A 144,179-nucleotide genomic window follows, 5' to 3' on the forward strand; every position below is an offset into this window, starting at 1 on the left:
ATAATTTGACATCACCTACAAGACAGAAGTTATGTCTTGTCTGATATGGGTTGTGAACTGAGAAGTAATTTATCAGAAAGCTGAGCTCTTTTAGTAGGGCCTCCAACAGCACATGGATGGGAAACTGTATTTTCACTGGTGGCTTAGTCATTTCTGAAAAACAACAAGAAACAATATTTTCCAGTAATTTTTAACATCCTCAAGCAATCACTAAGTGGATGTGATCAGAAACATAGTGGAATAGTGGAAAATGCAAGACACATCTTTATGTTGCTGTCTTTAGCATGTACTTCTAAAGCTACAAAAATTGCAACTAAAACAACTGAATCTCACTTGTGAGAGCACACTTGTCCCTTGGGAGGAAAGACAAGAAACAACAGATGACCATGTGAACTGTTGCACAACTAAGAGGTACTCTGATATACTGGAAGGACGAGTGAGATTTGAAAAGTTCATCTTCCTACTGGTTTAATTCTTCTTTCAGAACCGTTAATTATATTATTGGATAAATCATGAGTCTTCTACAGCACAAGTATAAAAACATGAAATAGGCTTCTAGAGCTTCCCACAGTTATGCTGCATTCTACACATTTTAATACTTTAATACAGAAAATTAATAGTTTCTTAATTTTACTAAAGGAATAAAACATGTAATCTGCTGAACCTCAAGAAGTCAATCAAGCTGACCCTTTCTTAGATGCACTGATCTCAACAAAACTTATAACAAGAAAAAATGCCCTGCCATCAGGAGTCAAGATAAATTCCTGATCAAAGGCAACAGGAAAGTGACAGATTATGCAGGCTTCTCCTTCCTGAATGGAGAGACTGACAGATACAGATGCTCTAAGGCTGATAGAAAGTTAACTGTCAAATTTTCCACTCTGTGTATCAGCCTTTGCAGTAAGCTTACAACCAGGCAATATGTTTTCACCTATAATAGCTAGTCATACCATAGTATGATAGCACTCGTATCTCAATTAACAGTAATTAAAACAAACAAACAAATTAAAGAAAACATAGGTATTGCAATTAAATAATTAGTATGACAATGAAAAAAAGGATAGCCCAGGCTTCTACAAACTGCAGAATTGAACAGTTTTCCCACTAACAATACCAATTCTCCCAAGAGGACATAAAAAACAAAATCATCAATTGTCAAAGCCACAGCTATATGAAATCCACACAAATGCTGGGGTTTTGTTTGTTTATTTTGTTTTTTCCAAGTAAAATAATTAGAACAAACACTCTGACCTTCATTGCTCAGGGGGATTACACAGGGCTGGCAAAATCATGGTACTTAACGGTCTTGATTTAGTAAAACAATAGTAGAATCCACTTGAGTAGCATGAAATTCAAAAGCCTTTAGTCAGACTGGAACATTGTGCACTGGCTGGCAGATGTTTGGAAAGATACTAAAATGTAACTCTGTGTTAAACACTGTCAAGATATAATGTGACAGCCAGCTGGATGAGTAGGAGAATGTAAACACTCAGAAGTAACCAGGAGAGCACAGCTGGGTTTGGGTTAGGCACTGAGAGAAAGTTCAGACAATATTTATACCTACTTTTAATACTCAAATTAATTTCCATGGGAACATCACTTAATTAAGGTGAGCTGTACAGAAGTCATCTCATGTTCCATCCCATATTTAATATACATTCCCAAGAGATACTGCACTATGCTGCATTGCTTTAATCACTGTCCTTTCCTATTGTATTCAGGACTGTTCAAGTCTATAACTGTCATGTAGATCAGCTTCACTTCAGCCCACATAACTTTTAGAATACCTTAACCTGTAACCTGGTTCTTAAAGGTTTGTTTGGATGCATTCTAGTACTATTCGTTGCCTGCTTACCACAGAGAGACTCTTTGTGAAGGGCATGCCCCCAGACTCATTTCCACTAAAAACAAAAAGAACAGAGAAACTGACCTCAGAGCTGTGGTATCAATAGTTGATTCAAATGACCCTTACCTGAGCTCAGGTAAAAGAAATTTATGGAAAAAAGAAAAACCACAGGAAAAGACTACTAACCCTTTTTCACCTACAGTTTGATACTGAAGAACAGCAATGATTTATCCTTCTAGTGTCACCCTATCATTCTTCCTATTTGTTTCTTGCTCTTCTCTAGATATCTAAACTCTGGAAACGTAGATAAATAGAACCAACAGAACATGGCTGTACTCTGGAGGATGATTTTCTATGCTAATTACACCATAAGAATATTATTGGGAAGATAAATTCATACACTGACAGGGTTATAGAATCATTTGAGTTAAAAGGGACCTTTAAACATTGTCTAGTTGAGATCCCCTGCAATGAACAGGTATGCCTACAGCTAGATTAGGTCACTCAGTCCAGCCTGAACTTAAAAGGTCTCCAGGAACAGGGCACAACCACCACCTCTCTGGACAACCTGTTCCAGTGCCTCACTACCCCTACTTTAAAAACACCTTTTTCTCATAACTAATCTTTATCTCCTTTCTGTTAGTTTGAAACTATTTCCCCTTCTCCTACCACAACAGACCCTGCTAAAGAGTCTATCTCCTTATTTCTCAGCACCCCACATTAGCAGCCTTTCATTACCTATCAAATCACCTCGGAGCTTTCTCTTCTCCAGGCTTAACAGCCCCAGCTCCCTTTGCCTGTCCTTGTTGTAGAGGTCTTCTATCCCTCAAACTGTTTCTGTGGCCCTTCTCTGGATGTGCTTCAACAGTTTCTTGGCTTTCCTGTACTGAGGATTCCACATCTGGATGCAGAACTCCAAGTGACATCTCACCAGTGCAGAGCAGAGGGGCAGGACCACCTCCCTTGCCCTACTGGTCATGCTTCTTTTGATGCAGCCCAGGACACAGTTAACTTTCTGGGCTGTAAGGGCACATTGGTGGCTCACATCCAGCTTGCTGTGCAGCAGTGCCCCCCAAATTGTTTTCCACAGGGCTGTGCACAATACTTTTGTCTCCTGGCATGTATTGAAAGCAAGAGCTGGCATGACCACGGTTAAAACCTCGCACTTGACTTGGTTGAACCTCAAGAGGTTCATCCTGTCCAGTTGCCCAAAAGCACAGCAGGACATTGAGCTACATTTCAAAAAGTAACACTTCCCAAAAATTATTTGGCAGGCCACTACATTGTAAGCCTGTATAAAACCAATGTACTCTCAACATCGCTGCTTTAAGGGCACTCCTCTCTGAGAAGATCTGAATGATTCTTAGGATGAAAGGTGCTGTAAGGATATATTCAGCACACTGCATGTACTCAAAATACAGATCTGTGTCTTTAATGTTACTTGTGCACTGACCTGAGAGCATATTGAGATAAACTGCTTCTATTTCAAGGCTAATTTGCAAAGGCAAAAAAAAAAAAAAAAAAAAAAGCTGCACAATACGTGGAATGAGCAAATTATCTATAGTGAAAAATGAAAAAATTCAGTCCAAGTTTCCAAATAAAAATCCCACTCCTTTGACAATCGTGTAGGTTCACAAATACCACTGCATGTGTAAAGGAAATATAGAAGGAACACCAAAAATTCCAGCAAGTACTAACCAGCATAAAATCCTGACAAAACACAGAAAGAGAACACCATCACTGCATAGAGGTTGCTTGTATTACTACGTGTTCCTCTGCTTAACATTCATAATCACATTTGTCAAGATGAATGCTACATGACCCAACACATCTCAGTCTCACACATGAGTAGTGTCAATCTCAGCATGACTTCAGCAAGCCGTGGTGTGCATCACTGATGGGTGTCCACAACATACCAGTTCTCAGCCCATTTACTAATTTGTAATGACACGAACTGGTTGTTAAGGACTGCAGTGCAGAGAAATCTTCTAAACTTCAGCACTAGCACTTCAACAGCAGAAAGCACATATTGTGAAGCAGCCCTGTGTCAGAATCAGTATGGACAGATTTTCTTCAAGCTGATAATGACTGATTACAAGTACAGGAGTCTGCTGAAGATTATTCAAACTTATGAAGACTTTATTAACAGAGGCATACAGAAACATGATGCAAAATACTGGATACAATACTGAATACTGGATGAAAAAACCAAAATGATCTCAATTTGGTTTCAGAAACTTTAGACATACCATGGAAGGAAGCTTTACGCTTTATACCATTCATACACGTCACTATCTCACCTGATGCCTACAATCACAGAACTGCAGGGGTCAGAAGGGACTTATAGAGATCAAAGAATCCAACCCCCCTGCCAAAGCAGGGCACAGTAGAGGGGGAGGATCAACTCTCAACTGGCTGGCCATGCTCCTCTTAGCGCACCCCAGGATCCCATTGGCATTGTTGGCTACAAGGGCACACAGCTGGCTCATGGCCAACCTTTCATGCACCAGGACCCCCAGGTCCTTCTATGCAGAGCTCCTCTCCTGCAGGTCACGAACCAACCTGCACTGACACTTGTGATTATTTCTTCCCAGGTTCAAGACTCTACACTTGCTTCTGTTAAAATTCATATGGTTTCTCACCACCCAGATCTCCAACCTGTCCAGGTCTTACCAAACAGTATCACAGCCGTCAGGTGTGTCAGCCATTCCTCCCAGCTTTGTATCATTGACATACTTGTGAGAGTGGACACTAACTCCTCATCAGGGTCATCAATGAAGATATTGAACAAGACCAGATCCGTCACAGACCCCTGGGTGAGCACTGCTAGTCACAGGTCTCCAACTGGACTCTGCACCATTGATCACCACCCTCTGAGCTCAGCCAGTCAGCCAGTTCTCAGGCCACCTCACTGTCCACTCATCTGTCCCACACTTTCTCAGCTTTGTTATCAGAACAACATAAGAGACAATATCAAAAGCTTTGCTGAAGTCAACATAGACAATACCCACTGCTCTCTTCTCATCTACCCAGCCAGAGATGCCATCATAGAAGGCTATGAGGTTGGTTGAGCCTGATTTCCCCTTGATGAATCCACGTTGACTATTCCTGATAACCTTTTCTTCCAATTGCTTGGAGATAGCATTCAGAACAAGCTGTTCTGTCACTTTCCCAGGAACAGAGGTGAGACTGACTGTCCTGTAGTTTCCCAGATCCTCCTTCTTGCCCTTTCTGTAGTGACACTGGCTATCCTCCAGTCTTCAGGCACCTCTTCTGTTCTCCAAGACCTGTCAAAAAATGACAGAGAGCAATTCAGAAAACACCCATCAGCTCCCTCAGCACACATGGACATACCTACACCCGTGACAGCCCCCTCCTCCCTCAGCACTTGAGCGTAAGTCAAGATACCAGAGCTCCCCCACAGTCAACAGTGCTGTTGTTTTAGTGTTCATCATTTTAGAGGATTACAGAGTGAAACTCAATCACTGTTTTTGTTTGTTTTCTCCCCATTATTATCAGACCAACTCTGCTTTCCTCAAGCTCCAGACAGGAAAACAAAATAGACCTTTGCCTTAGTTCTCCCAGAAATATATATACATGGCAGCATTTAGAACTATCACTTAATGGAGCCACTATCATCTACTTTTATTGCCTATCATTTGAGCATAAAATAATTCATCTATAAGCTGAATATTAGCACACAAACATTTTGGCTATAACTACACTGGGCACTCATTTCTTAAAACAGGAGTTAAGCCTTTTGCAAGATAAAAATCTAAAAGCAATAGTGTGGAGTCATATATGCCTTTAATTTTACAAGACAATATAGTATAAATTGTTTGAAAAGAAATATAAAATCACATCTTCCTTTCACTATCACAGCAAGAAATACCAAAGAGCGATCTTAGGTCCCTCACTATCTGAAACCAACACTACAACAGCTGGTCATGTACAAAGCAGAAAATCCCTTTTATTCCAAATGCACTTACTACAGATTCCTACCCAAAAGAGCTAAATAATAATAATAATGTAAAATATCAGAAATAAGTGACTGAAAATGAAGTTCAATTGCTAGAAATCTTAGCAGTACTGAAGCTAGACCTAACACTACTGAAAGCTAAAAGTCACAGAATCAAATTTATCTCAATGCTACACATTATAATTCCATTCAGAGATCTATTGTTTAGAGCTCAGCAAGCAAAGCAGCACATGACCAGATGTCAGCAGACAAAGTGTGCGACACGAGAGCATCATACCTATGGGTAAGTACAAGGACCACAGATGAGAGCAGTTAAGACATTCACTTAATGCACATTACTTCTGACTAACTGCAGTGTCTGTGACTGTCTATCGCTTGAAGTCCTGCACAGAAGTTCCCAAACACAGTAGAGAGGAACACAGCTTATTAGAGCTCTGCTTTCAAGTTAGGACCAAGGCAGAGTGCACAGCCTGAGCCTTGCTTTGCCAGCTGGCAGAATTTTGCCCACACACATTAGATCTGAGGTATAAATTTGAAAACTTGCAAATAACTGTTTCTGTACAGCAAAAACATTACTTTTATGGGACTATATTACCTGATCCGGCACTGCTTCAAGAAGGGCCAAAGCATCTCTATTGGAATTTGTACTCTTGATAGCAAAAGAAACTACTTAACAAAATTCCTGTGAACTGAAGAGAAAGCAAAACAGGTTGCATTAGTCTCCAAGGGCTCTTTACTAAAGAACAGCAACATTTTCCAAACATAAAAGTGGAAACAGAAGCTGCTTAATGTGAAATCACCCTCTTTGTGGAACAGACTTTTTTTTTTTTCTTTTTCCTAGAGAAAAAGGAAGCAGATTTGCAAAACCACAGTGTACCTAAGATGTATCTGTATATTTTGTTTGATGTATTGTATTTAGGAAAAAAGACAGTTCAATTTAATAGGAAATGTTAAACTCGCTGTACAGACAACTCCAAATTTAAGCTTGAAATCTGTCCAGCACAACAACACCACCTCAGAAAATTCTACGCTTTCTGTCACTATATTTATTGATCTTATTTAAGGGCTGACTACCACTAAAGCAGAATCTCTTTTTCTGGAAACTGTTCCTTTGTGGAATTCACTGTAAACCATCAACATCAGTGAGCATTTTCCATTTGTCGTAGATTATCTTTCTATCATAGTAATCCTTCATAAAAAACATCTGTTTAACCTCTGTTTGCCTATCAACTGTATAATTGTAAAACCGCACAATGCTAGAGTAACTCCTAAAACAAACAAACAAAACCAACAGCTCCATAGCAAAGACGCCTCCAAAAACCCACGTCTATTGTTAAAGAGACTTGGACTCTGAGCATTTTGTGCTTTTATCTTTTCTGGTAAGACTATGGCCTTTGAGAATACATTGTCTATCTCTACACCTTTCCTTAACAATTCTCAGACCTGTTGGCTACCTCCTGCTGAACAGGGAAAGTGAAAAAGGTCACAAGAGCCAGAAGTTCCTACAAACCCAACAAACAAAAAAAAGTGGTTGCACTACATACAGAAGCCCAAAAAAGCATCTCAAAGAGGAAAGGGAGCATGCTATGAGGTCAGTAATTATTATTAGATAAAGCAGACTCAACCACATTACCAATAACATCGGTACTTGGAAACAGTGAAACTGCTTCTGAGAAGTTCCTTACAGTACCAGGCAAAGCACCATCAGGAATACACACACACAAAGAAAAATCTCATACAGAAAAATGCTGACTCACCAGACTGATGATAGGACCTCTGGCTGTAGAACCTTCCTCACCAGGAAACAACCTCCTCCTTGCAGAGACTAGCCCTCAAATGAGCCCAGCACACATTGATGGCAGTTGTTTTTAGCCATCTACTTATTTTTACACAAATTCATTGCTGAGCTCCCTACTTCAAAATACACCACTATGATTTCAGTTTAGTTACACTCAAGGTCATTCCTCATCCCTGTTCCCATCTTCTAGCACTGGATATGCAGGCTACTGTTGTTCTAGCTATTGCTGATGTGGGAAAGAGAAGAAGGCATGTGAAAAAGCAGATTCCTTTTTAATATTTAATATTTAGAATATTTAATATTTAGAAAAAAATACAGAGCAAAATGAAAGTCCTTCAAACAATATAGATTGTTTTTAAAATTGGGAACATCCATACCTTTTATTGCTTAAAAAAATCCCCCAGACAAAAATCTAATGTGAAGTAGAGAGAAATAAAGGTTTTAAAGGATTAAGTAAGAAAACAGGCCATTTTGCAAAGCAATAGAAAAAATTCACAGCCTGCATTATTATTTTTCCAATTCAGATGAGCAGACATGCTAAACGAAGGCCTTGTTTCTAAGAGAAAAGCTGTCATGGCTTATATGCAGCAACTACAAAACCATACACTTAAATTGGTGCAAGAACCTTCTCACATCTTTACTGGTTTAACTGTTTCTTACTGCATAGGTTGCCAATGCAAACACAGTCTAGGCAAGTGAGTACTGGGTGCACCCACAAAGTGATCTTAACTAGACTGATGTTTTAATATAGAACAACTTCCCTGCTAGAGACATGGCCTTGGTAACAAAGTAGTGTGCAAACCAGTGTTTTGATCTACTTCCAGAATCTGACATGCCTGGTTTTTAAAATACAGAGAAATGGGGAAAAAAATGCATGTTCCAAAACATAAAGACGAACCCTTCAGCCAACAGGCCTTTCAGGGATTGCAAGTTACCTCTTATTTCCCCAAGAACACAATAAAAAAGGCTAAAATTGTCACCTTACTGTCCATTCTAGTTCATTTTCAGTGTGTACATGCTAAGCCCACATCTCCCTCCCTTCCTACCTCCCCTCCCAATCCCCAGCTTGCAGCTTATCCATTCACAGTACACAGCAGCATGTATTTCCCCCAATTATTGAAAACTTTCCTACAAAAGCTGAAATGATTCCTAAAATGCATTGGCAACAGTAAGTGCCCTCCCTAAATCAAAGCAATAGGCACGGTTGGCTACTACACACTGTAAGTCAGTAGCTCTGTTTTCTCTTCTGTGTAGGTATATACAGTAGATTGTTGTACTGCCACACTCACACACAGGGTGTATAACCTGTTTTCTGGCAGTATATAGAAGTCAGGACCAAAGCACTTAAAAAAAAAAAAAAATAAATCAAAGCTTTCATTTGGAAAATTGTGAAGCGTTTCCACTCGAATTATCACACCAAAAATACCATTAATAAGCATTAAGGACAACTATAAAACCCTGTTTGAAAATGACACCTGCATCTTAAAGTTTTCTGGTAGGAAGACTTATTTTTGAGGTGATAAAGGCAGCCTAACCCACTATCTCCACATTTATATACATATAACTTACATATACAACTACATCATCATATATATAACTTACATAGTACAAGTATGTCTTGGTCCTCTTCCTCTAAGGGAGAAGGGAAGTCTCAGCTTTATGAGACAGACCTTTGTACCCAGTAGGCCAGACCCTTCAGTTCATGTGATTCTAAATCTCGCTGTTGAAGCCAGTGTAGACCAGTGGAGGAGGAAGACTGCAGTAATAATCTCTAAACTATCAATAAAAACAGGTGCAAATGTGACACGAGGAAGAAAAGTATCCAGGCTTGATCTGGAAAAAATCATTCAATAAACTGTAAACTTTATGCGCATGAAAGACAGGCAAGATTTGTCTACGAGCATCTGTAAAATTTTGAGAGGAAAGGATTTTTATTTTTCAAGCCAAATCTACAGATTTAATCAGGCACTGTTTTTGTTCTTGATATATGATGACTTTTGCAAGAGCAACTCTATCTGAAATCAGCAAAAAGAACTTCAAAAGAGTGTTGGGTTAATGGTGTCACCTAAAAATACGAAAGCTAAAAAACAGTCATGCTGGATGGAATGTCTAGATGTGCTAAATCCTGAATAAAAATCAAGAAAAAAAGCCCTTGATGAACTGGATGCTAGCCAGGTAACATTAAATTAAGTAACAATGATCCTCTTTTTTTTTTTTTTTAAATCAAAGATTTTGACATCTGGAGGGAAACAGACACAAAGGAAACCCTTCAGATAGTTGGACTTAAATCAGTTTTGCCAAAAGCACCAGTTATGGCCTCTTCTGTACACAGACAAATGAAGCATGTTAAACAGGAGGAATTACCTTTGTGTTAGAGATGGCTACAAAAGCCCAAATTGGCTACAGCCAGATAAAATGAAGACAAAACCCTAATTTTGTAAATATGAAAAAAATCACAGATAAAATACACTTTAAATATATAAAATGGATATAGTGGATAAAATACCACTGCTATTATTCCACTCCATTTTAGCCACAATCTTTGTGATTATCCTTTTCAGACCTGAAGGTAAAACAGTTCCAAAAATCAAGGGACTGGAAGCATTTAGGTTCTTCTGTTGGATCTATGTTTGGTCAGTGTTTTCAGGGTATTAAATGTGCTATTTTAATAATACAGCAAAACCAAATTCAAAATATCTGAGGCAAATAAGAATGGAAAAGGAAGAAAAGGTTTTATGATTCACTTCCACAGAAACATAAGCCAGTGTAGATTTCAGGTACTGGGAATCATTTTGGAGATATAAAATGGGTCTTCCAGGCTAGCAAATCTGCTTTCACAACCTTTGGTTGGTCCCTGCAGCTGTGACACATCTCACGGTAAGATATTCCCTCAAACTGCTTTGCAAAGGTGTTTTTATTTTTGCTGCTGCTTCAATACTTTCTCCATCTTCCCTGTCAAGAATCATAAAAGTAATAGGGATGAAACTATCACTTTGAGAAAAATTCTACAGTCCCATTCTACATTCTGCTCTGCCAGAGCAAGACTGGGAAGAACTAGAATCAGTACACATTTAATCAGAGAGAACTCTGATATGAATCACAGAAACACAGAAATACTGATGTTGGAAGGTACCCCTGGAGTTTACTTAATCCTACCTTCAACTTAAAAAAACAATTCAGTTCAATTAAATCAGACAGCTTGGGGCCTTGTCCAAGACACTGAGTAAATGAGGGATTTCAGTCCTGGAAATAAGATTTCGTTTGTTCCTTTGCCTAGTCTATCCAGGTGAAATAATTTTCTGGTCTGAGTACTGGCTCTTGAAAGAGAAACTCAGAGACAACTAAAAATAATTGATTCTGGAAACCTGTTAAGCTACTCGTTATAAAATACCCATGATGGTTTTGGTTGCTTTTCTCCTAAGGAGGAAAAAACAGCAGAGCAAGGATGCATTGTTGTTTCGTTCTAAAGTATAACTAAAATACGTGTGTGATATGAGCAATAACATTTTCCCAGTTCAAGGTAAAAACAATGATGATTGTGTTAGAAAAGACAGATTTTTGTTTGCCAGGCCTCAACCCAGCAGCATAAAAAAAGGTATTTCCATAAACATAATTAATAAATTCAGTAAATCTGATTAGAAAAAAACTTGACACTTGTATTTTCTAAGTGATATTTCAACATTGTTCAATATAAAGTACACCTTCATCCAGAATATTCTGTCCAGTTTTGGTCTCTGTACAGTGACAATAATATAAATATGGTAGTAAATAACCAAAAGATTATTTACAGGAAAAACTCACCCACATGGAAGCCTTTGGTCTGCTGGGAAACACTGAGGCAATCTTCACCAAGAAGCAAGCTCTAAGAAAAGCTGCCTTAGTGGTGGTCAGCCCTTAAATGAGGTCTAGAGGAGACCTAAATTACTCTCACCTGTGCTCCCACAGCTGACCTGACACTTGCCTCAGCTGATTAATCAGAGGTTCAGGCTGTGATTACCAATTTCCCATACAGTCTCCGTTCACAAGAAAATTATTGACATACTGAAGCAAGTCTAGCAGAGCTCCACCGAGGAGATCAGGAGGCAGAACACATAACAGCTGAACAGAGGCTGTGGAACAGAGTTTAATCTTAGAAAAGGGTAGATCTTATAGAGATCGTGGAGAAAATGAAGCCAGACTGTTTGTATTGGTGCACAGTGGAAGAGGCAGCAAACATGGGAACATGGGAAATTCTTACTTGACATACAGATTTATCTTTTGTGTGTGTGGCTTTTTTAAACCATTTAAGTGGTCAAATACCAGGCCAGCTTATACAGAGTAGCTGCAGAATTTCCATCCTTGGTAGCGTTCAAAAATTGATTGAACACAGCCCTGAGCACCCAGCTCTAGTTAAATGTTGGCAGAGATGGCCTCTGGAGTCCTGCTTCCACCTGCATTCTCCTGTGATTGATTCTATGCTCTGCTCCAAAATACTATTTACTACTCACAAAAAGTGACATTTCCTCCATGCATACTATTTTCTGTGATATTTGTCTCAATTTATTCTCCTTCTACAGCTGCATGGACTTGGAAACCACATTTGAACTTCTTCAGAAAAGGCAGAAATACCTGGCTGCTGTTCTGCAAACAGGTATAAATCTAAAATGAAGGAAACAATCATAAGCTTCTCTTTAGAGCTTGATAAGTTTGTTCTCAGCTGTTACCAAATAATCTCTTTATGGTTTTGCTTCCAAAGACTTATAGAATAGATTTGCCTTTCCTTATTAGCCTATTTCCTTATTAGCCTATTTCTACTCATACTCATAATTTATAAAGAGAGGATACCTATACAACTTTAGCAAGGAGAAACAGGCCCAGAAAGGATCTAGCTACCACACATTACTCAGGTCCAAAGTGCACATCTTAAAATATCTGCAAGGAAAGAAAAGCTGTCACTGTGAAAAATGACTCTTGGAATGCACCTTTCCAAAATGGAGACTCCTACAAAATACAAGCTAAGCTTTGAAATTTTAGTAATGATTAAGACACTTGCAAATGAGAACCCAAAAACTGAAGTGCAGAGACTGACAGAGTACACAACACATACAGGTGAAAAACACCTCCCTTAAGAAAAAGAAAAGATGGTCCCAAAGCCACAAATTTGGCTTCAGGGTTCAAGACCTGCAATAGAAAGAGCCTGTTAAGTCTAAAATCTGGTTAAGTCTCTTATCCTCTTTTCTTCTGTTTTTGTAGCTATATAGATCCAGGATTTAATGTAAGCCTTTCTCCAGAACTAAATAATCAGACATTTCAGCTTTTTTTTTTTTTTCTTTTTTTTTTTCTTTCTTTCTTTTTTTTTTCCCCATGGGACCATACTTAAATGAGGTATCAACAAGACCACGAATGAAAACTGGAATAACTGGTACTTAAACCGACACTTAGTAACTATGATTTGTAGACTACTGTTAGCATGTCTAAAGACAGGTGTGTTTAGAGGTCAAGCAACGATATTTACACAGGTTCCCAGCCAAAGAATAACACAGCAGTGAGTTTGAGAGCACATATTTTAGGATGCTACAGTAATGAAGGCATTAGCTGAGAGCTGGAAGGCTCTGTTGAAGACAGATGATGTACAATTAGAGTAGCACACACTTGCAGTGTGCAGACATTGTGCTTTGTGTTATTTTTGCCTCTATTGATGAACAGTAGTTGTCTTAACCTTCTGAGAGCTAACAGTAACTCTTCTTGTGCCACCATCTTGAACACAAGCAAATTTGGTACCCAAAGTCCTAGAACTTTTGACCCCGTTCTATGCTGCTATAAGTCCTGCCAAATGTTTTACAGCTTGAAAGACAGAAACCAGTAGGGATGTACTGAAAATAAAACACCAGACATTTTGCATCTTCAGAATACTGTCTATAGAGATATGGGGGGGAAGAGATAGCAGATCTAAGTAAAAAGTTTACTTACTTAAGGTAGCAAGCTCCAACACCAATGAAGCCTGATTTCTACTTCAGCATGGGATTCTAAGGATTTCTGTTTCTTGATTCACTGTGAGACGTGACTGAGGCTTTTGTTCTATGGCATTTATCAGTTCACTTTCTCTGTTTGTTTCTTTGTTTTCTAGCAGCTTCTATGCTGACAATACTCTTCCTTCTTTGAGTTGTTTTTAAGACCTTTTTTTTTTCACTCTGATGATGTCTGTCTGTCTTTGAGATCTTCATTTTTGCAGCTCCACTTGGCTCCAGGAGACAGGCAGATTCATGGCATGAACAGACTATCTTGTTTCCTGTGAAAAAGGTAAACTGTACCATTTTGATGCCACTGCAGGGTTTTCTTTCTGTCCCTCCTAGTAATGGGCAAACTCCTAGTTACAGGAGTTAGAAGATCCAGTGAAAACAGTATCCCTGCAGATTTTGGCATTGCCACTGGAGGGCAGTGTAAGACTAAGAATGTAACATGACTTCAGAGGCAGTAATAATCCTGCAGCCTGCAACAGGGAGTTTGTATTTTATCAGGTGAAGAGCTTTACTTCTGAAAATAGCAGATGCTGATATTTCCCCACTGGACTTGTACGCTTTTAGTAGGCATTAAAATAAATTCTTCTGGTAGGAATTGATACATATGCACAACACAGTTTTCTTTACAGCACTTAGTAATACAGCAGTTCCTTTGGTTTTGCTGTGCTACCTATAAGTAGTTTCCCAAGAGCAGGCACCGTCAGAGAATTCTTACTTACAAGTGCTTTGCAGTTCCAGGTCAAACTGTACGTGTCAAACCTCCTTTCTGCACTCTGTCACCTCAGAACTTTGCAGTTCAGTTCACACCTGTGTTGAACTGGATGACCAAATCAAATCTGGAACAGCTAAAACCTTTTCTATCAGAGAAATCCACAAGTATCTCTTAGAGGGAGAGGAAGGCAAGAAGCATTACTTCTGCAAAGCTTCAAAGAGAATATTAGTGGCAGTGAGCAGTGATTTTGGCCCTTCCCACAGCCCCCTTGAAAGCAAACAGAGACTTTCCCTTCCTGACCCACAGAGTATTTAACATCTTAAGCAAGAACTGTGGCATCTGCAAGATACAATCTCAGACGTATTTGGAAAACCCAGGAGAGTAACTGAAGAAACACCTCAGAAAAATTTATTAGCCCCTTAAGGGGCTGCAGAGAAGGTCCCAATATCCCAAATGAGACATAAAAGGTTACTGACTGCACAAAAAACATTGGTACTAGAAGAGGATGAGCTGTCCTCCAAGAATTTTTCTGTTCTCCAGGAAGTTTTAGAGTTCAGCAAAAAGGAGCAGCAGCAAAAAACTCCAGCAGCATTTGTCTGGGTGGCAGATCAGCTGAAACACAGGCATGTCTTCAAACCTGAGACCCGTATTCCTCCTATACTTTCTGTCTAGTTTTCCATTTCAGTTGACGGTAAAGAGCTTCTATTAGGTTTGTTTCTTATTTTATTAATCTTAAAACTATTGTTGCCTTCCTACGTCACAGAATCAGTCATACAATCATAGAATGGCTTGGGTCAGAACGGACTTCGAGGATCACCAAGTTCAAACCCCTCTGCCACAGGCAGGCTAAGGGAAGGAAGGGCAGATAGTGGCAGGCTGAAATATCCAAAGGACAGATTAGAGCTATAATTTATCCACGGCAAGATCATTGCCTTGCTCTCTAGAGGTTGTGGTTTTCAGTCCCTGCCTCAGATGCAGGTTCCTCTTGAGGCGATCTGAAGCTCAAGCGAATCCTTCCTAGGCAGCAGCAGTCTTAGAGCCTGGCAAAGGAGACCACTACAGTGTGCTGGAGCAAACCTGAGCGGGTGACTGTAGCTCAGAGAAGGTGCAATTGCCACATGAATAAGGAGCACTGCAGCTGGGGACCTCTGAGCACAGCTCTGAAACACTGAGCTACTCTAATTTGCTGAGGTTGCCCACAAACATTCCCCGAGTCTTCATTTACAATAGGTTACATGCTTCACTGGAAGTAAGGTGAAGTATGCACCATGCCTGGAAGTACATGGTTTTTATTTCCAGGTGGTGTCATCTCCAAGGTAATTTAAATCTTGGACAGTTTCTTCCCAATTAACTGGGGCTGCCCTGGAAACTCAGTGCTGTTTATATGAATCTAGCATTAATAGAAGGAGAAATTGTCAGAAGATTTTCTTTTAAAGTGAACACTTCTTTCGCAAACTACTGCTGGACAATTATTTCAAGAGCTCCAAGGCCAGAAAGGCAAATGCTTGTTAGCAGCGTGTAAAAAAACACTGCTGCTATGTGAGGTGAGGTGGATGAGATTCAGAAGCAGAGAAAAAAGCCCCATGCAAAACAAGAACAACCCCCCACAAAGGAACACAAGGAAAAGATTACTGATCTAATTGCTACCTTGTTTCATGATGTAATTTAATATTAGGATATCATACTTTCATGCTATGGGAGAGGAAGGGCAAGATAGAATTTTCCATGTGTTTACTGTTAACTGTACTTTGCTAAACCAAACTTCACCGAACTAAGCACATGGAACTCTGCACATAAACCCCAATCAAAGGACTTCAGCAAAGGCAAAGCCCTGAGTAAATAATCATGTAGTTACGGTGCTTGTTATACACTGTTTGCGCTTGTTTAGCAAAGCAAACTCAGATACTGTGAAAAGAGAAGGCAGAGGTAGATTGGCAATCTCTAAAGTCATAGGAAAGAAAACTAGTGAACTTTAGGTCCTGCAAAAAGCTGAAATGTTGAACAGTTTCTTATATTTCGTCTTCTGGCATAAGTTTTGCAGAGTGGGAGGTATTTTAATGGAAGACAAGTTCAAATTAAGAAGCCTCCTTCCTAAGCCAGATTTCCTAAATTAACTCAGTCTTTTCAGGCTACCGTAAACCTGTCTGCTCCTAAGTGGCAACCTCACAGATTACCTTCCAACTAGGCTACATAAGCCATATTCATAATTGCATTCCTTTCACAAACTTGTCTCTAAAACAGTAAAAAAACCAAAACACTTGCTTTTTTTTTTTTTTTTTTTTTTCTTATTCCAGGACTTAAACTTTGAGAAAGCTCAAGAAATAGTAGAACTCAATGTATTTTTGATATTTCTCCAGTTCAACAATTTCCATATTGAAACATGTTTTTGTTGCAGGTTGATAAAAAGTCAGAAAGCATTGTATGTCACATTTTGCTATGCTTCTGGCTAGCCCCAATCGCCACATTTGATAAAGAAATATGTTCTCCCAACTGCTGCCAATCTTCCTTAGTTCCATGAGATCATAGATCTTCCAGTGAGAAGAAATTCCACTTCAACACAAATGATTTCTTGGAAGATTCTGGTTTCATTTATGTAGGAGACAAAGAGTACATTCTAAGAATCATCCTGGAAATTTATGCCTGGACATGCTGTAGAATCATCATAGAATCATTAAGGTTGGAAAAGAATTCTGAGACCATCTAGTTCAACTGTCCACCTGCTACTAATATTGTCCACTACACCATGTTTCTAAGTACCACATCTATATGTTTCTTGAACTATGTGGTATATTTGGTATATTCTCATTTGATGTATTCTCATTTGCTTTACAGGCTAAAGGGAAGGACTAGTCATGAGTCAGCCACACAGATGCTGGTTTTCACTTGTAGAAGCAGCAGAAAAACAGACCATCTCCAGGCAGCTAATCTCAGTCTGACTCAATGACAAGAGAAGCACCACAGACTTTCACATTCTGGCAAGAATTGCAAGCATGTGGGGAGGGAGGTGGAAAAGAAAGCTCTTTATTCCAACATAAGTGAAGCAATATATATCTAACTACCCTACTTGGCAGAAATCAAGTAGAGCTGGGGTTGATGTTGCTTCACGCATCTCTCTTTTAAGCAGCAACAAAAGCAACAGGAACTCTGACTGAGGTACACAGCTTTGCACAGTGCCTGTGACCTGGCACAGCAGTGACATTTCAATAGCCTGTCTCTTTGGACTAGTGTAGCTGAGGACTCCTTGCTCTTTGTTTGCAGTATCTGTGGAAGCTGTACACTCCTGCTCCCTCTTAATAAGGCAGACAGTCTGAGGGCCTTGAATAGGAATTTAGTAAGTCAAATGCTGTGTTTCTTTGGGCTTCTAGTAACTTTCAGTGTGGGGGCAGTGGCGACTGCATGTGTAGTTTCATGTAATTTGACAGTTATACTGACTTATTATTAAGTATGCAGTGGCCTTTTCTGCACTGTCTTGGCATCCATGAAGGAAGAAATGCTTTTACAAAAGGGAGAGGGTAGTACCTGATCTAGCCTGAAACCCATGAATCTGTAATTCTTAAAGAAGAATTTTCATATCCTCCCCCAAATGGGGTCAGGGTTTCCTTTATTCTGCTGCTCCACATTTTTCACTAGGGAGGTAATTTAAAGAAAAATCTTTTGGGTAGAACAAACCCAAGGACTCCTGATTAGATGGCTTTCTGTGCAGGAAGTCCTTCTTAAGTGAGGAAGTGCCAATAGGTCAATGAGACCTGTGTGCACAAACACCAATTGGCCATGTCGTTGCAATCCGTGGATATGGATTTCGAAAGATCTACATCTTGAAAAAACAGAAAAGGTGCAACTGAATGATTCCTTGCAAATGGGAGTAACTGATGTCCTTGATTAGTTATGGAAAGGTCAAGGAACCTCTGTGATAAGAGGTTACGGAGTTTTTTTGTTTGTTATAAGGCAAAAATGCAAGAAAACACCCACCCATCCCCTACCAAAACTGAGATACCAAAGGCATTCTTCATGTGTTTTGATAGACAACTAACTTTGCCTATTAGAGTTCACCCTATACCTCCAGCCAGTTCAATCTGTGTGGTGGATACAAACTTAATGAACCAAATAAATCTTTGAAGTAAATTCCCTAAATTTTAAGGGATTATACCAAGGATAAGAACATAATCCAAGCCGACTCATTCTGGAAGTTAGGAGTGTTGTAATTATCGCTTATGCAAAATAGTTTGCCAAATTCATTTCAGATCAACACAACAGGGCTTGATACCAATTCCTGATTAGTTGTTTTCCGAGCTAACTTTAGCTTTTTAATGAAGTAAATAGCATTTCTTTAGTTATCATTTAGACCATGCTGGTAAAACACAATTTTACACTGGATATACACTGTAAGAAATAGTACTGTCAGTTTTGCCTGGAGAGGCCTGGAATACTAGAGGATTTCCAAGCTAAACCCTCCAGCAATTGTGTTCACCCAGGACAGAGAATTACAGACATCTTGGTAGCTTTGACAATCACAGTACATATGGGGTCACCCTTTGACAGAGGATGCCATTCAAATGCAACTGCCAGACTTCAGTATAGTTGCTGGGCATGAGCAGTGTTGACCCCTAAGATGCCTCCAGCTTGATTGTCCCTTTACCAAGCTCGTATGGGTTGTGAGTCACTGATGTATTACATTACCTTCATGACGGTTTATCTCCAGTGAGTCAGTGGCGATAAAGAAGCTGAGTTAATGTTTGCCAATTGCATTTACTAAAATCACATACCCCTTAGTGGCAAATGATCCATGAAATGTGCTGTAAAGGGGCCAAAAGGAATTGTTCTTTTTGATAGAACAGCTGCAGCTGAGTGAAGGCCTGGTGAGCTGGAGGACCCAATAAGGAAAAGAGATTTTTTCCCAGTGTTTCAATACAGGGGGATTAGTTATAACCTGCATGCTTGCCATAGCAAAAATTCCATGGTAACAGGCTGACATAATCACAAATTTCCCGTTGGTCTGAATTTCCTTCCAAAAAGCTACCATAAATTCCTTCTGGAACCCTCAGTGTTGCCACGTTTGCCACAAAAATTTCATTTGAAAAATGCATGTATCCTCTTCCTATCAGTAGCTCTGAAATGATTACAGTGGATTGGAGCATCCCATGATTTCCAAGGAGTGTAGCCCATGTTCTCTGCAGAGAACCTGGCAGCAGGAGCCCTGATTAGTCACAGGCAGAATCTGTGTTTGCCAAGAAATGGCAAAGGAATGGCAAATTTCACAGAGCAGACAGAGGTAAGAACTGACACATGGCAAAAGGATTGGGTCTCCAGGCTCTCGCAGGAGAGATCAGCCAGGTGTCTGTTGCTCCTTTCTCTTCTGAATGGAGCAGAAGTGGATGACAGTTCTATTAATTGTTTCTTTTATTCTGTGTGTCCCTTGGTCACCATTTTAGCATGTGCTGCTAATGTTCCTCCCAGGTCCGTATGTGCTAACTGGGTCTTGCAGGGGAAAGTCATGCTTTAGCTCATCCCTCCTGCCCACTCTGTCATGCCCCGAACCACATGTAAGAGACAAAGGGCTGGGAGTTGTGGTGGTCAGTCTCACCGTGTCTTTGTCATGTAAGGGCCACTGTAATCTGAAGGGTATTTTTGTCAATGGTTTTGTATGTGGCACCTGCTGCTTTTGTGCTGCCCTTCAGGGATAATGACATTTTGTTCTGAAGTCAGGAATCAGATCTCTGGGTTCTTGTCTTTTTCTTCTGTCATTTCAAAGTGAATGAAATAGATGTATTGATTGCCTGTGTGGGAATTGGAAAGGAAGAGGGCCATGATTAAAAATAAATAAATAAATAAATTAAAAAAAAAAAAAAAAGAGCAAAAAAGCTATAGCTATATCTTAACAGAGTTCTTTATTGAAATTTTGAAACTAGCCTTGACGTGGGAAAGTCAAGAAGGAGGCTCCATCAATCAAAACTCAATCTGAAAGTTACGGTAGGATTCTGCTGACTTTGCGTGTTGCACTGTGTGGGATTTCCGATCATCCTCATAACTACAATGTCATATTCTCAAAATTTTTGCTATTTTCTAGGTATCCTGAAGTTCTACATCATAACTGTTAGGGTGGAGAAGAGTGGAAAGGACAATTAAAAGGAAAAAAAGTAGAAATCTATTACTTCCATCTGTGGTGCTGTGAAGTCTGTCAGTTTGTACAGCAGCCAAAATGGCATGGCTTCAAGAACAGACTTTACCTTCCAGTTGTGCCCTGCCTCGAGTGTGACTGACAATGGAATTAATGAGGCACAGACAGTGGGAAAGGGGTAACGTGAACTCATGTTTCATGCACTGCACAATGCTCTCACCTGCTACTGCGGGACTTTCTTAAGAGCAGCAGCAGCCGCAAATCTTTGTCTGGCAGACGTTTGCACCTAATGAAGTGGCTCAGAAGCGCGTGAGGGGAACAACTGCAAGAACTGGGGGGCAGTTTTAGGACGTTTAACTTTGTTCACACCAGAAAGCTTGGTCAAGCAGCGAGATAGGCACAGTAAGGAAGGCTGGCTCACTGCCTGCCAACAAGATAAAAGTCCATGGGCTGCTCTGGTCTGAAGATCTGCAAAAAGGATGATACCTAAATCCACTTCAAGCCATGTTCCTGTTCACTTACTGTTGGGCGTCATTCTGGCATTATTGTTTTCCCAAAGAAGCATGAAGCAGTTGAACATTTGGGAATGTCTTTTTTGCTTGTTTGCAAGAATTTTTTCAGCTGGGTGAGAGGCTTCCTGTCCCTCAGGGGTGGTTCCCCCCACAGCACAAGTAGCATGAAGGTCAGCTTGTGCCAACACAGCAAGTAAATGCCCACTAGAGTCACTAAAGTTCCTGGCATCAATGATCTATGACAGGATACTTAAGAACTACCCTTCAGTAAAACATAGATCAGATCATATAATCATAGAATTGTTTGTACTGAAAGGGATCCTTAAAGGACATTTGGTCTAGCTCCCCTGCAATAAACAGGTATACCTATACTACATCAGGCCCTTAGAGCCCCATCTCGCCTGACCTTGAGTGTCTCCAGGGATGGGGCATCCACCACCTCCCTGGGCAACCTGTGCCAGTGCCTCACCACCCTTATTGTAGAATACTTCTTCCTTATATCCAAGCTAAACCTTCTAGTTTGAAATCATTTCTCCATGTCATGTTCCCTTCTCTGGGGAGATCTGATAGCAGCCATTTAGTACATAAAGGAGGGCTGTAAGAAAGGAGGCAGAATCCTTAGCTGGATCTTTGTGACAGGACAAGTGGAAATAGTTTCAAACTAAAAGAGGAAAGATTTTGATTTAGATATCATGACTGAACCTTCTGGATGTTTTATGGTTATGACTCTTTATGACTGTACATAATTCCTGACCTTACAATATCTTTAGTTGTTACCTTCAGAAATATAGCCATCAAGACAGCAGAAGCGACAACACTTCCTTGAGCTGGAGGACTGCGCTGATGTGCAAACCAGAGAAACACTGTAAAAAATGTCAGTGCTTGCTTGCTACTTGCTAAGCCAGTGCTATGGGGAAAAAAAAAAAAGAAAAAGAAAAAGAAAGCTATTAGTCAAAGAAAAAGCAACACTGTAATGAAAGTGAAAACAAACACTTCGAAGAAAGGAGATGAGAAAGAGACAACTCTCCATGCCCATAGAGAGAAATGGGTACTTGTCTCTTCCAAAAGACAGAAAGTTGTTGGGTGCTGAACACTGACAACTGAAAGAAAAGTGAGTGAAGCTCCACCTTTCAGCTACTCTGCCATCAATGTTTTGTTCTCATGCCAAATTCCTGGACTATAAAAATCTGCCTTTAAGCCAAGAAAAAAACACTTCCCTGAAAGGATTTTCAAGTTACCACTCCATGGCAAGATGGAAATAAAAAAGGGGAGGTCATTTTGGATTTTCTGCCTCTTTTGGACTTTTTGCAAAGGGAAAGAACCAGTTCAGATAGGTAAGAAAAAAATCTAAGATTCTTTCTTCACATATTGATCCCCGTAGATGACAAGTGGAGTTAAATGAAAAGATGTAACATATTCCTTTAAGAGCTGTAGGCATGCCAGATATTGTTATGCATTTTGCCTTCTCATCTTTAAGTCATTTTAATAATTTATTGTTATTTCATTATTTTTCTTCTCCAACACTGTGTGTGGTATATCAATTGCTTTATATCCTAGGTGACTGATCTTAAAAAAGCAGACTCTCTGCATGTAATTTGCATCATAAACAAGTGACGCCCTTTTAAAAACATTTTGCATATGTTTTTTTATATAATGCCTGCTAGGCTTGGTTGGCCAGTGTGAATTACTCCATTGGGAGTAACCACATTGTTGTGCTCTCTTGTACTGTTACCTCCTGGTTTGGCTTTGAATGTCTTATACTTTTCCTAATCACTTGATGCACAGCAATTGATGTGACTGCTTCTGCTGTGTTAGTAATTCTAGCAATTACACTTCCAAGAAGGAGTGAAAATTTCCCATTTCCCTTCATTATTGTGTAAAAAAGTGCTAAATTACACTATCCCACTTCACTGCTGTGAACACCTATAGCAAATTACAGTCTCTTTAACAGGCTGTTCCTGTAAGAGCCTTTTGGCACTTGAGCTTTTGTTGCATGGTTCTGACTTTAAGATGCTGCTTCTTAGATTTGAACATCTCAGAATGCTTTAGAGTTCTCTAAATATACCAGTGGCTGATTTGATCTTGAAGGACATCGCTGGGTTGACATTCCTAAATGTGGTCTGTGAGCAACACTAAGAAATTTGCTCATTTTAATTGCTAGTTAGAGAGGCCCAAAAGAGATGTAGCAAGACTATCTTATTTAATTCTGTGTGTAGCTTTCTTTGATTCCTATTTGCTTTATGCATCAGTGGTATAGAAATTACTTTCTTAAGTGATGTCTTACATGCACTTCAAGTACCCACGTTGCTCGAAAAGCAGTGCTTCCTATTTTTTTACACAGAGAGGGATTCAGTGACACATCTTTGCTTCTTTGCTTCATATGCACTTCCATGTCAGATGCCATTTTGTCAGACTGCCTGTCTGCTGCCATCTGTCACGCAGCAGTAAAATGTAACATGGGGATATTGGTGGAAAAGTTCAGCCTCTACTACTGTACCACCAATATCCACTTCTGACATCGTGGGCAACATAGGAGGCATTACTTTCAGAGCAGCCTTCCTAGCAACACAATTGGCAGAGCTACAGCTCATCTCCAAGACACAAGTTTGTCTGAGATGAAAAATAAGCAGCCGTAGCTGATTTTTGAAGCTGGTGGCAACCTCAGCTGCTTAGACTGAAGGCTGCCATTTTGTTACCAACTCGGGTGACCTGTGGTGCATCCTGGCATCTTCCAGGACTTTACATTTTTTGAACTGAGGAATCTTTCCCTTTACAATTTTAAACAGCAGCAATAGAAAAAAAAAACAAAAACATCTCATGCAAGGTGAATCATTAACCTCGATGCTCTGAATCTTTCTTCAGTCCAGGTCTCCACAGTTGGTAGGAGTGAATGTACCACCTGGGGCAATTTCCACTTTCATACATTTGACCACGTTAAGTTCACTTTTCCTGGAACCTGCACATACGTCTTTGCTTCTCACTGCAATGACAGCTACCAGGACTTCAACATCAAAATCAGACGCAGTGACAAAAACAATCACCTGATCTACTTCACTGTCACTACTGATGGAGTGGTCTTGGAGGTGAAAGAGACAGGCATCACAGTGAATGGGAACCAGTAAGTACAGATGCTACTAGTTACTGCTTTCTAGCACTACGGTTTTATTGCTGTGTATTCGTAAGGGGTGATGTATCTGAAAAGGTATCCCACCTTTATATTTTATATTATTTCTGTGATACTAACCTTAGCATTGTTTGTTGCTACTCAGGAACAGATCATCCTTTTAAAAAAAATTTACCATTTCCAGACTGTGCAGAAATGGCCCTCCATTGCAGATCACAGATTGCCATGGGGTCTTCTACACAAAGGGCTGAATTTCCAGAAATCAAAATTCACATCTTTAATTTCAATCTGAAACAAACCAGAAAGTGATCTGAAAATAAATAAGATAAAATATAGATTAAAAATACTCTTTGAGTACTACTGTGTCCTACTCCCAGCATTTGGGGGTGATGGCCTGAGGCAGATGTTGGCTCTGGGAAGAACCCTCACAGTCTTGTTGGAGAGAAAATCAGAAGCATTATGTACTGTCTTCTGTTGATATCCATCCAGAAACAACACTCAGATGTATCTCCTAAATCAAAGGGCAAAAATCTCACATGTTCTTGCCATTTTCTGATCCATTTATCAGGCTTCAGGAAAAGTGACAAGTAATTGGCTTGGTAAGATCAAGAAGTAACACAGGTCTGAGTCACATCAATGCATCAGTAGCAAAACAGGCAAAAATATCACTGTCATTTACAAGAGATAAGGCAAAAGCCTGGAGAGATTGTGAGAACCTGTGGTATCCTTACACAGAGAGCAGTATACCACTATTGGATCTTGCTCCCTGTAACACTGAATCAGATCCTCAGTTCATATAAAGCAGTTCACAAAAAGCAGAGAAGCTACTTGGATATTGATAGGTATTACATGGCTAATGTAATACTGACGTGCTCATGAGCAAAATTGTGTTGTGGGTCATTAGAATGTCACAGTAGACAAGGTGATAATACTAAAACTTAATGTATTAGCATGGATGCAGGCTGACTTTCATGGCTTATATTCCTCCTTCTGACTCTTATTCTTTTTTCCTGGATCTCCAGGAAGATTTGATTATTACTATTAGTTTTTAAAAATGATTATTTTGTTCTTTTTCCCCAGTGTAACCTGTCTTGTTCCCTTCAATTTCCAGGATCCCTCTGCCCTTCAGCTTGAAAAGCATCCTGATTGAGGACACCTGTGCTTACTTCCAAGTCACCTCCAAGTTGGGTCTGACGCTCAAGTGGAACTGGGCTGACACTCTCTTAGTATGAACAGCCAGTTAGTTGTTTTTCTCTTAGTGAACCTCATAAATGATGAAAAGCAGAGTGGAATGCAGGCAACATGTTAATATAAGAAACAGAGGGGCAGTGGTGGTTGGGAAGTATCATGGTATCCACATGTTGATGGGGCCTACCACCATAGGTAATGGTTTCAGAAGACAGAGGAGTGGGATTGCAATGCCCAGGCCTCCCTAAGCAATTTTACACTACAAAAGATGCCACTGTCAATGCTGCAGACAGCATCTCTATAGTTACCTGCTTCCTACATAGGGTACAGCTGGTGACCCCAGCTCTTTCCCTGTGCACATCTTTTGTGGGAAACTAATCCATGTGGTCATTTGAGAAGACCTTGGCATCTCTCATTCCAAGGCATTGCTATATGGCAATTCTCCTAGATACTTTCACTCCAAAATACCCTTTGCAGTGGAGGTGTATTTACACTTTTGAGTGTGAGCATTTATCCTCACACTGGGGGGGGGAAGGATATATCAGGAAGCAATCAGGTGGTAATTCAGGATCTAATTTAATGAAGGATTTGTCATTTCTTTCCCACTTTGTACTATTTTATACCTAGGATATCATAGGCAACACCCGTGGAGTAGATACAGTTTTAGATTGACACATCTCTAGGAAAAGCACTGCCATTTATAACTAGACCAGAGCAATGCCAGTATTACCCTCTAAGAATGTAAAAGGGATATGTTGCAATAGTTCTATCTAGAAAAGCCATACTGTGTTATTCTGTCTCTGTTGCCTCTGAATGAGCAGAACAAGAGGCAGATCCCTCCGTAGAGAGACTATGAAGTTTTCCATTTAGCCTATGAACTAAAAAAAACTTACATATTGCTAAAAGCTGACCAGAAACTGATTCTTTGTAGCTTTCAGCATCAGGATACACTTATCTATCCAGTATTCTGTACTGGGAGGCATGGGTCCAGGGATCAGTCCAGTATTCAGCATTCTTCAGTTGGCTGTTGGATAGGTAGGACTGCCAATTGCTGAAAGATCATCTTCCTGTTTAAATTCAGCTTGTCTGTCAGTAGGTTTTATGGCAGGACTGTAATGGAAAATGTAACTGCTACAAACAGGTAACGAGAATTTCTGCCACTGTGCTTTTCTGTGGCGAGCCATGTGGTAATATGCTGCTGGTGGGAGAAGAAACCTTTAAACCCTGAGTTTCCTTTTTGCTTTTTTTTCTTAGCTGGACCTGGAAGAAACATATAAAGAGAAAGTATGTGGTCTGTGTGGGAACTATGACGGCAATAAGAAGAATGATTTAATTATGGATGGTAGGCCATGAACACAGCATGCTGAATGTAGGAGTGTGTTATACATCACATGAAACTTGGCGCCTGTTTCCTCTATGTGGGGTTTCAGAATTCTGGACAGACATCTTGAAAAACCCAAACATTTCCAAAGATGGAGCATTTTTAAAGTTTGTGGGATGATTTGAGATTCTCTGCTGCTTGCAAGTGTCTCTCAAACATTACTGACCCAGTTTAATTGCCCACTCATCATGCAGCAGCATTGTAAAGTTTCCCACTGATTGTACCTTTAAGGAATTTGTAACTTTAAGGAATTTGCAATCTCAAATGTGACATGTTTGCACTTCTGCCCTTCTGCTTTCATCACTTTACAGCTGGGTATCAGGTGTGATCAGGTTTGGCTATGTAATGAAAAGAAAGTGCCATGGGTGACCCAGGCAGATTTCACTGAGCATCTTTGCAGAAAGCACGGTGCCAACCACTGACACCTTCAGATGCAGTTCTGAACTGCAAGGAGGGCAGCACAGCAAACAAATGAAGCTGCAGTCTTGCAGCAGAGTATGAGAGGCAAGAAGCTTGCACTCCATTGTATTTGCTGCAGGACTGAAGTCAAAATTTTAACATCATCCTTTTGTGTAATATCTGGGCTTTTAAAGTCACAACAAATAATAATATTGTCACCTACCGTTCAGAAAGAATAATTAAATTTCAGACTGTGTCCGAAAGATTTCTCAGATCTAGGATCAAGTGTCTTGTAGTGCTTTGGGAAAATATGTCCCTATTCTCAGTGTAATACGTAAATTGTGTGCCTGTCTTCCCAGCTTCTTTAGCCTGTACAAAGCAGCAAGTTACTGGATGAATACACACGCATCCAAATTGCACTTTAGGTTGTAATAGTATAACGCAAAATGATCTGTATGAACATTACACATACAAAATTCTGTAAGATCAAATGTGCTCATAAAGAACCAAAGTCTTTGAAAGTGATTAGATGTAATAGGAAGGTCAAGAGTCTCGTGATTATTGTTGCCAAGACTGTCAGCAGTTCTTGATTGAAATATGCCAGATTCCTGATCCTAACCCAAATGGAAGTAACACCAGGAAGTTATATACCGTGTTATGGTATTTTGATAAAGATTTGGTAAGGGTGAGATGCATATTTATAACAAAATAACTGATCTAAATGACTGTAAAGGGTTCAAATGAATCTGGGGGTTTTGCAGGATATAAAATGCACCCAAGGCAATTTGGGAACTTTCACAAAGTTGAGGATCCGTCAGAAAAGTGTCCTGATGTGAGGCCAGATGAACACACTGGAAGACATCATACAGAGCATAATGACAGATGCGATAAATACGTAAGTATGTGTGGCTAAGAAGTATAAACCTTCCTGAAGTATTACAGTCCCGAAGTGACTGTGTTGAAACAAGGGCTATTTAGAGAACAGAATGTTATCTTATACTTGAAGGACTGTCCTACTATAGTGATAAAGAAATAGATAAGTGGGAAAATATGCAATTTTATGACAGCATCGAGGCCGAGAAAAAGAACCTCGTAACAGAAAGTTAGACTGGATGACCTCTGGAGGCCCATGTGATCATGGACTTGTGTCATCAGAGGTTAGGATCCACATCCATCAGCCTGATAGTTGCTTAAATGTCAATTATTTCTTTTCTTTTCCCCTCAGAAAAAAAAGTGCAAGAAACTTCTGTCCCGGTTTGGAAACTGCCCCAAAATGGTTGCTTTTGATGATTATGTAGATACCTGCGCTGAGGATATGTGCAACTGTGTGGCTCATTCTTCTCATTCTGATTTGGTTCCCAGCTGCATATGCAGCACTTTAAACCAATACTCTCGAGATTGTGTCCTTAGTAAGGGAGACCCTGGGGAATGGAGAACCAAAGAGCTTTGCTGTAAGTAGTACTGCTCTGGAGTTTAGGATGTTGGATGTGTATGCATGAGCTCTAATCCCAGCAGAGCAAAGATAGGAGCTCCTTTAATTACACTGACTCAATCTGTAGAAGTACTTTGACAGAAATGTTGTTAATGGAAAAGCCTCAACAAGTTCAACTTGATTTTGCTCCCCAATTAGAACTTGTATCTTAGCATCTTCTCTCTTCTCCTTTTTTCAGTTCTTTTTTGAGTTTTACAATGCTCATTTAATTCGTAACTAACCTTGTGTGAAGTTTTGATGTCTCGTCTAAAGAAGTAACACAGAAGTCTAACATACCTGTTCTTAGCTGCTCATCTGCTTTACTTTACTAGTAGTTGCAGCTACTGAGCAGGAAATCCCTGCCAATCTGGGGTGAAGACTACAGGTAGTTCTTCGAAACAGCTGTTGTGGACTAGGATGGAAGATTAATGCCAGAATGAGAGTCGCCTGAGGCAAAAATAAGTTACTGCAGCTCCTGGTGCTGGTATCATCACTTCAGCCAACCTTGAGTTAGCAAAATGGTGTTAAGTAACTAATATTTCCCAGCATTATTACTATTTTCTCCAAAGATTAAGTAAAAGCAATTGGATGACATTCCTCTAGAGGGTAACAAGACAGGACACATCTGGATAGGAAGTTTTGCAACCAAGATTTGGGGGAAGGGAGGAAGAAGGAGTTGGGTAGTGATGCAATGATTTTTAAGCATTAATAAATTCATCATTAACATAACTCATTTTTCTTTGGTTTTGCAGATCAGGAATGTCCAAACAACATGGAGTACATGGAATGTGGAAACTCCTGTGCTGACACGTGCGCTGACCCAGAAAGGAGCAAGATATGCAAAGCCCCATGTACAGATGGTTGCTTCTGTCCTCCTGGTAAGGCAGTTTGCTTCTTCCAATAGGTCACACAACAAGGGACAAAGAAGGAGAATATTTCCTTTCAGTTAGTGAGTTGTTGGGATTTTTTTCCCCATTATGATTTTACACTAAAATCAGTGAATAAGCTGTTTCTTCTAGTATAATTTAACAAATTCCTTCTTCACAGAAATGCAGAATCACTGAACCATAGGGGTTGGAAGGGACCTCTAGCAATCAATAAATCCAAGCCCCCGCTAAAGCAAGTTCCCTACAGCAGGTGGCACAGGAAACTGTCTTGGAAGAACCAAATCTCTAAAGATTCAGGATCTTGATGCTGGACCAGGGGACAGAAAGGACATTTTTTCAGAAGATGTGGAAAAAGGAGAGGGATCCTCTAGTTAGTAATGGTATAGGTGAGGATGTCTGACGAAATGCCTCACAGTTAGAAGTCTAGGTGTATGTGTAACCTAGTGGAGAATAAGGCTTACTGTAGGTTGTGTCATATGTAAAATAAATCTATTGACAGGTTCATTCATGAGCAATCTTGCACTTGAAGAAGTTGAAGTTTGATCTGTTTCACTGTTAGAAATGGATGGAAACTGGCTGCCTGGCACCTGATAATCCTGCTCATTGTGTAGAACTCCAATAACAGAGAGAGATGCTTTGGGGTATTTTATCTTATGTTGCTTTCATTTGAGCTCCAGTGAGAATTCATTCACATCAGTTAATGCCTGAGAGGGCCTGGTGTGTTGCTTTTGATAAAACATGCCCCACTCATTCATTTGTAGAAATGACACAAGGTTTTTTTCTTTGTTTTGATCTTCCTTCATGTTGCTTCCCAGACTTACTAAGAAATATTAACCGGCCAATGTGTCCGAACAGGAACTATCCTCGATGACCTCGGTGGCAAAAAATGTGTTCCCAGAGACAGCTGTCCCTGTATGTTTCAAGGCAAAGTCTACTCATCTGGAGGGACTTACTCCACTCCTTGCCAAAACTGGTACTGTTGTGAACTTGATTTAACTGACAAGATAGAGGCAGTTATTAGAGAACATTGATTAGCTGCATTCTGTTCTTTAACCCTTTTTGCTGTTCCTAACGTCCTAAGTAATCATGGCACTAATGCAAAAACTGGGGTCTGAATAGCAACAGGCATTTGGAAAAAAATCTGAAGCAACCCTCAACCACACAGTGCTATCACCCTCACTTAGAATTGCCAGCAAGTATTAAGCCTGGGATACCAAACTGCAGAAAAATGAGACTCTTGGCTGATTAGTTTAGAAGCATTGGCCTCTGAAGTGTAGCAGCTCCATTCTAATGAGTAATTTTCCAACCACTGCTAGATCTAAACGGCTGTTCCAAAGCTTGGATCTCAAAAAATTACTCTGTGGTGCATGGATGGGCAGAGCAGATGTTCTGTGAATCCCTTTGGTTTAACTGTTTCCTACTCATTCTCAAAGGCAGGAAATACTCCCCAAAACCTGAGTTTCGAAGGGCTCTAAGTGGTTTCCATATAGGCATGGGCTCAGTCTTCACAAAATCTGAACACGGCCTGGCTGTTCTCCTCTTGCATTAACAGCTCTAATTTTTACAACTGCTCATTAATTCAGCCTCTGAACAGTTGCAACAGCAACTTGCTGAATCATCAATAGCATAAAGTGATGCAAGATCCTGTTTGAAGAGATTATTTCTTTTAAAAGGTTAAGTAAGCAGTTTAGGACCTAGAAAATATTTCTTGTTTGAGCAACTCGGTGTCTCTGAAGGATATAGCATGAAGTGCAGTGATCTCCCACTGACAGACAAGCGGAGCCTTAGTATAAAATCTTTCTCCCTCACAGATTTAATAAGCATCTGAAAAACAAGTAGCTGATGAGACAAAAAAAGAGAAATTGATCAGATACAAGATCTCAACCTTTGCTCTTTTGCAGCTATATTTATTCTAACTCACTACTCATTTTTGTGTTTTGTACAGTACTTGCAAAGGAGGCCACTGGAGCTGTATCTCTCTGCCTTGTTCTGGAAGCTGCAGTATAGATGGCGGATTCCATATAACAACCTTTGATAACAAGAGGTTCAATTTTCATGGTAACTGCCATTATGTCTTAGCTAAGGTATGAACTATCTCCCATTTCACTTCTGAATCTCTAGAGTAACATGAAGCATTAAGCTGTGCTGGAGCTCAGTATGACTTCATTTGATTAAATGGTCTCGATCCATCAATGCACTTCAATACATACTCAGTATTAAACCACATAATTTTTTCTATTTGCAACTGACTTGCAGTTCAACTGTGCTGCTAAGCATCAAGCTTTTGCATTTTTAACACAGTTTTACATCCCCCTTTTGACAAATGTGCTTTCTTACTGGATGCATTAATGTAGATTAAAGCATTTCTCCTGAAACTTTCATGTGTGACTATAGAAATGAAGTGGATGAGCTGACTCCTTCACAAGAAATTGGCTATTCTATGACTCTGTACAAACACTACAGTCTCAGGTTGATGCATGGAAAGAGTAAAGGGGAAAAGCAGTGAACATTATTGGGACTAGAAGTGAAATTCAGCAATTTGCAGTCAGAAATTAAACGCCCCAGATCTTTCATTCTTACATTTTAACCTTTCAGAGAAATATATTGTCTCCTTTTTTAAAAATCATACGCTAATGACTTCTGCACATCCCATTTCTCACCTCTTTTCAGAACACCGATGACACATTTGTGGTGATTGGAGAGATCATCCAGTGTGGGACATCAAAGACAATGACCTGCTTAAAGAATGTCTTAGTCACACTTGGAAGAACAGTAAGTAACTTGCTTTAGCAAGCATAAAGAATGTCACTTTTATTTAAGTTCACAGGGTTCATTTATGTTCTCTCTCTTACTGTAGAATCTTTTTGGTCTGTTGCAGTCCTGGGACTGCAAGCTTAATACCAGCAGATGATGCAGTGCATGTGTTTATTAGTTTTGTTCTACAGGAGTTATTTTCTTCCCAGTTTCTTGGATTCTGGCTTTTCCATTTTCTTCAGAAGTGAATGGCTCAAAATTATCTTCACCATTTTTAGCATCTTTTCCATAACTTCCATTCTGAAGACATTGCTTCTTAATGCTTAAGGAAGCTTGGTTGTTATTGTCTGTCTCATGTGCATTCATTACCACAGGCTTTTTCCGTTTTCTGTACAGACAATAAAGATCTGTTCCTGTGGAAATATCTACATGAACAATTTCATTGTGAAGCTTCCAGTAAGCAAAGGTAAATACCTTTCTCCACAACTCTCTCAGAATAGCCTACATCAATTTACAGTTTGATTCCTGCTCCTGTCTCTGATTATAGGTATCCTGCTCATTATAAGGTCACTGATTTAGGTAGATACACTCTGACTACCTGCAGGATTCCTATGTTATACTGTGCTGGTAAAAGGGAGTTCCTGTTTTCTCAGCCTTATAAAGATTGGTGAAGTACTTTTTCTTTTTTTTTTTTTTTTCCTTTCACTCTTTTCCTCTTTAGATGGCATCACCATCTTCAGACCCTCAACGTTTTTCATCAAAATCTTGAGCTCAACTGGAGTACGGATTCGTGTGCAAATGAAACCTGTAATGCAGCTCTCTATAACAGTTGATCATTCTTACCAGAATCGCACATCTGGTAGGATGTGTTCACTCTTTAACAACTTTTAGCTGCTTATCTATAAGGGATTAAAATATTTGATTTTATATTGCCTTTTTCATGTTAGAACCCGTGATTCAATCTATACTTTTCTGCAACAAAAGATTGGCCAAAACCTTCTATTTGCTGAAGATAAACTCTGTGATGTTTAGTGTGTGCACAGCTTTTGGGTTCTATCTGTAAGAGCATGCTATCATTACAGTCTTGTGAGATGCAGAGTTCTCAGTTTTTCCACCAATCTCTTGTTAACATCATTTAAGCTTTTTGTGTCTCTGCTTCCTATCTGTGTGACTGGATAACATCTGATCCCTCCAACTCATTTTGGTTTGCTTTTGCCATTTTCTTTGACTGTAAATTTTGGGGAAGGGACTTCTCTGCCTGTTGGTGATTACTGAAGCATATTTATGCAGTTTCCAATTTCCATGCCCTCACTAAGTGCTACTGCAATACAGGAAATAACAATTACGAAGTAAAAACATGGTTCTGTCTGATTTGTGGGGAGATCAGGAAAATGAGCTTCTTACAGGCAAGCACCACTATTGAGATAAGGGTATTTATCGTGAAGTCATTGCTTTTCCCACTTGTATTATGATTTTTTCTTCTTTCTTCTCTTCTTCTTCCTCTTTCCTTATCCCTACTGCCACCAACTCAAGGTCTTTGCGGCAATTTCAATAACATCCAGACCGACGACTTCAGAACAGCCACTGGAGCTGTGGAAGATTCAGCTGCTGCTTTTGGTAACTCTTGGAAAACCAGAGCCAGCTGTTTTGATGTCGAGGACAGCTTTGAAGATCCTTGTTCAAACAGCGTGGATAAAGGTAGCAGGCTTTTCATCCCCGAGTTATCAGTGCTAAATAATTTTCATGTGATAAATAACTGAAAAAGCTTTAGAAGTCTCATAAACATCAGGTGTCTCTGCCTTTGAGGCTATTTCTAGAGAGAGATGTTGCTTTCTCTGTGCCTTCTAAGGTGACAGCTTTGCTGGAAAAAGAGCCAGCACCTTCTTTGCTGATGACTTGAAAAGCACACACATCATCAATGAGAGCAATTTAGGCTTAAGGCAGAGCATAATTGGTTGTCATTATTTGGGCCCAACCTAGGTTGCTACAGCTGTGCTGAGCTTAAAAAGTTATCCTCACTACTGAATTCAGCAGGTGCCTGTCCAGCTTCTCATTTTGACTGGATTTGAATATATACAGGATTTACAGTGTAGTCTCCTAGGTATTACCGTATATAGTAAAAGCTCACTTATTATGATTTATTATGCTATGCTTTGTGTAATTCCTTGACTGTATTTCATGAAGAAATAGACAAGTTTAATGGAAAGCAATGAAAATGGGGAGGTTTCTTTTCAGATGCTTTGTAAATCCAGCCATTTTAATAGTGTTGGTATTCAGAAGGATGAAACCTTTCTTTCAGAAAAATGAGTGTTTTGCTTAACATGTTGGTATGTTTACGCCCACTATTTCCTTCCAGCATCATTGAAACACTTCAGAACATTCTAGGACTGTGTGATACCTTGTAAGAAAACAAATTCAAGTAGTAATTTGGTTTAAGTGACTGTGGACAATATTTTTTCCCATTCAGAAAAATTTGCCCAACACTGGTGTGCTCTTCTGTCTAATACAAGCAGTGAGTTTGCTGCCTGCCATTCTGTTGTAGACCCTTCTGTGTACATCAAGGTAAGGCAGCAGCCTAAATTAGTGGTTTGTTCTCATCCAGAAGCTGATCTGCCAGGGAGATGGTCTGGTCTTTGGGAGTTAAATGGGTTATAGTAATGTGAGTTTCCAAAGTTCATTGATGCTGATGAGAAAAATGAGAGTTTGTGCAAGATACAATGGGTCTTATTGCCTGCTGTCCTGAAAATACTGATTAAGTGACCGTCTCCTATGAGCAGCGCTGCCATCACTGACAGTCCTGTTGCATGATCCTGAAGAAAAGTAGGTAAAATGGGGTTTGCTGGTTTTGAAAACTGTTCAGCCTTTGGAAGGATAAATCGGTGTTTCTGTTTGGAATCAAGCAAAGGGGTTTTGATCTCCTGATTTCATTTAAAATTCACATCCTGTGGGAGAGTATACACTACTTTTAGAGTGTTTGTATTCCATTTATTAGTGTGGAAGGATGTTACTCTATCTGTATTTACAATGCAGGAAGCTGCCCATAGCTCATGGTGTACAGCTCTATAACATTACTAAGCTAGCAAGTATATTTATATGCATAGTAAAGCAGTTCCTTCAAAAACTGCAGAAAATTCACATAGGGTTTCTGTGAGGTACAGCTTACTGAGAAAATACCTGAGCCTGAAATTTTGCATAACATTTAATGTGTCTTCAGGCACTTATAACTCAGATAACTGTGGCTTACCCTTTACCCCATTAAATTGCTGAATATTTCCTTGCTCTTTCTGTAAACGAGACGTAATTCCCATGTCATTTTCTGTCCCCTAGAGATGTATGCATGACACCTGTAATGCTGAGAAGAGTGAAGTTGCACTGTGTAGTGTGCTCTCTACTTACTCCAGAGACTGTGCTGCAGCAGGCGTGACCCTTGAGGGCTGGAGGCAGGGGATCTGTGGTATGCATCCTGTAATGTCTTTAGTAGGGATGTGGGGGAACTGCAGCCTGTGGCAGCCTGTAGCTTCCGAGCTCAGTCAAGATCACAGATCTCTGAAAGATAGGGTAGCATATATAAGCTATTTAGAAACCTCTACCTGCCAGTATCACTTCATGACGAGGCTCTTATCACATTAGGTGGGTTCTGTATGGAATCACAAGCTGTCATGATTCAATTAGTTTCAGATCCATGGGCCTCCCATTGCATTGTAATTCTGACAGATTTTTTACAGTTCTCTCCAACCTTTCTGTCTCAGGCACTGGCCATGCACACGGTATCATTCTCATCAATTGCATTTTTTCAAGCTATAGCTTGAACTTGTCTAAGAATAAATAAATGTTTCTTGGAACATAAGAACATAAGTAAGTGCATATTTGAGCATACAAATAGTCAATAAATCCTGGGTTAGGGGTCCACAAATAAAAATTTATTTATATATATGACACTGCCAGAATTTGCTATGGGATGCTATTGGACCCAAAAGTAAAACCCATCAGTTGAAGTTTCTGAATATTAGTACATTTTCTATTTTTCTATTAATTACCAGACAGTTCAAGTGAGATTTGCCTGCTCCAAAATGAAAATAAATGTATGGGTTTCTTAATAACTTACCTGAATAAGAAACATAACAAGAATGATTTTGATGCAGCTATGATATATGTTATTACCTGAGTTAGAGGCTAGGTGGAATGTTTAATAGAGACAATGCAGCTGGTGCTTTGTAGAAGGCATGGAAGACTGGAGTAAGGACAATTCAACAAGCCTGTGCTGAAATAATTTTGAGGGAACACAGTGCAGTCTACAGTATATTATCCTAGGGTCATACAGACTTGAACACTAGCCAATCCCTGTCTATCGAGAGATTTGTTGTCAAGATAGATTTACTGACACACTGCACACCAAAGCAAGATGATTTTGCAGCACGGGTCTGCAACCTGACCTATGACATAATAGGCAATATTAACTCAAACAGTGCAGTAACCTCGAATTAAGTACTAATGGACTAATGATCATGATCATTTTAGCCTTTTTTTTTTTTTTTTTTTTTTTTTTTTTTTAAGAGGGAATAATCTTTTGGGAACATGCCTGTGTTCCCAAAACTGAAAAACTGAAGGTTTTGTTATTCAGGAGTGAAGCAGTAAATGGGACAGAACAGTCACTCTCAGTGCTACTCCCTGGTGGCAGGTGGGAAGGTTCTTTCGGCTCCTGCAGCTGTGGGCAGCTGTGCTGTGCTTCAGGCACCATCTGAGACAGGTTATATTGCACAGAGTGGCTACAGTGCAGTCAGTAGAACGTATGAAAAAGAAAACTCCACTAGCTAATGGAAGGCAGTTCATATATACAACAGTCCTTAATGGAAGCACAAACCATTAGCTGAGCTTCTCATCACTGGGATTAGTAGTCTCTTCTAAATCACAGTGCTTTTATTCTAGTTCTCCTTGTACAAACTGCATTGAAACTATCTTTGGTATGCTCATGTGCTCTGCCTCCAGTTGTGAAACCCACATAATCATCTAAGATTACAAATCTGTGACTGTGGGTAATGTAACCAAATAAGCTTCTTCTTACCAGACCTACCTTTACCAAAGTTGGTCTTTTCCCACAAAATAATTAAAGGGAGAAAGTAGACACATTTGTTAGAAATGATATTATTAATAATTAACAATTGAAACACCCAGTCAGATACATCTTTTGGTATATCAGATGGACTGTGATATAAACTCGAGTTCAAGGAGTTTATTAATAACTTTCTTACTTGACCTATTGTGATTAATATATACCAGCTGCTTCATCCTCATAGCATTCCTATAAAGTGTGAAAATACGACCTGCCTAACTGAAACATGAGATATCACATCTGCCCCAGCTGAGAGCAGGAAACCAACTGGCTTTTGCTGATGGAGGTGGTTTTCCATGTGTACACACACCTAGCACACAAACTAATCTGAGAGAGCATACAACGGTCATTGACTGGAAAACCATTCAGAGCTTTGTTTAAGCATGGAGCCTATGGTGATAATATTGCTGCAAAGATTAGTGCAGTTGCCCATAAGCAACCCTCCTGTGCCTTCTAGTACCTCAGTGCACGTCTGAAAAACACAGCAGTGGGTCTTATCTTTGGGGATTTGAATCAAAAAGAGGTCCAAGAGGACTAGGTCCCCAGTTCTCACTGAATTTCAGAGGAATGTGGATGCCAGCCTTTCTTGAAAGTCCCATTCCTGACACCTCCTTACACAACTTGATCCTACTGATTTCCTTACTGTTCCCTTACACAACTTGATCCCTACTGCAGATTTTATGGCAGAGTTTTGAAAGTAATATTTCTTGTTAGCACACAAAGATTAATCAGCTTTTCACTGTCTTACAGGTTTAGTTGAGATCTATAGATTTGTAGTATTTAACTCTTTGATCCACCCAACACGGTGCTTAAAAATTTGGTTCCTCATTTCTTTAAAGGATAAAAAGAAGAGGTAACATCAAATGATTATCAGAGTTCCTTATCACTGCCCATTTAATGCCCAAAATTGACCCTATAAAATAGCTCAAGTCTTCTTCATTATTTTTTTCCCCCTACCCAAATAAATCATTAGTTGGGGAGAGAAAACTCATTTTTATCAACATGGATGAAGTGAGAATTTATGGGCTTCAGTTCTTGACATAAGATGGAATTGTAAATTTTACAAATACAAAATGACACCCACTCTTATTCAGTCAAGATACACCCTGTTGGGCATTTCAGAATTCAATCTCACCTAGTGTTATGTAGGTTTATGTGAGCAGGCTTCTCCCAGACCACTAAAAGACAAAGTGTTCTGGTTAGGAAAATGCACATTCATGGATCTCAACCTGCAGAAAGCTGCATTAACAGCATGAACGATGATTGCATATCCATTTCATTTCTCTTGCAAAGATCCCTCAGAGGAGTGTCCTGAGACTATGGTTTATAAGTATAGTGTGAAGCACTGCAACCAGTCTTGCCGCTCGCTGGATGAACCTGATCCACTGTGTAAAGTTCAGATTGCTCCTATGGAGGGCTGTGGTTGCCCTGAAGGGACCTACCTCAATGATGAGGAGGAATGTGTGACTCCAGATGACTGTCCCTGCTACTACAAAGGCAAGATCGTTCAGCCTGGCAACTCTTTCCAAGAAGACAAACTGTTGTGGTAAGCTGCACTAATGATGCAAAGGTTGAACACTTGGGCTTGCTGGGGAAGTCCCTGCTCTAATCCTTAAATGCACTCATTTTACTGTAAGGAATCATGATTAATTTCTGCTTGATTTTACCAAAGTAAATGTTCCCTTGGCAGGAAGGGCAGCCACAGTGAAGATTAAGATCCTATATCCCTGCTAGCAAACAAGAACCTTAAAACATGTAATGTTTGTGACCTATCTCTATGCAAAGTTCACTGTTGTGTAAAAAAACACTCGCTTACAGCAGGAGCAAGATATGGGCTTTGAGAGTGGAGTTTCTGGCTCTGTGATGAAAAGGAGTCAAAAACATCCCCGTAGGCACCATCCTGCAGGCTGTTAAAAAAATATATTGCCCAAGGGAAAAAAAAGCAAAATCTCAGTTTTTAAACATAAGGAGAAAACTAGGGGGGCGAATACTATCGGTAAGGTAATTGTCTTGCATCTCCAGTGCAAAACAACTTCCTTTTCCTCATTTCCAACCAGGGTAGCAAATACATTTAAACAAATTTCGGGAGAGTAACGAATTATGCAAACAATGTATTTTTATCTTTAGATGTCTGTTTTTTCTCTCTCTCTTGCAACTCTTAGACTTTTCTGTGAAAATTTTAAACTGCTTTGTAGAAACAAATTTGCTTGGTAATTTAGGAAGCCTCTTACTTAAGAAGGTATTACTCCTGTCTCATGGAGTGGAAAAGAAATGTTGAGGAAAGACTTGACTTAGGGAAGGCACGCACTAAACAAGTGGCAATTCACATCTGTACCAAACATTAATTTTGATGGGAATTTGTTATTTGTGTTAATAGTAAAGCTTTGCAGGGGCTTTCTCTCTAGTGAGACAGACAAGTGTGAAGAGCTGATGTGTTTCATTTTATGGAATCTCTAGCAAATGCATTCAAGGACGATTAGACTGCATTGGAGAAACTGTCCTGGTAAAAGGTGAGATTTTGTTAAATATTAGCATGATGGTGTCAGCTAGTGTTTATAATGTTTCTCTCTACATCTCTTTCTTTCTGTAGCATTTTGGTAGTCTGCACATTTTTTACTTTCTTCCTATAATGTGTGAGTTATTAGTAACAGTTTTCTTTACAAGAATGACCCCAGGGTTGCTGAAATCTTTTAAAGGTATCTCCTAAAGCTCAGAGGCTGTCTGCCTCCTTCTTCATCCTGTTGGTAGACAGAACAGAAATCTAATGGAAACTGTAAATGAGAGACAAATGCTGCCCTCTGAAATGCTCTACTCAGTCACACAGAGGGGCTGATGACATCCTTATCACTTTCACCAAATGGCCTTACTACAATGTTCTTCATCCCATAGATTGCCCAGCTCCTATGTACTACTTCAACTGCAGCTCGGCAGGTCCTGGTGCCATTGGATCAGAGTGTCAGAAGAGCTGTAAGACGCAGGACATGCACTGTGTAAGGGTTTCACCTCCTATCACAAGTGTGAGGCAACATGATTGTGCATGTGTGATTGTCCTGAACAAACGCTGGTGGTAACAGATTACACTGTTCACAAGACCAGTTGCTCCACTGATAATACAGCAGCTGCAGCTACCCACCTAGATGTGAGGCTTGTAGCCTGATTGTTACTAAGTTACTGGCACGTCATTTTGAAAGGCAATCTAAAAAGTCTGGAGTCCAGCACTGACACTTCTGTGGGTTCCCTGTACATTCTTTGCATTAATGTATTGCCTTGTATCATGTTTTTATATATGCAGTATGTCACAGAATGTGTCTCTGGCTGCATGTGTCCCGATGGGTTGGTGCTGGATGGCAATGGGGGATGTATTCCCAAAGACCAATGCCCATGTGTCCACGGAGGGCACTTTTATAAACCTGGTGAAACCATCAGAGTTGACTGCAACACATGGTATGTTATTCCTGGGAGTTTTTTGGAACAAAGGCTGTTAAAAAGAGTGCATAGTATGTCCATGGGGCAGGATGCCTTCGAAGCCTTCCTCTTCACCATCAGGACCATCAAATATCTTGAAGAAGAAAAAAAAAAAAAGAAAAGAAAAAATAAAAAATAAAAAGAAAAAAGGAAGCATTCCCTCTCTGCAGCACAATGCATGAGCTTGTATTTAAGGGAATGGCTACCAAATGTCAAAGAATTTCCATTGTTTTTTTACAAACTGCTTCCACTCCAGCTTTAGAAATCCCAGCCACATCTGAACTGCTTTGTGGCTGCTCATTGTATAACAAAGAATGGAGTCTGTCACTGTGGGGCTCAGCTTACACCCAGAAAAGGGCTGAATGTAGAGTAAGGAGGAACCAGGGTGATCTTCCAGCTACCTGGAGTTCTTCTGGGTGCACAGATCTCCCAGTAAGACAATGAATGGTCCAGTTGTTTCAACTGTGGGTATAACGCTGCTGTAGTTCTCAAAGATATTATTTATCATCGTAGGTAAAATTCTTTGAATCCTTACCCATTATTTAGTGAGAAAATAGGAGAAGATAACAGCTAGAAACACTGGTTTGATTATCACTAGTACAAGCAATACGTTTAACATGTGAGGCCAAACCCTGATAAGGAGTTGTTCTCCCAGAGGCCATTAAGAGGTTTTATTGCAGTGAGGTCTTTGTTTTCTTATGAGAACAGACTGCACACATGGAAAATAACTGCAGAATATATGTGCTAAGGGAACAACTAAAATGGTCTGTCTATGGTGCCCCTCAGCTGGAGGTGAAGTCTGCCAGGGGAGGGTGAGAGTTGGTTTGCACACTGTGATAAGGAACAGAACAGGCCGCAAGGTATGTTAGATATCGTTGAATTATCTAGTTCTTCATCTTAAGCTAAGGACTTAAATCCCCACTGTCTGCTGTCAGGCCTTAGTGATAATTATAATAATTTAAAAAAATAAAAAAAAATCAAAATACACAACATGTCTTGGTAGAAAACATGAATTTTGTAATTAGTAGTGCATTATACGGCAAGGTCTCAGAGCAAATTACTTTGAAGCACTGCAGAGGATTCAACTTTCAGTACAAAGATGGTGACCCTTTGCATTTCACCCCCCAGCACCTGTAACAAAAGGCAGTGGAACTGCACAGACAACCCCTGCAAGGGAACCTGCACTGTGTACGGCAACGGGCACTACATGAGCTTTGATGGGGAGAAGTTTGATTTCCTGGGAGACTGTGACTATATCCTAGCTCAGGTATCTCAGTTTTTGTATTCTTATCCACAGGCTCTTCACAGATTACACTGCAGGGTTCCATTTGAGAAATGATTTGATAAGACAAGGGAAAATGGTTTTAAACCAAATGAGGGGAGATTTAGACTGGATTTAAGGAAGAAGTGTTTTACGATAAGGGCAGTGAGACACTGGAACAGACTGTCCAGAGAAGTGGTGGGTGCCCCATTCCTGGAGGCACCCAAGATCAGGCTGGAGGGGCTCTGAGCACCTGACCTAGTGAAAGTATCCCTGTTCATTGCAGGGGAGTTGGACTATGAGGCCTTTAAGGGTCTCCTGCAGCAAAAACGATTCTGATTCTATAAAGACTGTCTTATGTAAAATAATGAACACTGGTGAGTTGAGCTTAACCCTTCTGCTCTAGTACTCAGAGCAGATACTTATCTTCTGTTCAAAACCAAAGCAATTAACCCTCAGAAATGACACAAGAGGGCACTGTGTGATCATAAATGATTAACTCGGGGGCTGGGCTGCCCTTTCCTGTGTAACCACCATCTGCAAAGGAGGGGATTCATGTAGCATTGAAAATTAATATTTCTCTGGACCATTCAAGAGTGACAGTAGGGACAGCAGGCTGACAGAGCATCCTGATGTACCTGTAGGTGTCCCTGTTCATTGCAGGGAAATTGGACCAGATGGCCTTTAGGGTCCCTTCCAAATCTAATGATTGTGTGACTATTATTATTATTATTATTATTATTCACCAAAAGCATGTAAAGGTTAGCATGTGGATCTCAATTTATGTACAACAATCACATGTAATAAGTTAGTACTGAATGAGACACTTTCTCATCTCCAAATCAGGTTTTTTTGTTTTTTGTTTTTTTTTTGCTAATATTGAGGAAAAAAAAGTAATTAAAACTTACTAGCTGTGCAGGACTGGTGTTATGAGAGGCTCATTTTTTTTTACCTCAGCTTTTTTCTTTGAAATTCTTGGCTGAATAAAGTATGAGCAGTTCAGCTGCTACTTCCTGTAAAATGCCTGCAGTTTTGGTGAACACATGATAAAACAGCAGAAGTCAGGTTGATGTATTTAGAGCTCTTGAAAAAGTTTAAGACTGGAGTAATTGCATGAAAAGATCTAATACAATGTTATCTTATTTTTTTCTAAGGATTTCTGTCCCAATAACATGGATGCTGGCACCTTCCGAATTGTAATTCAGAACAATGCCTGCGGGAAGTCACTCTCCATCTGCTCCCTAAAGATCACGCTGATTTTTGAGGTTTGTCTAGAATCATCCCTAACTGAGGAGCTGTACTCCTGATTTTGCTGCAGTTAAATCTACTTTATATTCCAACTCTGTTGTTGGTATAGAGTAACTATATTAATCAAATAGCTTGAAAGCAAAGGCAGACAAGCTGGGAAGGGTGTAGGTAGTTGGTGTTACCAGGGCTGGATACTTCTGCAGGGAATGGAGCAGGTTCAGGGGTCAATAGCACTCTGCATACATATGTGTGTATGTGTGCATCTGTGATATTAGTGGTGCATGGGTGGAAAAAGAAAATTTAGAGGACCATGTTGTATATTTCTGTGCCATGGTTTGTGCACAGGGCAGATGTCAACCACAGAGGGAAGAGTTTCTTCCTTCCAGCTCAGCTTTAGCATTTCCCCAGAGTGAACACAAAAGAACAAAGAAATTTATCCCAGAGTAGGGGGTGAGGGTAGGGTGAAACAAAGTGGCGTGACAAGGAGTGTTCTGGCATGCCCAATTACCCATGCACTCAGGATCTGTTGTGCCAGCAAAATAGATTTCATCTAGAATGAGGACAATTTATGTGACCATGAAGTAAGACTTGTCATGCATGGGCAGATGTTTCCCATTGAACTCAGTGGGTCTTGTCTTTAGCTCACGTGTCCTGGGACAGGCCAAGATGTACTGCAAGAACTACAGAAAAATGAGATGAAGGACAAAAGACAGAATACCAGAGCTGTTATTCTATTTGGCTTCCTTCCATGCAATATATTTGTTCCTTTTAGAGCAGTGAAATCAGGCTTTTGGAAGGAAGAATTCAGGAGATAGCCACTGATCCAGGAGCTGAGAAGAATTATAAGGTGGATCTCAGAGGAGGTTATATTGTGATCGAAACAACTCAAGGGATGAGCTTCATGTGGGACCAGAAGACGACAGTTGTTGTTCATGTGACACCATCTTTCCAGGTAGGCGCAGTACAGACTGAGTTACAATTTCAAACTCAAAGTCAGACAGACACCCAGAACTGAAACCCCAGTTTGAAGTTCAGGGCTTGGAGAAGTGCTTGGTCTCAAGGGCAAGAAGCAGTGAGCAGGCCATGCTTTGTGTTTTGTTTCAATGTCCAGTTGGTATGGAATGCTCCAAAATATTGGGTGCTAGAAGTAAAGCAAGATATTTTGAGTACTGGTGGGCTAAAAGAGTGATCATGTCACTTCCAGTACAGCTTTTTCTATAACATATTTCAATGGCTGTTTAGAAATTCGCAGCTACTTTTCCTTGGCTTGATCTGTAGTTTATTTCTGTCAAAGAGTGGGCTGTACTTAAAATAAACAAACCACTTACTGCGCCTACACAAATTACTCAGGGAAAAGTCTGTGGCCTTTGTGGGGACTTCGATGGCCGCTCAAGGAATGACTTCACGACCAGAGGGCAATCTGTGGAGATGAGCATCCAGGAGTTTGGAAACAGCTGGAAAATAACAAGCACCTGCTCCAATATTAACATGACGGACCTGTGTGCTGATCAGCCTTTCAAATCTGCCTTGGGACAGAAGCACTGCAGCATCATTAAGAGTAGTGTCTTTGAAGCATGCCACAGTAAGGTAATCCTGTTCTCCCATCATCAGTACTTTCTCACTAGGCATTAGTTGCTATTACGCAGCACATTTGTGCACAAATTGTTACTATTAAAGGCTATTACACAACATCCTTGAGAACAGGGGCTACCTCTCTCAAAACCTTTCCTTACTGTGGTGGCAGTTAAATCCTGCTGTTTGGCACTGGGGAAACAGTGGTGCCTGTTTTGGCAACCGAGGACAAAGGATAACAGCTGGCTACCAGACCTAAAAAGCTGGGTATCAGTTTGTAACATCTAGAGATAACAGCATGGGGCTGTTTTTATGAGTATCCTTTGGGAAAGTTTATTCAAATTACCAAAGCAAAGAAGTTATTTTGTTTATTTTAGATGCATCAAATTAATTTAAACTGATACAGAGTTGCTAATTCTTAATGAGAAATGCCTATGTGAGGCTTCAGTGCAGTTTAATATGTCATTTAAGGAGTGAAGTTGGCCTAATTTCCTTGGTTAGCTCATGCTGACACAGGTTAAAGCACAAGAAATGTGAAATGCAGTGGAAATATAATTTCATTTTATACTCCATCCCTACCTGTCAATTAGAAAGCACAGGCACTACAGAGCTGTGGTAACCCAAAGCCAAGTAGTTTAACTCTGCAGACATTATGCTTGGAAAGACAATGATTGTAAATGCCAGTACACAAATAAGAAAGAGAAGATTTAAAAACCATATCTATCAGACAGGTGAAAATAGAAAAGCACCTCCTGTAAAATACCCTAGCTCTGTTGTGACAAGATCAGACTGTCACAGACGGTTCTGCTGAAGAAACTGCCAGGGATGGCAGAAATTCAGAGCCCTTTCATTAAAAGTTAGAGCAAGAGGTACAGCTGCGATAACAGACCTGTTGGTATTTTGATAGGTGAATCCAATACCATATTATGAATCTTGTGTTTCTGACTTCTGTGGCTGTGACAGTGTGGGAGACTGTGAGTGCTTTTGTACCTCGGTGGCTGCTTATGCAAGAAGCTGTAACACAGCTGGTGTCTGTATCAACTGGAGAACGCCAGCCATCTGCCGTAAGTATGGCACTGGAAATGCACACAGTAAAGAGGTGCTCCATGTGCTTGGGCACATGGGGAAGGAAGAACAGAATTCCAGTATCTCAACACGTGTGTGACTTAATAGGATCTTGTTTGCAAGAATTAGAAAATAAATCCTTCCCAGTGTCTGAGACTTGGAGGTTGTTTTTTGTTTGTTTGTTTGTTTGTTTTCCCTCTGTCCCAGCTGTGTTCTGTGATTACTACAATCCACCTGACAAACATGAGTGGTTCTATAAGCCCTGTGGAGCACCGTGTCTAAAGACCTGCAGGAACCCACAAGGAAAATGTGGAAACATACTGTACAGCTTAGAAGGTAATTCTTCCTTGACATTGATGCAGTCTGTTGTAGATTTGTCTGATTTTAAATGCCTTAAGCAGCAAGATTGCTGCCTTACCTTGGAGGAATATCTCATTTGCCATAGAAACTCACTGACCATGCCTTGTGTGAAGCTAATTCTCTGTGCTATAGTAACATTTGCATCAGAATTTGCATGTTACTTTTAAACTGGGCAGAGATACAAGGATACTGAGTCTAAATTCATAAAGAATAATCATCTGTTGATAGAGTTCATTAACACTTTCAGAAGAGAGGGATAAAGAGGACGTGGAAAAAGGGAAAATGAAGAACATTTATATGGGATCATATTCATACTGGGATAAAATCTGCATCTGATAGAGGTGCTTATGTGATTGCCTTGAATCTACGTAAAGCAGACTAAATATGTTTTGTTTACTTTTAACTTTCCAGGCTGTTACCCAGAGTGTAGCCCTGACAAGCCATATTTTGATGAGGAGAGGAGGGAGTGCGTCTCCCTCCCTGACTGCACTTCATGGTAGGTCAGTTGATGGTAAGGGAGATATAATAGCACTGGAGAGCTATGCACTGTATGGTTTATGTTCACAAGAAATCATGGCAGCAACAATCATTAAAACCTGAAGTATCAGGCTTCTTTGTAGAAACAGATACTGTCTGCAGAGAGATACCATTTCACACACATTTCCACATACTGATTCAAGTCAATAAAACAAGTCTTCTCTCCTCCTCTTTATCTCCAGCAATCCTGAAGAGAAGATGTGTACTGAAGACTCCAAAGGTAATATTTGACCACCTTTCATTGAGTGATAATGGGACTGGAACACCCAACATCACATGGTGATAAATCTTCTAGAGGTGCTGTTTTCTGTCCTCTAACTAAGAAGCCTAGACAGTTAGCTTAAGAGCAGCCTTATGTGCTTCAGGGAAACTCGTGTTTAGGAGTTCATTTCCCACATATAGCAGAAGCTACATCCTCAGAATGCAGGATGACTCAGTCAACAACACTTCTTCAATTTCGCTCATTTTTTTACAGTAATATAGATGAATTTCTCTGTGTTTCCTGAATACACATTCTCAAAACATTGCAGCACTTCTTATATACTTAAAGAAAGTTGTTTATTGCTGCACATTCCTCACTAGTGGTAATGGAAGTGCCAGGGTCACAACAGTCATCAAAGCAGCAGTCCCAGCCATATTCCTTGCCAAGAGGGAATATCTCCGTGCTCTAGACTGGATAAGGTCAGTCCTAGTTCTGATACTTTCAACAGCCAATAAGACGACTCCAAGAAGAACCAGCAACAAAAAAATTCCAACTCATTAAAAAATAAAAAGAGGTAGACTCCTAGTGTGACTTCTCAAGTAGAAACTGATAAATGTTTTTCAGGCAGGTAATTCATTTTTGCTTATATGAATGGTAAATCCAGCATTTGATTTTCTTCTCATTTATATTTATATTATGAGGCAGTGTTCTCTGGCACCATGGTATTTACTCTTTTATTGCCTCAGATTGTCTTTGTTGCTACAATGGGAAGACCTACGCATTAAATGAAACTATTTATAGCCAGACCAAGGGGACTAACTGTGGTAATGCTTTCTGTGGCCCTAACGGAATGATCATTAAGACATTCATCCCATGCAGTACACCACCCGCACCAGCAAAAGGTACTATCAAATCTTTAATGTTGTGTAATTTTTTTAATCCTTATGGTCAGTGTAAAGATGAGAGCATAGAGAGATTTAGCTGTTTTTCAACATGGCTTTTCCAGTATCTTTGGGCCTTTTGCAACTGATGCTCTGCTGTTGTTCTCAAAATTTCATAGTTCTACACCTTGTTTTTCTCTTTCTCATCACCTATTATTTCACACTATTGTTCTTACTGTACTGTTTTCTGCATTGGATTAAGTCAGTCTCAAATGACTCATTGGAACAAGATAAAGCTACCTTGTGGTTTAATCTCTTCATAAAATAGAAGCTGCAGGGCAAAAGGGACAGAATAAACAGAAAAACATCATAAGAAAAAATGAAGCTGTTCCATGATTATAGCAAAAAATAAAAATTAAAAAGAAATAAATCAGCGATTAAAAGAAAATATGCTTTGATAGCAAATTGTACAAAACATGGCAATAAAAACTAACAGATAGCTTCTCTATTCGCGTGAGTGGATGAACTGAAGACTTGGTAAGCTTATTTGTTTCCTGTTTACTACATTCGGTAACACCCGGAATAAAACATATAATGCTGTAATAGCTAGGAAAGGAAAGGCTATTTGAAGCAGAGTATACAGTGGCTTCATTAAATGTCGAAATGACCCATCCATATTTAAATAAACAGATTCTTCACAACTAGCCTTTACAGAACAAAATGGTGTGCCACTGGAAGTCAACTCTCCAAAGTCAGGTGAAGTCCAACGGGATTAGAAAGTTAAGAAGACCTCAGTTGGGAATAAAATAAGAGACAGCAGAAGGGAGGCTTACTCTCTTCTGTATAAAAATACCTGATGCACACACCTGGAGGAGTGTGTGCATTACACTAGTAGCATACAGCGTGTGTGTGTGTGTGGGGGGGGCATTAAAATATAGGGAATGTTTTCAGTGTGAACCTGTACAGGATGTGGTGAAGGTGTAATAATGCCTTTGTTCCTCTTCTTGTAAATGTAGAGACTTTGATAGATGTCATCAATCTTGAATATAGAGTAGCAGAAGCTTTGGATATTAATTGGTTTAATTTCCTGCAGAACAACATATGCAACCTGTAACATCCGCACCACAGTTATCAACAGCAGCCACTCCTTGTTTCTGCACTGACAATGGACAATTGATACAAATGGGTGAGAAACCAAGCAATTTACTTTTTCTGCACCACTGATGTGGGAAGATGTACTGTTAGATAAATGCGCTCCAGCAAGTGATGATTCAGACTGCTGCAATTACACATTACCAGAAGTTGTTACATCTATGAACTGTAACTAACACCTCCAAAACTGCTTTTCACCTGCACCCCGTAACATAGTCCTGGTTTGGATACCCCTAGTATAAGAAAGCTTATAAGGTTATGTTAACTCGAATGTACTCCAGCACAGCCCCTGAATCCCACAACCTGAACACAGGTTTGTAATCCACATTCTTACTCCAAAGTTACTGGAGAGAAGGCTCCTCTTCTTCATCTCTTAGTAGCTCCTGTACATGTATATCACGCTCTTTGTGAAGACCTGATGCACTCAGTGATACACTCAGCATTCTCCCCTTTTGGACCATATTCAATTCCCACCAGTGTACTTACTGATGAGCTGAAGAAATGCAGATTTGTCACCCATGGCTCTCCCTGAGCCTTTTCCATTTTGGATGAATTGAGACCTGATTCAGTCATTAGATCCAAGGATCAGCAGGCAAACACACTGAATGTGGCCATCAGGTGCAGGCAGACCCAGTTACTTCCATGCAGGTCTGAGAATGTGTCTGAACTTGATGCACAGACATCCAGAGTTCACAGCAAACATCTATCAGTTTCAGGGGCAGTTCAGGGCTAACTGTTTGGTTTTGGCCTTACAGGGGAAAACGTTTCTCTGCCAATGAATGTATCAGGTCACTGTGCTTACTCCATTTGCAATGCATCGTGCCAGATTGAATTAATCTGGGCAGAGTGTAAAGTCGTTCAAATGGAGGCCCTTGAGACTTGTGAACCAAATTCTAAAGCCTGTCCAAGAACAGCTGCTCCCAATGCAACAAGCGTCATTCCTGCTACCACGCTGGCTCCTGTGAGCGACTGTCTTGGGCTCATTCCTCCTAGAAAGGTGAGAGAATTGAAAGAAGATATGATTCTTTAGCTAGAGCATTGTAGGTAGGCAGAGTTACCCGAGATGAAGAGCAGTTAGGAAACCACATCAGGCCATGTCACACTTGCAGAAGTAGTCAAGACTTTATTCCTGAGACATTCACAAAATGTTGTAGAACAGAAGATATCAAAGCTGCATTGATTGCTATATACTTCATATTTTCTGGCTTGTGGAGAGTAGATAGTAAGTAATGCCATACCAGATAGGGATCTGAGTGGAGGGTGGTTGGTGTATGCGATTGTTACATTACTTTGCTCTGGTCCTCTCTCTTTCAATCTGTCAATAGTTTAATGAATCGTGGAACTTTGGAAACTGCCAAATTGCCACTTGCCTGGGAGAAGAAAATAATATTAAACTGTCCAGCATCATTTGCCCTCCTCAGCAGCTGAAACTCTGTGTCAATGGTTTCCCATTCATGAAACACCGTGACGAAACTGGTTGCTGTGAAGTCTATGAGTGCCAGTGTAAGTACTGTGGCAAGTGAATTTGTGGAATTTTTGTTGTGAATCTATGTGGCCAACATCTGTATTATGTTTGTATTGATTCAGTAGGGTAGAATGGAGCAGAATTCCCACCTAAAACTAAGAGCAGATAAAAATGTGCTTGCTAAGCTAGCTTTTCTTTACCAAACTAGTCTTTTCAGATCTCACTGAAGAAAGATTAAAAGGATTAAAACCAGCTTGAAGTTGAGAAACTAAACTTGAAGTGTGTCTTCCAGGTATTTGCAGTGGGTGGGGAAATGAACATTATGTGACTTTTGATGGAACGTATTATCACTTCAAAGAAAACTGCACGTATGTCCTCGTGGAGTTAATTCAGCCCAGCTCTCAAAAGTTCTGGATTCACATAGACAACTACTACTGTGGTGCCATCGGTGGAGCAATCTGTTCAATGTCCTTACTCATTTTTCACTCCAATTCTCTTGTTATTCTGACACAAGCGAAGGAACATGGAAAAGAAACAAACTTGGTAAATATTTTGTTAAAATGAGCTCTCATTGCATGACTGTAGCTACATTACTGCCAAATACCTTGTCAGGTCAAAGGATGAGATTTGAGAAAAACAGAACTGTAGGATATGCAGTTACGTTGCTTCCTTGCTCTTTATTTTTCTCCCTGTCAGCAAAACTTTGTATATTCCAAAAGCTTGAAACTGTCACAGAATTTATTATGTTTTTCTTCCTGATGTAAGTATTTAGGTGTAAATTACAGCCTATTAAAAAGGAATAATCAGGAACTGCCTAAATGAGTGCCTTTTCCAGATTTCATTTTGTGCACCTGAGAGCTGAGAAGTAGCAGTTCTGAGTTATATGAATTGTGTATGTAATTGTACATAAGTTTTTATCTAACTCTTCTTTTTAGGTTTTGTTTAATGATAAGAAAGTTGTTCCAGACATTTCCAAGAATGGTATCAGGATAACCAGCTCTGGCCTTTACGTTATAGTTGAAATACCTGAATTGGAAGTTTATGTCTCTTACAGTCGACTTGCATTTTACATAAAGCTCCCTTTCGGAAAGTATTATAACAATACCATGGGACTGTGTGGTGAGTGTGCTCATCAGCTGACAGTAAAGAATGCAGTAAATTTTCCTCCTTCTTTCTCTTGTCCCCTTGTAAACATCTCCAAATTCTTGCAACTCCAATGATTGCTATGTTACACAAATCTTAATGATTTACCTCTTTTTGATGCGAAGACACTATCAGAACAATGTTTTGATTCAATTCCTTCTACTCTGTACATTTGCTGGAGACATGCTCTTTCTTATGCATGTCTTCTTACTTTTGATCATACCTACTCATTATGGAGGGTCTTGAGCTAGGCAGAGCCATCTCAGTTGCTTTAGCCATTCAGAGGAATTCACTAGGCAACACCTTGGTTCTGGTTTTCATGGCAAACTATTTCCTCTAGCTTTCTCCTACAAAGCACTTGTAAGCCCATCTGTGTCATTACTTTCTCATAAGAACTTCCCTCCAGGTATTGCTGTTTTATGTAAAAACAGCTTTATCAGCATCAAACAGCCTTAAACTGTCACTTTGCTTCTATTCTGCAACCAGGTACATGCACCAACCAGAAGTCTGATGATGCTAGGAAGAGGAATGGCGAGGTCATTGAGTCCTTCAAAGAGATGGCATTGGATTGGAAAGTCCCAGTTTCTACCAACAGATACTGTAATCCGCGCATCTCAGAACTAGTTAAGATTGAAAATCATCAACACTGTGAGCCTTCTGTGCTGTGTAAAATAATCTGGTAAGATAAATCCCAAGGAGGCCAAATAATAAGCTCACAAGATAATTTTTTGCTTAAATACATGACTTAGGTGAGTAGCTTATAGGACACAGTGAAAATGCGAGTTCTAGCATACCTTGCAAAACTGAGCAGTGAACCGCTGTGTGAATGTTTCCAAGTTTGGCAGGTGTTTCTCAGCTGCAGCAGTATCAGAACTCCCTTAACTGTACTGCTTGGCACTCCCTCTACCTGTGGTTTCTTGATAAGTTTAGCAGAAACTGGCAATTGCTCAGCATCTATCTGAATACTCTGGATGAAAAGGAATAGTCAGAATACAGCAGGCAAACGTGTATGACTTTTTAAAATAACATTGTCTAAAATAGGATTGCCAACCGTGTTGATGTTACAGTGTCAGTGTATAGAATTACAGTCATGAGCTGCTCAGAAGACTCTTCTTTGCATATGTCATTCCAACGTAAAATTGCTTTGTTTCAAATCATTGTAAGGAATGGGAGGTAATGCTCATTCTTAAGTAAACCATAGAATCATTACGGTTGGAAAAGATCTCTAAGAACATCAGATACAACTGTCCACGTACCACCAATAGTGCTCACTGGGCCATGTCCCTCAGTGCCATGTCTCCACTGTTGCTGAACTCCTCCAGGGATGATGACTCCACCACCACCCCAGGCAGACCATGCCAGCACCCCACCACTCATGTGGGTATATTGCCAATCATAGCAACTTGTCTCTGTATTTTTGCCTTGATGCTTCCTCTGAGTGGGGATCGATTCAGCTGGGAGTAGAAATCTAACCCAAGCAGCTCAAGGAAGTAAAATGCTACATCTGTTTTCCTGTTTCCTTCCTTTGCAAAGGAACCTGACTGAGTGCCACCGCGTGGTCCCTCCGCAGCCCTACTATGAGGCGTGTGTGGCCAGCAGGTGCTCACAGCAGCACCCCAGCACTGAGTGCCAGAGCATACAGACATACGCAGCCTTGTGTGGGCTCCACGGGGTTTGTGTGGACTGGAGGGGGCAGACGAGTGGGCAGTGCGGTAAGTCTAGCAAAGACCTGCTGCAGAAGTGGCTCTGATCAGCTCTTTCCTAACATCATTTTTATTCCTCCGCATCAAAATTTCTTTATCTGCTGAGGACTCAGAAAAACAAACAAACAAACAAAAAAAAAACAGGAACAAATTAAAGAGGGGGGGAAAAAAAATGGTTGCAATCTAGAAATGGTGCAAAACAAGTGAGAAGCAGGTCCATGGGCTCTCCTGAGAAGCCTGTGGAGGGATGGGTTGGGACATCTCTCATTTTTCTCCTCTTTGTGTTAGCTACAACTTCATCACTAGATGGCAATGCACAGCTTCCCTTCTCACTGCCTGCTCAGGGGCTTTTGGTTCTGGGTAAGCAGCACTGGAATTGCTGCAGACACTTGGGGAATGTATGAAGCCCCACTTGCTGAAGACGCAGGGACCCCTTGCTGGGCAGGAGCTTGGGCAATGTTGGCTGCTTGTCTATTGTGCACTGAAGGCTATAAGTGGTCCTGGGCTTTCTAAGCCCTGTGTTGTGATGCTCTACAGAGGCTACCTGTGCTCGGGATCAGGTCTACAAGCCATGTGGGGAAGCAAAAAGAAGCACTTGCTTCAGCAGGTGAGTGATTTCCATAACCTGAGAAGTGCTGAGGAAGGCTCAAAGATAACATTTCTCTGGGTTTTAGTGTCTGCTTGACCCTGTGCATGTTTCTGCCTCTCACTCATTTCTGTTCAAATTCTAATTGTGCAGAGATGTCATTATGGACACCCACCCCTCCCGTAACAACACACCAGTGTTTGTTGAGGGATGTTACTGCCCTGATGGGAATATTCTGCTGAATGAACATGATGGCACCTGTGTTTCTGTCTGTGGTAAGAAATAATATAGAAATTGGGATGAGGCGAGATGATAAGACCCTATGTAGAAGTGCACATAAGGGAAATGTTCTGGGTACAGGGGAAATGAGGGAGGCCTTCATACAGACCCTTTCTGGGTGGGCTGGAAATGCTTCTGATTGATAGTTTCCTCCTACTTTTAGACACAAAGTGAAACGTTTGCAAGATCAAAGATAGGGATATTCAAGATGTTTTGGCTACATAACCTGTGAATTTGCACACTTAATCTTTCTCTTTGTATCCATTTCTCAGATTTCAAGAGCCTCCTATTCCTGTCCTGCTACTTCTGTTGTTTTCCCCAGTCCAGTTATCACTAACGGAATCTGATTTATTTTGTAGGTTGCACTGCGCAAGATGGATCAGTGAAACAGGTAAGGAAAAGGAAAACACTAACTTTATACTAGCTGGGTGCAGTGACCTACTGTAAAATTAACTGCATGAGTTTCTTTTAATTCTAAGCTTAAATACCAGTGAAGTATAATGACAGTGGGGAAGAAAACAGCAGATTTTGTTAACACTAGAACTTGATTAATTACTAAACTCTACTAATTACTAAAATATGGAAACAGAATTAGCAGCTTGTGGGAATCACTTTTCTAGTAGGAGTACCACATTTCCCTTCTGGTAACACATAAACCTACAAAGGAAAGTGGCAGAGAGCATTTTTTCTTCTCTTCCTCTGGAATTTGAACTCCAATTATCCTACATATGGAATAGGGCAGCCCAGACCTGTGCATCACAGCAGGAAGGCATCCATTAATCTAATGCTTCTAGTTTTTCTCTTCTAAGGATTCCCTCTATTGTTTTCACAGCCCAGAGAGGCTTGGGAGCACGACTGTCAGTACTGTACTTGTGATGAAGAGACCTTGAATATCTCCTGCTTCCCCCGCCCTTGTGCTAAATCTCCACCTATCGACTGCAATAAAGAGGGCTTTGTACGCAAAATAAAACCGCGTCTGGATGATCCGTGCTGCACAGAGACAGTCTGTGGTACGTCAGTGATTCATGTGCCCTCATGAATGTCATCAAGTAGCATCATTTGCCTCATGCTGACCCAACAGCTAGCAGATTCAAATAAGCATACTGGACTAGTCATTTATGCTTGCCATCAAAAGAGACCTCCTCTAGGTCCGCTTGTATTCTAAACTAGTGCTATACCTCCTCCTCATAGTCTACTCAGGCCCTGGACATTTATTCCTAACATTCATAGGAGGCTGCAGTACAAGGGATCCTGGCAGACGTGAGATGATTTCCTCTTCCTCATTCCCTCATACTCCCAAAGAAAGATCCACTGAGCTCCTTTTGATGTCCTGTGGGCACTGCTCAGAGCAGGGTGCTCTGCCTTGCATTTCCCTACTTTTACATCTCTGACCCTCAACCACCAACCTCTTCATTTTTTCCACTCATTCGCTTTTAATCCAACACTTTTCTGTCATTTCCCTTTTTCTCTGAGATGAGCATGTATATTTTGTTAGAGATTACATCCAGTGGGGGAACAGGAGAAGCATGAGCTAGAACTATATGCTAATGAAAAAGCTTTACAGCAGGTCAAGCTTCAAGAAACTTGCCCTGAACAAATCCCAACCTTGAAAGATGTTTGTTTTGAGAATCATCTATTTTGTGGATGTTCAAGTTTTAGGCTGCAAGTAAAACTACTGGACAGAATTATCTGGCTTACTTTATCTCCATTTGTCCATTGCAGAATGTGATATAAAAACCTGCATTATCAACAAAACAGCGTGTGACTTAGGTTTCCAGCCAGTGGTAGCTATATCTGAGAATGGTTGTTGTCCTATCTTCTCTTGTAGTAAGTACCACGTTTCACTATGATGCTCTTTTGAAATTTTTCACTGAGAGGGCTTTGAGACCCAGGCCCAGGCTGCCCAGAGAAGCTGTGGATGCCCCATCCCTGAAGGCGCTCACAGCCAGGCTGGATGGGGACTTGGGCAGCCTGACCTGGTAATCAGCAGCCCTGCCCACTGCAGGGGGTTGATATCTTTGAGGTCCCTTCTAACACAGGCCATTCTAGGATTCTATGACTCTATCATTTTTAATTCCTTGAACTATTTCAGTTTTTCTAAATGAGTCACAATCACAAGGACTAGACTCACTCCTTCCCTCCCTGATACTTTTGGTAGAGCAAGAGTAAATGCTTTAAGTTCTCCGTAGATAATACTCAGTGAAATATCAGTATGTGATTTATGAAATACTCAATTTGTATTACAGTCAACCTATCCAGAAGTTCTGCTGCCAAATCTTGTGTCTGGAACTGTATACCTCACCCAGCTCCTCATTTACACAGTAACCAGCAAGGTGGCTAACAATAAAGAAAAGCTCAACTAATTTCAAGTATGGGTAAAACTATGTGAAGTAAAATAGTTTTGCCGTATGGAAAATAGCAGGAAATAGAATTACCACAATCTTTGTGCATAATGTTTGAGCAGATATTACATGTGAGCTTCAGGATGACAGTTAGCAATGTGTACTAGCTATGCTTTCCCTTCCATTGTGCAGGCTATGGAGACTTAGCAAATAAATTCAGTTCTACTCTCTGCCTTCTCTAAAACACCAAGAATTCTGAGCTGAGTACTATAATTGGTTATATCATTCCTAGCACATCCTTTTCATTTTCTTTTCTTACAGTACCAAAAGGGGTATGTGTTTCTGAAGGAGTTGAATTTAAGGTAGGTCTTTTTCCAGACACTTCTTTCCACGGGTTGATGCAGCCTGAATCAGAATTTTATGAACTTGTTATTGTCAACGGCCACATAAGAAACAAGATTAAAGTGGTCCATAACTGTTCCCTGCCAGTAACCTTAAGTGTCACTGGAAATATTAATAAATGGGTGATCCTAGAGACCAGTAGCTAATTTAGTAAATGATGTAATTAAAGATAATTCGATTTTGGAGTGTAAAAGTAAGAATGGTGACGGAACACAAACTTAAAAGCTCTTACGATGCTGTATGAACAATAAGTAGATCAAGTTGAGGAAGAAATGAAGTATGGAGTTTATGAGATAACATAACTCACACAATATGTTCAGTGCACTTGGGTGTGTCGATCTCATGTGAAATTTGTGATATCGACAGCGTTGGTTTCACAATTAAAGATCTGATTCCAGGAAGTTCTGCCAAAAATAAATATTGAATATAATCATTAATTTTCGATAGTCCGGGGGACATATGTTCCTACACACCCACCAATTTCTTTCCAGTACCTGTTTTCTCTCTGATTTCCTTTCTCTTTTCAGCCTGGGGCAGTGGTGCCAAAAAGCTCTTGTGAAGATTGTGTGTGCACAGATGAACAGGATGCTGTGACGCGAACCAACCGCATCCAGTGTGTCCCAGTGAAATGCCAAACCACCTGCCAGCAGGTCAGTGCTGAACACAGCTCCCGCCACCAACAATGGCTGTTGAGAGGGTGTACTGTAAAGCCGGGGCAGTACAAGTGCTGTCTTGCTGAAGGATGGCAGGATATAATCTTCTGTTCAATTTTTGTGAAGTTCCTTTTACAGTGCTGGCCGTTTTTGCAGAAATTACCCTTGCAGGGATACCCTGAATGACTGCAAAGCTACTAAGGAGAAGTCTTACTGCTGAAAGATGATGTTTATGCCATTATGTTGGTGTTGTTTTTAGCTCAAAAATTAAGATCACTGAGAAACCGCGCGGCTGTTTATGTGTTTCCAGACACTACTCAGTACTCATGAGTTGAGAGTCTGAACAAAAACTGCTCAATCTATTTCTGAACATAAGCAAAGAATGGCTCCTCTTTCTCAACCAGATAAGGCTAGACTCTCTACCCATCCTAAACAATAAAAATAAAAATGGATAAAGCCATCATCCTTTATCTTGGAGCAAACCACACCCATGAAAAGACTGATGGATACCTAAAGCACAGGGAAGGAAAAAATTGATGCATGATCTTCATGTGTTTGATAGTGATGACTCTGGTGAATAATCAGATCAAGCACTGTGGTAGACTTTGCAAATAAACTTATAATGAATTAATTTATTTGCTCTAACTTGTGTTAGCAAAAAGAAGAGTAGCTGAAAGCAGGGTCTACATAGTAAGTAAAGTGCCCCAGAGGTCACTATTAAACATGGGAAAGAAAGTGCCAGCTTTAGTTGTCAGGCTTAAAGTGATTCCAACAGTGTTCTAAAGGAAAACAGAGGTGGGCTCATTTTCCCTGCTATCACCAGTGTTGCTTTGATCCAAAGCTGTTTTGTGAACCAGGTAACACGGCAAAATGGTGACCTTATTCCAACAGGGTTTCCGCTACGTGGAAAAGGAGGGTCAGTGCTGCAGCCAGTGTCAGCAAGTGGCTTGTGTGGCAAACTTCCCATTTGGCACTGTGACCATTGAGGTGAGTGCTGCCTTGCTTTGCATGCCAGCTGAATTGACTTCAGTGCTTTTTGAAGTAGTGTCATACATTTTGAGGCTAGGAAGACCTTTAGGAGATTAGAAAATATCTGCATTTCCAAAGTAAATGTCAAAGTTTATATGGCCACTCTCTTTGCTGTGCGCATCTTGCAGACACTGCTATCTTGAAAATAATTTATCTCTGTCAGGAAAGGAAATAATGTCACTCCCTCTTCCTGGCATGCAGCAGAGAGAAGGAATTTGTAGGGGGTGGTGACATTGTGTAATATTGCTTTTGCACAGATAAGTGAGATGGCTTCACATTATATTGCTCCAGTACTGGAAGCAGAGTCATTATCTTGCCCTGAAGATACAGGGCTAAATAGTTTGAGCGAGCCATGTAACTGTACTAATGCTTGTTACAAATTTGCTGGGGCAGAAATTGAAGGTGTCATAGCTGCTGTAGTACATGTAGTGCACCTCACTAATGCACCCAGGTAATACACTAGGTCTTCTCAGCTTAGTGTTCCATAGATGTGAGCTGAGCCTCAGGCTGGCTGTTTGCTTTTATTACCTCTTGATATTGCTGTGAACAGTTAATAATGCTGTCTCACCCAGTGGCTGTCTTATGTGATATTTCTCCTCTGGTAGCTCTCGAGCTCTGCATCTCTTCTGTTTCATCCTTTCTTTCCTTGAAAATTCATGTTGCAATTGGCTTCTCTTGTGCTAATGCACAATTTTTATGCTTCCACTTAAAAGGTGGTTACCATGAGGAGGTTTTCCTTTTATCTATTAACCTCTATTACGAAGATCATTTTCCTCTTTCGAACTATTTGCTTTTCTTCCATCTGTTAACAAAAAAGAAAGCTGAAATACTGTAGAATTATTTTTCTTTTGTTTATATTTTATTCCACCTATATTACCAGATATATATTGTGGTGTCTCTTAGCATTTCTGTTCATACCTCTATGTTTATTCTGCCACCAGCCTGTGCTTCTTTCCATGTAGGTGACCAGAAAAGGGATTTTGTGGAGGCTGGTAGCAAGCGAGCTTGGTAGATGGGAAATCAACACCTCAGCACTATCAGATTAATTTGCACATCCCAGCCCTTCTACCAGGGGCTGCATAACTATTCATTTATTCTGTTTGTGCTGTCATATTATGTTATGATTTAATTATTCTTCCTGTTGTTTTTCAGGTTGGAAAGAGTTATAAGGCACCATATGATAACTGTACTCAGTACACATGCACTGAATCAGGGGGCCAGTTCTCCTTGACTAGTACAGTTAAGGTCTGCCTGCCATTCGAGGAATCAAATTGTGTCCCAGTAAGTATTTCAGAACTAGAAAAAAGGCCTCCTGAAATGAGCTGTGCCATTGCTCTGGAAGATTTCTTTACTCTTTCTACACTTTTTCTTGACCTTTTTGAGTCCATCATCCTATTTGAAGGAAATACGTTTTTCCAACTCTCAATGGACTGTCCCAGGAAGCATAAAAAAAGTATCTGTGAGCAGTGCACACACTTCTTGTGAAGTAAAGCACTAGCCGACAGAACCTAGGTAAGGTCAGGCACATATTGCAGAACATCCCACATGGTTTGTGACTAGATTTAAAAGAAAGTTACTCCCTGATGGATTTTTTTAAAGCTGTTCTGCATAAAAAAGGTACACAGTACATGAATGGGTCCGATGGGGAGTTAGTGTGTTGGTTACAGATGAGGGCATGTTTTTGAACTCCCCTTGTTTCTACCAGCTGCTTAATAATAAGCTAGACTTGAGTATCTGGACTTCTCTGGTTTGCTTTCAAACAGGGGACTGTTGACGTGACTTCAGATGGCTGCTGTAAGACATGTGAGTATGTTAAATCACTGATTCCCTACTCAAATATGGCTGGGTTCTCCACTGCTTGTAGCCTTTCTGCACACAAAGACAGCTTGCACTTTCCATAGAATGGAAGGCTGTTCATTTATCAGCAGAGCTCTTTTGTAACTGATAGCTGAGGCTCAAAGCTTACTTTGTTCTTGCAATGAGGACACCATAGCATCCACCCTAAAACTGGAGGTTGTCATAGAATCATAAATGTTAACAAGCACCACTTACTTACAGCAATTATAATACAAACTAGCTAACAGAACACTTCATATCTCCCTCTCATCTTCATTCAGCAGCACCTTACATGAACTTCATCATAAGTCTTTACTTGAGCCAGTCCCCAGAGAAGTGTCAAGACAAACTGGGAATTGCTTTGCTGAATTGGTGCCTCCTTGTATGCTCTTTGTTTTTTCTTGTGTTGTTTTTTTGGTTTTGTATGTGTACTGCATGTTTTGTTATATATTGCTTTTAAACTACAAGATGTTTTAGTAGAACAATCTGCCCTTGGCTTCTCAGCAGATACCTTTCCAAATTTCATTTACTCCGCCATCTGAAGAAGTCTAACAGCAACGTTCTCCCCCACAGGTATTGACCTGCCACATAAATGCAAACGCAGTGTGAAGGAGCAGCACATTGTTCACAAGCACTGCAAGTCTGCAGCTCCAGTCCCAGTGCCCTTCTGCGAAGGGACGTGTAGTACCTATTCTGTGTAAGTAGGAAACCATTTTCTGTGTCTGGTCTTCCTGGCTTCTTGTTTAAAGAAATTTCTTGGTTGGGAAACTGGGTGTGCAGAGCAGCAGCTGTTAGCAACGTGACAAAACGTCCTTGGTGCAATAGGAGTGCCCTTATCTTAGTCATGAAAATAGGCCCCTCTGAGAAAAGACCATTTAATTTATTAATTTCCTGTTCTTACTCATTTTTTTCACAGCTCTGGGGTTTGATGGAGGTTTTTTCTGTTCTTTGGTCTCCTCTGCATGAATTGTTCATTTCTATGTTGCCACAAAGGGGTTAAATCCCAAATCCCCCAAGTTTTTGGTGCCTTCCTCACTGATTTCAGAGGATCTGACCCTGCATGGCGAGTAGCATCCTGGGGAAATCTTGTTATGAATATTCAGAACAACAGATAGTAAATTTTGTTCCTTTGCTCATTTGAAGTACCTCTGTTCAGAGTGGTAAATACAGATTGGTTTAGGAAGAAAACAACTGGTGTACTGATGTGCAAATATCATTTCTATAGGTATTCCTTTGAGAACAATGAAATGGAACATAAATGCATTTGCTGCCATGAAAAAAAGAGCCACATAGAGAAGGTGGAACTGGTTTGCTCTGAGCATAAGACACTCAAATTCACATATGTGCACGTGGATGAATGCGGATGTGTAGAAACCAAGTGTCCAAGGAGGAGAACATGAGCATAAACTAAAGGAGGAATTTCAGCTCCCATTTCATGCTTCTCTAGCAAGTGGGTAGTTTAGAAAATAGCCGTGATTAACCTTCAAGTGACTGTACTTCTCTCCTGTGCCTTTTCTTTCTGGTATTTTATGCAATTATGGAAATAAGCTAAAGATTTTGCTCTAAATGCTTGTAGAATAAACCGCATTTCAAAGAGAACTTGTTCTCTTGTTTCAGTGATGCTGCTGAAGGACCTAGGGGGATAATGGCTTTAATCCCGCAGTGGTGTATAAACCAAGGTTATCACAAGGCACTCCAGAGAAAGCTCATGCCTTTCAAAAGTCCTGCCTGAAGAAAGTGGACACTGCAAAATCATGATGAGATGCTTCAACTGATTTCCCTTAGAAGGGGAACAGCAATCACTTCTACTGGGGTGGTTCAGTTGGAGATGCAGGTCTCAGCACAGGGGCACATTGGTGATCTGCTCCCCTGTGGTCCTGGGCCTACTTTGGCAACAAAATCAAGGTCGGTGGAGGAAAGCAATGCACCTTTTAACTTCTACACAGCAAGCACTACATCAGGAGTGTAAAAACACACTTTAAGTGCACACTACAGTATTAATATATTCACATCCTCTCACTGTTTTTTTTTTTTGTTTTTCATTATTAGCCAACACTAAACTTCAAGCTGTGTGTCTGGTGTGAGAGGCTGATGTTCTGATCTATTGCTCCTTGCAAGATTATGACTTATGTTAAAAGCAATTTACTCTCAGCACGTTCTATGAGACAGGGTGTAGGTAACAGTACTTTATCTGGACAGGGGTCAAAATAACTCAGCGATATCTTCAGAGCATGCAGGTTAGGCAGACATTTTTGCTGCTTGAGCAATTTGGGCTTTTTGTGACCTGAAAGAGGACTAAGGACCTGGACTTAAGAGCACACTGACATGCAGCCTGCTGAGCAGGGGTTTGGGTGCTGTTTTGGAGGGCACAGTTTTGAACTGACACAGCAGCTAGCACGTACACTAACTTTTAGTTTTCCATTTTTAAATGCTGCAGCTACTGAGGTCCAATTTCTTATTTAATTTTTTTTTCATAATTAACCATTGTAGTTGATGTCAGGTTAATTTCAAGCATGCTGTCTCAGTATGGTGTAACCAATCTTAAACTACTGGAATCCTTGACTTTGAATAGGCATAGGAATTGAATGATATAACTTTTTTCTTCATCCCTATGCCATAGGTCCATGCTTATTTGATCATCACAGAGATGAACAGAGCAACCCACATTATGTTTATGTGGGATTAAGCACAGCTGGTTTTAACTAGTAACTACTTAACTAGTTCTCCATCCCCTTTCTGGAATGATGTGTCTCCTCCTGACAATGGTGTGTTAGAAGCCTTAGGAAAGGCACCAATTTTGCAGCACGGGGTATTTTAAGAGCCACTGTAGTCAGACGAAACAGCTGAAGTCAGAGGAGGCCTATTTCATCTTTTGTCATTCTTTTGTTTCTTTAAAAACAGTGAAAGAGAGTCTGGGTGTTCCTAACAATAGCAATGGGAACAGTTGATTGCAATGGGAATAACATAGTGCAGTCTTCTCTGGTAAATGTCAGCAAAAAAATTCAGCACGATGTTTGTGCTGGTAACAAATTACAACTTAATCTTCTGTTCCCAACTTCTGTTGTAGTCAATGGACCAGTTTGAGTATAAATGATAGAAATCCTCAAATAATTCAGATAAACATCAGTGCAATGCAACTCCCTTGGAAGGCATGTGCTGCACTTGCTGGCAACTGAGGCTCATGTATAAATTGCACGTTAGCGCAGATAATGTTCTTACTGATAAAAATCAAGCACAGGCCCACTTTAGCAATGCAAAGAACAGCAGCAAGGAAGAAGAACACTCCTTTCCTTCCTCCTTCCCTTTCCCTGAGGGGAAGAAATCATTCCTGAGTGGTTTTGTCACCAGAAGACTAAACAGACGTAAGTATTCAGATATAAACTCATTTAAGCTCTGGAAACCAATCATTCTCAATAGGACTGCTCAGCTAGAATACTAGGAGAAACCCTTTCCCTTTCTGCTTTATCTTCAGATGGGAGAAGGGCGTAAAACACAAATTAATCTTAGGTACACATAGAAGTCCATTCTCCTGTATGTTTTACCGGTACTGAGACTTTACCCAGAAACTGAGAATGCCATAGGTTGAAAGGCTTATTTTTCCTGTTCTTTTTTTTTTTTTTTTTTTTTTTTTTTTTTTTTTTTTTTTTTTTGCTTTTTCGGTAAGGCAAGTACATGAAATTATTTTAGCTATTTAGCTACTTTATTTTAGTAGAGTCCTAGTTGGATAAGACGTGGGCAGCAAGGTGAAGTCACTTTAATGAAAATTTTCAGATTCCTCAGCTCAGAGAGAGTCAATGAGCCAAACACTCCAAAAAAACACCCCAACACCTCACCCCACGTGCACAAAGACACAGGAAGAAAAATCAGCCCGAAAGCCCCACTTGGCCTGTGGGGTATGACCAGAATTGACCAAGATATGACCATAGCCGCTCTCCCAGAAAAATCTGTGCAGCTATTTCTCATACGTGCATGCTCAGCCACTCATTTGTAGCCTCAGAAAACCTCATCCAGCTAGTGACCAATCTGCAAGTCAAACATTTCCACAGCATAATGCAAGAAAAATCAATGGCATTGCTCCAAGTACTGTTTCTTCCATTCTGTGTGGACTCTTTGCATTGGCATCCATTTTACTAGGGTAGCCCCAGGAGAACCACCCTTCAGATGAGCCAGTCAAGCCAGGGCTGAACTGGCTTTAGCTTGTATCTGTTCTTTTCTTATTATGAGAGGATGGTACTACTCCCATTTGTTGAGCAGTTCTGAGAAAAAAATACCAGGAAGTGTATTGTCCCATATTACTAAAATAAATATTTGCCAGAGATACTGCCTTGTGTCAGCTGAACAAGTCCAAAGAGACATTATCATGTCACTGATGTGAACTGAGCCATTACAATGTGAACTCTGATTTGCCTATTGGGTAGGTGGCTTGGTAAACTGAATTCCCATTTTCATGTGGTTTAGTTTAGCTAATTTTTTGTTTGGGTTTTGTTAACAGTTGTCAGAGTTTGCAAAGAGGACAAGAGAACTAATGGTCTGCTCTGAGTACTTATTTGAGTAGAGGCACTGTTCTTTCACATACTTTTCCATTGAGTGAATCCCTTGCCTGCAGAATCAGACCACTAGTTTTATCTACAGTGAGCTGTATCAATATCAGTCCATTATGGTATCTGTAATCTTGAGTTGAAAACAAAGACCGTGAACTGTACATGCCCTCTAATACAGAGGGGATTGTTTAAAAGAATGCTGCAACTATTTTCTTTCAGTGCAACAGCTTAGCAATTAGAATGAGAAATTTGTAATGTAAATGTGAAAAGGACTGTCTAAAGTATGACTTAGGAAAGTAACCTGATTAGTACCAAACTAGAAAAGAAAGTGGCATGGCAAATTCAGTGAATCACCTTACAAGTACAGGGGAGACAAGCATTGGGAGAGTGTTGTGTCTGACTCTTCTACTGATCTGTGTGCCCAAGTACACGTTCTTGGCCTTGTTTTTATTTTCTTTCTGATCACAGATAAGGATGACGGTAGGGCCCTCTTTTATCCAACTGTAACAATTCAGTTCATAAAAATTTTTGCACTGGCATATAACATTTCATTTGTGAGTCTGAAGGTGCCACACTTGTGCCTGTCAGGCATCCCAAACATGAACCACAAGAAAGAAGTGTGACAATTTTCCAAAGCCACCAAAATAAAGGTATCACTTGTGAAAATCTTTCTGGTTTTTACACTTCAAAAGATCTGATTATATAATATCTTCAGGGCAACAATGGGTTTTAAGTATCAGTTTACTCTGTACAAGGCCATTCTTACATCAGTTTAATTCTTTGACAACAACAGTTCCTCTCTTAGTAAAGCAGCACCCTCAAATGTATGCCTGGCAAATTGGCTCTGTGTCAAAAGCAGACCAATGTTAGAGCAGGAAGCTGCAAAGTTTAAGTTTCTTAGGGACTTTATGCTTCTCTAGCTATGATAACAAACTTTCCATCTCTAGGATAGTTTAATTGATACTGGCTTTAATTAATCAATTAATTTCATTTTTATTTATTTATTTATTTTTATTGAGGGAATCTGTTTGGTGGTATCCTGTCAATCTAAGTTGAATGTTCTGTTTACAGAGAGCCCCACTTCACCCAAGCTTCACCTTTGCTTTCTGTGAAGTTCTGTTTTTAAAATAATCTTCTTGTTGGGAAGGAAATTTTTTAACTGTGATCCTCCAGAGGAACCTATCCAGTGAAGTCCCCCACAGATACGACTGGCTGGTAGTAAGACAAGGTAGCTAGACCATAGTTCATCTCACGTACCTTCAGGCAAAATAAATATGCATCTAAACTGAGACCTGAGGCACTGTAAACTTTCAGTGTAGTTACTGATAATTAATATGCTCTTCACCTATGAGTTCATCTGTCTCCTGGAAGTGCTCTCACCTAACTCTTGACTTCATAGGCAGTCTAAGATAAGTATAGCTCTACACTGTCTAAATCCTCAAAAGCAATATAAGAAGCTGATTAATAGATATATCAATATATATATTTCTATTGAGAAGCACCTCAGAAATCTAATTCAATTCTTACAGCTCTGTGTCCTACCTTGAACATCACAACCATCCTCAGGTCTTTTAGTGAAAGTTTCTTTCACCCATATGTCCACAAGAATGATACTGAGAACAATATCATCATATTCAGTATATTCTTTGGGGTGGGTTTCATCTCACTTACCTTTAGTGTTCATAGTGCTCATGTAACTTTTTTTGTGTGTGTGTTTTATTTTAATGTCGTTTGTTGTAATTGTCCTTATCCTCACACATGCTACAGAGTGAGACATTTTGAACAACCTCAGTGTCTCTTAGCACCACTTCTGCAAATCAAAAAGGGATTACAGGAAGTTTGTTGCCATTTCCATGTGTTTTATATGTCAGTTAATTTGGCTTGAATTTCCAAAGATCACTGAGGAAGTGTTCAAGCTCTGAAATGTCTCTTTTTCTGTGTCACCATCTCTCCCTACACTGCTGTTCAAAGGTAGTTGTGAGGCAAGTCCCTTGCCACTCCTTTACAGCTTCTTGTCCTCATTCCTTTGTGTATCCAGACATTTTTCAGTATTGATCAATCCATTTCCTGCTATACCATAAAATTCTGGCTTAAAACCAGAGTTTAATCTGACCCTTGGGGAGCATTGTTCTACAAACAAAAGGCTACTGCAGTGCCATGTAGCCATGCCAGCAAATCATTGCTCTATGCTGCCACTTAATTGAGTGGAATTGGATTTTCCCTTAGATTTGCTTCTCTTTACTTCCCCAAGTTCTCCAACTTAATTCTAGATCTCCAAGTTCCACTTTCTTTTTTCAGCCCAGGCATGGAAAAGATTTTCCCTGAATGTGGTATAAATCGTAAACTCATCTTTCTTTACTGCTACCCAGGAAAATTCTCAGGAGTTGCCACATTCATCGTGCCCTTCCTAAATGAACAGACTTGGGAGACCCTTCAAAGAATCACTATAGTCTGCTATACTCACTCTGTGTGATGAAGTGCACATCTAGAGGCCATTTAATGAGAACCAGGTTAGCCGAGTCACATCCCTGTAGGTGTTCTTCTTTTCCAGTGCCAAGTGAATATGGTTGGATATCTGTGCACTTCCAGCAACAAGTAGTTAATTCAGTGGCATTTTCTAATCTGTGCAGTTCTGCTCACACTGTATTATAATAGTGATTCTTTAAGCCTTCCTAAAATGAAAAGCAGTTTCAGGCACATTCTCACCCTACATCCACACTTGCATAATTGGATAATTAGGTATTCAATTACTGGTCATACAAAGATTTCTGGCAGAAACAGGAGCTATGCCTATTAGTTCACCTTTCCCTCCTTCAAGATCAATGAGTGGAAAAACATCTGAGAAAAAAAAAAAAATTAAAAAAAAAAAATTTCCCAGCAGTCTCATATTTTGCTTTCAGAGCAATGTATAACAAGAATGCTCAACTTCCCTTTTGTTTTTACTATTAACTAATGAATTAAGTGGTTTGCAATTGATTTTTCACTTCAGAGTGAAGACTCAGTGAAAGCATTTTCTTTGCATCCCAGACATGAGTATCATAGGGTCATATGACAACAATGTCCCAAGTTGGAAGGGACCCTCAAGGAGCTTTAAGTCCAACTACTGGCTATACAAAGTACCATGGGAAATACAAACTCTAAGTCTGAGAGCAGCGTCCAAATGCTCCTTGAACTCCAGCAGCTTGCGGCCATGCCACACACTGCCCCAGGGAGCCTGTTCCACGCCACTGGTTCTCTGATGCAGAACATTTTTCTAACCCCCACCTGACCCTCCCCTGTGGCAGCTCCATGCTGTTCCCTTGGGCCCTGTCACTGTCACTAGAACAGAGATCAGTGCTAATGCCACATAGATCAACCTAGTGGATATCATGGCACTCGACAACAAAATTGTTCTACAAAAATCCTAAAGAAATAGGTCATTGTTTTGTTTGATGAACACATTCATCCCTGTGAAAGAGACTGCGAGTCCCACAGTGTGCTTGTATCTCACTGGTACTGAATCACTTTAAATTTTCAATTCAGTATGAATTGAAGAATATGAAGAATATGAATCTAAATTCAATATCTCTGGCCTGATTCTCTTCCTAGCTTCTAGTGTATATATCTGGGATAAATCAGGAACTTTTTAAAAAATTATTTTAACTGCAGTAATACAGGTTTGAAAATGAACTACATTTTTAGTTTTTCATTTTCCTCATTGGGTGGGCTATTTTTGAACCAGAAAGATTCTCCTAACAAGACAATAAGTAAAAAAGCTTTCATTACCATCAGCAAAGATAAATATTTTGTACACGGAACAAGTAAAACACCACAGGCTCCAACTATGTGAACAAAACAGACTGTCAATAATGCATGCAAAGGATTATTAGTAATTAAGAACCGTTTCTCCTTGTTCCCACAGTCAAAGCAACAGAGTGAACATTGAAATATATAATCTTTGTTGTTAATGGATCCTAACTGGACTAGCAGGTCGTGCTTCAGCAGCACAGCCTGCCTTGAAGGAAATACAAATTAATTATGTTTTCAGTTCACATCATAGCTGGAGAGATGGGGTGGCTCAGGACAATCCTTAGAGTGAAATTAATGCTTGTACCAGCAGGATCGCAGAGTGAGAAAAGCCTTTTCTCTCCCTGAATCTGGTATTTGGTATGAGCTGACATGGAAAGTGGTGTGGTGATGTGACAAACATGGTGTGACAGGATCCCCAGCTAACCCATTTGCTGAAGTGGAATGTTTTTAAAGCAAAAAGGGGCTCTCCTGTGCAAAAAACAAGCAAACAAACAAACAAAAAAGCCAACAAAAAAAACCCAGATGCTNACACGCCTCTAGCTCCATTTGTCCTCCCGAGCCTTCTCCCCACCAAGGCTGTGCAGTTACTGTGAGGGAAAGAGCCATCTCCTCCTCCAAAGAGGGTTCCCTGCAGCCTTCAGCAAGTGCTTTTTCTCTCTATGGAAGCACAGTCCAACAAACAGGTGTTTGTTCAGCTGATTTTACATACATCTTGCTTTTCTTTGAGAAAAGCTTTGCAATACTGTCTCAGAAAATAACCTTCATCTGAACCATCTGCAGTATTTTTAAATGAGACAAACTGCCAAGATGGAAAAAAATTCCAGAAGTCATTTTCTTTAAAACTGTTTGACTTAGATTAGATTATTATATTGCTGTATTCATAGTATTATTTGTGCTTTGGCTTTGAAATTGTACCAGGGGTACTGTCAACATTCCATAAGTGAAACTTCATAAATCGTTATTTCATTCATTCTGGCAGGCCTTGATCTTTCTTTCACAGTATTAAGAGAGAACAATTGTAGCAACACAATCATCAGAACAATTAAAAGCTAAAAATTCATATTACACTTCATAGCGCCAAGACCCATTCTCATGTTTTGATAGAGGCTAAGCCGCAACCACTGATGTGAAACTTGAAGGAAAAAATCCATTGTTCGACCACAGAATTGTTGAATCATTAAGGTTCAAAAAGACATCTAAGATCACCAAGTCCAATCGTCAGCCCACCTCACCATGCCCACTGAGCCACATCCCTCAGCACCACACTATGGTTCTCAAACACCTCCAGGGATGGTGACTCCACCACCACCCTGAGCAGCCTTTGCCAGTTCCTCACATACTTTCTGAGAAGAAATGTTTCCCAACAGCCAACTTGAACCTCCCCTGGCACAGCCTGAGGCCATTCCCTCTTGTCCTATCACTGTTACCTGGGAGTAGAGGCCAACCATATGTCAGTCCCAGATAAATGTGTTTGTCATTTACCGGAAATGAGTTTTGGATGTAAGGATAACATGGAGAAAAATGAGTTTTAAATTAGTCCTGAAGATAAAATACTCAAAGGCCTTCCATTTCATTAATGGATGTTCAGGACCATAAGAATTTTATTTTAATTATTAAAGCTATACTAAATTACTCTTAAATACTTCTTCATTCTTTTAGACATAATTTCTAATTTCCCCATAGGTTGTGTATCTTTTTTCTTCTGCTTGCACCAGAGTCTACTGACATCCTCCTCCTAATGCATTTATGCAATTAGTTATGGAATGTCTTATTATCTTTTCATGGTTTTCTTTGCATCAGTTTTAGCATAGCACGTGCATGTGGAGAGAAAATATTAAGTATTGCTCATTATTTTATCCTTAAAGTCCATTTGAAGCAATGTTATATTTCTATTGCAGATGTTACTGGGTGCTTTTCTGTTTTTTCTTAGGCTAGCATAAACTAGGACAAAATTAGCTCAAGTCATTATAACTGTCATGAAGGAAAGAAATAAGAAAACAAAATCCACCTGTGTTAAGAGAGAATTAATCATTTGTTTACAATAAAGCATTACATTCATTAGTAATACGTCCATGTGACTGCATACGAATCATGTTATTTCATGATTTCTTTTTCTAGCTCTTCTAATTCTTGCATACAACCATAATCCTCATGACTGTAAATAATAATGTTTGTTGAGAACCAAGAACATCTGGTGTTGAGAGAGCTTTTTTAGGTAAAGGATATAGAGCCAATTTGCATATTTTGGTGCACACATCATCTACACCCAGAAAGTCAACACAATGTGGGTGGAGTGATCAACAGCTTTTGCAAAGGCATTTGCTTTTCTTTTTCCTTAATCTGGAAATCAGATATAGTTTGTAAGCCGTCAAACTGAAAGGCTTTGAAACAATTTTTCTTACAGAATGGCAAAGGCAAAAAAACCTATTGGGCTTAGGATGGAGATCAACAGGTTTTTGAGATATTATCAACCATAATTTATTCTGGATGCCAAAAGGGGATCTGGTAGCTTCAGAGTTTGCTTTGTTTGAGGTTCTTAAAAAAATTCACATGTAGACCAGAGACAAGAACGTTAGTGACATAGGTCAGGAGGACCATGTTGATGCTTATTAGTCAAGTCCATCTTCCCTGTTTGAACAACATGTTCTTGACTGCTGACATATTTCTATACGATCAGCCAAGTTAAACTTCATTGTCTTGCCTTTCAATATATGATTTGACATATACCATGGCTGCAAAAGGCATGTCCAGGAGCATTGCCAAACTGGACATTTACACAGCTTACATCCCGTGCTAATGTTCCTTACCCAGCTGCCACACGTTTTTCCAGTGCTAGCTTTATAATTTCTACTCTAATTGAAACAATGTCACTGAATGTCAGCTTATCTTATCCGTGACCTGCTTTTCATCACAACACTGCAGATCTCAAGGTCTGAAGTTAAACCAAGTCACTTGGCCTTCTTTTCTGGGCCTGACAAGGAGATGTGGAGGCTTGTACGACCACCTCTATTTTGTGGTTCATCTGTTGTTTGAAATTCAGTCACAAAAACAGAGGCTCCCTTTGTCTATTCATACCGTAAAGGAGATGACTGCATCTCCTTCATCCTAGATTGGCCATATGCTTTTTTTAAGGAGAGCACAGCCTGTGTGACCAAGTGCTACTGCAGTGGTATTTTGACATGCTTTGGGAGGTGTCAGAGGAGAACATTAATGAAGCAAATTGCTATGTGCTGCTAATGGTGTTCTTGCAATAGACTGTGTTTGCTTTACAAAACCTGCATTCAATAGATCTAATAAATCATTAAATTGTTTTTCACAGGTCTGCTGCAGCATAGCTAACCTACCTCCTGCCTAACTGGTCAGGCAGACTTCAGCAAACACTGTACTTAGGACAGCTGAAAAGGGGCCCGAACATAATGGCAGTGGTGAATTTGTTCCTCTGTTGACCAAAACACCCATTTCTCCTTAAATCAAATATACTAGCACAATGGAATCACCCCCAAAATACAGTATATTGTGTTGTTCTTAGGTTTTAACATGGGATTCTGTGCTCTCATTGTTCTTTCCACCATGCCAGTAAGCAGCAGTGTTTACTGTACAATTTCCATGGGCTCAGTTTCTGTGCTTGGTTAATTATAAAGAAGCAGCTACAGTTTGAAGTCATTGCATTTCTGAATCCAAGGCAAAGTGCTACCAGACAAAACTTTGTTCTCTAACTGAAAAAGTGCTTTTGAACAACTTTTACGGCAATAGAGTATACCCTCTTCCTGTCCCTGTCCAATCCCAAGTCTTTCATCATGTGTGAGTGAGCTTGATATCAAAGATAAATTAATTTAGTTTAGTACACGTGTGGTGTCAGCGTGACAGGAGCTAAATGAGGAGCAGCAGATGATGTACATGAGGCTGAAAAAGTCCTGTTCCTCAAAACACATACAGTGAAAGAAAAAAGGGGCAATACCACAAAAATGTAGTGATCCAAAAGAATCTTCCTGTGTTCATTTGGATTGCTAACAAAGCACAAATGAGACAAACCAGGTCTGATGAACATGGTAATTCCTGTGAGAATGACCGAGACTTATGGAGCAGCTTCACTGCAGATAATAGACCCATCTCTTCCCTTTTGAAATATGCCTCAGTTTCACAATCTGAATAAGTTCCTGAACAACAAACTTAATAAGGGATAGGCTACATCAAGCTGCCTCCACAGCTGGTCCTCCTGGTGACCTTACTATCGATTCCTTATAGCATTACAAGAATTCACTTTCTTTTGATGATTGACAATGTGTTATCACTGGGCTCTGCAGAGCCAAATGTTAGGATAGCTGCAGGACAGTTTGCCTCTAAGCTTGTCAGATGTATTGCACATCAACCCATACTGATGTGTTCAGTGTTTTTGACACAGCTTTTGACTGTTTACCAACAAATGCTAACTCATTAAAAGAGAAACGTTTCTGATGGAAATTAGTAAAGGAGAACTTCTCTTATTTTACCTTTGACTTAAACCAAATGTATATAATGGAAAATAAACTGAGCAGCAAAATTACACCTCCTGTTCTGCCTTCTCCACTCATACTGGTTGATTAGTAAACTTACTGTAAGCTTATCTCCTCACAGAAGTGAATTTGGATTAAGGGTGTGTGTACGAATTCAAACTGTTGCTTGTCACTGATTGGCTTTCTGGATGATTGCTCTTATCTGCAAATAGAGAGTGGTCTATGGACAAAGCTAACTTGGAAAAAGACACCCTTTCCAGCTTCAGAAAACATTTTTCTATTTACTTTCACCTACAAGCGAATGCTTATTCTGTGGTAACACAGTCACAGAGGGAGTAAGGGTGTCTTATCACGAGATGCTCATAAGGGGTTGGAAGGGAAGGATAGTAAGGGCTGTACTATTGGCCATGTAGAGCATCACAGAATCACAGAATCATCAAGGGTGGAAAAGACCCACAAGATCACCCAGACCAACCACCCACGCATCACCAATAATTCTCACTAAATCATGTCCCTCAACACAACATCCAAACATTCCTTGACCGCCTCCAGGGTCAGTGACTCCACCACCCCACTGGGCAGCCCACTGCACTGCCTGACCACTCTTTCAGGAAAGTATTTAGTGGTCAGGCAGTGCAGTGGGCTGCCCAGTGGGGTGGTGGGCATCCAGCCTAAATCTCCCCTGGATCAGCTTGAAGCTATTCCCTCCAGTCCTATCACCGGATACTCAAGAGAAGAGGCTGACCCTCAGCTCACTACAACCTCCCCTCAAGTACACTCCTACTTTTCCACAACCATAAGAGCTGATAATAGTGGAGATATGTATTTGCTGCTGCTAAGTTTCTTCATACCTCCTGTGAACAGAATGGGATCTCAGGCAGAATTTATCATTCTTCCTTACATGCTGGATGTTACATCATTTAAGCAATTTTAGCAGAGGTAGAAGTATTAACAATTTGGCATCCTGGATAGATGCCAGCATTCATATTTCCATTTTGCTCACTCATATAGACTCAGCTCCTGTAGCCAAAGCATTTGTGTCTAGTTGCCCTGAACTGCAGATAATATCCACATTGTCAGTCTGTGAACTCACAGGAAGGAGTAGTCATATGAATTGTACTGCTACTATATCAACCACACACAAAATGCTATAGCTGACACCATTTTTTCCCCTTATTCTTTTAACTATTGAAACATTTAACTAAGAAATGGGCATTTTTATTTCTTGGCAACAAAAGTTTTGTGTTCTGGTTTGGATTTGCTGGAGAGGTATTTTCTTGACTGCAATTTGACTTCATTCTTTAGCACTGATTTAACATCAGTCTTTCACCTTTCCTTACTTTCTAATCTTTAGATTTGGTGAAGAAAGCCAATAAATTTAATTTGCATTCTAACCTTAAGATAATTAATACATAAAAATGTACTTCAAAAAGTAAAGAGATTGATTAAATTTTGACACAAGGCTAAAGAACAGTGCCAATATTCATTACTTCTACTGTCTATCTTGGCTAGTGATAATATAGTCACAGATCTTAAAAGGAAAAACACAAATTCTCAGCACTCTCTAGCAGTAGCACAGATTCTGTACACTTATCCCTGCCATTCTGAGATGTTTCGACATGAAACCAGGTTGGATGGGATCCTGGGTAGCCTGATCTAGTAGCTCACAACCCTTCTCATGGCAGGGGGCTTGGAACGAGTTGAACTTTGAGATCTCTTCCAATCCAAGTCATTCTATGGTTGTACGATAAAGGCAGTGATGGGGCACTCTCAATTCCACTCTCAAAACCACTGGGGCCCGGAGTTCGAATCCCCCCTGTGGCGCAAGTGGTAGAAGTGCCGCTCTGCTACACAGAGGCTTGAATCCCGGGGGCTGGACTCGATGATCTCTAAGGTCCCTTCCAACCCACATGAAACTATGAAACTATGAAATTCATCATTGCAAAGAAATGTCATACCTGGTGGGAAGGATTTCACTGCCCCATTTCTAACTCCTCCAAAGCACCCTTGTTTAAACCTTGAGCAGTAAGAGAACCACTCCATTTAAGTTTGTTGCAGAAACTTTTTACTTTTAAATTTAAATAAAGACTGTGATCCTTTAAACAGTTCTTACATTTTAGTTTCTGACATTACTCTTGCAGTGGAACCAAACAAAACTGGAAGCGTTTTGCAAGTTTACTGCATGACGAAGGCCAAAGGTTCTTTATCTAGAAATCAGTGAATATTTAGTTAGACCACAGTCTTTTTTATCCTTCTGAGTTAGATTTAAGACAGCTTTTGTTCATCTACATAAAGAAATAAATGAATAATCCTTACATCTAATTGAGACACCTAGTCTAAGTGCCATTAGTTTCTTATTGCCATTAGTTTCTTAGTGCCATTACACGATTAGGTGTAAGAAACGTGCTATTTAGGGTCTTCTACCCAGAACTGACCTCAGACAGCTTTCTTGGGTAAAAAAAAAAAAAGCAGAAACCTTCCTGCTTCACAAAAGTCTAAGCAATGAAGTCTTACCTTGTTTTCTGCACACCCAAAGTGTCAACAGTAATGGCAGAATGAAAGCAGTGAAAATATAACTCTACAGTGTTATACAGTGTTCTACAGTGGAATGAGCAGAGTCATACTTTTACAACAGAAAGGGTATTAAAAGTGCAATATTTGGTAGGAAAGATAATCTTCCTATGTTTTAATGAATGATTTTCAGGAAGAGCTGTGATGCTGGATGTTTTCAGTTAAGACTGCACATGTACAGCACAGTCTTATTTCACACGTATGTTAGGATTCTTAGTGAAGAAAGGCACTATTATTAATGCAGTACATGATTATCATTATTAATGCATTAACAACAGAAATTACTGCAAAGGAAGTGAGCTGTTTGTTCAAACAGCATCGCTTTATCATCAATTCCTATCTATGTACAATTTAAATGGGATTAAATCCAGCCCACAATAATGTTAAAAGTCCAACTGAATTTCATTTACAGTGCATTAAGCAGGAAAGGAAGATAATTTGGGAAGTGTGGGTTGTTTAGATTTTGCTTACTTTGGCTAGACTCATTCCTGTATAATACATTCCCGGCTCTCCCATTTTTTGCAGTTAAGATTTTCTTCTCCAGTGCTACAAGATTTTTGTGCCTCTTACAAAACAAGGCTGCATACTGCTCCTGGCATGCAAGCCAAGGGGAAAACCCTCTCTGTTCCATGTCCTGTGGCTTTCAAAGGCGGTGATAACATTTTCCCTCTGCTGCCATGTGGCTAGGATTTTCAACTTCCTGCAGGTGAAATAAAGAAAGCAGACCGGCATCTTGGTTGTGCATTTCACAGACGGAGCAGTTCCCAGCCTGACGCTTTTGGGCACTACATTGAACCCACTTGGCTTTAAGCTTCCCAGGTACATAAGGATTCTACAGCTGGCTTTCCCCTTTGTCCCATAGTTACATCTCCTTGGCACAGCTCCTTTCTCAGAAGCTCTGAAATAGTTCAAGTGCTGCTTTCTCATCACCACCCACAGAGGCACCATCTGCTCTGCAGAACCTCCAGCTCACTGTGTGCTTGGGATTTATGGCAACCTGAGTTAGGTGTAAGACTTGTCAACACATTTCCTTTTTATATACAGCACAAAAAGCTATACATGGTGAGGGCAGGGAGGGAGCTTTGGCAGCAGTGTTTTACAGGTCTGCACACACTGCCCTTTCTCCTTTTCTTCACCGGCTGGGAGCACTCTCTGAGAAAAATTCATGCATTCCAACTGCTTCATAGCCATGTGATAAGAGTGTTTGGTGCATAGTGGGGCTGAAAGAGCAGCCACACAGTGATCCACATTATCCAGGGACCTCATTCCAAGCCATGGATTATTTGCAGATAGACTGAGGCATAAATGAGAAAAGCCACTTCCTGGAGTCCTGACTTTCAGGACTTGCACATCTTCTCTATCCCTCACCAAATCACATTAGGATATCACATTCACATCTGTGAGTCTTATGCAGCCCTGGACAAATCTGGCTAGTCCTACTGATGGGTCACTAAAGGTTGCACCTCTGCTGTAGCATGTACAGGATCTGTTACCTCGTAATCACGGACATTCACCTCTCAATATACACATATTATTTTATCTTTTAGTTTTAGTTTGTAGCAAGAAACAAGCTTCTGCATCACCAAAATTTACTTCTGCTTCGCCTTCTCTATCCGCTGGCTCTCAGTATTACCTAAGACCTCTTCTGCCCATGTCAAGATTTTAGTTCTGTTTTAGGAAAACTCTATTTCTCCAAACTCTAGCAACATTGAGAAAAGTGAAAACTGACTACCATTAAAATTTGGTCATTCCTCAGTCAGGCTTTGGACCATTCACCAACTGATAGCTCTCGACACATGACCTCTTTTAAATCCAGATTCGTATCTGCCACTACTTTGCTTCATAGGAGGAGTCAACAGGAGGCAGTAAAGGCAGTTCTAAGGCAAAAATAAAAGCAGCCCTGCTACACCTGCAGAGAAATTTCTTAGTTCTTTGGAGGGTCATGATGCAGATGGAAACAACTACACTATACATTTCACTCATAAGAGAGAAGTAGGAATACATTCATTGATATAATGCAGTAACTTAGCATCAACTTAATGAGATTCAAGATGGCTGGATAGATTTATTTGTTGCAGAGAGAGTAGGGTTAAACACATACATATAGGAAATCCTCCTGTTGAGTCATAAGATTCAGAGCGTACCCCATTTGTTTCTAAACTCCTTGAACCATGGAATGAAGGATCCCAGGTGTGGCTGGATCCACTTCTTGTCCCAGACTTAGACAATAGTATATGTCTAAACACGCACAATCAATCTAAGATGTAATCTTAGCAAAGCTAACAAAGCTTAAAACAAACTATTAGCCACTAACCAAGGATCTGCATTGACAAGGTGTCTTAAAAATATATAAGGGATCTCTGCACAGGCATAGCATCATGAATCATCCCTACTTGAAGGGAGATCCTGTCATGCAGTCTGCTGACAAACAGGAGAGGTTGAGGGGCTTTGGGCTACTCACTATTTACAGGGGTAAGATGGTATGTTCAAAGTCATACTGAGCTTTCAGGCACATGCTTTATTGAACCTCAGCTATTGAACCAGGTATCTGCTGTAAATTCTTTCAGCCCCCCTAGTTTGAGACAGATTTGTGGTCATTAATTTGTATTAAGTGAGAGTGGAGGAAGTTGGGGAAAGAAAGGAGAGAGCAGGGAGCATGCTTTCACAGGTCACAGCATGCGGTTTGATGACTTCAAAACACAGTACCAGGAAGTTGGTTTCTATTTTTTGTTGATTCCATATCAGAAGTTTCAAGTGCTTGAAGGACACTATCTGACCTAATAATGATACTTAGTTTGTCAACCTATTGCCTACATAGATCGTAAACATTTATATATTTGAGGGAGAAAAAAAAAAAAAAAGGAGGGAAGGCAACATTTCCTTTAAAAAGAGAAATTACTGTGCTCTTAACTCATCCCCTCTTGACTGAGTTATGTTCAAGAGTCATGGAGGGCTGGCCTTAAGCAAATATCCTAGCGGGCTTATTACGTCAAAGTCATGTTCTCTCCATTGTGTCTAATGCTAAAGGTATTGAGGAAATTCCACCAGTAAAATCATTTTCCAGCCTCTCTGCATTCATTGCCAAGAACACCATCAGAACAGCTCACAGCCAGAGTTGCTACTGGCCGGTAGCATTTCTTTAAAAGGAAAACAAGTGCAAAAAAAGCGATGTTGCTGAAGTATAATATAAAATGAGAATAAAAAAGCTAAAAACATCACTTTCTGGTTGCCAGTTGAACAAGACTTTCTGTGAAGCAAGTAGAACACAGTATAACGTGAAACAAACACTAAAATATGCACCTTGAATAAAGATCCAGCTCTGACTGGGACCCATCCATCTTTGGTGAAAACTAACCAGTGTAAGGACATTCAAAAATAGTCTGAAGGTTAAAGGCCCCTCAGGGTTCACTGCCTGTCACAACTCATTTCATGCATGGTTACCCTTACACAATATGAGATCTCCCTCCAATTATGGTTCTCCAGCATCTATTCCTGTTGTTTGGGTCACTTCTATCTTTCACAAGAATAAGGACTCTGGAATGAGCTAGATAATTCCTCCTATCATCTGAGATTTCTCTCCAGGAAAATGAAGAGTTGCAACTTATAAAGTTCTGAGTGAGCGTAATCAGAACTGCTTAAAATACACACCATCTTCAGTTACTAAACAGAGGCCTTAAGTAAACACATGCTGTTAATTATATTTCAGGCCAGAACCCATTCTCTCTCTCAAACAAACCAGAAAGATTTCAGATGTTTCTCAAACCAGATCCTCAAAGAAAACCAACCAAGCTTGGAAGTTATTCAGCTTTTGCATTCTGATTTTCCAGATGAGATCCTTTCCTATTCCACTGAAAAAGCATAGAAGAATAAGGATCTCCTTGTCATGGTTTAATAATTTTGTAATTTTTGCTATCAGTATTCCACATCATAACATCATATTAAGCATGAATAATTTTACTGAATCTGCAACTACAGAAGAAGACTACATCTCCCAGGGAACAACACGATGGAATCACGGGACCTGGACTCTATATTAAGCTTCTGTCGCAGAACAGCTGATGCTCTTTCGAGTTCTGGCGTTCAGGGGGGAGTGTGTGGGAGCCGTCAATCCGCTCGCCTAAATTTCACAGTAGTCCTCTCGTTACGGGACTCATTCTTCTCTCCTATTTTGCTTGATTTCGTTAGCCCACCAATTTTCAATTTCAAATTATATTGTATTATATTGTGTTATCTCGGTATGTCGATATTAGTATGTAGCATAATATAGTGTGCCTTCCTTAGATCTGTTGTCGCTGTTTTCTTTTCCTAATTAACTTTTTCCTTTCGGCCCAGGGCCCCTCCGGGGCCCACGGCCCCCTGTCACGGACGCAGGTGGATTTTTAGTTCAAACCGTGACACTCCTACACATTGCAGAGGTCAAGCTCCTTTTGAATTACCTCTCCCATCATTTATCTTCATTTCTTTACTCATTTTTTTTCCCCCACATCTTATGCCTGTGATGCAAATACAGTAACGGCATGTGGCCTGGCATCCCGTGCTCACAGTAGTGGTACTGTAGCCCCAGGAGTACTGCATTTGTGGAGGTAGAGGAGTTAATGAAGAGAAAATAGCAATAAGCAACTTGAGAAGAGGGAGAGATGTTAAGAATTGAGGCATTGTTTTCTGGATTAATGGTTTGTACACAAAGAGGAAAGTAAAAACTTTTCCTGTTATAGGCAGTTGAGATTGGTACATAGTCTGCTCACACTTTAAGAAAAAAAACATTTTAGTAATTTTCTCCAAACAATTCCAAGTAAACTGAAACTTTTCAGTTTGTTTAGTCTTCCTCCTGATATACCATATGGTGACAGTTTAACTCTGGTAATCAGAGCTGTAATGTTTAATGTACATGATCAGATTTGTAGGGCTGTGAATGGAGAAGTGTGCTAGATGGATATATGTAAGTCATCTTGCTCTGCTAACAGTAGAAAAGGACAGTAGGAGATGAGAGGGCTAAGTGTTTAGAAAAGCAGTAACCAAAGGATCTTGGATTATGCGTAGAAAAATCAATCTTAGCAGTGAATCACTAAATATGTCTATCCACTCTGTTAAATCCCTCTTCAAAAAAAAAGGTGTTTTCAGCTTTGTTGGTATAGCAGTAGCTGTTATGCATAACTGTCTTCAAAAGCAGATTTATCTCTAGAAAAGACAATGAGCATAGCTAAAAAGTACCTCCAGAAACAGTGATACAGACTCCCCAGTACCAAATATAACAGTCTGCTCACTGACATGCTGATTACAGCCTCTTTTCTCTCCCGCACCACACCTTGTCCTTCCCTAGATGATTGCTTCTTCCTAAAGTCACAATGATGATCTCCAACTACTTACATTCTTCATGAAGGTAGTCAGCAGCTTGGTTGCATGGGAACACTGGTTTAAACTCACTTAATGAGAAAATACAAATTACTGCTTGACCTACCCTGCATAATCGAAGGCTGGCATATGACCAACACTGGACACAAATTTTGTGGAGTCTGAAGTACATTTACATGTAGATTTTTGCTCCATCTGCTCTTAAGTTTATATGAGCCAAGTGCTTAAGAAGAGCTGAAGCACAAGGTTGCTTGACAGAGTTTAAGAAGGGACAGTGTAAAAAAATGCATGAAACACAGGACAACATATTTTAAGTCTATTAATAATGTTCAAGCATAAAAGAAACTCCTAGGTTTCAGGTCCTAGGTAGTAGTTTACAGCTGCAGACCTCAAGGAGGCTTCTCAAGTTCAATATGATTTTATATAAATACAGACTTTAAGATTTATCAAATTACATTTTGGTTCCTATGATCCCCTTCCAATTTTAATCTGCATAAGTGAGGTCAAAACTTGAATACTTTGAACATCACTCTGAGTTTATACTACCTAATTTCAGTCATTTAGCCATATTAATGAACAATGACCCTCGATGGGGAACAAATCAATATACTACAAAAGCAGCTCAGCGCATCAGAGACACAACTCTCCTTGTATTACTCCACTGGTACAAATCCTAATTTAAGTGCTCTCATGTCAAGTGCCCACATTAGACAAAATATACAGCCCTCATATTTTATTGTTTTACAAGTTTTGGCATCTATTAAAACTCAGTAATCATTTAAAGATACTTGGCAAAGCTCCAATCTGACTTGCATAGCACAAAGTATTTCTAAACCTTCAAACCAAATGGCCATGGTCTGCTATTGAGAGGGACTCCATCAGGATCAGACCCCAAACCTGATCTTCCATTCTTACTCCTGCCTTTTATTTTACAGAAAATGTGCAAATTCCTTTGCATGTTCCCCAGAGAGAACACATGCTTTATAACACCTTTTATTCACATAGCTCATGGTCTAACCTGCACCTACATTCAGTGATACAGCAATAAACACAACAAATCCTGAAATGGGTCTGTTTTGAGATTACAGACTCTGACTAAAGACTGGAAGGACAGCATAAAAATACAAATATCTTCATGATCATGGAAATTTCCCGTAACTCTTGGGAACTAGAGCTCAGTTGTACTGTTAGCAAATGTCAAGTTAAATATTAGTTTGATTTCTGACAATAGTCACTGATGCCATCTCTTAGTCCCACAGAGTTACCCAATCCCAACTTTCATAGCAAGTTTATGCTTACTAGAAGGTTTTGTCAACCTTGTCAGGACACTGAGGTTCTTCCTACTCTGCTTCATATTATTTTATAAAGATGAAAAGTCACTTGATGAAGGTTAATTTTAAGTACAGTTCCTTTTAAATACAGCTCCTACCTACCAGGTTACTGTTTTTTCAGCCTGCTTTTGTCCTCTGCCTGTCTACTAACCTTCAAAAAAACTTCTGAGTGCAGTAACAGAGACAGTCAATATTATAAGATCCAGGAAAATGAAACCATTCTTTATCAATTAGATATTCCAACAAATTCTGGGTAATAACAAAGAAAGGTATTGTTAAACTTGGACTTGAAGAACAATATGATTAACTCTCTATCTGGGTAATGTTTGTTGTTTCTTTCAGAAGAGCACTTATTTTCTTTATTTGTTTCTTAGACTAAAAACATCCTGATTAAGTACAGCTTAAGCAAGCATTATCATTGTATGTTATGCAAGACTAAATGTGCATTGATGGGTGTTAATCAGCTCCTTTCAGGGGTAGAAGGGGAGATTAAATCATAGATTAATACAGGGGTTAGCCACATAAAATTTCCACAGTAATGAAACAATGGCTTGCATATTTACATATCTGTATTCAAACAAAGATGTTTCCTTTATTGGGAAGTGGAGGTCCAGTGTGGTCAGCTCTACCACTTCTACTCCCTTCACTCTTCTATCCGTGTTCCAGTTCTTCATGAAGATACATCCTCAGCCTTTCTGTCCTGCATATCTCTCTCTTTTTTTTTTTTTTTTTTTTTTTTTTTCCCCCATAGATTGAAGAGGAATTAGAGAAAATTTAATGAGCTGTATGTACTAGATTTCTCTTAGCAGAGAATATCCCTATATAGAATTCTTTTCCTGGCAGGTATTTCCTTAAATTTTAAGATCACATTTTTGCTGTCCATAAAGGATACAGCAGCGTTCATAGAATCACAGAATGGCCTGGGCTGAAAAGGACCAGAATGATCATCCAGTTTCAACCCCACTGCTGTGGTCAGGGTTGCCAACCACCAGACCAGGCTTCCCAGACCCACATCAAGACCTGCCTTGAATGCCTCCAGGGAAAGGGCATCCACATTCTCTCTGGACAACCTGTTTCTCTGCATCACTACCCTCTGTGAGAAAAACTTCCTCCTAACATCTAAATCTCCCCTGTCTCAGTTTAAAACCATTTCCCCTTGTCCTGTCACATAACGATAGTGATAGGACCCCATCATCAGATGGACCTCCATTATGAGACGGACATGCAAGGCTTGGACTCTCTTTTGAAGCATCAGGTCAAGGCTAGAAACCCCACTGACACAGAAGGGTTTGAAAAGACTTGAGGAGCATCAGTTAAGATGAATACAGAGCTCACTGTGAGGGACTTCTGCCAAGGAAGAAATCCTTGGCTGCTCCTGCAGTAACCACTTCAAAGCAGGAGGGCTGGAGATGAATGAAAATATGGACAATGATCAGATGTTACTACAAAAATCCATCAAGCATGTGCCCTGAAAAGGAGAAGTGATGGAACGTGATCAATTGTAGGTTAGCGAGGTTGCTGCTTCCCCCAGGGAAACCTGCCCTGTCACCTCAGTAGTTAAGACAGACAGCATATTGTTTGCATTGTAGTCAACGCTTACGTGACAGCTCTCAGGGTCAAGGTACCATAAATCATGTCTTTTTTTTGGCCAGAATATTTAAAAGTCTGATATAAGACTCCTGACAAAAATGTTACACCACTGGAATGGCCAGGAGTCCCTTTATTTTATATGTATGCTGCTGTGCTTCCCTGTATTCAAAATAATTTGGTTTACAGCTAAACGTGAGTTGTTACAGGAGCTATTTCAGACTTTGAAAACCAGTTATATCAATGGCTTAATGGTGACAGATTCGCTAGCTATAGAGAACTGAGATGATTATTTCCCATTAAACAATCAAACATTTCATTCAAAACTATTTTTCCAAATATCATACCATTAACCTAAATTGTCCCTTGCTCTAAACTGATCTCAGTGTGTTTTTGAGCTGTCATAGTTCCAGAGCTAAAGGGAGCACTGAATTGGACATAATCTTAAAAAGTTATATTTTAGTATGATAAGAGGTAGCATGCAGATTTCATTCACAAATTGGGAAGTGGTGTTAATTTGCCTAAACTTCAGGTGGCTTACCTGAGTTGGAGGGAATCAGACAGACAAAAAACAGAGAGATGTTGAACAGCCAGCAAAAAAAAATACACTGACCTTAATTATGAAAGAAAGATATAATGCTTAGAATATTAAAGTCCCTGGATATTCCCACTGGGACTCTTGAACATCTGACAACCATGCAAAAAGCTCTCACATTTCCAACAGAAATACACAGATTGCACTCTTTGTCATACTGAGACATCACTGACCTTTACTCACAGCTTTTCTGTATAATAAGAGGCTGAGACAGTTCATACAGCAAAATCACACAAATCCACATAGGCATGTGAATTTAAGTACGGATGGTTTAATTTCTCTTCCCACTCTCATTTAAACCCTCACTCAGTTGATCTACCCAGTCTCCTTTTTTTTCATAAAATGCTTGTATTCTCTCTTGAGCCTCTGTTGCTCAGAAAGATTAAAGAATTTGAAGTAGTTTATTAAAAGTAAGTTAAAAGAGAGTAAATTACTTAGCCAAAGATTCAAAAGGTTGTTATGTTATTGTATATACATAAAAGGTAGGAATCTGAAGAGTGGAGAAGAACAAGGCAAAGAAGAATGATGCAAACTAGAAACTGAAATAGGTGAAACATCAGACAATGGTACAGTGGTCATGACCTTGAGATGACCTGATTTGTTACTGGTTTTACAAAGGGCTATTAGAAACATAAATGACTTGAAGATGGAGATTGATCCCTGCAGAACAGACTAAATAAACTTGGAGGAGAAATTCTGGAAATAGACTTAACAGTTCTGATACATTGTCCCATAGCTTCATAGACAGGGATGCTGAAGAGGAGAGTAGGAAGTGATCATTTACTCCATTTCCCTTTATAAATGTTTTGGCTTCAACATGTGGCTTTTCAAACTCAGAAGTACTAACACTGAGCAGAGGTAAGGGTGCAGTAATTCCTCTGTGATTTGGCCAAACCAATTTACACAGCAAAATTACATCCTATTTTTTTTATATCCTTAATGCCACAGGTCCTGGGTAGGCTGTTTTGTTCATGCTTTCCTGATTCATGACTTCTGGATGAACTTTCTCTGGGAAATCAGTTTTTTGAAATGTTGGTTTTACATTAACATCCATTCAAGAGGCAATGAAAATGTTTTCATAAAGTGAAATACTGTAGGGCACAGTGTCATATCAAATTTATCCAATTTCTACTATGCAGCAATAGAGACAGACAAGACATCTACTTCAGCATTGTCATGAGGCCTTCTGCCTATATGGCATTGACGAGCTTACTGACAGTTAATGGTCACTTTAGAGCTTTATCCTGCTATTTCTGCACTAAATGGAAAGTTGAGAGTTTTCACACATTCTCTCAACACTAGCTGTGCTTCCTTTATGACAGGCATCAGAAGACTTTAAGGCCTGTTGTGAAGTGAGTGATGGCAAGCCTGACTCTGAGTATACACTCTCCTTCACAGGAGGAAATTTTATGCAAGTATAACCTCTTTTCTCTTTTCATGACATATCTCTGATAGGTTTTCATTACTATTTCTCCTTTCTTGTGTATTGCAGCATTACCTGTATCAAACAGACTAGCCTCTACACATCATTTGCTACATGATCTTGGAAACATATCAAATCTAGAAAGAAGTTTAATTAACCTCTGTAGTCAATCTGATAAGGCACAAACATATTTACAGCATAAACATTGGCTAAATACAGATGGCTAAGCTTGATGAGGACGTGAACCATTAATACGTCCTTTAAGCTTTTATTTCCCCCTTCCACTTTGCTATTTGCCTTTCATGACATATCCCCTGCTATGAACTTCCAGATAGATGCAAATTCCTGAGAAGTCTGTGGCATGCAGTTTAAATCTCTGTATATTTCACCCAAGGAATTAGAAATTATCTGATGCAGTTCTCTGGTTTCATTTGCTGTTTGCTTGTTGATGCACTTGAGCAAACTTAGATGTTCACAAGTCCATGGGCTACGATAGGATGAGCCCACAAGTGCTAAGGGAGCTGCAAAGGTGATTGCAAGGCCATTCTATCATCTTTGCTTGTTTGTGGCAACTGGAAGAAGTGCATGAAGACTGGAGAAAAGGAAATGTCGCTCATACCTTCAACAAGGGGAAGGAGGGGGATTGAGGAAATTAAAGTGTGAGACCAGAACAAGAGGAATTCAGGGAGCACAGAAGTTTTTAACAAATTAACAAATGCAGGCAAAAATTGTCAAGATCTGTAAGAGCTTCCCACCTTTTATCTTCCCCTTTTTTAGGAAAAATAAAAAAGAAAGAGAGAGAGAGGGGACAGAAAAAAAACCACAATTGCTTTCACTCAAAGTTTATCAGATTCACAAGAAGTCTTGCTGCTACCATCAACTTTGATTACAGCCTTACATTTCCCATATACTCTTACCTCTCTCTTGGCAACATGACTTCCAGCATTCCCCATCCCCATCAATCCTCAGAGCTAATGCCAGATGAATTCACTCTTTTTGCACTTTTTTTTTTTTTGCACCACTGAGAACAGGATGCTGCTGCTTCTGCAATGTATTTGAAAAGAACTGTCTAACTTGCTCCCAAAGAGCACTTTTGCTACATGCTTAACAGACATATACTTATCTAATCAACACAGGACTAGAAACATTCTGTGTGTCAGAACTATTCAGTCTTATTTTGAAATATCAGAACAGGGTTTCAACGCACACACTTACAATTACTAAAGAATGAAGATCACTCAGAAGATGCTTGTGTTGCTACTGTTATACCAATAAGAGCTGGTTCATTATGCCTCCCACCAGCCACCCTCCCCCATTTACACAAGGCCCTGTATCCTGCATGCACCATATGCTTTTCTTGAGTGAGCACCAATATTCTTGCTGAGGGTCCTAGGATCCCCTGCCACGTGTTCTCCAGCTCAGAAAGGAACGTGTCTGCAAAAACTTGCTTCTCTTCCATTCATCTCTCTTTTCCATGTAGAATAGGAGAGAGTATGCAACAGGTCAGAAGCTAGGAACAAGAGTTGTGCAATTCCTTTCCATCAGACTTCCTCGTTAAGATCTACACGTGGGTAAACTCCCAACACTCTGCAGAGAGTGGAAGTCAGAGGCAGCAGGGTCAGTCTGCTACGTGAAGGTGAACCTCCCACCACAGTCATGCAATTAGGGGTCAAGAGGAAAAGCTTAGGGTTGAAATGCAAGACAGATATTGATCCAGGACCAGCATAAAGGACAACATAACTTTTGCTACACCTACAGCTTTAATAGCATAGCAGAACTACGTAAAACCAGGTAAGAACACGTAAGTGGATTCCTCACAGAATGCAATCACTGGATCACCCCACTATTGACAGTCATTAAGATTTAGGGAAAATAGCAAGTGTCAGCTTCCTCTAGAAAACATTTTCTAAGTGAAAACTTCTATTGTTTATTCTATGTCTATTGTGAATCAGAAGATAAGAAGAGTACTACACTTGGTTGAAAATAGTCACCAAGTTTCAAAGTCATGAAAACTACTTCTAACTGGAATCAAGCCTCCATGGGATTAACACCTTCCCCTTTACTGAATTTACCAGTAATCTTCAATTTGGACCTGTCAAATTGTCTTCTAAGCAAAACACCATTTTCCAGTTATACACATAATGGATGAGAATGTCCAAAGCTGAGATAAAAGGTGAATTGCCTACTGAATTATGTCATATCCATGACTGAAAATTCACATCCACACAGACATATCCAAAACAAGGCTCTTAGAGTCTGTTCTTGTCAGAAAATTGCCCAAAGTGAACAGATATTTTAGATACTCGCTCTTGCAGAATCCCTTAAAAACATGCACCATGAGGTCAAGTGGAGCCTTTCCATTGACTCTATTAGCTTTTTCAATGAGATCACCATGCCCAAAATCTTACTGTATTTTTCCTTAGAACAAATCAGAAATCACATTGTTTTGTATTTATGTCAAATCAATTAGTCATTAACCTCTTGATGGAGAGATGGCCACTCCCACATTATTTCTTCAATTTCTTTAGTTGAAAAGTCAAGATACATGTTACTTTTAGTTGTAGCTCTACTTAGAAAAAATCGGGAAAAAAACAACAACAACAAAAAAACACAACAAAACAAACAAACAAAAAACCAACAACAAAGCAACAATACTTGTCAGATTGCTCTAGTTTGGACTACTCCAGATTTTTAAAGTATTATTAGCATAGTGAAGGTAGACTTAGGAATGTAGAGGTCATCCTGAAAATATCAAATGCTACCCCACTATCTTTGGTGATTAAGCAGCAGACAGACTAGAGAAGTTTAACATACATAGCTGAAAATTTCTGAATTTCTAAATTCACTTTCCTAAACTCTACTATTGACATTCACTTTGACCAGTACACCCATCAATTAATCTGTATGGATATTAATTTACACCTTGTTGCTGGTTCAGTGTTTTTACCTGGACAACCAGGTTCATGGAAACATTCATGTATTGTAACCTAATCACAGATGAGATAATGTAAATGAGCATTGCGTGACTATACCAGAGTGGCTCAACAGGTTTTGGTCCATGTCTATTACAAATCTAAGTTCTTTTGATTTACAGTGACACCTCATCAGATTTCCACGCGGAAGGACATTCTAGTATTAATCTGGAAACTTCTTTCAGCAACCAGATCCTAGTTTGCTTCAGCCAATTCCACCAATAATTGCTTTATTTTGTTTTGTTTTTTAAGGCTGAAACAAGTTAAGGGAAGGCTGGTGCCCTGGATAAACTACTGACATATATTTGAGGAAACGGAAGTTTGAGCCCCTTAGGCAATAATCTAATTTAAAACAAACAAAAAAGAAATGTCATTAAATTAGTCAGAGATATAAGAACTTAAGTCCATAATCACTGATGAAATGAACAGTCTGTACTTTGTGAAACTATTATTTTACCACAGACTGTCAATCATTAAAAAAAAAAAAAAGAGAGAGAGAGAGAGAGAAATAAATGATCAGAATAAACTAGATATTTGTATAAACAGTGAGAGAATTTATAATTATTATATTCAGGTCCAGAGGAGGGCCATGAGGATGCTCAGGGGGCTTGAGCACCTCTTCTACAAAGACAGCCTGAGGGAGCTAGACTTACTTAGCTTGGAGAGGAGAAGGCTCCATGGAAATCTCGTTGCAGTTTTCCAGTACTTAAAGGAAGCTTATAAACAGTAGGGAAATCAACTTTTTAATGGGTCGATGATGATAAAACAAGGGGTAAGATTTTTAAGCTAAAAAAGAGGAGATTTAGATTAGACATTAAAGGGAACTTTCTCACTGAGAGGGCAGTGAGGCACTGGCACAGGCTATCCAGAGAAGCTGCGGATGCTTCAACACTGAAGGTGCTCAAGGCTACATTGTATGGGGTCCTGGACAGCCTGAACTGGTGCCTGATTTATGGCTGGCAATCCATACAGTGGAGGGGGGCTGGAACTGTATGATCTTTGCAACCCAAGCTATTCTACGATTAAGGTAATTCTGGTTTCTCAAAATAGATGGGGAAAAAAGTGTAATGAGATTGAACAATATTTGAGAAGAGCTAGCTATACTGCATTACTTTATACAAGTTCTTTTTCACAAGCCTGCAACTCTTACAAAATGGTTCATCTGGCCATCTTTCAATACTGTGTTTTGGTTTGTATTGATTTAATAGCACTGTTTCTGTCCAGACACTACCAAGAGAGACAAAGACTTCTTGTACATCCAACAAGGGGCAAGATTAAGTAAAATTTTCCTTTTCCCTAGTTAATCACACTCAGGAAATAGCAGCCATGTCTGTAAAATGTTAATCTTGTCACAGATCTAACTGGGAAGTGATCCTTTACGTCATACATTTTCATTCAATTCTGTTAATGCAAAAACATGCAGTACAATGTAGCGAGGCTTATTATGATTATTAAAGATAAGGATCTACACATCTAAGTTCTGCCTTTTTTGATGCAGCTTTTTCTGCTCTTTTTCATGATGGGGTACAGTATAACTTGGCACCAAGAAGTCGAACATGTAAATACTATGCCCAAAGGAGCATGATCACTCTGAGTGACTTCGAGGATTATGCATAGTCAGAAAAGTAAAAGAGAAACAATACTTCTCATCTGCATGTTTAGATTAATGGATCGCCAGGTCTGAAGCTCACTGATATGTCTGGAACAGTATAGAATTATTTGTAAGTGACCCACATTATATCACTTCACTAGGAAGAATTTTTTATGAGTATCTGAAAGTCTATAATACACATCATTAATCATCTGGAAGCTGGAACATGGAACACGTTAATGGTGTGGTGCAGAAAGGATTATTAAGAAAGACACATATTGGATTATGTGAAATATATTCCCCTGGTATAAAGTAAATATTAGGATAATAGAAAAAAAAACAAAAAAACACCCAAAAAAACCCAAAAACAACAACAACAAAAAACAAACAAACAAAACAAAAAAAACCCCACAAAACAGTGCCCATCTCTAGTTTTGGAAGATGAGGAGAAAAGATGTGCCAGCTGTCAACTACCTTTGCAAAATAACCTGTATCCTCTAGGTAACTGAAAATTAATTATTCATAAGAATGTAAAACCATTTGCCTTGTTTATAGTACACTGGATCATTTGACTTGTGAACAAGATCACGTGGAGAAATACTCCTTATTTCAATTCATAAAATTAATGGGTGATATTATCCTAAGGCATGATTTACTGTACTGCACCAGTACAGCCTTTAGTGAGACTGTGATTATGGCAGTACAGAGGTATTGCACTGTTCCTTAGCACGGAAATAAACTCTAAATAGCACTCAAAATATATCCATGTCTTATATATTTACCAGAATAAAATATCTGACTTCTTTCTGTAGACAAAGCAAATCTGAAGTAAAAATAACCAACTCTTTGAGCCCCCTGTACCAGAGGGAATTATGTGAAAAAAACATTAAACAAAGGGGAATTGACCGGGGGGCTACCACTGCTCAGGGACCGCTGGTTGGGCATGGGTCAATGGGTGGCAAGCAATTGCTCTGTGCATTGTTTTGGGAGTGTGTATATACATACATATATACATATACATATACACACACACATATATATATACATGTATATGTGTGTGTGTGTATATATATTTTTGTTTGTTTGTTTTAACAAAAACACGGATTACTGACATGGAAAAGGTGGAGTTACAGAAATAAATCAGACTCTAAAACTACTCTAATCAACTTCAATGCAATGATATTGCGGAGAATGTTGAATGACAGGTTAGTTAAAAAGCTATTTGTAAAATTAGTATCGTGTTTCAATACACCACAATACTTACTGCAGTTCATTAGGAACTATTTTAAGCAATCCTAATAGTCTAGGCTTCCAGTAATAGCATCACAACTGTTCTTCTCATACTCACAATGATTTCTGCTTAAGCAAGAAGAGCAGATGTTGGAAATGAAGAGCTGATTATTTTTAAAAAATCAAATCTGTTTTTAAAGTACTTGCATTGGTTCTGTAATTTGTGCTGCTTATTTTATTGGTTAGCATTACAGTTACATCACTTTCATATTATTGATATCACTAGGTACTTTATGTCAAATATTAACTTGGTAAATGTCCTGCAAATACTGCTCGACTTAAATGGATACTCGGTGCTGAATACCTTTGCTGCATAATTTATAAAGATGTCAGTTGTACCACATGAATGAACTACAGGATTAAACACTCATATTTTTCCTTCTGAGGCAGTCATGTGACTGTTCTTATACTAAAGTAAACCACGATATACTTATTTTAGTCTCACGTTCAATGTTTATACCCTTTTTTTTTTTTTTCTTTTTTTTCTCTGTTTGAGCAGTTAGGTAGCTTTTAGGAAAATCACCCAAACCCTAATTGGTTTCTGTTTGCATAGCTCTATGGCCATTAGAGTTAAAAGCTCTAATGTAGTGAATAAATACCTCTGTGCATCCAGCTGACTACCATCGACATTCATATGCTGATGTATTGAAAAGCCTGACACAGGCTTCTAAGTTCAGCACCGATTTTATGTGCACAGCATCATGTCAGACAACATTCACCACAAGAATTTTGTTCTTCACAGGGTTGCGCTTGGACCTTCAGTAGTGACACATAGGCCTTAATGGGCTCTTGTGGCACACAGGACACTGTTTTTGCTCCAGTTTGGAGTAACTGGAACAACCACATTGCAAGTGGTTCTTTTCACCTCACATTGAGGATATTGTTTGACATGTAAGACTACAAAGGCACCTCAATTCACCCACATCAAATCACCTGGAGAGAGGAATTGTCTCCTAGACTACAGACAAAGGAAGATCTGTACAAACCCATAAAACCAGAGTTCTTCATGCTGCTCTGGTTAGACAAAAGGGTTCCTCCTGAATGACACTACCTATCCTTAGAGATTCACCTTATGTAAAAAAAATCCAGATATGTTTAGAAATCTGCTGCAGCAATAAATGCAGATTTACATTCTTTTTACGTAGGTTTTGTGACATATCTTTGTCGTAGTTGGGGTGACAGCAAAGTAGACATGCCTCCAGGAAATGGGATGTCAGTTTGGTCAGTGATTCATGCAATGCACTGTGAGCATTAAAAACTTGACAGTGAACATGCTGAGAGTATGCTGAGTACTGCCAGGCGTACACCATTTAGTACTACATGAGTGTACAACTTATTCAGTAATTTATAACATGCCTGTCAGCTAATAAAACAAAACAAAGCAAAAAAGCCACAAATGAAACTAGACACTATGTAACAGAACTGATCATTGTTTATGTTGTTTCTGAAATAATCAGATTTCTCACCAAGAAAAGAAAAATAAAGCACCTAGCTATACAACAGCAGTACCTTCTTTTGTAAGGGTACGTGGCTATGACTTTGACAACCTGTCTTGCACACATACTTCTTCATTTTGGGTACATAAGTAACAGTCATGGGTAAATGATGCTCTCTCTTTCCAGTTTTACTTCCAACTCTCTAAGTGGTAAAGATTGTTTATTGCTGAACATGTCTTGCAGTGATCAGAGATTAGTTCTCTTCTGTATGAACTATAGAATATAGAAGGAGTAGAATTTGTTGTAAACTACTTAATGATCTACCAGTCCCTTATGAAATTTATCAGGTTTCCACAACTCCTACATTTTTATGGTGTTCCTCTCATATATCTACCATGTGTAGACATTGTACCAGTCCTTGAAAGGCAAGATGGGAAGCAGTGGTGCAGCGATAAGGTGATGACTCTGAAGAAGTGATCTTTTCATGTGAACAAGATGGGTACATAATAGCAGTAAGGGACAGGAAGCTTAGCAGAAATTTTTCATGTTATGATGGAGTACAGTAGGCATGCAGGACTTGTACAGAAGCCAGACTTCCTACACTGAGGCACCTGGCCCTACAATGAGGGAGTGGGGCACAAAGTACCTAAATATTGCCCTTCTGACAGAACAGCTAAAAAGCCACATAAAACCTTGAAGTCATTGTTTCCCTTTCTTGAGTACTATGCAGCAAGAATTAGAAACCATCCCTGTTTATCTGTCATTTATCTCAAGCCTGCATGAACTACCAAACATAAAAAGAATCTATTTGTAAAGAACAAATATCTGTTTCCTTATCTACTTTTTCTCCAGGCCACTGAATCTTAAATGGCAAACAAAAAATGATTTTGTGACTCTGAGACTTATCAGCCTACATCTAAAGTGTTTATTTACAGCTACGAGCAGTTTTTCAAGGTTGAGTGTATTATGTGGCAAAAATCAAGTGTTGTAAGCTAAGAGTCAGCACTTAAGCAAACTGATAAAAATACCACTTACGTGAACAGTAGCACGTTTATGCTTTTGACCCAACACGTTTACTTACAGCTGAAGTATTAGTCTCAAACTTGTTTCATTACATTACAATATTAGAATTATTTCTGAGACTGACTAACTCAGTCTAGCCCCAGTGTGAAGTATCAGGGATCTCATTGGTTCATCTGAGATACTCACTTGAGGTGGTATGAATCATTTCAGTGTATCCCCAGCCTTCTATGTTCTGAGTACAAAGGAATATGAGCAACTTTAACTTCAGGGGCACATAAAGACCAGAAGGCATGCAAAGTTCGGGCTGTTGTTTAACTCAGGTTTTAATGTTTTCTACACAAAGAAACATGCACAACTGTACACAGCATTCATCATTGCTCACTCATCACTGCACATTCCACCAGAAATGCCAGTCTCTGACTCAAGCTTGTTACTACCCATGTCTCCACTGCTCAATTGAATATCCTTTGAAACCATGCATTTTCCTCCACCTCAAATATCACTGAAGTTCCTTTACATAGCTCAGCTATGTGGCAGCTACAACATCATCATCCATTCATCAGTAAATATCACATCAACAGCAGTTATCAAAACTTCACAGTCCCCAGTCCCACACACCACGTGGCTATCAGATCTCTCTGTCTGGTAGACAGCTACTGAAAATAATGTTTACAAAAACCTTCAGGCTTCATTGCTTGAGAAAGAATAGGAATAAACACCTCTTATAAATGAGCTATTACTTCACCGTCAGTTGTCAGGTTTCCCACATTTTACTTGGGAGGGACCTACTTGACCAGTCATTGCCAAACGCAACTTACGGGATTTGCAAGTTTGGTTGCCAGAGTTAGTCTGACGCACTCTTCTGCGAATGCGTTCCTGGTGTTTTCCTACAATACGTGCAAGCATGACAACAATTCCAAGAAACCTCAGAGGGTTGTCTCAGACTGCCAGCAGCTGAGAAGACTGTACTTGAGAGTTTGCTAGTACCTCTTCCTCGTATTCTGAGGAAGGGCCCTGAGTGACAGAACATGCAGAGAAGTAAAGGCTCTGGTAGTTCACAGTGCAAATGATCAGTGAAATTCTGAATTCCCAATGAAAGACATCTCCCTCTATGAGCACTGAAGATGGCTTCAGAATCAGATTAGGAGCTGTTTTTTTGAACACTCAGTAATGTCTAATTTAGAGAGCTAAATGATTTAAAATATTCCCTTTAATAATACATTGCCTTGAAACATGCAGTTTAAAAGCTCATAGACTGAAATCAGAATATGCAAGTGGGTGCCTTCTAGAAGCATATAGCTTATTATGTGCATAGACCTAAATCTATCCAGACATAGAAAGAAAAAGACATCGAAGAGAGAAAAGGAAAATGCAACTCAAAGAATTAATCTAACAAGAAAGCTTCTTTAAAGCTTCATAGTTTCAGTAGAAAATTTTGTTCAGATTACTTCTTTTTCACCTACAATTCCACATCCCAGCCAAGATTCTGGAGTGCGCTAACATTCCTAACTTACTTTGTACATAAATAGTTGATCTTCCTCCATCCATCTCACTGCAGTTATTAATATATTTATATACTTCCTTGATTGTCAGCACCACTTTCTGCCACTTTTGACTGGAGAGATAGATGGCAGAGTTGCTCCCATTTTTCTCAGCATTACAAACCTCATTCACCTAGTTTGTATAGTTACTGAAGGCATGTGTAGAGACTCTGTGCATATCTTCATTTCAGTCATGGTTGAAACTTATCTAAACAGCCCCACAAACTGAAAACTAGAACCAGAAAGAGGAAATAAATTGCACTTTCCTGTTATATATTTATACTACCAGCTGCAAATCTTCATAAAAACTCTTCAGTAAAGAATTAAACTTTGACATAGTGCACATCACAAGGAAATATTTTAATAGACCAGATCCTCCACTAGCTAAAAACTCACAGCAAGTCTAATGAAACGTAAAGAACAAGGGTTGCTGACAACAATTTCAGATATGGCCTGTTATTCATAGTTTAGATGGCTGCTTTGAGACATATCCATTTTTTCTTGCCTTTATCACAGAAATGAGGTAGAGAAGCAAGATAAGCAGGCAAAGATCTCCAAAGTTCCCACATGCCAAATAATTTTGTTTTACCAAGATAGAAAATAAGTCTAAGGACACTCAGGGTAAGGATTCTAGAGTTGCATCTGGCTGGTGATTGACATCCATATAGTTATGTATTACGTTTACTTCTCTCACATAATTTGTGCAATCTGCATCTGTTCAACATATTTTCAGTTAAGCAATCCATAACAAGTGTTTCCTCCTTAGATAAGCGGATAGATAAAATAAAAGGTTGAGAGAAATAACATAAATAAGGTTATTATTTGATAAATGAGTCATATTTATACGAAATACAGGTGCATGGAGGCATCAGCTATGTATAAGTCTGTAAGACAAATACAGTCATAGACCTCACTACATTAAGAAGAAAAACCATATTAGTCACCTTCCTCCTACCAACAAAATAAAGACACCACTTGGTATCACAATGAACCTTACTTCACTACTGATTTTCTTTATTTTCCTTTTTTAGAAAACCATACTTCTAACTCCTTCACTTCACTAACACTGAGTTATATTTAATGAGACCTTTTCAGTAGGTTAGCATTTTGATGTTTGAATCTCTTGTTGATTTCTCATGCAGTACAGGATAGGTTCACACTTAAGCTTCTATATGGATCAACAGAGATACCTTAGTGAAGTTGCATACTTTTACTTGACTGACTACTCTTCTAGCATTACAGATTCCTTGAGCCATTAGCCATCTGAAATCAGCCAAAGTTCCAGAAAATGTTCTGGAGGGCAGACAGACAAATGTTCACCTCTGGAAACATAACCCTATTTTATAAAAGACATTCTCTAACAAAGACATCACTACTTGAAAAGTGAATCTCTGCAGGCACAGATCGCCCAGTGTTCATAAACAATACAGCTGTTTTTTAAATGTTTACATGGCTTAACTTTTGTATAGCTGGCAAACAATGTAATGGGGAATAAATTAAGTCATAGAACTTATAGGAAAAACCAAACTGCAAGAAAAGAACAGTGTAAGTATAATTTATAAAGATCTCCACAACTGCGGGTCTCCCACCTTCTACCGTTGATTAAGCATTTCCTTACTGTTTAAATCCAAAACCAATAAATACAGCCTCAGTTTTCTATTTGCAGTTTTGAGTATAAATATACATTGACCTCATTTGTTTGATAAGAAGGTCCTGACCTGACTCTTTTCTGATGTATACTTCTTGACAAATAGCTTGTTGTGTCTGCAATATTCCTAGTACAGTTTGCACTTGAATACTGGTTTATGTTCTACAGCATATAATAAGTGAAAGGTATGCCATAGGTACCGCATGCAACTCACTGCGCCACAACCATAGAATCATATAAACATAGAATAACTTAAGTTGGAAGGGATCTTAATTATTAACCAGTTCCAACTCTTCTGTTGTGGAGAGGGTTGCCAACCACCAGATCAGACTGCCCAGGGCCCCAGCTGAATTGGCCTTGAGTACATCCAGGGATGGGGATTCTACAGCTTCTCTATGGATCACTTTCTCAGTAAAGAATTTCCTCCTAACACCTAACCTAAATCTCCCCTCTTTTAGATAAAAACCATTCCCCCTTGTTCTATCACTATCAAACTGTAAAAAAGTTGGGTCTTCCTCCTCCATGTAAGTTCCATTCAAGTACTGGAAGGCCACAAGGAAGTCTCCCCAAAGCCTGCTCTTATCTAAGCTAAACAAGCCCAGCTCCCTCAAGACTTCATCGTACGAGAGGTGCTCATATATTGATATCATGGGACTGATTTCAGTTTCTGTTATGCTTTGGCCCAGCAGTAGTTGATACTCTCAGCCAGCAGAGGCAATAAACCCCTTGTGAGCAAAAATGTTTCCTTGGTCTGCTCTTCTGCCAGCAAATGGCAAGTGCTTTTTGATCCTTCTTCAAAGTTCAGATGCCCTTGTTCATGGGATTTGTTTGTTAAGGCTGTGGTAAATTTTCTTGTAAATTTGAACCATGTTTTTCCAGCAGTCCTTTTCTTTAGTTGTGAATCTTCAGTATTTTAAGAATTTTGCTTGTTATGCAGTGCTCTGCTCCGTGCTGTAAAATTTATTACCTTTCCTGGATTTTGTTTCCATTAAAAAAATAAAAACTAAAAAAATAGCATCTTGCTACAGGCTTACTGTACATACCATTAACACAGCACTGTTGTTTGTATTTGGCTTCACGCTCTCCAAACTCTACAGAAACTCTTTTGGCACTCTCACCCTTAGAGGCTTGCTAGCAGCATCAGATTTTATACCTTCAGGCTCTCTGAAGGTATATTATGTTATTCTGAAGACAACATTATACTGTAAAATTATGAACTGTTTAAATGCTTACTGGGACATGACTGATGTACAAAGACAGAATACTTAAAGATTACTGTATCACAGTTATATCTGTTATATGCCAGATAACTGCTTTTCTGTTATGGTAAGTCAACTAAGATTTTGTGAAAGAAGATTTTAGTGTTGGATTTCAGATATCTATTCCACTTAAGCATTAATTCAAGAAAGCTAAAAATATGAAAGGTACCGTAGAGAAAAAAACAAGTCTATGATTTAGATGAAGGGCATGACCTAATCCACACTTCATCTAAGCAGTGACGCAAGGACTTGGATTGAAATGGGGAGATTCTGGGAGAGGCTGAGATGAATAAAGCCTTTCACTAAGAGGGGAGATGCTGTCTCTTTGCTTATTGAATAGTTACTAAAGTTCACTGTCAAAGGAAACTCTAAACTGCTTCTCAGCTCACAAAGTAAAACTGCAGCCATCCTTAGAGCAATAGCAACCTCAGAAGGCAGATTTGAAACTGATGGGTTTGAGCATTAAAAAATAAAAAGGAATAGAGGAAAGGGAAAGAGAAAGGGAAAGGGAAGGAAAAGAGAAAAGGGGGAATGGGGAAAAGGAAAAGAAAAAACAGTAGCACAGTGCTTTCTGTCAGGCAGGGTGGAGGCAGGTTATCCCTAGTTCCATTGCCCCACCAATGGCTCCTAGAACCAGGAAGTCCTTCTGCCACCACAAAACACTGATGGTTACCAAGGAGCAAAATCTCACTGCTATCTATAGTAACGCTATCAGGTTTTTTTTGTGTTCAAATTGAAAGAGAAAAAAAGGGACACATCTCCTTTCTACACAGGTGCTTTGTTAAGGGCTATGTTAGCAAAAGTTCAACACTGATCCAAAGATTAGACATCTGAAAGGGAGCAACAGAAGAAGGAGAACCAAACTATGAAGTAAACTAATGGCATTTTCTTCATAGATGTTTCCACCCTTGGAAAAGGGAATAACAGCATGTCTCACAATACATATCAAATTTTCCATTACGCTGTGATAGCAGTGTATGACAACAGTTTCACAGAGAGAAGGTTTTGGCCTTGTTGGGGAAATAACTGATGTATTTTACTGTCTACCGTTACTGGATTACATTAACAATGAAAGCCTTGCTTCCACTTCTGGATTTTGAGATATTTTCTCAAATTTCATACAAATTATTGTCACATCTGGTCATGGAACTTATAATTATGCATCTAAATCTGTGATCTCAAAGCCCAAGTTTCTATGCTACTGCTCTTTTTTTTTTTTTTTTTCCTTCTAAAGATGCTAAAATACAAAAGTCCTAAAAGAACTCAAATGGAAAATGACCCTTCTGATACCAAGTCTTTAGTAAACTGATCCCTACCAGCAGATGGGCCCCACCTTGCAGGAAAGTGAACAAATAAAGAATAATTTATCTTTGAGTGCAATAAGCATCTTTCATACGCAAGTTTGCCAAAGGCTGGATAATTCCACAAAGGTGCTCAACAAGAAGCCAGAATTGATTAGAAATGAAAGGTCCCACAACACCACCCTGAGTACTCAGCTCTTAATCAGGTTATCAGACTTCTCTTAATTGATGTAGCCTCTTATCAAATTAAAGTGTTATCTGCCCAGTGAGGTCATAAAATGAGTCACACAGTCAATAGGATATCTAGCACAAAGGCAATGCTATGCATTATAGAGTCTAAGGATACTGTAGGTGCAGTTTACTTAAAGGTAACTTGGTGAATGCTCTGGCCCTCTTTGACCTTCAGAAAAAGCTGTTTTAACTCCCTTTTAACTTACGGTTACTGTTAGGAGTAGTTTTGCTAATCATGATTTGATATTGTTGCTTTGGTAAGGCAGTGTGACATTTTGAGACCAACATCTAATTTCTCATAATCAGCTATTAATTCCACTGATTTTCAACTGCCACAAAGCCTCAGCTGAAGTTTTCATGTAGCTATGCTGAATGCATTCTCTGAAAGCTGAGCTTGGTGTAGTTAAGCTGCCAAACAAGTTCCCCACATTAAACAAAGAAAAATGAACACTGTGAACAAAGCATTTGGCAAGTACTTTCCTTAGGATTTCTACAAACCAAAGGTGCCAAACTCTTTGATGTTTTAACAGTGTTTTGTTCTGTTAGCTTTTTTTATTTTTTATTTTATTTTTTTCCTTTGGCCTATTAACTAAAATAGATGGACGCTGAGTCCATTAAGAAAACCAAGGAATTCAGCCAATAGCTGTGAAAATCCTAGTAAAGGCCACTCAAACATTAATCGGTTAGTTAATATTCCATACTAGTGCTGTCATCTGCACTAGCTGTTAATGCTTTAAGTCAGAGCTGACTGTCATCTATCAAATTCTGACTGCTTCACTGTACAGCGCAACCTAAACCACAGTCCAACAGCTTCCCATTAGGGCAATTGCCTTCAACCCATGGCATTGCAAACAGCCTCGCAGAAAGGCAACTCTTTATATGGTCATGTACAATGACCTAACTTCCAGGTTTCCAAGCCCATTGCCTCAGAGCTCTGATATTTTAGGTACATTATAGGAGCAAGTTACAAGATGTAAATGAAGAACCAATCACAGCATGTAGACAATTTTCTTTCTGATATTATTTATAAAAACAAAATCAAAATGATTCAGTTGATCAAAACATCTTGTGTGTGCATTAGGGATGTTTTGTTTCACTTTCAAGCTGTTTAAAATTCTATTAAACAAAGAATTACGCAAATGTAATAGTAAAAAAAAAAAAAAGAAAGAAAGAAAGAAAAACAAAGACGTTTGGCAGCTCCACTGTCCTTGCAAAGTCATTTCAGCAAGGCTGAAAAATCAATTCCCTGCTTCATTCTGTACACATATGGAAAGGAGTTCACTGTGTCAATTTAACCTTTCTTTCCCTTGTTAGGACAAATACAATTCTAAGACGAGAGAAGTTATTTTACTTTCTTTTTTATCTTGTACTTCTGGTTTTGCATTCTGTTTTCTTTTTTGCTGAGTGTTGGCATAGTGATGTGGCACACAAGTTTCATTTTCAGTTTTGAAAGTAAGTTCTAAAAAGTTGTAGTGGCAAATGAAAGAACAGACACAGCAACAGCCCACATACAGTTCACTTTAGAGTTATCAGTGGAAAAGGGCTTGAAATCAGAGGAATTTGAGAATAATTGAAATTGAAATATAGAGGAATTAAAGATTAAAACTCTTAAGTAATGAAATGTTCAGATATTTTGGTAGGAAACAGAACTAATCCTGAAAAAAACAAACTTCAGGTAACATTGAAGTAATACAAGAGAAAACAACCCATTAAATCCTTTCTCACAGATCTGAATTCATCTTCCTCTATCAGTGGGACAAAAGCAGAAAATAAGCTACTGCTAAAGACAAAGACAACAATGTGCCTTAGCTTGGCTGCACAGCAGTAGCCATCATGAAGTTCTTCATCACACTGAAATAATGCCTGACATCCACTGTCAGGTTTAAACTTTTCAAGCACACCAAATCTGAAATCCAAATGAATTAATAAAATGAACATTCTCATTAAAGAAAAATACTTTTATAGCCTGAACTCTTATTTACACAACAGCTTGCAGGTAACTTACAGAAGAGAACTCAAGCAAAGAAATGGAAGAAGAAAACTAAAGTCTCTCTGGAGAAGAAGCCAAGAACCACCACCTGCTGTTTTGAAAACTGCTGCATTATCATGTTGCTATCTTTTGCCACATCTAGAGGCACTAGAAGTATCTACAGTTACATGCTCTGTAAAGGAAAGTGGACCTCAAAAACATCTCCCCCTGTGCCACCTCATGTCTCATGCACTTAATGAAGACTACTCTACCTTTTATGAGTAAGGAAGCATATGTTTCATTACCAGTGAATGCTATGTTTTTGTTCAGAGCAACAAGTTGCTGTAAGGATCTGTAGGATTTCATTTCCATGTTGCTTCAAATGTTTGCTCACACATTGTTCAAAAGGAAATGGGGATTTCCAGGTATAAAGATACTTATTACAATAAAGAAGACTACTTGTAATGCCTCAGTGTGTTTGTTACCTGGACAAAATTCATCCATGGCTTTGAAAAGACTAATAGGGCTCTGGAGGCCAAAAATAAATTGATGGTAGAAAGTTTGCCAGAGAAGTCAGTGGAAAACAGAAACAGTGCTAAAGCTGAAAAAAAAAATATTCTCAAGTCTAATTTTTCCAGATCCTTGGTGCCACAAACATGACAAATTAGACATTAGCTCTTCCCTCACAAGAAATTTAATTGAGTTCTACGACTCTATATTCCCTTCTCAGACATGGTTTCGATTGCTTGCTCATACTGCAAGTATGCCAACTTACTCCCAGGCTCTTTTTGGAAACAAACTAACTCCACCCAGGGTAAAATCTGAATTAGAGAGATACCCTTTGGGAGTTTCCCTCACAAGGGAGAATGGAGGTGCTAAAGTTAGGACCAGGTTGCTGTGCTCCAGTCTTTTAGTAATATTCAATCAGGCCTTGAATCATCAAATAATGACATGCTCAAGATTCACAACTGACTCCCTTCTCATTGATTTGTGCTTTTTAGGCTGAAAAAGTCCCAAACCAAACAGAGAATTTTGATGTCTTTTGGCCACAGAAACCTCATATAGATCCTAGAGGAAATGCAAATCAACAGATTCCCAGCAGGAATGTCTGCTCCAGAGGAAAAAAACAGTTTGGAAACCAGAGATTGTTTGGGCAATGCCTTCAACTGTGAAGTCATAGCACGATGTGCGTGTCCACAAACTAATTTCACTCTTCCCTGTAATTATCACACTGCTAAAATTTGGCATCTCATATTAGATTCTAGCTTTCTGAATCCAGAAGTTTCATTTTGCTTTTTGAAAGGAAGTTCTGAAAAGTTATAGCGGCAAATGAAAGAAGAGCTTCAACAAGCCCACATTCTGCTCATGTTAGAATTATCAGTGGAAAAGGGCTTAAAATCTTTTTATAGAGAAATTAAAGATTAAAACTCTTAAAAGTGGAAGTAACTCCGAAAAACAAACCACTTGAAGTTTTCAGGCAAGAAAAACAGCCCCCTTCTTATTTGCTCTGTGGGGCAGCTGCCCAAGAGGTATACCTGGCAAGTGGCTCTTCACAGGAATCTCTAATACTGACAGTAGTAGAGGTCAGATCTCAGCTGTGGGATGTCTCCAGACTGCCCAAAAGTTATGGCAGCCTTATTTGGTTTCATGTGTAGAACTGACTTCACCATTGCTGTGCATGCCTTTAACCTGGCTGTTTGTGCAGAAGAAAACATTAGATGGTGTGGGCATTGCTTACTTCCTGCACAGCTGTTCTATGTCTCTCCAATGGAAAGTAGCCAAATTGAAACAACCCTTGTTGTAGACTGTGCCAACAGGATGCAAGTGCTCACAAGTTTGTATTTTTCTGCACGGAATCGATGTATGTCAACATTACTGTAAAGGAATATGGCTCAGCACCTGCCATGGGCACAAACACTGCTAAAAACTGAACTGGGTGTTTGATTTGGGGCACAGAGAAGACATCTGAAAAATGCTGACTGTTATGCCCAAGCTGTGGCCACATCACCACCCAGTTCTAACTATAACTATTTGATCCTGTGAGGGGTATAGCATAGATCCTCTCCTCTCAAAACAGTATCCCAAAGCGGATCTTTAATATGTCTGAGTGAAGGCTATTACTGATGGTACTCCCATGCTGCTACTTGGCCAAATAGATTGTGGTATCCTTCTCCTTCAGCCACCCATGCTGTGAGAAAAAGAATGCATGAACAACAAAACTACATACGTAGTAATGGGAAGTAAAGGAGGAGGAGGTTAGAAGGGAGAAAATACAGTTTTTTTTGACAGCTCATTTAGCCAAGGACATCAGGTAAACATAATCACACACAAAGAATCACACAAAATCTAGTCCAACCCCCTGCTAAACCAGGCACCCTACAGAAGGTCATATGGGTTGTCCGGATATGTCTTGAATATCTCCTGATAAGGAGACTCCACACTGACACAGATTTTGAACATCACGTAGACTTGTTCAGAGTAGGAGGAAGTCAGATTGTCTGACCCAATAACTTTGCATGGGTTGTTATTTCTCTGGTTATTAACTACTAAATCAGTAAATTGTTAGCATATCTGAATATGAACGCAACAAGCTTTACTTGCTCATCCAGTTACTGGTGTGCATGCTTTGACATCAGATTCATCAGGGAAGAGGATCTGAACCAGGAACTCCTATAAAAAATTGTTCTTTGAAATCAGATTAGCCAGTCAGAAATGCCAAGTGATAAGAGAAGACTTTCCTTTACAGACTTCCTTCAGCAGTTCTAAGCCAAGGATATCAGGAGGACACAAGACTTCATATCCACCCAAACAGATAAAAAATGCTGATCCTCACCTCACAAAACATACAGCTGCAGCTTCACTGTGGCAAGTTATGGAATATAATTAGAGATGGATTACAACCAAATAGTTTCTTTCCTAAAAATAACTAAGCAGTTCTCCTTTCTTTCACTCTTTTGAACTTCCATGATAGATCTCAGACTCAACATCTTTTTTTCCCATCTGTTAATGTTATGCAACTTTAGAAGCTGCAGGTATCCAGCCTTTTCCCAGCTGAAGAGAGAATTATTCAGCCTGAGAATTTTTGTACTTTTTCTACCTTTCTCTAAAAAATTTCCCATCTGATGGTCTTCAGACCATCACAATTACAAAAAGTTTAGTTACATTTTCAAACTGCTCGTTACATAGCAAAAAATGTGATGATAGTCCTTCCAAAGTGTAAGATACTTTTAGTACAGATATCATGTCAAAATGTCTAGCATCTATAAAACTAGATGAGCAGTATTCCAAAAAGTATTTTACAGAAGGGATTTTACACACATTCTTGCTTACATTGGTCTAAAACAGCCTGTCATTCAAACCAAAATGAAGGCAGACATCACGTGCAGGACTAAAAAAAGCCTAGAGATCCAAAAGCATGTAACTGAGTCTCTTGTATCCAGCAATTGGATTTAAAGCTTCCTGTTCCCTCTCTATTAAGTATGGAGAGAGGTGCCGCCAGGATACCATTTGTCTCACTTAGAAGCTGACTGGAACATGCTGTATAGCTATAGCTGCAGTCACTATTTCTGTAGCAAACACCACTGCAACAGCATTCAGAAGCAACTTCTGATACCCAATCCAGGAAACTCAGCGTCATTTCTTTGACTTGATCAATTTTAACGTAAAAGAAAATCTCATTACACTGCTGGAAAATGGAGCTAAGCTCTGTACATCCAGTATTTCCACACACAAGTTGTAGTTAGGGTTCTGATCTGTCATCTGTGTGGTTGGGCATTAGCCACAAGTATGATGTTTTCTGTCAATATTTGTTCAAGTCTGGAAATAAGTCGATTACCTACCTTCTGCAAAGGTTTGCGTGTTAGATTTGCTGTTATCAGATCACAGAGGGTGTAACACAAATTTAACTACATCCATTTCAAAGTGCTAAGGCTCCTTTCTCACCCTGATGGTTTACCACAGACTTGCCATAGGAATATCATTTCAGAAACAGGGATGTGGTTGACATAAGATAGATGATAATGGGAAGAAAAAATTCTACATTTACTTATCTAGATGTAATATATAAATTGATAGTCAAAGGATATCCCAGATCTAAAATAAAAAATGGCTGTTTGAGTAAATAGCAATTAACTTTACAAAATAAAGAAAAGCCCTCCAAAGGGAATGAGAAGAAAAAATAAGTCAGGACTCTCTCATTTTCATAAACATCTGAAAGGACTGGTAGAATAATGTAAATAAGATGTTTAATTCACACCCCTTATATCCAATGGACACATTTTCTACTCTCTCTACAAATTTTTTTACAGCAGTGGTTCCTACTTGAAAATGAACAGAACTTTAAGGGAAAAGAGTTGCAGGGGTGAACAGAGGATAACAATCTTTTCTACAATGTCCCAGAAACAACCTAAAGCACATACCTTAACCAGCTGTCACGAAAACCAAGATCATGTTGAGGCCACTAAAGCAGCATCTTCCAGTCAATGGGAGAGTATAGGCTTCTGTGAGGTACCTTGTTCAGTGTTTCTCAGACAAATGGTGGAGTTCCCTGGCTTCAAAGAAAACAACTGTTAGTATCCTAAAGCAAAAACAATATATTCCACTACTGGGGCAAATATTTGCTTGGACTTGACTATGAACACTTACTCTTTTAAATCTATAAAGTGGTCTGAGCCTACATGCTTCCTCAAGCAATCTGTGCTCCAATTCCAAGCAAAAGAATTTGTTGGAGTTACAAGGACACTGAAATATCACACTCGAAAAGAGCAGCAGGTGAAGACATGCAAGTTCCAGGTGGATGAAGAAGTTCATTTTTAATTGACTTAAAAACATATAATCACCATATAATCATTGGATGGCCTGGGTTGAAAAGAACCACAATGATCATCTAGTTTCAACACCCCTAGAAGGGAAGAATTGGGAAGAATTAGTACTATAATCTTTGTTCCTGCATTGTATTTTTATATATTCCCTTAGGGTTTTTTGGTTTTTTTTCAGTTTAATGTTAACATTAAAAGTTTCTTTCACAATTTCTTTCCCTTAACTTTGTCCTGAAATGAATTTATTTCATACTAAGCTATATTTCTGTTTCTGCTTCGCATACCCATTTTCTTTTCTCCACATTTCTTTCTTTTAAAATGAATGAATTTCTGCTTTCTAATTTATTTTAAGCCAAGTAAGTTTCAGCTTTATGTTTTCTCAATTAATGACAATTGCTTCTCATTTTCCTATATAAGTAACATTTTCTTTTAATAATCTTCTGGCTTGCTTTCTTTTGATATACATATACCTACAACAAGTCTTTTATTCTGCTGTTTATGGATTTCATATAGGTGTACTCTGCTTTTATACATGTGTACTCAGTTTTCATACCTTTCTTATGTTCTTTTCAAAAGAAAAGTACTTCTCTCTTTACATTTCCACACACCCCTAACATTTTTATTGGTCAGATAAGAGAATATGAGCTCTATTTGCTAATGTGTTAGTATACAAAAAAGTAGAGTAAATGAGTTTGCTTTTGTTTTATTAGCTATTAAAATGGTTTAAATGCTTTCTGGAGAACAGAATGCAGTGCAAGATGTTAGGCCTATGTATGCTACCAAATATAACTCTATTGGGATGTAAAGTATGCAGAGACATAGGAACCTATTTTGACACCTTTATTCTGTTTATGGCACCTACCACATCTCATCATAATTACCTATGAAGTGTCCATGATACCATGGCATAATATTTCTTCTAGTTTACCTATAATTCTAACATGCAAGTGACCAAAAATCGGCTTATTCCCAAAAATCAGGTGCAGTATCTATAGCTAGTAGGCAGTATAACTTCTGTCTTTTCAGAGATCTAGAAAATTATACTGGCTGTGCTAAAATCCTTGGTCCAATGTCAGTATCTCAGCAAAAACAACTCTTCAGTTCTTCTGTTCTGTTGTGCCTTTTTTTCCTTTCCTGCTACTAATCCTGCTTCTCTGCACAGTGAAGACAGAAATACAGCACAGCCAGGAATCCTTTAAAAAATCCTTTAAAAGGTAAAGCTGTTTTATGGAATAGCTTTGGGTTATCTGAATTTTTTGGGGAAATGATGGCTAGGAGTATCTAATATTGAAACACAGACTTCAGACATAGTTAAACTACGTGTGTTCATCTGTTACGTTTAATGCATCTTTTCATTCTATTGGAGTCCTGTTTGGGCAAGTGTAATTACAGTAAATTTCCAAAGGGAAGAAATGCTTGGAGATGCTCTGCTTTCTCCCAGAGACCCACCACTCAGCTACATATATACAAGACTAAGGAGGATAGAGGCGTGAGCTGATATAGAGCAGGAACTGTTCTCTTAAAACTCAAACTGATATAGCTTTATTTCTGGAAGCAAATGAGAGAACAAGAATCCCATATGGTTAATTGGTGACCTCTGACTATATCTCTGTGTACAGGTGGAGGTGAATTACTTCTTTATAAATCATTAACATAATTTGTGTTTACCATCATGTGGTATTATGACAGCTGAATGGTCACTAGTGAACAAAGTCACTATGTCTCAAAGAGATGAGGGCAGGATTTGACTCAAATTTAGCTGTGCTAAAACTGTCAAGATATGAAGCCCAGAAATGTTTCAGATGAGATTATTCTATGCTCCAAATCTCATCTTCACTCCCGCATAGAATATTAGTTGGGAACTAGTGATGCATGTGGAACTGTCAAATCTGCTTTCAAGCGCATTACTGAAAAAAAAAGGCAAAAATACCAGTCACTATCAAGAGTACCTTGGATGCTGCCATCTGTTGATGTGGCTGTTGAAGTAGCAATAAACTGTAACTACAAACTGAGAGTCTCTTTCATCACAACAGTACAGTGAATACATGTTGAATTGAGGTTCATGAGGTCCTATCGCCTCATTCATTGAATAACTGTTTCTACAGAGTCTTGTCTAGCTCAGGTCTGTCACTAGAGAGAGAAAAGAAGTAGAAATATTAGCTATAGATGACTGACTGAACACATATAACTGGAGGGTAAAGAGGTTTAAAACGCAACTCCTTTCCCTCATTGACCCAGCCCCAGTCTTAACAGTCACATCTAAGAGGTAAATGTTTAGTGGGGGCAGATGTTTTTCCTGCAGGGTATTCTCATTTTGCACGCAGTTTCATGAGTTTCTCCTTTTATGAGGGTCTTGTGCAATGCTGCAAGCCTGGCAGAACAGGCTGTGGCAGGGTGTTTTGGCATTTCAGCCTTGCACTTGCTCCTTCCAGTCAAAGACACGTCTCTAAGAGAACAGGTGTATAGTGGCTGAGCAGATCGGCTGATTTCACACAAATGTCCATTTTCATTGGTCCTGGATAAACATCTGTGGTAATTCTTTGCTAATATTTACTTACAGAATTCTCTGTTACAGGGAACAGCTGCACTATATATCCCGCTTCAATGCATTCTGGTATTTGCATGTATTTTCAAGACCGCTATCTAGTTTCCTTGTAGACTTTTACCTGCCTGTCATCCACAGAACTACTTTGATGTCTGTTGTTTTGTTCCTTGGTTGCAAGACCTTTCTGGAAGACAGGAATCTTTTGCTTTTACATGTCTAGCACAATAGCTTTTTCTTGACTGGTAACTATTCATTAATAGGAAGGACAGCAGTTCATCTGCTCTGTACATGTTCAACTCTTTGTACCTCCTTCCACAAGATGGGCAGTCACTCAGCTCCTTCCTCTCCTGTATTTCTCCATTCATTATCACTGTAGATAATGAATTCTTTCCTGAATTCCCAACACTTCACTTCTATTAGACACATAATCTGAGCCATGCAATGTAAAATAACAAACCTTTGGTAGCCATAAACGTACAACAACTGCTCTTGATTTTGCTCCAATGACCTCCACCTAGAAGTCTGGGGATATGACAGGCACGGGAAGTGTGACCGCCAGTGAAAACATGCTCAATACACTTCATAATCCAGATCTTAACCTGAATTAGCATTTTGGATAAAAATAGAGTCAGATTTCCTGAGGGAAAGGTGTTGATCTGCAAATGAATATAGTTATGGAAAGAACATGGGGTATGAGCAGTAGCAAGCCATATTTCTAAGGATTCTGTTTATTTCTTGCCACTGCTGTACCACTCCATAGCTATGAGCTAGAACATCTCCTTTCAGGTGTGTTGCTCCCTGTTTAGTCAGTCAGGAAAGAAGCTCAGACTGATGATATTCTAGGTCACTTCTATCTACCTCTGACAGAGACAAAATCATTTGTCTCTTGTGTTGCATAAAAGAAATAAAATGTATATTGGTATGCTCAGCATGTACACTGACTCTCATATTCTGCACAGTGTACTATATATTCCTTATAGGTCCACAGCACACAACCAGGAATAAAAGATTCTTCTATTTGCATCGCATTAACCAGGAAACCCTTTCAGATAAAACCCCGTCACATAAAACTACACAATCTTAACATAAACAAATGAATTTAACCATGTAATATTTGACACCAGTGAAATTTCGGTTGAATAAGAATTCCAGATTTAGGACCTCCATGGTTATGGGCTATCTGGTTACTATCAAGAGAAAGCCTGGTATTTACTTTGGGTAAAATGAAGTAGGACATTTGTACTTTATTCTGCCGCAACCTGACAAATTTCCTTTCATCTATTTGTCTACACAGAACAGTTCTATAAATTAATTATTTATTAAAATAACATTGAAAATTTATAACTCACAAATAACATATTAGTAATAAGGTATTACTAATAATACAATTAAATGTATCTGCAAATCTACATGTCTATATATAAATCTGAAACACTTACCTTAGAATTACAGAGATAATTGTCCTTTTATATATCAAAGCATTTTAGCTCTTTATAGGAAAGTTCTGGTCCAGTTCCAATCAGTTATTCATTCATGATTTGGATATTGATATTTCTTGATGATTCAAGATGGCCAACAGGTACACTGAAAAAAAACAGAACAGGCAACAAAATTATCCAGATAAACTGTAAAAGATAGCTAAAATAAAGACCAGAACATATAAATTATTTGAGCAGTAGTCTGGGGGTCAGTAAAAGAATCTGCAATTGCAGTGGGAATCAGGTACCACAAACCAGCCAGGAAAGTGGTGTACAGTTTGCTATAATTTCCAGTCAGCATGTTAGTAAAATAGCATCGTACCAAGCTCCATTCAGTTATTTCCCCTTTACCACAAAATATATTTGAGACTCTTATGCTTTCAAAGCACTATTGCACAGTCTTATGTATGCAAGCTGTCAGGAATGTACACTGCAGCTTCATCATCCTTATTAGAAAAATTACCAAATTAGACTTCAATCTGTAACTTCCAGTGGTTCTTATGATTACATTTCCTGCTGACAACAATAGTGTCAGAAATCACCATCAGCCTTACAGTTATCCTTAAATAACGCAGTCAAGGATATACTAATGAGACCCAAAGCACTGAGGACATGTGAAACAATTACCAGTAAGCTGGACAACTGCATGACTCTTTACATGCATTATGAATTGTGAAGGTAAGCCTTGGTATTTGTAGGTTAGGGTAGAGACACATGAAAAAAGAAAACATAATATCTTCATATCAGCTTGGCCCTCTTGGCTGCATTTTCAGAAGGTGCTATCTCAGCTCATTTTAACTAATGTTTCTGTACTCTTGAGAAACATTATGCCATATGCAAATCTCTTAAGATAAGCCATAGCTTAACATGCAACATTACTACTCTACCAGATACTTCCTTCCACTTCTTCTCCCTTCTCTCCCAAAATTCCCATGAGGGGCCATAGCAAAATTCTCAGGATGCCTGACAAAGCATGTTCTGAGGCAGTATTTCCATTAAGTATAGTTATTATTCTTCATAGAGTTGGGGACAAAATTAAACAAAATTAAAAAAAAAAACAAAACCAACAACAAAAAAAACCAAGCAAACAGTCAAACAAAAAAAGCAGTGCTGCAAAGATCTTTATCTGGAGCAGATAAATTATACATTATCTAATGCACAGTACCACAATATTTCATTCATGGTTTGAATCAGCATGTGTCAAGGAGGCTGTAATAAAAGCAGTTTCAGACTTCCAGCATTTCATTAAAACAATAGAGTTCTCACACTACACTATCTGGATCTGAGATTTAGGACACTTTTTTCTTTTTTCTCTTCTCTTCTCTTCTCTTCTCTTCTCTTCTCTTCTCTTCCTTTTCTTTCTTTCTTTCTTTCTTTCTTTCTTTCTTTCTTTCTTTCTTTCTTTCTTTCTTTCTTTCTTTCTTTCTTTCTTTCTTTCTTTCTTTCTTTNTTCTTTCTTTCTTTCTTTCTTTCTTTCTTTCTTTCTTTCTTTCTTTCTTTCTTTCTTTCTTTCTTTCTTTCCTTCCTTCCTTCCTTCCTTCTTTCTTTCTTTCCTTCTTTCCTTCTTTCCTTCTTTCCTTCTTTCCTTCTTTCTTTCTTTTTTATTTATTTTTCAGGGAGTATCCCATGGAAGAGAGACTGAATTGTATACCCAGAGTATGGGCACTTAAAATCTTCATCATGCCAGAATTTCTTGCTTCCACCCATCTTTAGCACTTAACCTGCTACTCTGGGTTATCAAATGCTGAATTTTCTTAAGCAGTGGCCCAGACAGTGGCTAGGGCTTGATGTATATTTAAGATTTTAATGAGATTTTTCCTGGTTAATCTTACACATTGGAACTGTAAAGTGTAAAACATTTATTTACCTCTTAATTTGCAAGTCTGGCTCTGACCACATTTCTCTGGTGTCTCCCCTCTATCCCTTTATCTTCCAATACAAATCACCATCCCTTCAATGCCTCCAAATTTTAAGCTTCTGAACAAGAAACAAATTCTGCAAATCTGTTTTTATTTAACACACAACTCCTCCATCAACACCCTGTACTTTTGCAGCTACGAGGTTAAGAAGGCTCATACTACAAGCCCACGGAATTTTTCTCTTGTTTCTCTCATGGAAAAGTAAGCTATCAAATTCTACTGCCAAGGCAGATCATCTCCCAGGACCACTAGGTTTATTTGGCAGACAAATCATCTTTAGCCAAATCTCGACATCAGTCTTCTAGCAAACTGTTTTTAGTACCACTCAGCTGTGCAACTCTTCAATGGCTGATGAATGTATACTTCTTCAGCTCAACTCTTCCTTCAGAAAAATTAGACTGTGTTTCAGCAACGTTGTATTCATAACAGCCAGAACAGCTTATCAACAGATAGAGACAACTGTCTGCAATCGGGAATCTTTGAGTCAAGAAGGGACACTGGCTTAAAAGATATGCCCTAAATCAAATGTAAATTGGTAACATGGAAAATAAATAAATAAATAAACAAAATAAAGCATGTAAGAATGTATGAGGGTTTCAGGGGGATTGGAGCTCCATGATCCTCGAGGTCCCTTCCAACCCAGGTCATTCTGTGATTCTGTGTGACTCTGTGGTGTAGTCTGAGTTACAGATGCACTCTGGTTCAGTAAAAATTATCACAATGATCTCTGATGGCTTTACATCTTTGAGCCTTGAAATGCATTAGGAGATGTTTTGAATATCAATGAAATACTGTGGCTCAAGTTTACTTCTATGCAGCTCCACAGAGCTCTGCTGAAGTGTTCTGAAAGTACACCAGCACAGAAGACCTGCGTTTCCAGGAGTCTTGAACTCAATCCAAAAACTGTAAGAAAAGAAAGTGCTCTCCACCCTTTTGCATGAATGATTCAGAGAAAACAAATGAGCATACAAAGGAGTTCCAAAACTGCAGGATCCACACCATAAAAGCAAACTTACTTCTCCTGTTTCTCTTCTGGTTGGCCAGAAAGAGAACACAGAGATGGACAGCTTCCCAAATTGCAGCTGTTTCAGAAAGCTATCTGAGTCTACCATGAAACATACAGCAATATTTTCTCTCTCTCTTTGGGGATTGTAGTAGACTTATTTTTCCTACTTGTAATGACAGAAAAAATGATTCCTCATTTTCTCTATCAAAAATGTAATTGCGTTGATAATGAGGGAAGACAACCCTCTGTGTCAATATTAATCTGAGATAAACATTATTAAGAAGTCTAATCCACTTTCAATTTCAAAAAAAAAAAGTCAGCCTCTTAGTAAAGTCTGCTCTGTAGTCTTTTTCATGAACTTCTAATAAATCCCACTGTAGACAAGCTAATAATAGTGTTGAGCTTAGTTTGAATCAACAATTAAAAACTTGCTTCCACAGAATTACTTTACTAGACATTAAAGTTCAGTTGTTTCAGCAATAAGCAATATCTGCTATTATTTCAGTCATGAAATTGAAACATATGCAAATGATATATTTCAGTGAAGAAGTTAAATACATTCTAGCACGAACTATCCTTGTTCTATCACATACTATATCATAAAAAGATGGGAAAAGCACTGAAGACACATGAACAACTGCAAGATATGTCCCCAAAGCCAGCTGTGGGGCAATATAAACAAGAGATAGTGCTTTGTTGTAGCGTACAAAAAGGAAACATAGCTCTTCAATTCTGTACCTGTACAATGGCTCCACTCCACAAGCACGTATCAGAACTATACAAACACAGTAAGTCTTAAGATAACGTAATGCAGGACAAAAGTATCAGGAAGATTAAAAAAAAACAAAAAAATTCCACATATTTCTCCTTACCGAAATGATTACTAAATCAACAGACAGATGAGATATGGAAGAAAATCAAGAATTTGAAAACCTGGAGAATAAAATGAAAAGGTACATTTTTCCTCCGGGAAGTAAGTAATCTGTTATGAAAATTCAGTGACTTTGACATTATTTAAGGTATTTAGAAATGCTGCTGTTTCTGTTTTTTAGGGTGATCACAAATAGTTTGTAATTCATTCTTAATTTCCTAATTTGCATCTCACTAAGCCTCCCCATATCTCTGAAGTCTATGTGGGCTTCTCTCAGTTCACTTGATAATAATGCAGACTCTACCTCCATTATTTGGAAATATTAACAGCATTCATAAGAGCTGAAGTTATACTCTGTCAAAACCAGACAATGGAGATAGCCATCACTATCAGCTTACACCATTATATTCCTGCTTAAGACTGACAGTCACGTTGCCATCGATAAAGCTTTCCCGATTATAAGAATATAAAGAGCAGATTCATTTACTCATACATCTTTGTCAGGCATTTCAGGTCATGGGAAGCAAATTCACTCAGTGCTGTTCTGAAATACAAAATGTGAACACGGAACACCAGTTTTCATTTGCTTGCAGCAACAATTCAAAGCAGATAAGGATTTTCATAGTTTTCTGAACAATAAAATCCCAAACTAACTATAAAAAAGGTCAGTAGACAATTCACCCAATGACGTATTTGATGTTCAATACAGTGCAAGTCTAGCTGTTCACGTTTGACAGCATTTTTGTTTTATATCATACTTTGTCATTCCAAAATGATAAGCATGCTGACAGCTTGCCTTAGCAAAACATGAACACCAATTAGTCACCTCCATGATGCGTATTTGGAGAAAATATCAAAAAACCACAGACTATGATAAGTGACAACGTAGAGCCCAGAGAAATTAGGATTTCTCATGAGAAATTCCCTTCGACTTACTCAGACTCACTGGGGAAGTAGCGTCTAAATGAATAAAGACTTCAGGCTATCTCAAGCCATAACGTGCTCTCTTTGTGCATATGCAGTATTACACAACCTACAATTACATGACTGGATCTCACAATTCTCCACAGGGTCTCTATTTCACTGAATGCACAGCATGAACCTGTAGTATGGAGGATGAACCTGAATGTGTGAATGTGATGGTTATCCACTGACCAACCTAACATTGCCTGGAGAAGTTGACTCCTAAGAAATGAATGTGGCAAGCAGACATTGCCAGGCAGGAAGAGACTTAGTTTTAGACATACTGAAAAGATGGCACATGGCAAGATCCTCAGATATTTCTCACAACCCTGCAAAAATACGTAAGTGAAGCCAATAAAGCAAACCAAACAAGCCTACTGGCTCAATATTGTTGCTGACAATCCTGTGACGAATAGTGACAAATGCAGTCTCATTGTCTGAGACTCTGCTAACATCCTGCTGCCAAAATAAGCTATTAAGGAGGAAAAAGAAAGGAGGAATTTTTATGAGTGCAAAAGAACAGGTGTTTTACAGAAGGTATGAAGTGGGAAAAATTCAAAGGAAGAGGGAAACTTCGGCACTTTGGGAAGCAGTGTGTAATTAATTGTATCAATAATGTATAAGTAAGTACATATAGTGGTAATGCTGTAGATGTACACACACACACACATATATATATATATATATATATATATATATACACACATACACATATAAATTAATATGGCCAGTTTTAACACCGTGTGTTCCTACTAGTATTACAAACATATCAGAATGATGTCCACTAGTTCCAATATAAAGACTTCTTCAAGGTTGTGCATCACTACTGCTCCTTCCAGGGTTTTGTGCTGCTCAGCTCAGACACTCCTTTCACCAACGTACATTTGTACTAGTCATTCTGCTAAGTTCTCTATTTCTGTTGAGACTGTAAACATTACCACCTGCTTCTAAAGACTGAGTTTTTTAATTTTTTGGACACAGCACTGGTCCAGTTTTCAGTGGTTTTCAGCACTGTCACTACAAGCATATAGTCCTATTCAGAGATATCATCTCAGATCCCAATGCTGCAGTGTCACTGATTCAGACAAAGATAAAATCACTTAGCTGCAACTTCATGCCCCTATTTAGTACTATAAATTTATCTTGGCTGTTGTTAGCAGTAGGATGTCTACAACATGCACCACTGCACAATGTAAACCTGTCCTCAAGAATGTGTGTACACATGCAGATTCTAGTCTATAAAATCAATTGCAAACATCAGTATGCACAGTTGTAATGTTTGTGTTTACAAGCTGAAGAGAGGATTAGGTGTTGATCCCCTCTGTACACAGAGATATCCTGGATGTTTGCAGGTGACATGACAACCTTACTGTCACTTGTTTTCATACTCCTCTTGATGCAGGATGCACATGTTTCTTCTACAGTCCCTTCTATTATTCAGTGCAGTGTAGGGATTTTTTGGTAAAGAATTAAATACAAAAGAAGAATATAGTCTGAAAGATTTCCTACTTTGTTTCCTTGTTGCACAACTTAACATTGAAGTGACTGAATGAGGGAAATGCTGGAAAGAGCGAGGACGGGGTGCTTGAATGTCATCAACTTCATTTGTGATATCAGCAAAAGATTTGTATCAAATTATAGTCATGATTCTTAACTGTACTTTCTTCATTTTCTGGACATTTTCTTCACAGTCAGACAGTGTGTGCAGAAATGCTGAGCATTCAACTACTGCCAAAAACAGTGCAAGCCACACTACATGGTATGTAATACCAAATACTCTGAAAAAAATATATTAAGTTGTCTTCAACCATGCACCCAAACTTAGTGGTACTACTGACCATACTTCAGTTGCATTTCCTCATCTGCCAGAATTTTGTATAAGTACACTTGGTAACAGCAATTTGTGAAGAAGTCAGTTGCTACAGTGATAGCATTTTAGAGACTTATTTAAGGAAATTGGTCATTCTGTAACCAGAGAATGGTGCGAATAGGAACCACTAAATAAGATCTGGTCCAGTACTGAATATTATGAAATTACAGCATTGCTGTTCATTAACAGGGAAGTGGAAATCACAGAGGTTCAGCTGTGCAAGAGTCTTCTGGAGAAGTTGTGTGCCATTACATAACTCATATTTTATCAGAAAACTTAATTCTTGATCACAGTTCATTTGCCCAACAGAGAATAATCTGTTAGGCCAAATCTAAATTCTGGTATTGTCTGATTTTGAACAATTGCAATTGTAGACTATAGCTACATAAACCTAAAAGAACAATGTTGCTCGCATACTCTATCTCCTGTACTTCTGGACATATGGTAGGTAACATTAAAAAATGCCTGCATTAAAAACAGCATTCTGGACACCTTCGTGGAAACAGTGCCATAAAAAATCATGGGCACTGAACAGTACCATGGATTCAGAGAACAACCCAAGCAGATAAATGAATCCTGATTTCAGAATACAAGCACACAAAAGGCACTAAGTCTTTGCAGAAAATAACCTTTTTCCCTGTCCTTTCCTGTTTTAAAGAAGCATTTCTGTATTTCATCATGCCTACTAGCATATCTTAACTCTGAACAAGAAACATAAACATTAAAGTTTTCTACAGAGGAAAACAGAACAGAATAGAACAGAACAGTTCTATTAGAAGGAACCTTCAAACATCATCAAGTCCAATAGCCTGACCACAACAGGGCCAATCAAAAGTTCAAATGTATCACTGAGGACATTATCCAAATGCCTTTTGAACACTGACAGGCACAGGGCATCAACCACCTGCCTAGGAAGCCTGTTCCAGTGTCTGACCACCTTCACAGTAAGTTAAGCTTTACTTAATGTCCAGTCAGAACCTCCCAGGCTCCTGAAAGACATTTCTCTCCATTTTCCATGCACTGTAGGAGACAAAAAAAGCAGGACAATTTTTATGAAAGCAAAAGCTAGAAGGAGAGTGGCTATGTCAAGAAGAGGAAGTTAATGGATACTAGAGGAAGAAGAAAAGTAAGGAAGACTGAAGAGCAGTATTAATTCAAAGTAGAGCTGATCAAAGAACTAGTTGGCAGAAGCAGCCAGTCACTAGAAGGGTTATTCTGCATGCAAAAATCCTGAGAGTGACAACCTGGGTTTATGAAAAAGGTCTGAAGAAAGAAATGGGCTAAAACAGTGCTGTTCAACTCCTGAGTGCATTATGACAAGAAAAGCACCTCTACTAGGTTACACTGGGAACTTGTGGTAATGTCACATTATTGTGCTAATGCTAACATTATTGTTCACTTGACCCAGCCAACATCAGTCACAGCATTTCAGACCTCTCCCAGGAAACAACATCTAGTTACTTTATGAGCATAGATCTATTTGAAGTATACAGTATTTAAGTGTTTTTCCTTGAATACGAAGAACTAAAAAATACTCTTCCATGTTGCCTGTGTAAGTCTATTGAATGAATGGAGGTGAAATACAACCTAAAGAGGAAGTATTCATTTGAATAATTAGTAATACTACTAAATTAATTTATCACAAGTACTGGGAAATTATTTTCACAAGTCTCATATATTTTGATGCATTTCATTATAATTTCTGAAAAGTCTCAGTACCAGATAATGAAAGTTAACTTGGCAGGAAGACTAATCGAGGTAGTAATGGAGTGTGGGAATAATGTGATCTGTAACAAAAACACAGACATATGCAAATGCTTCTGATGGTGTCTTACAGGTCAAAATAATTAAATGTAAGTATAAATTTGTTTAGGCTTTACTTGTGGCGGCTTACAAAGGGAATAATCAGTAATGACAAGTCTGGGGCTTCGGAGAGGTCATAACACTTCCCTGAACATGCAGGAAATGTTAACCTGTGTATTTGAAACCGCAGCATAGCAACTGTTGATAGTAATTGATTTTTCAGTGGTAATGATTCACAAAGCATATTTTCCCTCTCACTATGATGTGTTACTCCATCAGAATCACTTAATAAACTTACGTTTGTTAGCCAGATGAGTTTATCTTATTTTTTTTCTTTCATCATGACTTTAATTACGCACCAGGTACCTCTGTTAAAATTTTTCTTTTCTCATCTCATAATAACTGAGATGATAACATTTGCCTTAATTTTGTACTGCATGTATTTCCATACATGCAAGTATTTTGTAGCCACCTTTTTTTCCTCATTCAGATAATACTAAGGTTAATTCTACACTGATGTATGTGTCAGGGAAATTGCCAGAGGTACTAGTGACTGAAAGTGACCAATTCTTTTCTTCAAAACTTCCAATTTCACTTAGTTATGTCACTTCTATTTGTAATTTTAAAATATTTGATAGAAATAGGATCATTTCTTGCTTTTCCATGACTTACCAAAAAAAAAAAAAGTGCCTTTTAATTCTCCCTTCTTAATAATAAAGTTAATTATTCAAATATAACTGCTCCCAAAGAGAGAATACAATAATGTATAATTTTTTTTCGGAAATAAAAGTGTGTTCAAAGGAATCTAAAATGGCCATTTTTTCCATTCCCTGCCCCACTATACTGACAGTTACACTGATGCCATGCTCAGACAGGTGTTAGTCTAATCTGCTCTTAAACAATATAAGTGATGGAAATCCAGGAGTCTTCTCAAACAACCTCTCAAACATGCGCTTCACCACATGCGTAAAAATAATTTATTTTCTCCATTGTCTAACCCAAAAGCCACTCCTGGCTTTACACATTATTACGTCTTGTCCTGTTCTCAGTGAATATGGAAAACATCTCAGTACTTCCTTCTTTACAGGAACTGTTCAGTCAATCCCCCTTCTGAAAAACTGTTTATCTATGGCCCAGGGAAAGACATTCTAAAAGGTTAGTTCACCATAGTAACATATCTTTAAAACCATATTTTAACATATTCACAAAACCCTGTTCATTCTTTCATTGTTCCTAAAACACTGACCACTACAAAGGATATTCCTGTAAATTCATTTTTTTTTGTGTGTCTCTAGGTAAAGCAATAATCAAAAATGCATCTAGTTTGATTGTAAAATGAATACATATTTTTAACTCTAAAAATCAATCTAATTTATTATGGTGAGATCATGTTCACAAAGAGAAGGAACTGCTGAACTAGCAATAAAATTGCACATGTGAGAAGAAGGAATCTTCAAGAAAGGATTTATACTACCAGCTCTCCAAAGCTGAAGGATTTTCACTATGTCAACCTGTAGATAAATGTCCTTAAATGGCTTTTGTTCTTTCCCATTTTCACAGGCAAAGTAGCTACAAAGTAGCTACATGCACAAGTGCAAACTCATGAAAAATTTGTGTCAGATGGAACTTTAATTTTTTTGAGAAGTTGCCATCTTTAACTATAAGGAGGAAAAATATAAAACTGTGGAGTTCCAGGGTTCTGCTTAAATGTGACTCAGAAGTCCCCTAGATTACATTTACCTTACAATATTAACACATTTGGAGGACTAAGTCTGAGCAAAAATTTTTCCTGTTCACCTTTTGACATTTCATCTGCAAGACTTGTAGAAAGAAGACTCCTCCTAGAGTGCAAATACCGTAGGGAAGTCAGAGCATCCTCTATTTACCTGTGCACCTGCAAAGGAAAAGTAAAACGTCTGAAGCCCCACCTTTTAAGGACGTTGTGAAGCAATCTGGGAGCCGAGCCAAAACTTGCTCTCTCACTATATAAAACTCAGGAGCAGACCAGTACTTTCTCAGAGCAGGTTGTTCGGTAGTTTCTACCGGACTTCCAGAAGATGGGCACAGGTAGTGGGACACGAATACCTCTATGGATATCAATACTAGCACTTGCCTACATACAGATCAAAGGTAGGAGGATTTACTTGCTTGGCATTTTTACAGTTTTAAAGAATTTATGACCTGTTTCAGAGTTTGAAACCTTCTTCTTGGCTTTGAGGAACTAATGTATGCCTTTATGCAAAAATTTCTTCTCTGTTACAAATACTTTCCTTCCTAAAAAGGGGAAAATAAATGTCTTCAATGTTCATATTCTAGTTCATGTTCTTAACACATTTGAAATCTGGAATAATTCATACTTTTACCACTGCACCTCAAGACTGGCATTTAACTTTTGATGTGAGTCTCTGAAAGTATATCTTTTATAAATGCACAAAACAATAGGTGCAAAAACACATTTAAGACAGAACAAACTAGCAGAATCTGTTTGCATTCTCAAATACTTTTTTGTTGTTGTTTTATCAGGATTTTTCTTGAAAAATGTTGTATGTTATATTTTAAATGTAATTTATCCTTAAGCATGAGATTATACAAAAGCTTAGAGCAATTGTTTGTTTCAGGGTGTGAAAACAAATAGATTTGCCTTAAATATTATAAAAAGGCACTTAATACTTAGAGATGGGTAGAAATCTGTTTTATTCATATTCCACCTGTCAGTTTCCTTTAAAGATTAAGGTGAGAACAGTGTTAGTTTTTAGTGTGTTTCAGTTTCAGACATAAATCTTAGTGAATTTCTTTATATTTTTCTTGCATCAGATAATTCCACACTAACTTATGTTAAAAAAGTATTGCTAAGAATAGCTTATCAGAAGGCTACCTGTAGTATTACCATACAACGCAATGGAAATGGGAAACAGGGAAGCATGTGGCACTGGGCAGAGTGTTGGGCCATACTAGGCATCTAAAAAGAAGAAAAAGTACTCTGAGGATAGGGAATGGAGGAGAGGAACCCAGAACCACTCCAAAAGGGATACAACACATCTTTCCGATCCTAGATGCAGATTCCTATCCAATGCAAGAAAGGAAGAATTTATGGAGCTCCCTTCAGCTCTAATTTCAGTATTAGCCCCTCTAGTGGTGCTACCCATGGACTGCCCTGCTGTGGGACATAGCAAACACTCAGCCTGGCCTGCCTTTGTAGTTTTCTACAGCTGCCATGGCCTCCCCTGCAACCTGCCCTGTATCTGACAAACTCTCAGCAAGTTGAAATGCCTCTTGGGTCCTACAGATTTTGTGTGTATCCCTACTTTGAAGCTGAAGGGGAATGGACTGAAAAACAATTTCACTGGTAGAAAGAGAGTGCTTTGATTGGGGGCTTATTTCTTTCTGTGTAGCTGGTGGGTTTATTTTTCTTCTGCTGCTTATTATAAAACAGTAAAATAAGTAGTAACTTTGGCTTTCAGTAAGAGAAGAGAGATTGCTCCTCCACTTCAAAAATGAGTTAGTCCTGTAAAAATCTGAACTATTTTTAAAGCCCCTTAGATAGACAAAGGATTTTACTTATGACTAAAGGACATAACAATCATAAAATAGAAAATTAAGTCATTTATCGGAAAAACGTAACAAAATATTGAGGAGATATTACAGCAATTAATAGCATATGAATCTGCTCATATTCTCACTAGCACATTTTCAATAGCTTCCTTGCAGTAGTGCTTCATTAGCCTGCAGAAAATAATAGTTTGAGGAGTGGTATGGGGCCATCATGGAACACAAGCCCTGATGTAAGTTTGGCTCCTAGCACACAAACATAACTGCCAGTTTTTATACACTGATTCATTCAAGTTTAAAGAAATGTAGTTGGGAAAGAAAAAAAAAAGGAACTAATGTAAATTAAACATTAACACTTTCTTTTTTCACTCTCCTTGGTGCAGTTCAAGCTCAGGGCAATGAGCAAGAATCACAATCGAGCTATGACTCTCCACCATTCCTGCAGCGAAAAAACAGTGAGTATTTTTATGCTGGGATATTTCTAACATTTTATCCCAAGTTTAAATGATAAAAATCCAGATTCACAGACTGGGCCTAGAATAGCTTAAACCCACTTTACCTTTACAAATAAATGAGCAAACATAAATAAATAAATCAAATAGAGAGAGAGAAAAATATATGTCTACAAAATATCCAAGTCTCAGCAGTTACCGGGTGAACTAACTTCTTCTGAGATCTACCCAGTAGATCTGGTCAACTGACGTGATACAGTTATCTAATCTTTAACTTCATGAAAGGTACATACTTTCTATCAAAAAGTGTATTTTCAGAAGGGGGTGTGTATACATATATATCACCAAGGTATTTGATAAAAGGTAATAAAAGATACATTTTTTTATTCTGTGTCAATATGATCGCATCACTCACAAGTGAGAATAACAGAACTGTAGCTACCTTAAAGATTAGAATGATTAAACACTAAATCATCATGTATGCGAAATGGTTTTATGACACATACTGGAACACAGTAACAGTACACAGCAAAATAAGGGTGAAAAGATAAAATGCCAACTGGCGATGACGCTGCAATAATTAACCATTTAGCCTGCACTGCTACTGGCAATTTGTGAAATCATTAGCTGGGAATTAAAAACATACTGAACACAAATTGGAAGTATATTTCAAATTATTTCATAAGAGTGCATTTAGTTACTGGAATAGATTATCAAATAAGGTAGTATATGTGCTTTCCCTTAAAATCCTTACAACAAGACTGAATGCCTTTCTAAAATCATGGATTTGTCCTACTGCTGTTTTAGTCTAAACAGATAAGTAAGCTACTGATATTCCACAGCCTACAATTTGAAAGTTATTCTGTTCTACAATTTTAATCTGTCAAGCAAATCCTCAAACTTTAACATCAAGAAAATATATAGTAGATTCTCTATTCTCTTTTGTTGCTGGAGCTATAGAGAAAACATTGGATTTGGACATAAAAAAAATTAAGGCAGGATCCTACGAATGGAAGTCTTTGTATGAAGAGCAAATTATTAAAGCTTTTTCAGCTTTATTAAAGCTAAAGAATTTAAACAGCTTTTCTTTTAAAACAAAGGAAAATAAAAAATCAAAACCTTTTCACAGAGGGTTGTGCAAAGTTACATCCTCACCAGAGAGAAAGAGACTAGGTTCAAAAAAAAAAAAAAAAAAAAAAAAAGCTGTTGTTTCTCATCCTCTAAGGTTCTTCAGTAGCCTTTTGCTTCTAAGTGGACTGAAAGGTGAAGGCTCAGATACAGACATTAGCGTGGCCATTTCTCCACTACTATTACAACACAGCAATCTAAGGATTACACCGCTGTCTTTGAGCTCAGATCGGCAAGGCCAGCATTAGATGAGAGTCTTGAACGAATAATGGAAATAAGAACTACAGCCAAAGACCACTGTCTTTGAGATTCGGTTGCTAGTAAAACACATGGAAAGACAGAATACAAAGGACCACACAAAAAGCAACAATAAAACCTTGTGGAAATTCTCAGTAGGGTGTGAGTAGTACTAGAAAATGTTATACCACTAAACATCTTAAGCAATCTCTAGCTGTTTTTCAGGATTTCTCACAAGATTATACTTGACCATCTTTTTTGTCCTAGATCTTTCACCAGTTTCCAAATCCAATGGAGTGACAATCATCCCACCTCTTCCAAACACACTGAAAGTAAAGGGTGAGTGCAACAAATGTCATGGTTCAGATATGTGTGTATTAGTACCACACAAAACCTGGATTGAACTAAACAGATTCATAAAATTTATAAAATCCTTCAACCTGATAAAATAAAACAGAAACCAGAAAAATAATCAAATAATAGGGATAATCTACAAGCAGTGTGACCTCCAGCCTATATTTTGTTAATATGAAGGAACCGGGGAAAAATATTATATATGAAATACTGGGATAAATCATACGTGCTTTTTCCAGTAAAGAAAGTTAAATGTGTTCAAAACATTGGTGAGATGTCTCACCTAAAGAACTCAATGGAGGATATCTACAGCAAACTGCAGGAAATTCTTATGGCTCATTTTGAATCCACAGCTGGCAACCCCTCTCACAATGGCCGTGTATGCAGTACATGGGGCAACTTCCACTTCAAGACTTTTGATGGAGACATTTTCTACTACCCTGGGCTCTGTAATTATGTTTTTGCATCTCACTGCAATGCTCCCTATGAAGAGTTCAACATCCAGATTAGGCGTACCATGGTGGAAAATGCTACCGTGATCACTCACGTCATCATGAGGCTGGAAGGAGCAGTGGTTGAACTGACCCGCACCTCTGTCCTGGTCAATAGCAAACAGTACGTTCACATCTTCTACTATGAACTGAAATTGATGGGACTGCTTTCACTCCCAGAAGGCTCTTTGAGCAAGCATCCCTTTTTTTCATCTGATCTGATACTGCTCCCAGACAGCTGAAGGGCTCTGGTCCTTCCTGAGGCACCAACAAAAAACAGTGCCTGACAGTGAGCTACATGAAATTTCTGCAGATTATCCTTGTGTGCATTTTATTTAGAGGAGCTATATATTCAATGGATATTCTGTCCCTACTCCCGCTGAATTATGGTGATCTCTTCCCAGGATTCAGATGCCCTACAGCCATATGGGAGTCTTGATAGAGAGAAGCAACAGCTATCTGAAAGTGGCTGCCAAATTAGGACTGACCTTCCTTTGGAATGAAGAGGATGCCCTCCTGGTAAGAAAATATCCGAAATGTGACAGAAAGCCTGCAGTTAGAAGATATTCCATTTAAATTTTTGCAATTTAAAATAGTCAAGCAGACATTAATTTTAGTGAATTTGTACCTATATTTAGTATGGATGCAAATCTATATTACAGCCTTTCCCTGGTTTTTCTATTTTTCCCACTGGGAATCAATATATAACCACATTACAGTGTTCCTACATCATGTTGAAATACCAGATTCCAGACTTGGCAGTACTCAGATCTTCACTGTCCTAGGTCTAGACGAAGATGAAGTTTTTCTTCATGATCATTGACCTTCCACATCCTACAGTGTGCACCAGCATACCCATGTCAAATTCTGACTACATGAGGACAGTGTTTATAACCATCAGGGTTGACATTACTGTGAACCTAAACTTGCTTTCCTCACTTCTTTTAGGTGGAACTAGATAAGAAATATGCCAATCAAACTTGTGGACTCTGTGGGGACTTCAATGGAATTCCAACTAACAACGAGTTTATTTCACAAAGTAAGTAATAAAAAGCATTATTATGTCTTGGAACTTTTTTTCTCATTTTAGCAGTACAGGACACAGGTTATATTAACTGCAAAACTAATGATACATCTTCTAGTTGATATTTTTATGATGTCAGTTTTAACATTTAATAGAGTCACAGCTTTCAGATATATTCAGGTGTTTCCACAGCTGTTAGATCTTTCAAAACTACGTAACTTTCCACTTTTTTTTTTTTTTTCAGTTGCTACGTCCCATTCCCTTATATGCCTTCTTTGTCTCCTTTTGCCTTTTGTACTATAATGATAGAATTTGGTAGTCACTGTTTTTGATGGGTAGTATCTCAAAAGAAAACACCTCCATGCAGAAGCTAGTAAAGCAGTAAATATCATTCTAATACTTTGTCTACTTTATACAGATGTAAAACTGACTGCTGTACAGTTCGGGAATAGGCAGAAGATAGACGGACCCACAGAGCAGTGTGATGATCCTATTCCTTCTGCTGTTCTGATGAACTGTTCATCTGAATTTGTAAGAACCTCTCCTTCAGAATTTGTTTTTTCAGTGTAACATACATTATACTTTTCTCTCTTTGTTTGGAGAATAGCTGCTAAGATTGGCAAAAATACAGCATGAATATGGCCAGACATGGGTCTGGAAATAAAAGATTCCCAAATTTAGAATTTAATCCTTTGCTAAAGTGAATTAAAAAAATAAAAAAATAAAAAAATAAAAAAAATTACATGCATTCAAGAGAAGACTGGACATTTTTAAATGAAAAAGGAATTTACTGAGGATGTCTAAACACAAGGAAACTATGCAGTGCTTGCAAAGTCACCTGAGAAACTAACTCGACATATGGGAACTATCAAGGGAGTTCCATGAGTCCTAGTGTGATAACATCTTTTTCTGAGCTTCTAAATAGATCTTTCCCTAAACATCTGCCTATGGACAGGGTTGACTGGTGGGCAGGGTTTTGTTCCAGATGGATTTTTTATTTGTTTTGCTTCATGTCTTAAATGAAAAAACTTTTTCCATGTTTTCTAAACACTATTTCACTGTTTTCCTTTCCAGGCTTCTATCTGCAAGACAGTATTAACCAGTGAAGCATTCACAAGCTGTAATGCACTTGTGGATGTCAAGGACTACATTGAAACTTGCATACAAGACCTATGCCACTGTGATACTTCTATGGCTGACTTCTGCATGTGCAACACCTTTGCTGAGTACTCCCGGCAGTGTGCTCATGCTGGTGGGGAACCTCTGAACTGGAGAACCTCAGAATTATGTCGTAAGTATCCCTGGAAGAGACTTCCAGTTATGCTGCCTACTTATATATAGTAAGCTTCTATTATCTACCTTTTTCCTGAAGAAGACAGCCATTTAAAGGTACATATAGTTTCCATGAAATCAGCTTACACTTGAGTACACTCAAGATTTCAGGGATATGAAAGTTTAGAGGATTTTGAATTATCGTTTTCAACATATATCAAAAGGCCTAAAATGTTGCAATCTACACTTGGATGTTGTCCGTTACAACTTGATAGAAAACATCCTTGATATTAAATACTCTTTTCTCAAAACCTTAAAGGAAAAGCCAGCATCATATTACTCTTTCTTCTTTCAGCCAAGTCATGTCCTTTCAACATGCAACACCAGGAGTGTGGCTCCCCCTGCTCTGACACCTGCAGCAACCCAGAAAGATCTGCACTTTGTGAAGATCACTGTACAGATGGCTGCACCTGTCCTCCAGGCAAGTTACTTCCTACCCTTCATTAATAGCCAAAACCATTAAAACCTTCTTACTCTATCCATTCATGCTATGTCATTGTTCTTGTTATCTTCCTTGATATGCATACATCGGTTCTATGCTGGTTATAAAAACACCCTTTAAAACACCGAATGGTCCTAAAACATGTATACAATGACTGAACTGTGTATAAGACACTTTACTACTAATGATAAGAGGATGTTCTTAGCATCCACATGCAGTTAACTGAATGTGCAGAATGTTTTATTACATTCTGTCCACAAACATAAGCCCTACTTTTAGCAAAGCTGGGTCTGTTTACCCAGAGTACCATACCCAACAAATGTGTAGTTTACTTTCCCCATGCTGACTTTGTGCCTGAGAATTGTTGGCATTGTGAGTGATGATCATCTTCTCCCATTGTAGATCTTTTGCACATCTTCAGTGATGTCTCATAGAATTCACCACCACTTGTTTATACAATAACACTGACACCTCTTAGATAATCCTCTGACTATACATATATATATATATTGTACAAACATGTCCCCTGGCAATATTATAAATGGTTCATCTACTCCACTTTACTCTCTAGTAGTTTTAATCCTAATTCCAATTTAACAGGGCCTATAACAGAAAAGACTTTACTTAGAAGTTCCTTATGACCATCCTAGGATTTTAGATAGGCTTCAATGGAATATAGCTCCTTCATTTCCTCTATAGCTGGCATTCTATTATTTTAAGGAGCTTTACATTTTCCCTGTGCAGGAGAAATGCTAAACACTTCATACATTTGACAGATATGTAGACAAAAACAGATTCTGTAGTACACAGAATGACTAACAGACTGTTTCTTTCCCTAGGAATGGTATTTGATGACATTAATGGTGCTGGCTGTATTCCCCGTAAGGAATGCCACTGTACCTACGAAGGCGAAACTTATGCTCCTGGTACCTCCTTCTCATCTAAATGCAGATCATGGTAACATAGCTCCTTTCTCATACTTCTTTTTTTCAGGGTGCTACCTAAACATTTTGGAGACAGGGAAAAATTACTGATTACTCCTTAAAAAGAAATGAACTACTTATTAATTAAAGTTCCTCAATTTCTTTTTAAGAGGATTTTCACTTCTGTTTTCTCCTCAGGCTCAGAAGCATAATTTTAAGTTTAGATATAAATTCTTCATTGGCAAGACTAACCATTTATAGGGAATAATCAAACTCAAATTGTGGAGGCTGAAAAGCCATTTGTAGTTGCAAATTACCATGTCACATTCTTCACAGCTCTGTGTTACACTAGAAATATACTAATAGTAATGAGGGACAATCTTTCATATGCAGCAGAATGGATACCAGGTTCAAAAGAATTTAGGTCTGCCGAATGACTGGAAATAGAAAAACATTATGTTAATAATCTTGAGATTTCAAAGAAACGTGGTTTCTTTGTAAGTACTATTTTCTCCAGAAGGCAGCATGATCAGCAATAAGGAAAATTAAGGTGCCCTTATGTCTAATTTCATTTATACATGCACTAGCAAGGTTACAGAATGCCTTCTTTATTTCAGTACTTGCGCTGGAGGTGAATGGACTTGCGTCACTCAGTCATGTCCAGGGACTTGCAGCATTGAGGGAGGCTCCCATATTACAACATTTGATGAAAAACACTATTCCTTCTATGGAGATTGTAGCTACGTCCTAACCAAGGTAAAAAGGAGTCACATTCCTTGCTTTAGTAATATGCTAAAGGAAAACACTTTTATTAAATACAAGGATGTTTAATTTAAACTACTGGTAATTACAGCAATGTTCTGAAACTTAAAGGAAAAGTGGAACCTTAAATAGATCCCAATGGGCTTACTGATAGTTCTGTAGAAAATAAATACACTTTAGAATTCTTGTCTGTTTGATCAGTGTTTAAGAGTTGCACTGAGTTTTTAAGTTTCCATTAAACAGCCTCTACACTTTTTTTAAATTGAATATTTGGCTGTTGATTTGTGCTGAGTATTGCAAAATCAATTTCATAATGACTTTATACTAAATAAAACCTGCTCTGAAAAAACTCATGCGGAATGTTACCAGGAAAGTGAACCATAAACACTTAAGAAATGAGCTAGAATGACAAAATTTAGAAATAGATTAGATCAATGAAAATTTTCATTGAAAATCCCAAGCACAGGGCTGGATCAACAATGTGAGCATATGTGCTAAACTCCCTTTTTTGGCACCAGCATGTAAAATTAGATTCATGGGGCCCTGGAAGTACACCAAAACCCTCAACTTGGACAGATAATATCTAAAAAGCCCTAAATTTGAACATTCCATTTTCCTGTTGCTATAATTCCACATCTCAGCTGTCCTCAGTTTAGTATTGTTAACACCAAGAATATGAGTTCTGTGTGTTTCTCTGTAATAACTTGGCCATTAAGCACACTTCAAATACATCTCACAGAACACAGTCTGTGAAAAATAACAAAGACTGAGTGTGATCTTTCTAGTACAATGGACTTGTTTGGTTTTCTTCTACCAGCTCTGTGACAGCAATGAATTCACTGTTCTGGGTGATATCCACAAGTGTGGTCTGACTGACACGGAGACATGCCTCAAGGGTGTAGCCATCAGTCTAAGTGGAGGACAAACTGTAAGTAGCAAGTGCAAACAGCTAATATTCTGCAGTGATGTTTTCCAGCCTCAAAAAGCAAGTAGCAGGCAAATGTCATTACAGCACTGACTGATTTCTGTTTTATCTGATTTGAAAATGAATCCAATTTTTGAAAAAAACAAAGCAGATACAACGGAAGGCAAAATCCTCTTAGTTTTCTGTCATTAGTTGTGTTTTAGGCGTCAATGGATCTCTATAATAAAGATTAAAGAAATAGTAAGGGAATATGAAAATCATGATAGCTTGAGTCCACCAGCTTCCTTCTTCCCTTCCCCCCCCCACTCCTTCATCTTAAATAATGCTAGATAAACTACATTTGGAGAATGTTTTACCTTTCCTAAACATGCTTTTTAATCATTGCCTTTTCTTGCGGGCAGAACATTGTGATCCAGCCTTCTGGCAGTGTATTTGTGAATATGATCTACACGCAGCTGCCCTTCTCTGCAGGTAAGATCCTGTGGAAGACTTCCCTGATGTTTTTCATTAGAGAGTATCCTACCAGTTCTTCTCAGACACTGCTGCACCTGAACAGAAAGAAAACCATTAAATGACAGAATAGCTTTGTGTTGGAGTCTACCACTAAATCATGCTAAACATTTTCATTAAGCAAATGTGGTCTTTTATATAGGAACAGAAACGTATGCCTTTCGCTCCACTTTAAAACAGCTGATGGAAAAGAGAAGCTTTAATGCATATTTATTCTTTAAAGTAAAGACAGCCCATTTTGGTGCAGGATTTGAAATCCTTTTTTTTTTTTTTTTTCCTTCAAAAACTAGGGTCACACACAGCTATGTAATCCTCCTATATAGTGAAAAGTTGTTTCAACTGTTTATCTTAAATGAAATTATTCCTCTTTGTCTACAGCAAATGTCACCATTTTCAGACCATCATCATTCTTCATCGTTTTACAAACAACTTTTGGTCTTCAGCTGCAAATTCAAATTGTACCTCTCATGCAACTTTTTATAAACTTAGATCCATCACAGAAAGGGCAGACCTGTGGTAAGTGATCTTATTCTAACAACTGCCTTCATCAGCATGCTTGATTCTGTAGGAGACTTTCACAGCCTATCTACTTCCCTTTAGGTCTCTGTGGAAACTTCAATGACGTCCAGGCAGATGACTTCAAAACCACAAGTGGTGTAATAGAGGGTACTTCAGCTGCCTTTGGCAATACTTGGAAAACTCGGGCTGATTGCCCTGATGCCAAAATTACCTTTGAGAATCCCTGCACACTCAGCATCGAAAATGGTAAGCTCAGGATATAGTAAAGTTTTCTGTTCTCTTTTAAGACAGAAAGAAGAAATAAGCTGATCAACCACAAAGCGTTTAGCCAAAGTAACAGTGGACTATTTGCATACACATGCTATTTTCCTCAGCAGACACTAGAAATTTTCAATTAATAAGTAGTAAGTGGTTCAATATTTTGGATCTTCAAAAATATTCTTTTGGCTAAAGAAAGCCAGTGTTGCTTTTGCCAATTTATCTAAAGGGAACTGGAAACATACAGCATATAAGGAATCTATTCCTGGAAAGCACTAGTTGTCAACCAGGAAAGCAAGTTGTGCACAGCTCAACTGAAGGCTGGAGGACTCACTGTGGTGCTTCCACTATCAAACTGTCAACCAGACTTATAGTTCCTGACTGACTTCATGGCTCTCTGAATCTTAAGAATTTCAACCAAAGAAACACTTAAGTTTTCAGCATCCACAGACACTCTTCAGTTTTTTAAGAACTACTGTATTTTCAATTCTCAATGTGATTCTTCTTTATCATCTAAGCCATTTTAGTTTATTCCACAACAACTACCATAAATTAAGAGCACTCAGTTTATGAAGAGTTATTATTTTTGCACAGATGATGCAGAATACTGTTAACATTTGAGGAAACAATTGAATTCTGTAAAGGTAAAACCTCTCCAATTTCACTGCAGGAAATAATGTTATGTAGAAGCAAGAATTTAGGCAATGAAATGCAATATTAATGTGCATGTTTCAAATTCACAGATAAGTATGCTCAGCACTGGTGTGGCTTGCTCTCTGATACCATGGGACCTTTTGCTGAATGTCACTCAACAGTGAATCCAGAAGTTTACCAGAAGGTACTTGGCTCTTAACATTTTCACGCTTAAAAGAACAAGACTTGGACTACTTATGCTAACACCTGAGAGAATAAGATGCCAATCAGGAGAAGACACATTTACAACAGTTCTTTCCAAGGATTCATTTTATCTATTCATCATAATATTTACTCCTTTATAAAAGTAATCTTTCTTTTCACTCAATGGTAGATAAATTTACAGGCATTTTCCTGCTGCTAAATGCCTAATCTAGGAGATCCAACTGTCTGGATTCTTTATCAAGTCCAATAACAGAAGGCACCTTTCCGGAATTAAAAGGAGTACAAGTAGTACTTTGCCTAGTTGCTCTCAGCTTGCACCTTTCTGCACATTTCTAAGGAGAAAGCAAGAAGTGAAAGTACAAAGCAACAAATGTTAAAAAACATTCCAAGATTTCAACCTATGGTCCTACTGGCTTAGTAACAAATTGAATGATCCCACCCCCTTTATTCCTCTGAATCAGAGAGCCTAGCAAAGATGCAAAAGTCAGGTGGAATTAAGTACTTACTACTTGTTCCACTGTCTATCATACCATGGCTACAAATTGGAAGCAGCTGGGAAACCTGTCATCACCCGCAAAAGTAAAGAAAAACAACATAAAGGAAAAATAAGTTAAAACCGTGGGCCACTGATCACTATCTTTCTTTGCAAATCATCTTTTCTGAAAAGGCTCAAGGAAATCTTCAAATGAAAAACAGGCATGTGCTTACTTACATGCATTCGAATTACATTTGCTTTTAGTTGTAATGAACATGACGCTTCAAATAAAGTCTAAAGAGCCATGGTTTTGAAATGATAATCTGATGATCTCACGTCATCCTCTTTCCTTAGAACTGCATATTTGATACATGTAACTGTGAGAATACTGAGGACTGCATGTGCGCTGCCCTTTCCAGCTACGTCAGAGCCTGCGCTGCTAAAGGAATACTCCTCAGTGGATGGAGGAACAAAGTCTGCAGTAAGTGGTACACCTCTTTGGCTCTTGAAAACAATTACCCAAAAGACCCTACAAACAAGCTTTTAGAACATATGGGATTTCCAGGGTAAATTGTGTTAAATTATGTTTTAAGTATAGCGCTTGCTTCCAGGAATTTGGGGAAGAGAGAAATACCATAAAAGACAAGCAGCATACAGGGGGAAATATGAACAACAGACTTTGTTTGCTTGCTCAGAAAATAGCAATAAAGGAAAAACACAGAATGTATCAATATATTTGAGGTTTTTTTCTTTTTTAATTCTGACAAAATAGTTGTATTTATGACACATTTACAGAGGAAAAATTTGCTTTGGCAGTTAAAAACAAAGCACCACACCAATGAGGACATCAGAAAAGCACATCTACTGTAATGCCATTTTTTACCACATGTATTTTACCTCAAATACTGTATTTATATCTACACTGATCCTTAAATTTAACTCACCTTGTTTTACTCTCTCAAGCAAAATACACCAACACTTGTCCAAAATCCTTGGAGTACACTTACAACATTGATTCCTGTCAACCCACTTGTCGCTCTCTGAGTGAGCCTGATGTCACATGCAACATCAAGTTTGTCCCAGTTGATGGCTGCACCTGTGTAAATGGAACCTACATGGATGAAAGTGGCAAATGTGTGCCTGCTTCTAGCTGTCCTTGTTACTACAAAGGGATGCCTCTGTCTATTGGGGAAGTTATTCACGATAATGGCATTGTCTGGTAAGAGATTCTCCTTACTAGTATTAACCTTACAAATGAAATGGAATGTTCTGAAAGACAATTTTTAATTAGACAAATGGACAGAGCAAACTTTTCCACATATAGAATATAATGGTATTTTGGATGAAAAATAAGTATTCTGATGAAAAATAAGTTTTCTCCACGCAGTGTTTGTTTCATTATTTCAAATTAATTAGGAGACAAATTGAAACTCAGCAAGAGAAGCAAACATAACACCTTTCTCCTTTTTGTAGCACTTGCAGTTATGGAAAGTTGAGCTGTATTGGAGAGAAACCACCACCAGGTAACATACTACTTAAGATTTTATTTAATTTTCCCTTTATGCCTTCAACCTTTTCAATTCTGTTTTTGTTATAATGATACAAATTCTTCAAGTGTGAAATCCACAGGTAAACAAACCAATGATTCTATAACACACCATAACTGTAAAAAAAAACAAAACAAAAAACACTGTTTTCACTTTCAAATGGTATAAACATCAAGCTATCACCTATTGGATTACCCAGGGGAAAAGAATACTTGCTCATTTTGGTGAACTTGAGGAGAAAAATGACTACTTTTCATATATTTTGTTTAAAATTAAAGAACTAAAAGCCAGTCACTTCAAACATGCAAAGTAAAGCAGGTTCTTTGTTTTCTTATTTTTCCTTTGCTGAGAAGAAGTGTTTAATGAAGCTAACTGGACATTATTTTCTATGAACAGTCCAAGCATACACATAAAACCAGAATGGACATGACTTCAGAACATTTATTTCTATCTCTGGTTGAATGCGTTCTCTTAAGGTGCATGTATCTGAAACATATATTTGGTTTTGTTGGTATTGTTTTTTTGTTATTGTTGTTGTTGTTTGTTGTTTTGTTTGTTTTTGAATTTTTAAGGAAACACGAAGATACAAATGATTCACTTCACACTTCTCGTTCTTTTTTCTCTCTTCCAGTCTGTGCACCTCCCATGATCTATGTTGACTGTGGCAACGCTACTGCAGGTGTCACAGGAGCAGAATGCCAGAAGAGCTGTCAGACTCTAGACATGGAATGTGTAAGTATAGAATCTGTACACCCAATTGAAAGCATAAGAAAACAGATCTCTTTTATGCTTACCAGTTATAGATGGACTCTTCCATCAGGGCTATGTTTCAAGTCACATCTTATACATGGTCTTTACAGTACAAAACCCACTGTGTCTCTGGCTGCGTATGTCCTCCTAACTACGTATCAGATGGCAAAGGTGGCTGCATAGCTGCTGAAGAATGCCCATGTATTCACAATGGGGAGTCCTACCGTCCAGGAGACTCAATCAGAGTTGGCTGTAACAACTGGTAAGAGCATAATGAAACATTATTTTCAAGCACTTAAAAGGAAACAGTTTAAATTCTAGTAGAATTACAGCTTTTCCCTCCAGCAGTATCAAAATTTGTAGGAAAGAATCCTAAATAAGATTATAAACTAAGCAAAAAATAAGGCTAATTTGGCCCATTTGTGACCATTTTACATAAAAAGCAAACCACTTCTGTTTTGAAAGTGGCACACACAACAGAAATTGCATGTGGTCAGAATAAAAACGTGGTTTAGATGCTGTCATATTCATTACAGTTAAGACAGCTTTCTTTTATTCTTCTCAGGCAATACCTATAATTCAATACACCCAACAAGATTTAGAAATGTGGAACATCTAAGTTTTTTCTAACCCAAATTATTCATGTCATCATGAAATAACATTGTCTTTGGGTAACTTTGGGTAAATTGGGACTCTGGAGCTTTGCTGCATTTCTGAAAATAAACAAACCTTAATTTTGCACTGTAGGGTTAATATTAAAAAAATAAATAAAAACAGAAGAATGTACATATAGAAATGTAAATACAAATTGGTATGATATGTGCATATCTGTTTTTTACATTTTTATTTCTTTTCATCTTACGTAGCACGTGTAGAAACAGAAAGTGGCACTGCTCTGAGGAACCATGCCTGGAAACCTGTTCAGTTTACGGAGATGGGCATTACACTACCTTTGATGGCAAACGCTTTGATTTTGAAGGAGACTGTGAATATGTTCTAATCCAGGTAAAAGATTCTTTCTCTACAACTATCTGAAAGGATGTTGCAGTGAGGTGGGAGCTGGTCTCTCTTTCTGGATGTTGAAGATCCTGCCTGCAGCCGGGGGGGGTGGAACTTGATGGCCCTAAGGGTCTTTTCCAACCCAAGCCATTCTGTGATTCTAGGATTCTCCAAGTAACAGGATGATAGGAAATGACCTTAAGTTGCATTAGGAAAGGTTTACGTTGGATATTAGGAAAAATTTCTTCACTGAAAGAGTGGTCAGACTCTGGAATGGGCTGCTCAGAGAGGTGGTGGAGTCACCGTCCCTGGAGGTGTTCAAAAAACATTTAGATGTGGTACTAAGGGGTGTGGTTTAATAGGGAAGTATTAGTGGTAAGTAGACAGTTGGACCAGATGACCTTGGGGGTCTTTTCCAACCATAGCAATTCTGTGGTTCTTTAATTCTTGTACACTGCATCACAGAGCATCACTAACACAGAATATTATTCCTCTGTTTCAGAACTACTGTGGCAGGAAAGGTCAGAATCAGGGAACCTTCAGAGTCATCACTGAGAACATTCCATGTGGCACAACAGGAACCACCTGCTCCAAGTCAATTAAAGTTTTCATGGGGGTAAGTATTTATTCTTCAGTAAGTTTCACCCCAAGCCTAATCTGCTGGAAGGACTGCTGGGTTGTCCCAGACAGACTGTATCATTAAAGTGTCCCCCAAGACAGTAAAAATGTTATCACGCTTCCATGCTCACTGCCAACAATTCTCCTGGGGAAAGCAATGGAGGGATTTTTTATGAGAAACAGATTAAGAGGATAATCTTAACATTTTTATGATGATGATTATTATAATTACTATTTCAAAAATGGTTACTAGCAATATAAGAAACTGGATCTAATGGGTGACTTTTAAAATCAGTCTCTAACTTTTTCATTTCTCATCCCAGAACTATGAGCTGGTACTCAGTGATGGACATTCTGATGTCATCCAAAGGTCACCTGGAGGAGTAATGCCATTCCAAATCCGTTCCATGGGCATTTACACAGTCGTTGACACTACTGTTGGTCTGATACTCATGTGGGACAAGAAAACAAGTATATTCATCAAACTCAGCCCAAGTTTTCAGGTACATTTTAAAGTCCAAACCCTGGAGTGAACACTCCTTGACCCATTTTCATGGTCTATCTCATATGGAAATATGGAAATTTAGGCTGCAACTGAAATAGCAGTTATTACCTATTATCTTTGTAACATTGACTCAGATTCTATACACACTTTTCCCATAAATTATGTTATTCAACCATGACAGAACAGCAGCTGTATCAGTAGTTTCCTTCAAGAAATTGCACTTTGCTGAAGAGGTACATTTAATATTAATCTTAAGAACAAAAACAACAAGTCTACTCTGCTTCTTTCCCTATCACTCCTAAGAATGAGTTAGAGACATCTCTTCATGAAAGCTATTTTATGGGAATGTCCAAGACTGTTGCTGAAGAGGCCCAGCCCATTTTAAATAAGATTAATCCTGGAGTACGTTCCTCACAGATACTGAGAATCTGTACCTTGCTGATCTTCATTATTTTGTGTTTATCCCCACACAGGGACATGTCTGTGGCCTTTGTGGAAACTACGATGGCAATGGAAACAATGACTTTACTACACGCAGTCAGTCTGTGGTAGGAAATGTGCTGGAGTTTGCCAATAGCTGGAAAGTGTCTTCTACTTGCCCAAATGCCAATCAAACCAAAGACCCGTGCACCGCAAACCCATACAGGAAATCCTGGGCACAGAAGCAATGCAGCATCATTACCAGTGAAGTATTTGCAAAGTGTCACTCCCAGGTATGATAAAGCTTGAATCTGAAGTTCTTTTAAGCCAGAGATTACATAAATTTTTACGTGGGGTAGTTGAAAACACACTAGGATATGGACTTAATCACAAATAAAAAAAGTCAGATCATGCTCTAGATTAAGGAGAAAGGATATACACTTCCACTCCCTCAGCTTATGCCATTTGCTAACACAACACAAAAATTCATAGGACTTGTTTTCTTGTGTTATAGACAGTTACAAATAAATAGCAGGATACATTTTAATTGTGACGGTGTCATTTTCTATTAATATAAATATCAGCTGCATGGTATCTAGAATTGTGTGCAAGCATGCAGTAATGTAGCAATACTCCTTTTGCAATTGTGTCATTAACACCAAATTGTTCCTATTGGTTATGACTTAGTACTAATAGCTGTCCTCAACATTTTTCTCTTAATTTTTCAAAATATTATCATAATTTTTAAATATATTATCTTTCTCAAATATACAGAGTGTCCAATTTCAGATATTTTCTAATTTTTTGTACTACAGAAAACACCTTTTAAAAGTGAACAAGTGCAGGAAACAAAACTCAAATGTTTTTTCCAACAGGTTGAACCAAATGAATATTATCAAGCATGTGTGGATGATGCTTGTGCCTGTGACACTGGAGGAGACTGTGACTGCTTTTGCACAGCAGTAGCTGCCTATGCTCAAGCATGTAATGAGCTGGACATCTGCATTTCATGGAGGACTCCATCCATTTGCCGTAAGTCTCACCCCACTTCTTTCTTAAAAAGTTCAGAGGGAAAGAAAGCAACAGACAAGAAACAAACAAAAACAAACAAAGAAACAAACAACAAAAACAGAATAGGAAGAAGAAAGGATAAAACTATATTTGTAAGAGACACTGTTGTATCCTAAAAATGGGCAGAAAAAAAACCAAACAGTGCGGTAATAACAAAAAACCCAAAGCAATTTGAGTAAATCACTGGAAGTCAATTTACTTAAAAAGAAACTATCTGCCAGTAACTCTACCAGAGTATTATTAGGGTCCTATTTACTTGTCACTCATTATTTTGCATGCTTAAAGTGCAACTCTGTTCACTGCTTTATAACTTTACTGGCTTCCAAATGTTGTACAAATATAACAATAGTATTAAAAAAGAAATTTAAGACAACATGCTGCTCACCACTTACATGATTATGCTGATGACATGGGACTTTCACCCAGCAAAATAACACCTATGAAAATAAATAAAATTGAATCTTTTCTGTCATTTCTCCTTCCTATAGCTCTGTTCTGCGATTACTACAATCCACAGGGAGAATGTGAGTGGCACTACAAGCCCTGCGGAGCCTCCTGTATGAAGACCTGCAATAATCCAAGTGGGAAGTGCCTTCATGAGTTGAGAGGTTTGGAAGGTAAGTACAGTTATGCATATCTCATTCTACTTCTAAAAAACAAACGAACAAAAAACCGAGTAAGATTAACAAAATTTAGATCACTCAGCGTTTGAAATGTTTATAGCAGAAATTTGAAGACAATCTAACTCCCCGATGAATCATACACTAGTTTGTAGTGAAGATGAGGACAAAATTCTTCCAAAGATTAATCTCTAATCAATGAAATTGGAGTAATGGAAGGTGAAATTCCAATTACCATGTGGAATAATTTCACAAGATCAAATATTAGCAGAGTATAGAGTTACATCTAATTGTGAAAGATCAGCATCAATATGACTCTCTATTTTATTGCAGGCTGTTATCCACACTGTCCAAAGAATAAGCCCTATTTTGATGAAGAAACCATGGCTTGTGTTTCTAATTGCGGCTGCTATGAGAACGGAAAACATTACAAGCCAGGAATGCAGATGCCGTCAAAGAAGAACTGCCAAACATGGTAGGATTAACAAAGATTTTTAAATGTCAAGCCTAAAGTTGCAGAACTTAATTCATCAGACATTTGGTTTTTTTGTTTGCTAGCAAAAACACAGCCAACCAGGCTGCTGAATAATGTCAGATTTTATTCTGTTCCCACAAATGCAAAATGATGAAACATTTTACTTTACGGAGATTAATATATTACTCACTTTGCATTCTTATTACAAACATTATTAAGTAAAAACAAATTAAATTAATAATAATTTTGTAAGTAATCTGAGGACTTACATTAAGATATCCCCATGTCAAACTTTCTATCAAACAGAACAAAGTTAGCAGAACCATTTTTGAAGCAGCTAACACTGTTCTGAGACATCTTGGGGAGGGACTCCCTGAGACTGCAGCAATAGGACAAGGGTAAAAGTTTGAAGCTAAAACAGGGTAGGTTTAGATTAAACATTAGGAAGAAATTCTTCACTATGAGTGTGGGGAGACACTGGAACAGGTTGCCCAGAGAAGCTGTGGATGCCCCATCCCTGAAAGTGTTTAAGGACAAGTTTGATGGGGCTTTGAGCAACCTCGTCTAGTGGGAATGTCCCTACCCATGGCAGGGGGTTCAACTAAACAATCTTTAAGGTCCCTTCAAACCCAAATCACTCTACAATTTTATGATTCTATGATCTTTAAAATAGCTATAAATGAATAGTGCAAGCAGTGCAGCCAGAGCGGCAAAGAGTCTAGTACAAAGCCCATCTGACTATTTACTCAACTTTATGTTACACTTTGCAACTCATAGATAGCTTTGATTGCCTCACCTATGTCATCAACAGTACTAAATGTAAACTGTTAAATACGTATCTGTATTTGCTTAAGTTTATGAAGTGTACTTATGCCTTTAGTCATATAAATGTAAATAAATATATCAGGATTCAATTCTTAACAGATAATAGATAAATTCTCTTTAAAAACTACATTCCCTGAAGCGGTTTGTTGGAAATCTGATGAAAATTCTCTGTATGGAAAGTATTAACATCTGTAACACAATGATCCTTTCTCAACTGATATTTTCACTGCACTTTCCCTACCAAAAATGTCTCCTATCAAGGAGACAAGAACATTCCTAATCACACCTCCCCATATCTTTGCCTTGCCTCTAAAGGCACCATCGAGAATATCCTGCGTTTAGTATAATGCTATATAAGAATTTATTTTCTTGCCACAAAATGGAGTGATCCTATCTAACCTGAATTTGTAAGGCAGAACTGAACACCTGACTTAGAGAAATCAGTCTCCTTGTACACTGCAACATGCAATGAACAAAAGACAACAAAAAAAGAAATAGTAAAATGATACTACTAACCAATACATTCAGATTCATCATCTTTTTTCTCTTTTCCAGTGAATGCACGCATGATGGCAAAATATGCAAATACGATGAACATGGTATGTTGAAAAAGCTGTTTTCATAAGAGTATAATGCATTTAAAACACCCTGCTCTGTGTTTTAGATATTAAAGAATACTATCCTCTTTCGTTTTACAGAATGTGTCTGCATTTATGAAGGACGGACATATAACTATACAGACATTATCTACAATACTACAGATGGCATAGGAGGATGTATTGTGGCAACCTGTGGTCCCAATGGAACACTTCAAAGAGTTGTGTACGACTGTCCAATCTCAACATCACCCACAACACCGTTTCACTTCAGCACTACACCGCCTGCCACTGTTTCCACAGGTAAAATCTTATAGCTCATAGGAACTTATTCTATGTATTACTGGGTAAAATACAGCCACCACATATCACTTTTATTAGTGTTGGGTTTCAGTCAATATTTGGTAATCAAATTAATACAGTACAGAAAACAGAAACGCTTCCAAAACACCAACATAGAAATAACTGCACACTATTTTGATACAATTATTTTGTTTGTTTTCACAGCAAACTATAAGAAAACTGTATGAGATCTATTACCTCTCATTGTAACTATTTTGATGCCTGGAATAATCTTTACTAAATAAACAGATCACTCACCATTTTTCCTATTAAACCATAGAATGATTACATTCTATAGATTTCCTGATAGGGTTCATGATATGTATAATTACAGTACTAAGTAGACTGCTTAGATAATACTCACTTATAGAATTCTTCTCCAGAATACTAAAGGTTGGTAATCTCTAATTACTGTGACCACAAGTTTAACAAAATACATATTTTGAATTACGAGATTTCAAATCTCAGAAACCATCAGCACAACTGGAATTTGTTCGCCATTTTCCAGCCATTTCATATGAATAATTTGTCTGCAAAATCTTATGGATTCCTCCCCACTCAATAAATAATTTCTTAAGAGCAGAACTAAAGAGCAAAGTGTTGAGGTGCTAATGATGATGTTGCATCAGGGATATCTTAACTTCAAATGAAGAATAATGGCATCGCCATGCATTTCATGAGGAATAAATTCATTAGGAATGAAAATTAAATATACCAGTGAAATAAATGCTATTCTTTCCGTCACACTTGACACTAAAGAGGGACTACTAAATAATGAAACAAGACACAAAACCAAAGAATTGCACTGAATCAAATGTTAAAAAAACAAAAAAAAGGCTTTTTCCTTCAAAACAGATAAAATATGTCAAACATGTCAGTAAGTTAAAATGCTAAGTAATGGATTTTCTATTCTAGTTGATATTCAATTATGAGCATCCCAAAATAATATATTAGAAGGCTCACAATGCAACCAGTGATGTTTAAAAAAATACAGCCCATTTAATATAATGAAAAAAAAAAGGGGGGGGGAAATTATTCTAAGTTTCAAAGTATTTTCTTTCACTCTTTCAGTTACATCATCACCAACGACATCAGTATGCGTTCATGAAGTCTGTCAGTGGTCAGAATGGTATGATGGAAGTTCACTAATACCTGGATTTGATGGTGGAGATTTTGAAACATTCAGTGATTTGAGAGCTAAAGGTTATGAAGTCTGCAGAGATCCAAAGGCTGTTCAATGCAGGGCAGAGAAATTTCCTAACATACCACTGAAGGACCTTGGCCAAAGAGTAGAATGTAATACAAAAGCTGGGCTTATATGTTACAACAAAGATCAAATTTCAACTATGTGCTACAATTACGAAATCAGAATCTTATGTTGTGTTTTTGTACCGTGCTCTTCCACTCCAACCACCACAACACCTTACGAAATTTCAACACGGACCACACATACCCCAGTTCCAGAAATGACAACCACAACAGCAAGTACCATTATTACAAC

General features: G+C 38.7%; 2 protein-coding genes and 1 long non-coding RNA gene across 4 annotated transcripts in view; 2 read left to right on the forward strand and 1 right to left on the reverse strand.

Annotated features, from left to right (window-relative positions):
• The first annotated feature begins 21,420 nt into the window (after positions 1 to 21,420).
• On the forward strand, positions 21,421 to 62,055 carry LOC107314549 (mucin-5B). 2 transcript variants are annotated; one of them, XM_015863887.2, is made up of 47 exons: positions 21,421 to 22,295; positions 23,824 to 24,079; positions 25,197 to 25,311; positions 26,528 to 26,615; positions 27,815 to 27,948; positions 28,279 to 28,504; positions 29,277 to 29,402; positions 30,267 to 30,384; positions 31,357 to 31,495; positions 32,082 to 32,183; positions 32,562 to 32,631; positions 32,887 to 33,024; positions 33,699 to 33,863; positions 34,633 to 34,727; positions 35,493 to 35,619; positions 38,569 to 38,821; positions 39,733 to 39,785; positions 40,165 to 40,265; positions 40,568 to 40,719; positions 41,869 to 42,007; positions 43,156 to 43,266; positions 44,022 to 44,201; positions 44,600 to 44,836; positions 45,729 to 45,885; positions 46,094 to 46,222; positions 46,658 to 46,742; positions 46,966 to 47,003; positions 47,732 to 47,887; positions 48,960 to 49,052; positions 49,774 to 50,015; positions 50,344 to 50,521; positions 50,776 to 51,026; positions 51,419 to 51,602; positions 52,113 to 52,305; positions 53,160 to 53,338; positions 53,867 to 53,936; positions 54,069 to 54,190; positions 54,554 to 54,585; positions 55,027 to 55,204; positions 55,917 to 56,021; positions 56,858 to 56,898; positions 57,466 to 57,588; positions 58,483 to 58,578; positions 59,773 to 59,901; positions 60,384 to 60,423; positions 61,030 to 61,153; positions 61,682 to 62,055. In XM_015863887.2, the coding sequence occupies exons 1-47, from the start codon at positions 22,214 to 22,216 to the stop codon at positions 61,854 to 61,856; spliced, it is 6,327 nt and encodes a 2,108-aa protein (XP_015719373.1). In that variant the 5' UTR covers positions 21,421 to 22,213; the 3' UTR covers positions 61,857 to 62,055. The 2 variants fall into 2 exon arrangements, with proteins under 2 accessions (XP_015719373.1, XP_015719374.1); XM_015863888.2 differs by lacking the exons at positions 21,421 to 22,295; positions 23,824 to 24,079 and having other exon boundaries at positions 25,212 to 25,324.
• On the reverse strand, positions 35,558 to 111,532 carry LOC116653475. Its single transcript, XR_004307363.1, has 4 exons — positions 111,201 to 111,532; positions 109,166 to 109,346; positions 106,818 to 106,949; positions 35,558 to 35,711 (listed from the first exon to the last, which is right to left on the reverse strand). It is a non-coding gene; the product is annotated as an uncharacterized LOC116653475 (long non-coding RNA).
• Positions 111,533 to 121,700: 10,168 nt separating this feature from the next.
• The window catches only part of LOC107314528 (mucin-5AC), a 36,549-nt gene continuing 14,070 nt past the window's right edge, over positions 121,701 to 144,179 (forward strand). The window contains exons 1-31 of the mRNA XM_015863822.2: positions 121,701 to 121,801; positions 123,604 to 123,675; positions 125,305 to 125,376; positions 125,745 to 126,006; positions 126,287 to 126,401; positions 126,831 to 126,921; positions 127,325 to 127,437; positions 127,981 to 128,197; positions 128,534 to 128,659; positions 129,520 to 129,637; positions 130,221 to 130,359; positions 131,183 to 131,293; positions 131,692 to 131,761; positions 132,179 to 132,316; positions 132,401 to 132,565; positions 133,321 to 133,415; positions 134,265 to 134,391; positions 134,874 to 135,129; positions 135,384 to 135,433; positions 136,089 to 136,189; positions 136,318 to 136,469; positions 137,074 to 137,212; positions 137,709 to 137,822; positions 138,148 to 138,327; positions 138,803 to 139,042; positions 139,625 to 139,781; positions 140,309 to 140,437; positions 140,774 to 140,915; positions 142,296 to 142,339; positions 142,439 to 142,639; positions 143,750 to 144,179. The exon at positions 143,750 to 144,179 is cut by the window's right edge and continues 1,214 nt beyond it. Coding sequence (XP_015719308.1) covers positions 121,729 to 121,801; positions 123,604 to 123,675; positions 125,305 to 125,376; positions 125,745 to 126,006; positions 126,287 to 126,401; positions 126,831 to 126,921; positions 127,325 to 127,437; positions 127,981 to 128,197; positions 128,534 to 128,659; positions 129,520 to 129,637; positions 130,221 to 130,359; positions 131,183 to 131,293; positions 131,692 to 131,761; positions 132,179 to 132,316; positions 132,401 to 132,565; positions 133,321 to 133,415; positions 134,265 to 134,391; positions 134,874 to 135,129; positions 135,384 to 135,433; positions 136,089 to 136,189; positions 136,318 to 136,469; positions 137,074 to 137,212; positions 137,709 to 137,822; positions 138,148 to 138,327; positions 138,803 to 139,042; positions 139,625 to 139,781; positions 140,309 to 140,437; positions 140,774 to 140,915; positions 142,296 to 142,339; positions 142,439 to 142,639; positions 143,750 to 144,179 — 4,439 coding nt within the window. The 5' untranslated portion in view covers positions 121,701 to 121,728. The remainder of the gene's footprint in view (positions 121,802 to 123,603; positions 123,676 to 125,304; positions 125,377 to 125,744; positions 126,007 to 126,286; positions 126,402 to 126,830; positions 126,922 to 127,324; positions 127,438 to 127,980; positions 128,198 to 128,533; positions 128,660 to 129,519; positions 129,638 to 130,220; positions 130,360 to 131,182; positions 131,294 to 131,691; positions 131,762 to 132,178; positions 132,317 to 132,400; positions 132,566 to 133,320; positions 133,416 to 134,264; positions 134,392 to 134,873; positions 135,130 to 135,383; positions 135,434 to 136,088; positions 136,190 to 136,317; positions 136,470 to 137,073; positions 137,213 to 137,708; positions 137,823 to 138,147; positions 138,328 to 138,802; positions 139,043 to 139,624; positions 139,782 to 140,308; positions 140,438 to 140,773; positions 140,916 to 142,295; positions 142,340 to 142,438; positions 142,640 to 143,749) is intronic.

The sequence above is a fragment of the Coturnix japonica genome, chromosome 5, assembly GCF_001577835.2.
Source record: "Coturnix japonica isolate 7356 chromosome 5, Coturnix japonica 2.1, whole genome shotgun sequence".
In the NCBI taxonomy this organism is placed as follows: Eukaryota; Metazoa; Chordata; class Aves; order Galliformes; family Phasianidae; genus Coturnix; species Coturnix japonica.

Excerpts from the sequence above, each read along its gene's own strand:
- LOC107314549 (XM_015863887.2), top strand. The coding sequence starts at position 22,214 with ATGGAAATAAAAAAGGGGAGGTCATTTTGGATTTTCTGCCTCTTTTGG. Across the intron at positions 24,080-25,196 it reads ATCACAGTGAATGGGAACCA|GATCCCTCTGCCCTTCAGCT; the intron begins GTAAGTACAGAT and ends TTCAATTTCCAG. Across the intron at positions 31,496-32,081 it reads GCCATTATGTCTTAGCTAAG|AACACCGATGACACATTTGT; the intron begins GTATGAACTATC and ends ACCTCTTTTCAG.